The sequence below is a fragment of the Sparus aurata genome, chromosome 8 (assembly GCF_900880675.1).
Source record: "Sparus aurata chromosome 8, fSpaAur1.1, whole genome shotgun sequence".
Taxonomy (NCBI): domain Eukaryota; kingdom Metazoa; phylum Chordata; class Actinopteri; order Spariformes; family Sparidae; genus Sparus; species Sparus aurata.
In genome coordinates, this window is record NC_044194.1 from 35,866,154 (window position 1) to 36,010,332 (window position 144,179).

At 42.9% G+C, this 144,179-nt stretch overlaps 1 protein-coding gene across 1 annotated transcript; it reads right to left on the minus strand.

Annotated features, from left to right (window-relative positions):
- Nucleotides 1-16,907: 16,907 nt before the first annotated feature.
- On the minus strand, nt 16,908-116,306 carry trhr2 (thyrotropin releasing hormone receptor 2). Its single transcript, XM_030426939.1, has 6 exons — nt 116,154-116,306; nt 71,965-72,795; nt 70,997-71,129; nt 70,388-70,539; nt 54,863-54,986; nt 16,908-19,208 (listed from the first exon to the last, which is right to left on the minus strand). Exons 2-6 carry the CDS (start codon nt 72,345-72,347, stop codon nt 18,630-18,632), a joined length of 1,371 nt encoding a protein of 456 aa, XP_030282799.1. The 5' UTR covers nt 72,348-72,795; nt 116,154-116,306; the 3' UTR covers nt 16,908-18,629.
- Between the last annotated feature and the right edge of the window lie 27,873 nt (nt 116,307-144,179).

Below are 144,179 nucleotides of genomic sequence, written 5' to 3' on the forward strand. Positions count from 1 at the left end.
ACTTTACTGATAAAATACAATTAAATGCTACACAGTGATTCACAGTTGATTTTACTTAAACAAAACGGAGTAAAATGCAATCAATAAATGATTCAAATTTGTTGAATTCGTCTCAGTGTGATTCTAAAGTGCAGATAGTCTTTTTCATTATGTATAGGTTACTATTATTTATTTACTAAATACTGTAATGATCGGAGCAGTGCCGGTTGCCGACGGGGTGCGCTGTTGGCGCAAAGACTGATGGGAGTGATTCTCAAGCGTTTATCAGATTGTTGTTGTGATGTGTTCCGACATGATGTTTTTTGTACATGTTCTGATAGGTGCTGTTATGCCTGTTGTGTTCTAAGGATGTTAGCTTGTGAATTAGCATAGACGTTGTTGGTTGCAGAGTGCACCATGACAGAGTATGGGAAGGCGGGTGATGATGTTCGTCAAATATTTGTGTCAAAGGTGGAATAAAGTTGTGGTCTCTGAACGTTACTACGTCAGTAATTCAGGACCCGTGCTGAATTTCAAGATCTGTCTCGAGAGACTTTCTTCTGCTCAAGCTCGTCACGTTGGTGTCAGAAGTGGGATGGAAAGAGAGATAAAAAGAGAGATCCAAGAGCTGGAGCGAGCCATACAGCAAACATGCTGTCTCTTAGGAGATATGGCGCCGCCGCTGAAAGTCAGCAGATCGCCACGGGTCCCTGATGGTTCCAGCGCCATCCGCTCACACCGCCCCCTGGCTACTGGAGGTGGTTCTACAGGAGAAGACCCACAGCTCGCCAGCGTTGACCGCCACCCAGAGGCCGGAGGTGGCACTACAGGCCAACGCCCGCCGCTCGCCGCCGTCCACCGCCACCCAGAGGCAGCACTACAGGCCAACGCCCACCGCTCACCAGCGTCGACCGCCACCCAGAGGTCGGAAGTGGTACTACAAGATGGCGCCCACCGTTGCCGGCGTCGACCGCCACCTACAGACGGGAGGCAGAACTGCAGGGGAAGGCCCGCTGCTCTTCAGCAGCCAAACTGCCGAAGTATAATGGACTCACACAACTGGAGCCATACCTTTCACAGGTACAGCTAGCAGCATGGCACAGTGGCTGGAATGATGAAGAAGCAGCTACCCACCTGGCCCTGGCATTGGAAGGGAAGGCATTGCAGGTGCTCCTCGACCTGGCCCCAGCAGAGCAACGGAACCTCCCAGCCCTGACCCGGGCACTGGATAGGCGTTTTGGACAGCGGCCATTCGCTAACCAAAGCAGGGAGCAGCTGGCCAGCCGTCGCCGTCAGGAAGGAGAGAGCCTGGGCACCTTCGCTGCAGATGTGCAACTGCATGCTCAACATGGATACCCACGGTTCCCTGCAGCCGCCCAAGAGGAACTTGCCCTCCACGCTTTCCTGCAGGGGCTCACCCCGGAACGGTTGCGGTAACACGTTCACCTTGCCATGCCCCAAACCCTAAGTGAGGCCCTCTGTGAAGCTGAACAGGTTGAGGTGGTAATCTCCATGCCTTGGCCTGGCCAACAGAGGCCCTCCATCCTCCAACCGCATGTCAGGATGACCGACTACGAGGCGGCGGAGGTTGAAGAAGTCTGCCAAGTTTGGCCTCCATCGCCGCAGCCTCAGCGTTGGCGCACACTAGCCAGGCGACAGCCAGCCCAACCGACTGACCGCTGCTACCGTTGTGATGAGCCTGGTCACATCGCCCATAACTGTCCTGCACCAGCACCAAAGGCCAGAGCCAACCAGCCGGCGAAAAACAACTGAGGAGTGGTCCAGTGAGGGGTCCACCACTCCAGTCTCCACCCCCCCTCCAAGGCTGATGCACACTGGTTGGATGCCTAGGACACACCAAAGGACTGTATCTGGTCTGTGAACTTGATGGCCACCCCTGCCGGGCCCTGGTAGATACAGGATCCACAATTTCCCTGGTGCGACCTGGCATCCTACCGGGCACCACTGGTCCACTCACAGCTGTATGGTCACCAACCCACACACAACTAATGACGGTGACAGGAGAAAAAGCTGACATGAGAGGGAGAAAGCCGCTGCGAATACAGGCCGGGAACCAGGAGCTGACACACGACTTCTGGCTCACCAACATCCGGGACCCCTGCATTGTCGGCTTGGACCTGCTGATCTGCTGGGGAGCCTGCATTGACATTGTGAGAGCAACCATCACCCTTGGCACAGAGACCATGGCTCTCCAGTCCGGTCAGGGGGAGAAGAAAGGGGCCCAGGATCAACGCTCCAATTGCCAAGCAGCAGCAGCCCAGCAAACACCACCCCCCTGTGTCTCACCATCAAGCCCACCCAGCGACAGTAATCCTACGCTGCCACTGCCTGAGCCAACTCCACTTGCCAAGCCAGCTGCTCTTCCCTCAGCGGAGACAACTGAAGCAGTACGCAACTTATGGCAGCGTTGTTGCAACGGCCTTGACTCAAGGCAATGCCACCAGTTAAAATGCATCCTGGATGACTTTGTGGAAATCTTGGCTGCCAGAAATGAAGACTGTAAACAGACTCGGCTGGTCCAGCATTCCATCAACACCGGTTCTGCCCAGCCCATTCGTCTACGATCCCATCGATTGGCCTTATCTAAACGCCAGACAGCAGAGGACATGATCCGTGAGATGGTTGCTGCTGGGGTGATTGAACCCTCCACCAGCCCGTGGGCAGCCCCGGTTGTCTTAGTGAGGAAGAAAGATGGCAGCTGGCGTTTTTGTGTGGATTATCGCCGTCTCAACTCCATCACCAAAAAAGACTCTTATCCACTCCCTCGAATCGACGATGCTCTCGACTGGGTTGCTGGGTCCAGTTGGTTCAGCTCCCTTGACTTGCGTAGTGGCTACTGGCAGGTGGAGCTGGCCCCTGATGCAAGACCAAAGACTGCCTTCACCATCGGGCGGCAGCTGTGGCAGTTCCGTGACATTCCATTTGGGCTCTGCAATGCACCAGCTACTTTTGAGCGTTTGATGGAGAGGGTGCTGGCTGATGTACCCCGCAGCCACTGCATTGTCTACCTCGACGACCTGCTGGTGCATGCCAATGACTTTGACAGGGCCTTGTCTAATTTGCGAGATGTATTTGCCTCCATCCGGCGGGCAGGGCTTCGGTCGAACCCTGCCAAGTGCCACCTGCTGACCCGAGAGACTGAGTTCCTGGGCCATGTGGTCAGTGGCAGGGGCGTAGCCACCAATCCAACAAAGGTGGCTGCTGTACGGGACTGGCCAACCCCTGCTAATGTCAACTAGCGGCGGAGCTTCCTGGGCCTGGCGTCCTACTACCGCCGGTTCATCCAGGGCTTTGCCACCATCGCCAGCCCACTCCACCGTCTGACCGACAAGGGTCAACCGTTCAACTGGGATGAATCCTGTGCCACAGCGTTCCATAGGCTCAAGACAGCCCTCACGGAAGCCCCAGTCTTGGCTGCCCAAAGATCCTTCATACTGGACACAGACGCTAGCAACGTGGGAGTTGGAGCTGTCCATTCACAGCAGGAGGTGGATGGAGAGGGAGCTGTGGCCTACTTCAGTCGCACACTGAGTCGGGCAGAAAGGAACTATTGTGTGACCCGACGTGAACTGCTGGCAGTGGTTCTAGCAATATGGCACTTTCGACCCTACCTGCACGGCAGCCACTTCCTCATCTGCACAGACCATGCCTCCCTGATCTGGTTACTGAACTTTAAGCAGCCTGAGGGGCAGATCGCTCGATGGCTCGAGGCCCTGCAGGGTTATTACTTTGATATCCAGCATCGGGCAGGACAACATCATGGCAATGCCAACGCACTCTCCCGGCGGCCCTTTGGCTTTGGAATGCCGTTACTGTCAGCTGCAGGAGGAATGAGACAAAGCAATACCAATGGTGGCGGTTGCCCAGACAACCGACAATGAGGGCCGATGGTATCCACTGACCACGCCGCAACTGAGACAGCAGCAAGAGGCAGATGAGACCCTGGCACTGGTGAGAGGATGGTTGGAAAGGGACGAGCGCCTGGACTGGACAGAGGTGTCTGCGCAAGGCCCTGAGGTGAAAGCCTACCACTCTCAATGGGGCAACCTTGAGGTCCATGATGGGCTGTTGTATCGGAGGTGGCATGCTCCTGGACAGAGAAACAACTGCCTGCAGCTATTGGTTCTGCGACTGCTCCGGCCCCAAGTCCTCCAGGTTGTTCACGGCTCAGTGGGGGCAGGACATTATGGGAACTTCAAGACTCTCCGCCACCTCAGGGGGCAGTTCTACTGGCCTGGCTGTCGACGAGATATGGAGTTGCATGTGCCCTGCTGTGACTCCTGCACTGCTAAGAAGGGGCCTACCCAGGCTCGTGCGCCCCATTACAGCAGTATCTGGTGGGGGCCCCCAATGGAGTGAGTGGGGGTGGACGTCCTGGGGCCCTTTCCGGTCACTGATTCCGGAAACCGCTACATCCTGGTGGCCATGGATTATTTCACCAAGTGGCCAGAGACATACGCAGTGCCGGATCAGAGTGCGACCACCACAGCTGAAATGTTGGTAGAGGAGATGTTCTCCCGCTTTGGGGCCCCTGCTGAGCTCCACAGTGACCAGGGGCGGAATTTTGAGTCTCAGGTTTTCGGGTCAAGACAAGGACCACACCACTCCATCCACAAAGCGACAGGTTGGTGGAGCGGTTTAACCGTACTCTGGCTACTCAACTTGCTATCCTTACCAGCCAACACCAGCGGGACAGGGACCGCCACTTGCCCCTGGTCTTGTGGTCTTATCGTGCTGTGGTCCAGGAGTCCAGCCAGCGCACGCCTGCTGCCCTCATGTTTGGGAGAGAGATCCGAACACCGGTGGAACTGGTGTTTGGAGCTCCACCTGAGCCTGAGATTCCTGGAGGGAAAGAGATGGACTACTTCCTGCAGGTCGTTCACGACTAGACTCGCCAAGTTCAGGCCAACTCTGGAGTACGGCAAAAGAGAACCTATGACAGACGGTGCCGAGGGCAGGCCTTCACACCAGGGGATAAAGTATGGGTGTATTGTCCTGTCCGCAAGAAGGGCGTCTCCCCAAAGCTTCAGAGTCACTGGCAAGGGCCTGGTGAAGTTGTGAACCAGCTGTCTGAGGTGGTGTACCGGGTACGCATGCTTGGCCGGGGACATGTGGTGGTGCTGCATCAAGACAGACTTTCGCCTTATTGGCCACTTGCCCCATCCACTGCTGGAGAGGAGAACGACAGCGACAGGCTGCAGCCCGATCGGTGTGACACTGCCCCGTTACAACTTCTGGGAGCTACGGAAGGCCTGTTCGCCAGCGAAAATGCCCTGAACATTTGAGGGACTTTGTTTTGGGTGATGGGGTTGTCGGAGACGACTGACCCCTCAGATGGGGGCTATGTAATGATCGGAGCAGTGCCGGTTGCCGACGGGGAGCGCTGTTGGCGCAAAGACTGATGGGAGTAATTTTCAAGCGTTTATCAGATTGATGTTATGATGTGTTCCGACGTGATGTTTTGTGTACATGTTCTGATCGGTGCTGTTGTGCCTGTTATGTTCTAAGGATGTTAGCTTGTGAATTAGCATAGACATTGTTGGTTGCAGAGTGCACCATGACAGAGTATGGGAAGGCGGGTGATGATGTTCGTCAAATATTTGTGTCCAAGGTGGAATTAAAGTTGTGGTCTCTGAACGTTACTACGTCAGTAATTCAGGACCCGTGTTGAATTTCAAGATCTGTCTCGAGAGACTTTCTTCTGCTCAAGCTCGTCATAATACTAATTAACCCCAATCACAGTTTTTACACTGTACCTTTGAGGTTATTCTGGAGAATATTCTGGACAGTATTTGTCATTTTTCATTTGTACATTTGCACAAAGTAAGCATATTTGTTCACTCCCATGTTGATAAGAGTATAGAAATTTGAAAAATATCCCTCTAACGTACATTTAGAAAAGATTTAAAATGTGCAATGAAATTGTGATTAATCGCGTTTACATCATTTAATCAATTGACGGCCATAGTTCTGCAATGACTTTGGGGTAAGAGTGGAAATGTTGGTGTAAGTTGACAAAGACAAGAATATCAACAATTTCAACTGAGGTTGGGGAAATAATGAGCAAAATTTCCTCCTCATCGGCACATGTGTGTTACACTAGAGACTGGTGAGACCCAAAAGCGGACTTGAGGCGGGAGCAGGTCGTAAAGGTTCTTTATTGAAACCAATGAATACTCAGATGTGGGAGCGAGCTGGAAGCAGTTAGAGAGCGGCATGGTGGTTAGCCGCTCAGAGGGGCACAGATCAGGCGTTGTGCCTGGAGTGGAGCTGGAGCGCTGCACGGTCGAGCCGCTTGGAGGAGCACAGGGCAGGTGGAGCGCTGCAGCTGGGCCGAAGAGACACGTGGTGTCGGATGGCTCGAAGAAGCGCAGGGCAGATGCAGTGCTGCAGAGGTGCTGGGGTAATGGGTCACTGGAGTGGAGTTGTGGGTTGTTAGGGACTCGAGAAGACACTGGAAATAGAGCGAGGCGAAATTAGTCGCAGTACAGGAAACACTAGAGCAAACTATGAAACACTGGGACTGAGTCATCTACCATGTGTGGTTCATGAAATCATCCGGCAGCAGGCAGCGCGATGACCAAGACTTTTAAGCGGGCTCTGATTGTTGATCTGCTGCCGCTGCGTGTGATTATTCCAGGGACCGCAACTCCGCCCAGCTCTCCAATGCACCTCTGCAAGCAGACATTCATTCCGTGGGGGACATAAATGTCACAAATTTAATGAAAATTCATCTAATAGTTCTTGAGACATTTCAGTCAGAGCCACAAATGTGAACTCAAGTGCTAGAGTAAAACTCCCAAAAAGTCAGCAGTACATTTCCTTCAGAAATCATGAATGGATGGGTATCAATCCATCAAGTAGATGTTGAGATGTTTCGAAGGATACGTGAAGGAGTATGGTCTAGACCTGCTCAATTTGGGAAGTGTCATGAGATAACTTGTTGTGAAATGATTAATTGGTTGGTTGGTTCATTGAAAACATCAGGATTCATCATCTGAGGATCATGAATGTCATTATGAAATTTCATGGAAATAGCTGCCTTGATATTCAGAACATAGCCTATAAGATGCAGATGTGGGCATTACATATACTTGAAGTAACCTTTTCGGGTAAACTGTACTTTTTGGAGAAGCAACAGTAGTAGTAATACAGCATGCTCCCACTTGAGTAGATTTTTGAGAAAAATCTTTAGTTTTACTCTGTTACATTTGGAAAAATGGAACTGCTTTTATTTGATATTTTATGTGTCGATGCACATTCCATTAAGAGGCCAGTAGTCAGCTGCTCCCAGGTGTACTGGAGCTCTGTTACCAATCCTGGACAGAACAACTTATTCTGTTGGAGTAAAAATTACAAATCTGTGTGATCAGGCATGCCAAACAACCTGTGTAACCCACGTTTGAGTAAAGCTGGCACAAAACCCTTTCCTGCAGGTTGGAATGTTTTATTTCAGTTATTGTCAACAGTCTCTCAGTGCAATGTCAGTGAAACGGTGGATTCTAATGAAAAATAATTAATAATATTGGTATAGCAAGTGTGTATGTTTTAGACTCACAAAGCTATACAGTTTTGTGCAAAGTTGGTCATCATGGGATGTGCAAAAGTTCACAGTGTAGAGAATCTGTGTCATGGGATAATGGTTAAAGGTGATAGGTCCCCGGAGGCCCACCACTGTACAGCCGGACACTCTTGAGGGAGGTGACTTTTTCGGAGACCAGACTGGAATTTGTGGCCCTGAGTGTGGCCTGCAGGTGAGTCCAGGGAAATCCTGGTGGGTTGCCTGCTTTGAGAAGTAACGTTTGAGCAAGAGGAATTACCTCGTTGTTTCTCTCTTCTTGGGGCAGATGGTCCTCCCCGAGTGGAACAGTGAGGTGAGGGAGAATGATCAGAGGGGTCTGCATACAGCTGAAGAGAGGAGTTGTTAGGAATGGATACAGCTGACAGAATGGTGGGGTGTAATAAACAAAGCAGCGTCTGGGAGCATTTAACCTGGTTTCAGACTTAATCCTGCAGCCCTATCACCCAAACTCCACCTCTAGTTATAATGGGATGGTCCAAACTAGCTACTTTGAAGAGGAAGTAGAGAATGAAACCGTCTGAAGTCTGCATCAGTGTGGATTTATCCTCTTGTCTTGTATTCAGAAGACAGTGGTTCATAAAATGACTCCATACATTAAGGTCAGTGTGCTCATCGTAGGAAATGACTCTGCCTCCCAATCTCCCAGCTAACACCTACATAAAAGGCCTCAAGGCAATGCATCCCAAAAAGTACCTCAAGAAACTATTTGTATTTATTTTTTATTTATGTTTATTTGCTGTATTTTATGACTAAAAGAAACACTCCAAACAACTTTTCCCAAGTTGCATCATGATGCGTACCATAGAGGGTGATTTTTATTTTCTTTGGCAAGTGACCATGATGTAAGCATGATCAGGCCCTTCTAGGTGTCCATTATCAGGAATTAATGGAATATACGGAGGAAACCGAGCCCTCCATGTCATCCATTGAATGATTCCTTAAAAGGGGTACCTTGTCAGGCAGTGATGTATCTCAAACAAACCAACCAGACAAACTATTGTTGTTTTTTTAAGCAAGTAAATAAAAAATGTTCCCTTTTCCATCCTGCCATTAGCATGATTTACCGATATAATGTTGGTTGAGTTGGTTACCTTACTTAGGAACTGGAGGTGTGCAACCTTTTGTTGCAGCTCTTCCTTTAACTGTGTTGAGGCTGCTCGTTCTTCCTTCCATTACTCCCTGTAATTGCAGGTGTAGTGCCTCGGCAACACATCGGAGCACCGCTTGCCACTTTTTTTCTTCAAGTGAGCAAATAAATGTTCAAAGTTTGCATAATCCAGTTTAATGTTAAAATATTGAAGTGATGAATTGCAAAACCTACCTAGCTTAATGGCATACTTTGAACAAAGGTTGGCCTCTTCTTATCAGCAAAGCTTAACAGCTCTTCATGCGTAACTTGTTACATTATGTGACATATATGTAACAAGCTGGGCACGTTGTCATGACTGTAGATTCTTGTTCCTTGTTTTGTTATCGGTTGTCATGATTTTGTCTTGTGTCTATTTCCATGTCTTTGTATCTTGTCTTGTGTCTTTTGTTTCCCCACGCCTTGCCTCTCGTGTGTTACTGCATTTGGGTCCACCTTCCATACGCTGTGGAGCTCATAACTGAAGTGGCTGACCTCAGAAGAACCTTGATTGCCCAACTAAACAGCCGCAACTCCCAGTTAGCTCCCAGCTTTCCAGCCCAAACTGGCGCCTCAGCTCCAGCCCATGCCTCAGCCCATGACTCAGCCCATGCCTCAACTTCAGTCTCAGCTGAAGTGTCTCCTTTCTGGGGAACCCGCCTGGCCTACAAAGCTCCCCGACCTAGAAAGCAACGTTCTCGGCAGCATCCAGGCTCCCTGAGGTCTGGCGCCCTTTTTTGCTGTTCCTCGCCACCACCCAGGGCTTTGCCCCCTCTGCTGTCCTGCACCTTGGAGCCATGCCAGGTTAGCGCCTCTGAACCATGCCTGCCTGGAGCTCCAGCTGTACTGTCGGCGGCCCGGTCGACACCTGCCAGTGGCCTTCAGTCGGCGGTTCGGTCAACACCTGCCAGTGGCCCTCAGTCGGTGGACCGGTCGACACCTGCCAGTGGCCCTCAGTCGGCGGACCGGTCGACACCTGCCAGTGGCCTTCAGTCGGCGGCCCTAACGGCGCCTGTTCCAGCTCCTCGGTCGGAGGCCCAGCCAAGTCCTGTGCCTGCTCCTCGGTCGGAGGCCCGGCCGAGGCCTGCTCCTGCTCCGACTCCAGTGCCAAGTCCTTGGTCAGAGGCCCGGCCGAGTCCCACGCCGAGTCCTGTCCCTGCACCTCGGTCGGAGGCCCGGCCGAGGCCTGTCCCTGCACCTCAGTCGGAGGTCCGGCCGAGGCCTGTCCCTGCACCTCGGTCGGAGGACCGACCGAGTCCCACGCCAAGTCCAGCACCTGCTCCTCGGTCGGAGGCCTGGCCGAATCCCACGCCAAGTCCAGCGCCTGCTCCTCGGTCGGAGGCCCGGCCGAGTCCCACGCCAAGTCCTGTGTCTGCTCCTCGGTCGGAGGACCGGCCGAGGCCAGTACCAAGTCCCGTGCCAAGTCCAGTGCCAGCTCCTCGGTTGGAGGCCCAGCTGAGGTCGTCTGCTGTCAGCGACCGTTCATCAGCTCCCAGGCTACCAGCTCCCGGCAAACCTCTGTCGGTGGTCCAGCCAAGACCCAGGAGGTATTCCCAGCCAGCGGTCCGGCCTCAAGAGTGTCTTCGTCTTCGCCTTCGCCGCCGGCCTCCAGTGAGTCCCAGCCCATGCCTTCGCCACCGGCCTCCAGTGGGTCCCAGCCCACGCCTTCGATGCCGGCCTCCAGTGGGTCCCAGCCCACGCCTTCGCCGCCAGCCTCAAGTGGGTTCCAGCCCACGCCTTCACCGCCGGCCTCCAGTGGGTCCCAGCCCACGCCTTCGTCGCCGGCCTCCAGAGCACCTAGACCTTCGTCTTCGTCGCCGGCCTCCAGAGCGCCTACGCCTTCGTCTTCGTCGCCGGCCTCCAGAGCGCTCCTCGCTACTTGGACTTATGTTTTGAGGGACATCTTGGAGCTGTCCCTTGAGGGGGGGGGGGGGTACTGTCATGACTGTAGATTCTTGTTCCTTGTTTTGTTATCGTTTGTCATGGTTTTGTCTTGTGTCTATTTCCATGTCTTTGTATCTTGTCTTGTGTCTTTTGTTTCCCCATGCCTTGCCTCTCGTGTGTTACTGCATTTGGGTCCACCTCCTCTATCCATAGTCTTCCCTAATACCCCGACCTGACACACGTACAGTATCGTCCTGTTATTCACTCTGTTTGAAAGGGCAGAGGAACTGCATTTCACCTGACCTACACACTCAAAGGAAGTAACTAAGATTAGTGTTTAAGACGTGAGCCAACAAACTATTAACCTATATTTATTTAAAACGTGACATGTCCAGGCTTCATGCACAGATTCAGTAAGAAGTTTCTGTTCTGACATTCATCCAGTCTGTTTTCCCTCTATACCTGCTCTGCATCTTCTTCTTCCTCTTTCCCTCCTTCTAGTGTTTTTCCATTCATTTCCCTCACCTGTGTTTTCTCTGCCTCACCCCACCTGCACCTCATCCCCACATCATTTTTTTTTTATTTAAACCTGTGTGCTCCATTCTGTCTTCGGAGTTTGTTCAGGTGTCATCCACTGTCCCCCCCTTACCTCTCTTGGTATGTTCCTGTTATATTTCCATATGTTTTCACTAATTCGTACTTTGCTTTTGGTTGTACTTTGTCTAGCTTTTATTTTGCTACTTTGGATATTTACACTTCTTGGTTTTTGGATTCACTTCGTGGATTTCCAGCTTGTGATTAAAACTTGTTTTTTGTTCCTCATCCTGTATGTTTCTGCATTTGGATGCTCACTGTATTTTTGTAAGACATATCACAGCAGCAGCTTTAAATAATCAGCCTACCTGCTGCAGTAACGTTGTCTGTTATCACCCACTGTGCCAGGCTTCATGTGAGTTTTACATTATAAATATGGAAGCCCATTTCCACCAGTTAAAGAAAAGTATATGATGAAAATAAAGCTTGATTGAAAATATTCTCATATTCACATTCCCATTACAAAGTTGTTATTGTGAGATAGAAAGTCAAAATAAGAGATATAAAAAGAAAAGGTCCACTGCATAAGATGTCGGTAGTCTTTGTGAATTTATTATTAAAAATTACGTAAGGGAGGGACAGAACAAGACATGAAGGCATCTGACCAATCCGTGCATCTGACCAATCCGTGCTGTCCGGGCCGGATGGCACGGATTGGTCAGATTTTTCTCAGTCCTACAGCTGCCACAGAGGTCCGATTATTTTCATTCCTTTTTCTGAATACATAATGTAGTTTAACAAAATGTGTTTCTGAACAACATAACAGCCCCTAGCTTTAATATAGTTCAGTCAGACAACTCACGTTTGAAATGTTTATAACAAAGCAGAACATAGTTAGAATATGGTGTCTAGGCTTTGACCTCATCACTCCCCACAGATATGTTTATATGAGATATTGAGGAGTGATGATTAAATATATCCCCCCTAGACAGAGCCTGTAGGTGGATGCTGGGGTGGTGGTGGGGCTGAAGGAGCAGGCAGCGATACTTGTGCAGGGCAGCAGCGGCATTGACAAGCCCGAGGGACAAAAGGGAAATTTTGCAGCTTAGCCCGCCCAATTGAGAGGGTGTGTTTGTAAGATGGTCTGGAGAGTGAAGCATGTCACATGTGTATGTGGCAGTGCAGGTCGAGTTGACTGCCTGAACTAGCTCGCAGGCGTCGCTCCATTTAAATATAGTACCTTTGCTTCAGCTGTTGGAGCGTGAATAATTAGGAGTGAGGCTGATATCAATGGAACACAATTACAAACTGTTACACTGAATTACACATTTCCTGTGAGTTGTTTGAGCAAAGGCAGCACTTTTTTTGGTATTTCAGGCTTTATTGACAGAACAGCTGAAGGATATGACAGGAAACCAGTTAAGAGAGAGGGGGAGTGACACATAGCAAAGGGCCCCAGGCCAAGACTCCAACCCGGGGCCGCTGCAGCAAGGACAAAGCCTCTGCACGTGGGACGCCTGCTCTACCAACTGAGCTAAGCCCAACTGAGCCTTGATTAGATGATTTAATGAAAAATGAAATTAATTGTAACTTTAAGCATTCGTGTTATTCGTATTATTAATTTCTTTGTCATTTTTTCAGTTTGTAATTACTTACAAAATCAGTTCTGTTTCTGATGGCATGACCAGACTTTCACTGGCTGACAAAGCTGATCTCTGATCAGACAATCATAACTTCTTTTGAAATATGCTGTTTCAGCAAGCCACCATTCAAAATTAAGAGCAGAAAGTAGTTGTTGTTGTTGTTGTAGTGGTAGTAGTAGTAGTAGTATTTTTAGGTCAATTCAAGACAATTTTGTTTATTGTATATAGCCCACAATCAAAACTCAAAGTGCCTCAGTGGACTTTACCATCAGTAGAACTTAAAACAGTGTACAATCTGAACAGTTCAAAACAGTTATGACAGAGAGGTGGTTCAGTATAAGTTTTACATTTATTGATTCATCTTAAAATAGTGAAAGAAAGCCACTGTACTGCCCATGCATACTTTGAAACCAATGAACAATGCACATTTCTTATAACAGTCAAACATCATCCTGCTGCAACAAAACAGACAGAGCCACTTAAAAAAATGAATCAATTTGAATTTCCATGATTACAGCACATTTATAACAGAACAATACAGCAGCTCTCCGGGGCTAAATCATGACAGAATTAGACACACACCCTAGCATGTGTAAGGGAGCTCTACAATCCTACTATCAGCCAATCTGCACATTGTCATTATCCAAAATTAGGACAATATAGCTAACATAAGTAATTTAAAGGTGAACTTTAAAGTGCATAGTACATAAATAAACGGGTGAGTCATTATGCTTTTATCATTTTAGAAATGTTTTCTTGTTCCTAAAGAAGCCGAGACTTTAGTCACCATAAACTTTGGCTGTGACTGAATTGCAATTACCCTTTTTGTATGTATCCCCTTCCTTTAAGCAATGCATGCACATAAATCAAGAGTTATAGCAACAAAGTGAAATAAGAATTACATCAATAAAGCTGTAAATATACACATTAAAGTTACAAAGAGAATGTTTCTTTAAATCCTTATAATTTATTCATCACTGAAAGACTTGCTCCACTATTACACAGCAGAAAACTTTAGGGGACAAACAAGAAAATTAAAAACCAAACACATCACTGACATGCATGACACAGAGCTCCTAACATCTGTTCGGATACTGCAGCTGTTTCCACGAATCAAGGTTTTTCCTTTTTGCCTTACCCTTCTGCTAGCTATCTTACCTTCTTCTCCCTTTAGTCTTGAAGTCTATAGCATTTAAATCCAAAGGACAATTGTTTGGGCATACAGGAAATGTAGTACAGGACATGGAGCAAGGGGGGAGTGAAAATTAACAAGAAGTTATTGTACATGTAAATCTCTGGGCCTTGGGTTGAGGCTTTTGTCATTGCATGATGAGAGCTCTAGCAGACTCAGACCAAGTATCAGTTCTTGGTTGCACATATTAAATGTCTTCAGTATGTTTGTTTGCTGATGGACTTTGTTAAAGTATTTGTAAATACTGAATTTACTGCTTTGACATTATAACAACAACATATTCAGCTTATACTTTAAAAAAATATTTTTGAATGGAGAGAATTATCCATTTCATGTATTTTCTTTTTCTAAAAATATCAAACCCTGATTTTGATATCACAGGTCCATGTAAAGCAATAAACAGTAATCGTCACTCAGTACATTTACATGCACAGTTTAGTCAGATTACAGCCATAGTTCAACTGTGCTACTCAATCAGACAACTGCAATTGTCAGAGTATACATGCCGGTGAGAAAATCGAATTATTGGGCCGAAGCATGTCATACCCCAGTACAATAGGTAGCGCTGTGCCCATTTCAACTAGTGGTAACAGAACCACCTCCGGCTGACCTCTTTACACCACCAGCTGTCTCTGCATTCGAGAAAGATGGCGTACGAAGAGCGAGACGAAGCTACATCTTTGTACTTTTTTTTTTCTTTTTTTAATATACTATTTTAATCCCAAATTGGGAAATTCTTTTTTCCACTCACATTACACACAGGTGCACACACACATGCAGTGTAGAGGAGATGAGCGAAGGGGCAGCCACACATGCCACAGCGCCCAATGAGCAGTGTCGGGGTCGGTGCCTTGCTCAAGGGCACCTCGGCAATGCCCAGGATGTGAACCAGCACTCTCCAACTGCCAGTCCACATCATTCTTTTTTTTTGGTCCGGGTGGGACTTGAACCGGTGACCTTCAAGTCCCCTAGCCAAGTCCCCACGACTGAGCTATTGCTGATCCGGTCCAATTTTAGTCAGACTAAGGTGCATGCATGCATCTTAAAAATCCGATCATATTCGGACTAACCCAATAATTCAGTTTTCTTGAGTGTCATGTAAAACGCACTGTTTGTCTCCATGTTTTTCACACCCGAAAAAGAACCAGTGTGTAGGATTTAGTGGCCCCTTGTAGTGACGCTGTGTTTTGCAACCAACCAAACAAACTTCCCATCAACCCTACCTTTGTGGGGAAGAACACATCTGGGGACCGATTACTGTATTCTGGTATCTGGCAGTACCACAATTTATGCCTTACCAAAGGGTAAGAATAACCATGAAACCATAACATTTTTCTCCCTAAAAAAGGAGTAGGAGAGATGCATGCCCTATCAGTCCATGAGGGCCTATTCCTGTTAAGGCCAGAGGATGGGGAAAAGTGCTGCGCCTCAACCCAGCCTTTCTCCCCAAGGTTCTTTCAGATTTGCAGATTTTGACCAGGGGTCCGTTTCACGAAGCAGGTTCAACAAACTCTGAGTCTAACCCTGAACTCTGAGTTGATCTACTCTGAGATAGGAAACTCTGAGTTTTCAGTTCCAGAACAGCAGATTTGAGTTAGTTTGATCAACTCGGAGTAGTTTAACCTGGAGTTAAGCACGTGCACCACAAGTATAAAAAGACAGCATCAATGGAGCCTTCGATTCGACAAGTCACCATGGCAACAGGGAAGAGGAGGGCTACGTTTTTCACCCCACTGGAATTGGAAATATTAATGAGCTCATACGGTGAGTTTGAGCACGTTTTTAGAAGGAAGTGTAACACCGCTGCAGCAGCAAAAGAGAGGGAGACGGTGTGGGAGAACATTGGTGCTCGGGTCAATGCGTAAGTTTAAATGTAGTCCTTTGCAATCACAATAATATTACAGGGGGAAACTGCTTGAGTGGTAGCCTATTAATTTATTTAATTTAGGTGCAATCCCGCGGGGGAGAAGCGCACTTGGCAGCAACTCAAGATGAAACATAAAAACATTCGACCTCGGCATAATCTCATGGGGGTACCTCATTATGATCATGTTTTACATAAATGTAAAGTAAATATTAAGTGGCTGTTTGACTGTACAGTTGTTTTATCCCCAACATAATGCTGTTTTCACACACATAAATGTCTTCTCATCTATATCATGTTCTGTTAAATAATTAAGCCTATTTAAACTTACACAGACTTCTACTCAGCCAACAGAAAGAAAGCAGATGCCCGTAAAACGGATGGTGGCCCAGCACCGCCACCTCTAACAGAGGCAGAGGAGCTGAAAATGATAAAGATGGGTAGTAGCCGTTTCAGGGCGAGGCACACTTTTCTGACCGCTCTGTATACAGTTGCCTTGCTCAAGTGCTCTGCATCTCCCACGTTGTATAAAAAACTCCCATTTGCAAAAAAACGCAGCGCAGCACACAATATCTGCTGGGATGTGAGAGCATGACTTCGGTTGGTAATGTTGGAAATGTAAGGACGGATCAGGTTGTGTATGTAAATGATGGACTGTGACGTGAAACGGTACCGCTCAAAAAGATAATTGTCTGGAAATGCAAGAACATCTGATAATCATCTCCCGACGAATATTTAATTCTCTGCGCAGTAATGCTGCATCTTCATCCACGGGATCATTATCAACAGGACATGCTATGTGAAAATAGTCGCCACCTAATATAATTTCTAATGAAGGCCTACTGACTGAGACTACAGACGGCAGAACTATACTACGCCAAAACTCGCCTGCTGACTGAATGAATGAGGAAATCAAATACGGTGTGTGGCTGAAAGAGGGCGGAGACAGAGAGAAACTTGAGGTTTGTTGAGAAAAACCTGGTCCCGACCAGCTTAGGTTCATAGAGTATGTTACCATGGTAACTGACCGAGAGCTTAAGTATCCTCTCTCTGTGAAACAGGCTGGAGTTACCCCTCTTTCTCTGGTTCGAGTTACCTCCCTTTGTGAAACGGAAAACTCAGAGTTTCCCTCATTTCAGGGTTAACAGACTCAGAGTTTTCACTAAACCTGCTTTGTGAAACGGACCCCAGACCAACTCTTGGTGTTCTTCATGCACAAGTGTCTGGGTAGATGTTGTCAAAGGGCAGACTGTACCAATGGATCAGGGATATGATCCAGCAGGCATACAAGTGGGGCAGGATTGCCAGTGTTGCCTTTAAGTAAGGGTCCTATCCACCCGCAGAGTTGCGACCTCCTGGTTGCTGTGGAAAGGAGCATCTCTGGAAGAGATCTGCTCAGTGGCTCCTGAGTGTTAACATTCACCCATCCATAGAGAGCATCCATAATCGGTTTGGGACTCTGAAACTGCTTTCGATCTTCACAAGGTGTCTTACAGAGTCACCATTCATATGGAATATGTAGCTGTATGGAGAGATAGTCTCTTCACTCAGAGATCCAGTTATGTCCCTCTTACATTTTGCATACTAAGTAACTTGGATCAAGGAAAGAAGTTGTCATTCCTTTTTCTCCAATCACTATGTGCTTGACATCTTCTAAACAGAAGCGCATTAATCTTTTGCTCATGTTTGAGTCTGTATTTGCTATTGTACAAAATTAGTAGATTCTTTAAAAGCTTTTGTGTCTATGCCTTTCATAATGTATTAAATTTACTTAGTCATAGTTGGGTGGAGGATCATAACACATTAGAAACATAAGCACAGTCAGAGAATCAGTGTTTTAATCAGTACTGCATATGTGAAAAACATTATTTCTTTTTATATTTTCTTTCTGTTTTTATACACAAGAGTGTGTCACTTGTTTCTGTACCAGTCAGTGGAGATGGTGACTTGGACAGATTATTTAAAATGCATCATTATGCAAATTATTCATTATTTGTTTTCATAATAATTAATGTTTATTATTTCACTGGGTAAAACAATTCTAGGAATGCATGATCTTGGTTCATTATAAGAACAAGTCCATTGTGTGTTTTTGAAGAGGAAAAATGTAGAATAATAGAAGCGTTAAATTAAATGTTTAATTCTATTAAATGTCAGTTTTAGGACTGAATGACCCAGTTTTAACTGCTGTTCACACAGCAGCCTTCTCCTTTCTGCCTTCAAAGTTCACCAAGATCTGCACCCATATTGGCTGCACCAGAGCCCATGCCCTAGGCTTCTGTGCTAACTGCTGCAGGCTGTACGATCATCGCAGCATAGCCCTCTTGGCTTCTGTTGCCTTGAACAAACTCTAATTCATATACGACTTCACATTTGACATATCACGTTGAAAAGATTTTGTGGGCAAAGACATAATGTTTCCATACCACAGTGCGAATTATACCATTTGCAAATCATCTTTTTCTTTTTGCATGTGACCTCAGTGGTCAAGGCAAATCTACCAATCATGATATAAATGCATGTCAAAGATTTCTTTACTCTCTTCATTATCTAAAGCAGATCCTGACCATGAGTAATTTAGAGCAGTGGTGTCAAACTGATCCAGTAAAGGGCCGTGTGGCTGCAGGTTTTCATTCCAACCAAGCAAGAACACACCTGATTCAGGTGTGTTCTTGCTTGGACACCACTGATTTAGAGCCTTTTTATCACCAGATGGAAACAGCTCAATTGTTGAATTTTTTCATTGGATTGCAGTGGTATTTACAAATGTATAGATCGTCTGAAATTTAGTGATATGCAAATGTTTACATGTTTACATGCTTATCATTTGCTGTATGTCTGTCTGCAGAATCAACTGTGATATTAGTTGATGAAAGCAAATCATCACCAAAGTTCTCATCACCAGTTGGACATACACCAAAGTTAAAAGTAGCTGGGCTGAGGTTGATGGGATGGTCTGCTGTTTTTCCATTGAGTGTTGTTGTCTCCTGATGGCCACTTCCAGTCTGCTTTGTAGTCATATCAGTGGTTGTATGCTGGATGGCTCTCCTTGCTTTATCATTCATTCCATTGCTATTGGCCTGGTAGGTTCTCTGTCCTCGGACAGTGGTGAAGCCAGTTTGGATCATCGACAATGTTCTCTGATTTCCCTCAGGCCGCTTGCAACGGTAAAGCCCTCGAAATGCCGAGCGAAACTTCTGAGACATGGCATTGTATATAACAGGGTTTATAGCACTGTTGGCATAAATGCATGTACGACAAAACAGGAGAAACCAAACATTCTGATATGGTGTGGACACAAAAGAATTGATTAAAACTAAAGTCCGGTAAGGCATCCATAGCAGAGCGAATAGGATCACCACTACTGCCAACATCTTTGTCACCTATAGAGAGAAAATAGAGAAATAGTTAATTAAAAATCCTTTAAAGCAGCTGTGAATAGGGGAATGGCAGCCAGCAAAATTATTTTGCCCCTGATGAAAGTGTAAAATCACACATTCATTATTTACATCATATACTGTATATCCATCAATACAGATTAATTAGATAGTACACTTCATTTACACAAAAGAAGCACCCCCTAAATTGACCATAACAACTGTGTCTCACAAACAAAAATAGGTAACAGTGTTGTCCCTTTTGAGGCATTATCAGAAACTTTAATTCAACTATAACAAATAATCTTGCTACTTTTTATTTTGTGTTCATAACTTATCAGTTATTTATCAATTATCAATGTACATTTCCTGAACTATAGTGCAACATGAAAAAGACATTTGTGTTTTAATGAATCATGAATCATGTTTTGTCAAATGAGTATTACTATAAGGTGTTGTATTACATGATTTAATAATGAAAGTATTTTCCAAAATTACAAATAAGAAAATGACATCACAATCACTGTTGCCTCAGTCCTTGATTCAGTGATTATGAGTTATCTCTCTATAAAAGCAAATAACCTTTGTCTGTCTGTGTGTGTGTGTGTGTGTGTGTGTGTGTGTGTGTGTGTGTGTGTGTGTATTCCTCAAATATCTCTGCGGATCAGGATCAGACAGACCTGAGAGTTTCAACATGGCTGCTGCGTGGTTCAGGGGTGTGCTGTTTCGCATTTGTTTGGACTGCAATGATACCGTTAATAAATTATTTCATAAATGCTTTACAAATTCCACGAGCATTGTCCACCGGAGCCACTACAGTCACGTGCGCACCAGAGCCAATCACTGCACATTGTGGCCACGCGCGCACCAGAGCCAATCACTGCAGAGCCCACCGCGACCCCCCACCTTAAGAAACAAGCAGATTTATACCTGCAGCGGCACGAGCTGGACCGGGATTTTGCCGGCGGTTCGGTCCCGTTCTGTTCTGTTCTGTGCATCTAAACTGACTGTTGTGGATTAATGAGATTAAACGAGTCCGGACCAAGTCTGTTCGGGTCTGAGGAGATCCGGAGACGCGCAGACAACAAAGTGGAATCGGAATCTGTGGATGTTCGTGTGTAGCTAGCCGCTATCTAGCCGCTAGCCGCTAGCCGCTAGCTATACGGCCCACCTCCCGAAGCGACGGACCGGAAGAATCGGCACATCCAAAACCAGGGAACATTGCGAACATTGCCGTCACGTTTGCTTTGTGTCTGCTGCAGGAAGAAACGGTAAAAACGGGCTTTTGTCACGAAAGTGTCCAAGCAGCAGGTTTGGTTGTTGAGGAACAGGAAGTTGTGGGAGGGACCTAGGCGGATGATTGACAGGCAACGACGGTCGGTGTGTGTGAGAGTTGAGAGATTTGTGACATTTAGCGTGTTTGGAGTGTGTAGTTAGTGTGTTATGTAGTGTTTGGTGTAGTGTGTTTAGTGAGTAGTGGAGTCGTTTTTTTGTTTAATGAGTCAGAATAATGAGGAGAAGCTGAATGTGGAGCAGGCAGTGCAGCTCTTCATTCAGCTGGAAGGAGCTCAGGCAGACCTGAGCATTGCCTGCATTTGAATGTAAATAGTTACATATAACTTTGTAAAGTTTTTAAATGTATGCACACATTTAGATAAACAACAATTTATATTTGCATTATAAGTAAAAAAAAAAAATGGTTTGTTAAACATATTTGTGGTTAAAAAAATCTAACTTTTTCTACTCGGATTTCATGTTTTTTTTTGTGATTTTAGGTCCATTGTGTTAATACAGTATGTCAAAATAAAAAAATAACTGTACAGTCACACATGTGAGGTTGTGCTGAAAATAATGACACCAAGTAAATAGCTTTTAAGATGAAATATAATGGCAAAATCAAAAATAGTCAAAAACAGCTAATTATACCCTGGAATATCGGATTTCACAACAAACCTAAATATCCCTGACGTCCCACCTTCAAACACAGCCTCATTTGGCCATCCATGAAAAAGCTCCTTAACCTCCCACTTTTTTATAGGAATACACTTTTCTCACGGGCACTGCACTAGTATATATGATAAGGGAAGTTTTGCTATATAGTTGCTTTACCATAGTCCACATCTTTGACATTCCACACATACACTTAGTACAGTTTATTAAATGTCTTCCTGTAAATTGAAATGGTGGCTAGTACAGCCAAACCCACTTGAACACAACACCTTTAGCCTTCTTTTCCCACACGTCCATAAAACAGCTCCTCATAAACTCTCACTAGCCAACTTGATGCTACGTACATGCCAAATTCCAAATGGCAGGTTTGGAGGGCCTGGTGAATAACAGTGGTAAAAAGGTAAGTGCCTGTAAGTGCCGTCTAGCAAGATTGGGGGAATAGCAGGGCATGTCCATATGCCTTGCACAGAAAAGTTAAGAATATTTCAAATTCTAAAAAAATGTTTCAAAAACACAATGTATGCAAGAGTACACACCAGGTACACCACACCATAGGAAAACAATGGTTTTGCTGTTAAGCCAGTTTTAGCAACACATCTCAGTTTAATCATCTGCTTATACTGTTTTATTATTTTAGTCATGTTCAGTTAGCCAGCCTCATAGCCGACTGGTCTTCGAGAGTTGGTTACGTGTACTGGGCCAGAGCCAACTTTCAACTCATTCAGTGCAAACTGAGATGGGGGCCATTCACTGAAATACACTACTGAAGAAAGATGCCTCCCGGGTAATCCTTCCATACACATTCCTATGAAACTACTTGTGGATTGCTAATTGCTTTGCCATATTTACGTGTTTCCTCAGGCAGCTATGGGGGGTGAGGACTTGTCGTGGATATTGACTGCCATTTGCAGTAACCAATCGCTCTGATTGTGCATTACACCGCAGTGTAGCTAGCAGTCCGCCATCTGCCGTTTTTTTATACTGGGCAATAAGCCGCCAAATGGCCGTCCTTTTTGCGGATTTAGACAGATGGCGGTAAATTGGGGGTCTTTTTTGGTCCACCAATTTGACACCTCGGAAGGTACACTTATTACCGCCTCCATTGCTATATAAATCAGAGACATCGATGTGCCAGCAATTGCGTGAGATGGGCGGAGCTGTCGATGACATGCACTGTTGTGCGATCCACAGCTGGGGAGTTTTAAAACCAGGAAACAGCTGATCACAGCCGTCAGTTCATGACTTCACCCGCGGACATTAAGGCGAACAACTGGACAGCCGCTGAGATCAGTAGATGCTAGCGTCTCCTCGGTCTCTGTAGCTGTTTGGTTGTGTTAGCTTGTTGTTGTAGCGGCAAGCTACGAATGGTCGCTACTTTCAAATTAAAAGCCCCCCGCTAAGAACCCAGTTTTAAACTCCAATGTGGTGCAATGTAAAGCTCTTATTTTGAAGACAAATTCGTTGTCACTGTTCACTGCCCAACCTCGTGCATCACATCACGTCACATGTTTACACCTACCCGAGTGGCGGCTTTTGGAAAAGGAGGAATATTACACCTCCCTTTTGGAAAGACGGGGCGGCACATTGCCGCCTTTATCTTGCAGCAAATGTGCCGCCTTTTCTATCTAAAAGGGGCTACAGTAAGCACGGTGGTAATGGAACAAAATAAATCAAAACTGCTTCTGCCTGAGAAGACAGGCAGAAGACAGAAAATACACAATGGAGGTGAGATTGCTGGGCTTGGCTCCTGGTGCCCCAGGGATGAGTCAGCAAATAGGACTGCTAACTAAGCTGAACAGTTAACAGAGATGACCAGTGGTGTAGTCCAGGGTATACGCGGGTATACGGCGTATACCCACATAATTGTCAGTCAGCATTGCATATATCCACTTCTAAATCCCCCCTGATGCGCACGCAATAGCCACACCGGTGAACAACGAGGTGATTACATCCCCCCCACTTATTGCTGTGGTATTAAACCGTTTGCCCGCCCTCACGGTGTACCAGCGTACTGAAATGGAGCGCACATCAGTACGGTGAGTATACATGAAAACCCATTGGTCAAGTTAGATTGATTGACAAGCCATCAAGCCAATCACAGCCATTAGACATGAAAAGTGGAATTTTCGTCCCCGTAAATGCTCGGAAATCTTCCTAATTTTCGGCAGTTAACGACAATTTACAGCCTGTGAACGTCGCGTTCGTCTGTGCCACATATTGACGGAAACGACGTATGTGGAGATCGCGGAGGTGCGAATGGCTCCAATTAGCATATGAATGACAGCGAAACCACACCTGGCCAGAGGATGTGTGGCCTGGCTTGAATGTTTTCAGTCAGTATTGGATGAAACCACTACTTTTAAACAAGAAAATTCACTTGTGATCTGTCACTATTGGTCACCCTGGGTCCTTATAAATGTATGTATGTACATATACACAAAAACATAACTTGTTAACTTTAGAGAAAAAATAAATAAATAATTTTGTGTACCTTTTTTACATAACTTAGCTTTACATAGCTAATGACATACACAGTAATTAATCTAGCATACTTTCATTAAAGAAATCAATTCAAGCTCAAATGTAAGGGTCTATAATCAGGCTATACTGAGCCTGATCTATTTATATCAGAGATTTTCCTAAAATTTAGTTAATACCTTTTAGAAAAAGGTCACCTGGGGTAAAACTCCCCTTGCTACCCTGATTTGCATTTGTATAGCTCACAGCATTTTCATTTACATGTTAAAGCCTCCCATAGAATCAGGGGGAGGGGGGTCATGGGGGGACAACTGCCAAGCAAGGCCCACGTCAATTTCCGACAATTCACGGCAGTTTTCACTGTTGCCTGCAAAGTGCTGTGTGCACTCGTAAACCTGAACTTCCACAACAATCTACAGTGCCGCTTACTGATAAAAATCCCACTTTTCATGCAGTATACGAAACAGCTATTTAACTAGTTAATAACGTAGAATCTTGTCTGTAAATAAATAAACTATGTCTTGCTTTGTAGCATGTCAGCTAATATTAAGCAAGCCAGGTGGCAAACAAAGTGAATGCAAGCCAGGTAAAGTTAATGGTAGTTTGGTAATGACAGTTTTCTAAAGACACCCACTGATTTTGACATTATTCAACATTATCATTATTCTTTTTGTGAGGAATGCCAAAAGGTAAGAGGCAGCAGAAGATTGACTTCTTTTTCAAGTCAAGTTGTCATGTAAGTGGAGTTATGTGACAGGATGGAAACAGAAAGCTAGCATTCAATCTAATGCACTAATTCAAGTTTATAATAGTACATTCATATTCTTGCATTAATGCCATGTAGGTGTTCATTTATGTAACTTAAAGCTATTTGTTGGAGCTTAAAACCTTCTTTTCAATGAAGAAAATCTCCTACATCAACTCATCCCTGTTACTGCTCTCAGAAACTAGAAAAGAATAGAAATGAAGATGATGAAATGCAATAAAACTATTAAAATCTTAAATAATAAGAGGAATGAAATAATATAAAGTACAGTAAAGGCTAGGATGAAAGATTAGTGAAAACAGATTAGAACAACAAAATATATGTAAAATAATTAATAAAAAGCAGATAAAAGAACAACAAAAGAAAGGAATGTTTCCTAATCAAAATCAAGGCTGTAGAAGTTGGTTCTAAGTTTACATCAAATATTTCAACACTTCCATGTTCAGGATTATTAACATTGAGTTCTTTATGTAGGATGTTTATGAGGAAGGGAAGTCCGGGAGTCAGGACAAAGGAGAGCTAAGGGAATAAGGAATAGTTCACACAAAATGCCTAGTTGTCTCTCACTAGTCTGTGGGCCACTATTGGTTTAGTAATTTCATAATCCTTCCTCCCTGAGATCAAGCAGCAGAGATTATGTGACAATGAGCAAATACTACTTATGGAGTTTTGGGTAAACTAAATTGAGTAGTCTTACATGTCACTGTTTCTAAAACAGGGCGTTTTTCCTAGCTGTGTTAAAAAAGGGCAAAAATTGAGAGTATACCCACTTCTCCAGGGACCACTACACCACTGGAGATGACTAACTAATAGCGGCTACTTTTAGCAACACCCCTTCACACACATACGTCTTGCAGCCATTGGTGCAAGTTACTAAAATCATAGGAAAGACATAGTATGGGGAGCTGATTGGGAAGACCTCGCAGAGATGTCAGCATTTGCCAATGGGAAAACATGACAACAAAATGCCGACATCTTGGCAATGACTTCCCAACTCACAAAAGGTCCCCATAAAATGTCTTTCTGACAAATCAATTCTGAAATTCCGGAATTGATTTTATATAACTAGCTCTTAATAAATCATTTGGTGCTAACATAAAATTCATATTCACATAAAGGTGCCAACGAAAGTAAGCGACAGGTTGTGATGAAACTATCCTCCAGCATTTTCATTCACATAGCTTACATAAAATGACAAGTGTGCTCATATTTGCAGGCAGTATTTCATATGTCTTGGAAACGGACTACAACCAACTGTCCTCCTATCTTTCACAACACAACCTCCTTGACTCTAATCAGTCAGACTTCAGAACTGCTCAATCCACCGTAGAGTTCGCAACGGGTTCGGAAAAAATACGTAAATGAACCGGGTCAGGTCAGGCCTCGGGCTTCCTTTTTTATAAAACACATTTCATAAAACATATTTCTTGCAGGTTGTAAATTATATAGCCTATTGTTTGTTGTGAATCATCGCTGTTCACGTGTGGTGAAGAGTAAGTCTGGCTGCCTGCTTCATGGGGAGGGGCAGACGCAGACCTGACGCTGCTGCGTAAAGTTACGATAACAAGTGTATAAGGAAAACAATGCAGGTGTGCGGGGGGTCGGGTTCGGTTGGGGTTTGGGCAGACAATTCATGCTGGTGTGTCGGGCTGCGTCGGGTTCGGGTTTAAAGACCCACGGGCCGGGTTGGGTTGTAATTTTAAGACTGAGAACTCTAATCCACCGTGACAGCCCTCGTCCCAGTGACTGAGTCCTAGGGGTGGGGGAAAAAATCGATTCACATAAGAATCGCGATTCTAATCATACACAATTCTGAATCGGTTCTTAAACTTCAAAAATCGATTTTTTTATTAACGTTCCCCCGTCTCTCTGCGCGCACAACTCTACTGTGAAGAGGGGCAGGAACTATGGAGGAGCAACAAATTCAGCCAGTCCCATCTTCAATGAAGGCAGGAGTTTGGACTCATTTTGGGTTTTATTATCTCCCTGGGACATAGCAGCTCGACAGGAGTCATTTAGCATGCAAGGTTTGCAAAACAAAAGTGAAGTACTTTGGAAACACTACAAATTCCCGGGCACACATCGCACGTCACCACCCAGAGTTAAAAGGAGCGACAGCGGAACAACAGCCACCTCCAGCAGCCAGCCAACGTACACTACACCAATTTGTCAACAAACTCCTAGCCAACTCTGAACGGGCCAAAAAAATAACTAAACTAACTAAATCCATTGCCTGTTTTATGTCGAAGGACCTGCGTCCCTACAGCGTAGTCAAGAACGCAGGCTTTAGATTCATGATCAAGACCATTGAGCCAAAGTATGTCATACCATCAAGTCAGCTTTTTACAGAGAAAGCAGTACCTGAGCTTTACAATGAAACAAAGGCAAAAGTCGCGGAAGCCCTGCCCAACGCAACCAGATTAGCTCTGACCTGTGATGCCTGGACATCCAGAGCGACCCAGGCTTTCGTTACATTCACCGCTCATAACATCACGGATGCCTGGCAGTTTGAGTCTCGTGTTTTACAAACGAGGGTGATGCATGAAAGCCACATGGCTGTGAATATGAATGAGTTGTTTCACTCTGTCACCGAGGAGATGTGGTAGCTCAGGTGACATCTGCACACTGAGCGAAACGGACATCTCAAATGCTGAGGAAGTAGCTATAGCACTCAAGCCTATGAAAGATGCAACCAGCAACATGTCGGAGGACTCCACACCCACACTGTCAGTGATCGCTCCATTGCACGCACAGCTGCTCCAGGACACGGACGCAAGCTTCGCGGGTGACACACCAATCGTCCGAGAAATCAAACTGGCCATCCATGACGACCTGGCAAAGTGATACACGAGTGTGCAGAACAAGACCATTCTTTACACAGCCTCTACACTCGACCCCAGGTTTAAAGCACTGCCTTTTCTTGCAAAAGATGAACAGCTGGACATCCATGCCAAAGTGACTGCAGAGGCTGCAGCACTTCAGGTAATTAGTCCATTCTTTAAAAGACACATTAAAAAAAGTATATAGTAGCATCATATTGTTTAACTTATAATACACTGTTACAACATGTCACTAAAGTATGAAGGTGCATATAGATTTCATTTTAATTTCATTTTATTTAAAAAGGGACATTGTACAGCTCAAACATAAATGTTACCATTTGATGCACCACACCAGATTGCATCTTCAAGTTAATTTACATCTAGTCCCTTAGCAGATCACAATGAAAATACAGCGCAATAACAAAATGGCTAAAAACTGTATATGAAGGATAAAAACGGTAAGAAAATTAATATGACTGCTGACTTTTTCTGCAGAAAGAGGTGACACCAGGCGAGGCTGAGGACAATCCTGAGAAGGATCCAGAGTCAGATCCAGAAGAAGGCCCTGCTCCTAAAAAATCATCTGCGCTGTTTAATCTGTTGGGCAAGACGTTTACTGAGGTGAGAGTTGCACCTAAATCTGCCAGCACCAGAGCTGAGGAGGAGCTGCATAAGTACCTGGAGGCTGATCCACTGTCTCTCTCAGAAGACCCCCTTCATTGGTGGAGGAACCATGTGACAGCTTTCCCACTACTAGCCAAATTAGCTAAACACTACCTATGCAACCCTGGTACTAGTGTTGCAGCTGTAAGAGAATTCTCCACCACTGGACATATTGTGAAAGCACAGCAAAGCAATCTCAGTCCAGAACACGTAGATCAGCTTCTTTTTCTGCAAAAGAACCTAGATGTTCCTGATGGACAGTAATCCAGCATCCGTGTAGTGCGCTCCGGTGTTATCCGTGGAGAGGCTGTGATTAGCTGTTTGTTAACGCAGTGCTAGCTTGAGCCAGTGTGCAGGCGAAGTTGAGAGCACAGAAGGAGAGATTGAGAGCAAGAGTGAGTGGTCTGCAGCACAGCAAGCAAGAGTTTGTGAGAGCGCAGAGGTTATTATTGCATCTTAAAATGCATAAAAGCAAACATGCAAACACATTTATTGAGTACAGAATATATTTCTGTTTCCGCAAATCAAAAAATCATCTTCAAAATATAATTTATGTGTGAGCAAAATATATTTTTCTGTGCTCAAAATCTCCCATTGCTTCTTCACAAATGTGGCACAAATATCACGCCATAAATATGAAAGATGTCACTGAATGGGAGGGCAGAGAGTAGAAATGCACATCAAACATGAATATTGGCTTTTGTTATTACTGTTGCACTTTGTGCCTGTGTTATTTTTATTGAATGATGATTTTTGAGATGTCATTACACTGAAATAATTATATGTTACTCATGAATGTGAATGTTTTGTCTCTGTGTTAAATTGGCTGATTGAATGATGGGGATACAGTATCCTACTGGTGGAAGTGCACCATTAAAATCTGGCCCTCAGGTAGTGAGGATAACATTTTTGTGGCCCTCTCTCATTAAAGTTGCCCATCCCTGTCCTACACCGTGACCTCCACTGGCTTCCTTTTGCAGCCCGCATCCAATTCAAGAGGATGATGCTGGCCTTCAAGGCAATCAACTGAGCTGCAAAGACCTCCAAACACTGGTCAGACCTAACACCCCAGCGCGAGCACTTCACATCAGCTGGCTAGGTGGTACCAAAATCACTGAGAGCCAACAAAGGTCGCTCAGCAAAGTCACAGCTCTTCTCTGTTCTCGCGCCTCAGTGGTGGAGCAAACTCCTTACCCAAGTAGTAACAAAATGTATCATTACGAGCGATGTAACGATACCAAAAACACTTGGTAAAATATCATTACTTTATATAGTTTAAGGTACGACATTTATCACAATATTAAATAAAAAGAAAAGACAAGGATGACTTGAACATTCTTCTTTGATACTAAAAGTTATGTGTACAATTTTGTTTACGATCTCTTTTGACTCTTTTGCTTTCCTTCTATAGTAAGTTAAAAATAGTCGGCCATGACTTAAGCATTTGTAAAAGGTAGCCATTGCAAAACAATACAGCAGCCAGTAGCAATCCCTCCCTCTCTCTGGTTGAACAGCTTATCTATTAAGGCACCTAGGGGGATTGTGTCACAGGAGGACAGCCAAGAACAGACACTTGGCAGCTGGTCCTACCGACCTCCCTCCCTCTTGATGTCCAGCAGACGACCAGGGCCACCAAAATCTCTGTCAGTGTAACAGACACTTTATTATTTCCTAATTGTATGTTCAGTAGCTGTCTGTATGTGTTTATGGGTTGATGTGTTTTTCTCACGGTTGCTCGCAGTCAGCTAGCAGCTGAGCTGATGCAGCAGATTGTGAGTTGTACAATAAACACAATGCTGGCCTGTGACAGCTGCAGTGTCTTCGGGCCGCTTGCTCCACCTAATACCTGGAGAGACCGTCACAGCGAAAAGCGGATCCGGAAAATAAGTGAAGAGCTTGGTGTGTTACTCCAGCTCAAACACGGCCAGTAACAGACATTATCAGGGCTTGTGTGGGTTAACAGTTAGGCTGGATTCACATTGGATCTGGCAGTGCAGCGAAAAATGCAGGTTTTTGCTTTCATTTTCATGAGCTGGCAGTCAGTCTGTGACTAAAGCCACAGTGGAGTGTAACGTAATGTGTCATGTGAGGATAAATACTGAGAGGGAACACAATGGACATTTCTTTGTGTAGCATTAAGTTACACTTTCACCTTGGCCTTGTGACCCACTTTAAAACAGTAATGATCTATCTAATCCTGGTTGTTTACTGTTATTTTTAATCTGTCAATGAGGACAACCAATCACTTGTAGGACCAGTATGATAGTAGCATAACAACATGGCAGCTTCGCCTTTCTGCAAACTGACTAGCTAGGGTAACCAGATGTCCAGATGACCAGATGTCAGGAAGGGACAGCATTTTAATCACTTATCCCGCATCCCACATATTGAGATGATGTCTTTTGTCACCCAAGAGGGCACTATAGCACGCATTTTGGCTCTCGGGGGGCGACTGCCCCTCTGCCCCCCCTTGTGCACACATCTGTCATGCATTGTAATTGGCTCTAGTTTTCAAAGTCAAAACCACTGCGGGACAGATGCTTCTACTAAAATGTGTCATTTTTCCAATGGCTGTGAAGAAAGGAGGGACAGCTGTCATCACTGGTCTGTGTCAGCAGCTGTCAATCAAACTGCACAGTCAGTAACCTGTCACTGTCTCTGCTGTCCCGTCCTTGCAATGAGGAAAACTGAGATTGAATCGGATGCAGAATATAATGGAAAATACCACAAAAAAGCGATAATGCAGCCACAACAGAGACTGGGCGACTCTTTACAACTGGGTGAAGCCAGTGGAAGATGATTCTCACCAAGTTTTTAGTGAACTCTGCCAGAGTTATTTCTCAATTTCACACAGAGGGGAGTACAACCTGAAGCAACATCCTGCCAGTCTCATAAGAAACTTGTGGCTCAAAAAGGTATGAGCCAATCTATGGAAACATTCCTCCTGAAACCTAAAGATGACTACCAGACAGATAAGGTAACATCAGTTGAAATAATAAGCATTTACCACACTGTGCAGCACTCCCAATCACAATCTTGCTTTGATTAAGTATATTATTTTATTTCAATATATAGGTCTGTTAGAAAAGTCTGAATTACTAAAGGTATGGTGTTTGGAAGGCACAACCATACCATGTGTTCACATCTGTTAGACAAAATATAAACAGGGCTGCTTAAAATATAATAATTGTTAAGTCCTTTACATGGTAAATAAAGCTCTTACCTGTAACCTGTATAGTCTATTGTAAAATATTTAAATCAATCAGAAGGTAAAGCATATATGTTATGAGCTACCAGGCACAATATAAATGTTTAATTTAGATTAAGATTAAGATAGATAGTCTAAAATGTTGATATATTGTCTATGTCCATACATTGGGGACATGTCCCACATTGTCCCACACAAACATACCATTTGTCCCACATTTGGCTTATTGGGATCTGGTCACCCTATAACCAGCAAGGGTTCCCAACACATCTCACACAAGGACCATGTAGTGATACTCCCACATCACCGCACAAACCTGCCAAGGCATGCCTGTTGGGACACTGCAATGGTGTGTGTCTTGACTCACCATCAGAGAGGAGAAAGAGCGAGAAAGCATTGCGGGTACTGGTATTGATACTATGGAAAAGAGTATTGGTCAAAACTCAAACTTAAATTTCCTAATGGGTTTAAAAATACAGCCACCACTAGGAGGAGACAAGGCATGCCAGGAGAGGATAACACTAGCTGGAAGGGCATTAATAGCGAAATGTAGCACTTAATAAAGTATATATTTTTTTAAATTGTATTGTATCAATTTCATATATTCATAAAAATGGCAGTAAATTAAACTGCAAGGCAATAAAATGAAATCTCTACCCAATTAAAATGTTCAAATTTGTATGATATTCACCCCTCATATATCACACAGTCAACCCAGTAACACCACACTTAATAACCAGTTGGGAAATAGGATGTTGGATAACTAACTATTGTCTCTATTGGAATCTGATTAAACAAAAAATTCATTGTGGCCAACTGAGCTCCCTCCCTCTCTCTGGTTGTACATTGGACTACCAGGTCACCCAGGGTGGTGTGTACAGTTATTTCCTAACTGTATGTTCAGTGGTTGTCTGCTGTCAGAGTGTGGTGCTTGTATTTTTCTTGCAGTGATGCAGCTGATGCAGTGGACTGTGAGCCGTAGTTACCCCGCTAAACACAGCACCAAGACTGGCTGTAACAGCTGCAGTGTCTCCCAGGGCTTGTTTGGTAGAGCCAACAGACTGAGCAGCGGGCTGGCAGCAGCCTATCTGTCCGCTCTGCACAGACATTTCAGTAAAAAACGAGGATGAGTGACCCCGAGAGGAGCAGCATAAGATGGGAATAGAGGCAGAAGACAAAACCAAAGCTTATAAACTGCTAAAGACAGACATTGTTCCATCTACTGTATGCACTGTTGAGGTTAACTTGTTACAAAGTAATTCATTAGAGTACTGATTACTTTTTTGTTGTTAATAGTGAATTAATGTATCTGCAAAAAGTAATCTGTTATTCAGTTGTTTTTTCATAAAAGTAATCCATTACTGGAAAAAATTCCAAAAAGAACCAACTGTCAAACACACATTTTGAAATACTTTTCCTCCTGTGTTATAATCACTACTTCGGAGTGAAGTAAACTAGAGAGAACAGAACAAAGGCTGGGTGAGTCTTTTTGTTTGAAAAGCCTAAATGCACTTAGTGTGTAGATAATGTGTTTTGAAAAAGAAAGCCTGTGCAGTTTCATCGTATTTGTGCTTTTATCGTTTCTATGTAAGCCCTCATAGTTAACAAGTTCATTAGTTGCATTTTTAAACATCATATAGTGGTCAAAAGAGCCTGTGTTGTATTGTTTTCATCCAAACAGCTGTGCATAATACTGTCTGCCTCTGCCCAGTTCACTGTCAGATAGGTCGCAAAATAAAGAGCTGTACATGTTATTGCGTCTGTCACTCTTATTATTAGGCTGTTGAGTTCCCGATGAGTTGTGGGCTGTAAAGAAGGCAACAAAATGACAGTAGAGTGAATACATTCAAAGGTGTATGTACAGTTGGTTACAAGATGGCGCCCCGTGAGTGGCAGCCTGTTACAGCAGCTCTCACTAAATATTGAGCTTTTTCCTCTTTTTATATTTCTTTTTGTACTTTTTAACTGTTTTTATATACTTCTCTTTGGAGCGCTATCTCTGGGCAGTATTGAGACCAGAGTTGCTTTTATTGCTCTGGTCTTATTACTGCTTTTTTCACCATTCTCTGCTATGTCCGGGAGCCTGTACGCAGCCCTATTGTTTACAGTAGGGATCATAGAGCGGTAAGAGGAAAGGAGGAGGGCTGGCTGTGTTTGTTAATGACAGATGGTGTAACTCTGGGCACATCACAGTTAAAGAACAAGTCTTCAGTAAGGACATTGAACTTTTAGCTGTTAGCATGAGGCCGCACTACCTCCCGAGGGAGTTTACACAGGTGATCGTGTTCGCTGTGTACAACCCCCCCCTCTGCTAACGCTGATGCAGCTTGTGACGTCCTCCACTCAGTCACAAGCTCACTGCAGACACAGCACCCACAGGCCCTCTTCCTCTTCCTCATCTCTGGGGACTTCAATCATGCCTCTCTGTCCTCCACTCTGCCCACATTCACTCACTCAATATGTCACCTGCCACACCAGAGACAAAAAAATACTGGACTTATTTTATGCCAACAGCAAGGAGGCATACAACTCATCCGCCCTCCCTCCCCTGGGAAGATCTGACCACAACCTGGTGCATCTCCTGCCTGTGTACAAGCCCCTTGTTAACAGGCAACCAGTAGAAACCTGCACAGTTAAAGCATGGGCTGAGGATTCTAAAGAGGCTCTGAGGGACTGCTCTGACTCAACTGTGTGGGAAGAACAGTGTGTTTCTAATGGGGAGGACATCGACAGCTTAACAGGCTGCATAACGGACTATATAAACTTCTGTGTGGATAACACTGTACCCACCAGGACTGTACAGTGTTTTTCTAACAGCAAACCCTGGATTAATCCTGACATAAAGGCTCTCCTTAAGGAGAAAAAGAGGCAACATGCTGAAGGCTGTGCAGAAGGAGCTGAGAAAGAGGAGGACCAGTTGCAGTCCAGTCCCCCCCCCCCCCACTTTACTGCTTCATTCTTATCTCTACCTCCCTTTCCAATGCTTTTATGTTGTCCATCTCCGCCCTCTGGTGGGTCCTTTTATGGAACTCCTGGGGTCCGTTTCACAAAGCAGGTTCAACAAACTCTGAGTCTAACCCTGAACTCTGAGTTGATCTACTCTGAGATAGGAAACTCTGAGTTTTCAGTTCCAGAACAGCAGATTTGAGTTAGTTTGATCAACTCGGAGTAGTTTAACCTGGAGTTAAGCACGTGCACCACAAGTATAAAAAGACAGCATCAATGGAGCCCTGATTCGACGAGTCACCATGGCAACGGGGAAGAGGAGGGCTACGTTTTTCACTCCACTGAAATTGGAAATATTAATGCGCTCATAAGGTGAGTTTGAGCACGTTTTTAGAAGGAAGTGTAACACTGCTGCAGAGCAAAAGAGAGGGAGACGGCGTGGGAGAACATTGGTGCTCGGGTCAGTGCATAAGTTTAAATGTAGTCCTTTGCAATCACAATAATATTACAGGGGGAAACTGCTTGAGTGGTAGCCTATTAATTTATTTCATTTAGATGCTACCCTGCGGGGGAGAAGCGCACTTGGCAGCAACTTAAGATGAAACATAAAAACATTCGACCTCGGCATAATCTCATGGGGGTACCTCATTTTGATCATGTTTTACATTGTAAAGTAAATATTAAGTGGCTGTTTGACTGTACAGTTGTTTTATCCCCAACATAATGCTGTTTTATCACACATAAATGTCTTCTCATCTATATCATATGCTGCTAAATAATGAAGCCTATTTAAACTAACACAGACTTCTACTCAGCCAACAGAAAGAAAGCAGACGCCCGTAAAACGGGTGGTGGCCCAGCACCGCCACCTCTACCGGAGGCAGAGGAGCTGAAAATGATAAAGATGGTAGTAGCCGTTTCAGGGCGAGGCACACTTTTCTGACCGCTCTGCATACAGTTGCCTTGCTCAAGTGCTCTGCATCTCCCACGTTGTATAAAAAACTCCCATTTGCAAAAAAACGCAGCGCAACACACAATATCTGCTGGGATGTGAGAGCATGACTTCGGTTGGTAATGTTGGAAATGTAAGGACGGATCAGATTGTGTATGTAAATGATGGACTGTGACGTGAAACGGTACCGCTCAAAAAGATAACTGTCTGGAAATGCAAGAACATCTATGTACGGTCTGATAATCATCTCCCGACGAATATTTAATTCTCTGCGCAGTAATGCTGCACCTTCATCCACGGGATCATTATCAAAAGGACATGCCATGGTAGTGAAAATAGTTGCTACCTAATATAACTTTTAATGTGGCCTACTGACTGATTTTTGCAATGATCAATGAGAACTATACTACGCCAAAACTCGCCTGCTGACTGAATGAATGAGGAAATCAAATACGGTGTGTGGCTGAAAGAGGGCGGAGACAGAGAGAAACTCGAGGTTTGTTGAGAAAAACCTGATCCCGACCAGGTTAGGTTCAGAGAGTATGTTACCATGGTAACTGACCGAGAGCTTAAGTTACCTCTCTCTGTGAAACAGGCTGGAGTTACCCCTCTTTCTCTGGTTTGAGTTACCTCCCTTTGTGAAACGGAAAACTCAGAGTTTCCCTCATTTCAGGGTTAACAGACTCAGAGTTTTCACTAAACCTGCTTTGTGAAACGGACCCCTGGACAGATCACTGTCTCACCTGGTGAAGCCAGAAAGCCCTGTAAGGGTCATGTTCTTTGATTTCTCCAGTGCTTTCAACACCACTACCGGCCAAGCGGCCACAGTACATGAGGATTTGGGACTGTGTATCAGACATAGTTGTCTGCAGTACAGGGGCCGCACAGGGAACAGTCCCCTTTCCTGTTCACCCTGCACACTGCAGATTTCTCCCACCAATCACCCCACAGCCATCTACAAAAGTTGTCTGATGACTCTGCTATGGTCGGCCTCATCAGGGACAGGGACAACAGAGCCTACAGAGAGCTCGTTAAGGACTTTGTGGTGGTGGATTTCCGCAGGCACAAACAACCCTGCATACAGGTGAACATCCAGGGAACGGACACTGAGATGGTGACATCTTACAAGTACCTGGGAGTTCACCTGAACAATAAACTGGATTGGACTAATCACACTGCAGCAACATATAAGAAAGGTCAGAGCAGACTCCATCTGCTGAGGAGGATCAGATCCTTGGGAGTGCAGCGGGCAGTCCTGACACATTTCTACAAATCTGTGGTGGCATCAGCCATTTCTATGGAGTAGTCTGATAGAGCAGCAGCATGTCAGCAGCAGACAGGAGGAGGCTTGATAAACTTATCAAGAAGGCCAGCTCCACCCTGTGATGCCCTCTTGACTCAGTGCAGGTGGTGGGAGAGAGCAGGATGATGGATAAAGTCATGGTCAAGGTAAACTTTATTCTCCCACAAGTAGGAAATTCATGTAGTCACCATTGCACGTTCCATTGCTATATACTTTATAGCGGGGGTACTCAAATACAAATCTTAAAGGGCCACAAAGATTTTTTTCAATGACTCAAAGGTCCATGTATTGAGGTCGGTCAGGCCACATGCAATAATACTGTAATATTCAAAACAAAATGTCCTTTTCATTCTAAACAACAAAATATGAACTAAAATAAAATGTAATGTCAATTTTAACATAAATTAAAATACATAGTTGAATATTTCCTCTTTTTGTTTGCGTTGATCACTTCAGTCATGCATTATTTTATTTCATTGTGACATAGATGTGACAAGCATCCTGCTTGCAGCTTGATATGACGATTTCAGTGCATTTATTTGTGTTGTGCTTATCTCTGAATTTTGAGGAAATGTCTCTTCAAAATTCCTATGCTTCGTCTCATAATGCCGTTTCAAATTGGAAATCTTCATCACAGCTTTTCCTGGCATATTGTAACGCACCTTGTGGACTGTGGCGCAATGACTCTTGGGTATTCTGTTGCTGTTGGTGTAATTATGGTTCGTGAATGTGTTTGTGAATAAGATGATATGTAAGATGATTGTGGGTTAATTCACGTCATTTGTTCTGTGATTAAATGGTGTTGAGTTTTAACAAGGATGATAAACATTTTGGCACTGTGAGTGAAAGGGTGTTTGCCGGGAGAAACTCCCCGTCCGCTACAATGTTTGTGTGTTTGAAAATACATGATGAGATGGAGTAGAATTAGTTAAACTACGTATGGCCTCTGTTACCGCTGCAATGTCAGATACGTGGGGCTTGTCCTGTCAGAGGGAGAATGAATGCAAATTTTAAATCCCTATTTCTCTGAGTCGCGGATTTTCACTGTTCACTTTGTAATAGCAATTTACTTAGAAACACGCCATTTTCAATCTTTTACCACCGGCAAAATGTGAATACGCGAACTGCTCCGAAAATGAAAGTGAAAGTTAAAAGTTGCGCTCGCGGCGGTGAGGGACCCAGCTGTTTCTGTATCGTTGGCATGGAGACAAGTCCCGGTGCACACGTGCTGACCCAACCAAAACACATGGTGAAGGAATAAAAGTTTGTGGGCCATAAACAGGAGGCCGGCGGGCCGGATGCGGCCCGGGGGCCGCCTATTGAGGACCGCTGCTTTATAGCATTAAAAGAAACACATAAATACAAAGCATTAAGAGAAGAAACAAGGACAAGACAGACAAAACAGTAGGAACCTTGGGAAAACATGACAAGCATGTATGAATAAACAAAAAATAGTTGAATGCTCATATAGAGTAGTTTAAAGTGCTTAGGAGTTTGTTAATCTATTGTTGTACAGTCTAATTGCTGTAGGCACAAAAGACTTATTGTACCTTGTGGTCCTAATTTTCCTCTGCAGGATTCTGCCACTTGACCTGTCACATCTTAAAAATGTCAGGTGAAGAGGGTGGGTTGAGTCATTTAGGATTTGATCTGTCTTTTTTAAACTTTTTAAGACATAGTTCTCATAAGCTGTTGATTATTTTGTGCATTTTCTAGTGTAAAAAAAAAAACATTGATTCTGTTAAATAAATACTGAAAATCTCACCTCCAGTTCTCGCTAAACAATAGAAAACCTGTGTTGACTACATCTCCCCACTTATCCAGACTCTCTCGACCTTCTTTTTTCTCCCTGCAAATGTGATTTTAAAGCCAGTTGTTGCACCATGCTAATCTCCATTTTGTTTACGTCAGCTTCCCCGGAGGTCGTGCCTAAGCCCGCCTTTAGTCTGTGGAGCCAAGAGGCCACAGAGCGGTGTTTGCTTTTTATATAAAATGTTTGAATGTGTTGCATGTCCAAATTGCACAGCATTAAACATTGCACTTCCTTGGCAAGCATGAAGTCGATTGAATGAACGGTTCTCATTACATGTAAAATACAGACAGACAGACTTTCCTTATTTTGTAGTTGGATAATAGGTCGCACCTTTGGATTTCACTTTTGATTTATGTCAACTTTTTTGGTTAGTTTCATCATTAAAATATTTTGATCATTTCATAGTTATCTCTTAACTTCAGGCTGCTTTAATCCTCTACATTCCAACACATAAATAGTTATATTCTTTTGACATTATTATTTAATCATCCATTTATATAATGTTTGTCATTGAGGGAGTACAGCCATTCCGAAGTACAATCTACAATCTGTACAAACAACAGAAGCAAGGCAGCCAGCCAGCAGAACAAAAAGGACAGCAAGGTCATTCAACCACAAATGGATAAATGTTGCAGTGTCTCATAAGGTGTGTGTGCGTGCATGTGTGTTATTGTGTGTTATACATCCTCAGCATGCCTTGACTCTCCACCTCACCCCATACCACTACCAGCTGGTGACCATGGTAACGCTTCAGACGTATATGAACCACCGTGAGACGGAGTGATAGAACCAGTCAGGCTGTAAGACTCAAGTGATTAGTCTTATCAATCGCCAATAATGCTGCACATCTACCCCCTCCCAACCTCACACCACCACCCAACCATCTGTGGCCATTCTAAAGTTCATAACCTGCATTCACCATGCCATAACAATCCTGCTGAAGCATGACTACCTTTCAGCCAGCCAGGTTTCTCCACACCACAGTAGAAAGAAATTGCAAAACAAAGTGTAAACCAGGTATCATGCCTATGCTCTCTCTCAGCAAAATGCTTTTTGAGATAAGGGTCTGTGTCCATGCCAAGCAGTAAACCAGTGACAGCCAACTCAGCAGCTAGATAAAAAAAGGAAAAGCTCTGCAAAAACAAAGCATTTAATTGAACACAAAGGAGGCGGGGAGAAGAGCTAACTATCTAATTATCTCTGCACTGCAATAATGAGAGAGAAAGCATTGGGGTGGCATTTTGAATATACATATTATGACTGTAATTATCTGGTGACTTGACTTAACTCCAGCATTCCAAACAAATCAGATTTTTTACCATTATCTTCCCAGACTGAATCCAGTCAAGGACACAACACTTAGGCCCACTGAGCCAAAGAATTAGCTTTAGCCTATATTGCTATCGAGTCGCCCTGGGCAACAATGACCAAGCTGCCCCATCTGGCTTCCTCCACATGCACTTGAGGAGATCACAGACAAGAAGAAGTTCCCAGAGATTAAAACTGTAGCCATTTCACACCACACTGTATTAATCTCCAACCATAAAAGTGCCATTCTTTGACATACACAAGTTTATCAAACGCCTATCAGATGGAGTTGGTCTATCAAATGATGAATGAAAGAGCATGAAGTGACTATTGAAGAACAGAGAGTAAAATCATCTGTGGTATTAAGCACACTTCAATGTAAATCCTAAATCACATTATGCAAATCTTCTGCTCCTAGATGGAGCCCCTTGAACGCATGAGATTACGATCTTTTCTCTGCTCTCGTATGAGAGTTCAGCCTTTCCGAGGCTTATGTTGCAGGAATCTGCACATTGTGACTCAGAAACACTCTATGCTAAAGGTTGCATGGAAAGATAAGAAATGCAGACCTATCAAATTAAAGGGTTATTGTTGTTGTTTTATCTATGACAACACAGTTTAAAGTTTATTCAATTGTCATTTTCAACTGGGTTGTGCATTAAATGCAAGTTGTTGTCCCTTTATGATACACACAAAATCTCTGTTTTTTTGATGGAGTGTTGAGTTCAGAGTCAGCCTGAGAAAAGAAGCTTCTCTATGGTCTGGTGGTACAGCAGTGGATACCATCCTTTGGGCCCTGTGCAGACATCTCACTTCACTGGTATCACTGATGTGCTGATGGGCACCAGTGATGATCCGGGTGGTTTTTATCACCCGCTGCAGAGCCTTCCTGTCCTGGGCTGTACCCAAACCATGCCATTTTGTAAAAAAGTTGACGTGCTCTTGGCAGTGGAATTTAACCTCCTTAAGATTTCTTAAAGACTAACTCCACAAATTGTACACATTCAAGTGTGTTAACGAGTCTTGAGGAGCACTACTGTATATGTGAAAAAGTAGTACAAAGCCAGAGGAAGCTGCATGTAATTTTTCAAATTGCCTCCAGTGATGTCACTCAGTGGCGAAGTTGCATTGTGGGTAATGTAGAGAGCAAGTTCTATAAATATTATAAGTGATATGTATTTCTTGCGCAGGGGGAAGAAATCTTTCCCCATTACATTCATAAATTGTACATGTGCAGCTCACTGCTTTTCATTAATGAGATAAGAGATTGCTGGGTGCATTTTTGCGCAATCTTTTGTTGAAGAAAAGCTCCCAGCACTGATTCAGTGTCACTGATTCAGACTTTAAGTTACCTCCTAAGTTTAAGTTAACCCAGAGTTTCCCTCATGTCTGTGTGACCTGGCTGTAGTTTCAGTCAGCTGATGTTTTCTGTTAGTATTGTTTTGTGTAATGCCCTTTAAGATTACGCCATGCTACGCTGACTTTACAGTCTACTATATTAGCATTTAAATGTATGTGTGTTTAATGTGAAATGCAGGGAGGTCAAACTCTGTACAGGGTCACATTAAGAGCATGATATAACGTTTATGACTGAGGTTAAAGAGGCCTCAGATGATCATTACTGCTGTGTAGTTCACTTGTGTGTCCCACTCGTCAGTGCTCTGTATTAGCCTGCCTTCGATGCATTTCAGTCCAGAAATGGTTAATTGTTAATAAAACTGGATTGGTAATAAACTGGTACCATGACTCTGGATAAATTCTGCTTACTGGTTACATCTGCACTAACAAACTCAGAGTTTTCACTAAACCCCCTTTCTGTAGTAAACTCCAGGTTTCACACTAATGTCTAGTGAGATATAGGCCACTGTCTAGTCCTTGGTGATCCTCAGGCAGGATCTTTAAACATGGGCAGTACAGTGGACAAAAAGGCACTTCTCTGAGTCTTTGGTGACCTACAGTATCCCTCTCTCAGAGACTCTAGCCGTTTCTAGACAGAGCACCAAGCTGCCAATTTGCCCGTCCTTTTGGCGGCTTGGTCTGTGGTTTTAGACAGAGGCCAGCAAATTGGGGGTCTGTTTTTGTCCGCTGATTTTCCGCCTCGGAGGGTACATTTATTTCCGCCTCTCCTGCTATCTAAAAACGAGGCGGCAATGTACCGGCCTCTGCGTGAGGTGGGCGGACGTGTCAATGACCTGCACTGTTGTGCGACCCACAGCCGGGGAGTTTTAAAACCAGGAAACAGCTGATCACAGCAGTCAGTCCATCACTTCATCCACGGACATTAAGATGAACAACTGGACAGCCGCTGAGATCCAGGAGATGCAGCGTCTCCTCGGTCTCTGTAGCTGTTTGGTTGTGTTAGCTTGTTGTTGTGTCGGCAAGCTAAGACCGGTCGCTACTTTCAAATTAAAAGCCCCCTGCTAAGAACCCAGTTCTAAACTCCAATGGGGTGCAATGTAAAGCTCTTATTTAGAAGTCATATTCGTTGTCACTGTTCACAGCCCAACTTCGAGCTTCACGTCACGTCACATGTTTACGCCTACCTCAGAGGCGGCTTTTGGAAAAGGAGGAATATTACGCCTCCGTTTTAGAAAGACAGGCCGGCACATTGCCGTCCTTACCTTGGAGCAAATGTGCCGCCTTTTCTATCTAAAAAGGGCTTCTGACTCAGAGACTCCATGAGGGCCAACACATATGCTGGTGAGAGGACGAAAACATTGTTGGTTGGTTATAAAACATTCACAGTTAATGCCGCAGGGATACAGGAACAAGGGGCTGGCTGGTATTTAACCAAATATTATAATTACTGTATGTATATTTTTGACCCCTGCAGAATTGGTCACAATTTCAGAACATATATAATAACTTTCATCATCATTCAATGTTCATTCAATACATTTTTGTGATTTATTTATGTTAATTTAATTTAATTTATGTTCTGCCTAATACACATGAAAGACTAATTCAGAGTCTAAACAGAACCTCTTTGCACTGTCTGCCTCACTTTGCGCCCAGACTATTGACCATTTCACTAGCAAAATGGACTAGGCCACACCCTAAACGCATTAGTGCCCTATGACTTTAGACAAGCTTTTTGTTGGTCTATATCGCTTTCGCTTTCTGTTGCCTCCAGATAGAAATCTGCCATCACTGCACCTGACTAAACCCACCACCCAGGCAGTGGTGTAGTGGTCCCTGGAGAAGTGGGTATACTCTCAATTTTTGCCCTTTTTTAACACAGCTAGGAAAAACGCCCTGTTTTAGAAACAGTGACATGTAAGACTACTCAATTTAGTTTACCCAAAACTCCATAAGTAGTATTTGCTCATTGTCACATAATCTCTGCTGCTTGATCTCAGGGAGGAAGGATTATGAAATTACTAAACCAATAGTGGCCCACAGACTAGTGAGAGACAACTAGGCATTTTGTGTGAACTATTCCTTATTCCCTTAGCTCTCCTTTGTCCTGACTCCCGGACTTCCCTTCCTCATAAACATCCTACATAAAGAACTCAATGTTAATAATCCTGAACATGGAAGTGTTGAAATATTTGATGTAAACTTAGAACCAACCTCTACAGCCTTGATTTTGATTAGGAAACATTCCTTTCTTTTGTTGTTCTTTTATCTGCTTTTTATTAATTATTTTACATATATTTTGTTGTTGTAATCTGTTCTCACTAATCTTTCATCCTAGCCTTTACTGTACTTTATATTATTTCATTCCTCTTATTATTTAAGATTTTAATAGTTTTATTGCATTTCATCATCTTCATTTCTATTCTTTTCTAGTTTCTGAGAGCAGTAACAGGGATGAGTTGATGTTGGAGATTTTCTTCATTGAAAAGAAGGTTTTAAGCTCCAACAAATAGTTTTAAGTAACGTAAATCAACACATACATGGCATTAATGCAAGAATATGACTATATGAATAATACTATTATAAATTTGAATTAGTGCATTAGATTGAATGCTAGCTTTCTGTTTCCATCCTGTCACATAACTCCACTTACATGACAACTTGACTTGAAAAAGAAGTCAATCTTCTGCTGCCTCTTACCTTTTGGCATTCCTCACAAAAAGAATAATGATAATGTTGAATAATGTCAAAATCAGTGGGTGTCTTTAGAAAACTGTCATTACCAAACTACCATTAACTTTACCTGGCTTGCATTCACTTTGTTTGCCACCTGGCTTGCTTAATATTAGCTGACATGCTACAAAGCAAGACATAGTTTATTTATTTACAGACAATATTCCACATTATTAACTAGTAAAATAGCTGTTTCGTATACTGCATGAAAAGTGGGATTTTTATCAGTAAGCGGCACTGTAGATTGTTGTGGAAGTTCAGGTTTACGAGTGCACACAGCAATTTGCAGGCAACAGTGAAAACTGCCGTGAATTGTCGGAAATTGACGTGGGCCTTGCTTGGCAGTTGTCCCCCCATGACCCCCCTCCCCCTGATTCTATGGGAGGCTTTAACATGTAAATGAAAATGCTGTGAGCTATACAAATGCAAATCAGGGTAGCAAGGGGAGTTTTAACCCAGATGACCTTTTTCTAATATGGAAGCGAATTTGTACCATAATTCAAATTAAAATGCATTTACAGAAATGCTTTTTCATTTTAAGAATGTAGCTGCATTTTTTGACACATAAATAAAATTATTAATAAATCATCCAAATTGCATTTTCATTTTGTTCTTCATGACTGCTTATTATGTAACTTAATTCAAATGATAAGGAAAAGGACATTTAAGATATAATTTTCAAAAGATGACCCAGCAAATAGGTACCAAAATTCAATTTGAAATGTCAAATTTGAAAATTAAAATGCATTAGCCGAAATGCTTTTTCATTTCAAAGTCAGAGCTGCATTTTTGACTCATAAATAAAATTAGTAATAAATCATCCAGATTGCATTTTCATTTTCTTCTTCAAGACTGCTCATTTTGTTACACAAAGACAAAGAAAACTGCTTTTTCGTTTTGAAGCCCTCCCCCCGCAAAAAAAGGTCCAAAATTCGCATTTTTTTTCCAGTGCGAAATTCTCTAACATTTACGGTGATCGTAATGAAGCCGCTCTGAAGAGCTGCTGGCAGTGACGGTGGGTCAGACTGCAGTCTCACAGTCAGACCCATGAAACACACACGGTACTTTACAGTCAGTATTCCCGGTAATAAACTGAAGGTATCAGCGCTGGACCGTACGTCGACGTCGCCCCCATATTGGATGTGGCAGCTCAGCCCCGTGAACTAATACAAGTCAATGGAGTGAACTTTATAAAGCTTCTTCTACAAAGTGCTATAAGCTAATGTCTCTCTCTCTCCCACACCCCACGCACCTGCAGCGGGTCACAAAATCACCGGCCGCTTTATAGCCTGGAGCCCCGCCTTTCCGAAACCCCGCTGTTCCGAACATAGACTTCAATTCATCGTAATTCCGAAAAGTCTATTGGGGAAACCCCTCCATTCCGAAAACCCCCAATTCCGAACGGACACAATCAGAAAGGAAACGGAGGCTGCACATTTATCCTTTTTTCCTTTGTGGGTTCAAACGGATCATGTGGCTGATTAACCGCAAAACAAGCCTACTTCATCTTATTGACATAACGCTCATTATGCTTCAGCTGGACAAATGGCTGTGTTGAATTGAAATTATTTTATCATGCTAAATATCCGAAATTGTATGAAAATTGCTCCAATGCGTTATACCGATCTTCGTGCATATTCAGACACAGCCTGATATGGGTTCTGAGCAAAGGAATGTCTGTTTTCTCCCCCGGTCTGTTGTCAGCAGGAGCGGGGGCTGCAGGCTCGCGCCTGGGTGAAGTGGGCTCAAGCCAGAGTTCAGCCGAGAGAGAAAAATTGTGTATTTCTTTTGCTTTGTGGGAGATCTCCCACAACAGAGTGGATGAGAACCCAAGGGGGACAGATCTGCCCAGCAAACATCAGAACGCAGAGTGCAGCCATTGGCCGCGTTTCCCAGATTCGATCGTTCTTAAGGACTTAAGAAGGCTCTTAAGAAGGGTTCGGCTAAGAAGGAGCGCTAAGATACGGGTGTTTCCCAGACGCGTTCTTAACTGCCTTCTTAGGAGAACCTTAAGATCAAGCCAAAGAAGCTTCTTAAGAAGTTCTTAGTGGAAGCTGTCCAGCGCGGTGGTGCTGGAACTGAATCAATCGATGCCAGGCAAATCGATCACCCACCTTTTTATCAGCGCATAAGTCACACACAGCGCCCCGTGGTCCCCCCACACCGGTGCAATTAGGCCACGCATGTATCGCGCGCGCGCGCGTGTGTGTGTGTGTGTGTGCTTCTCACTTCTTTCAGCACAGCATGTTTTGCCGCTAATTTCCCACTTGTTACCTGGTCACCTCAGAAACGTGGACACTATACTCCCACATACTGTATGCAACAATACTTAACATTCCAGTGCAAGACTTTCAGGTATAGCACCCGGACACTGCAGCAATAAATTATAGTGTGAAGGACGTTACATGTAGCCTTCATCTGCTGGTTCTGTTTATTTATTTCAGCCTTCAGGCCTGACAGTTATGGTTGGTGTGGTGGTTGTGGGTTTATGGTTTAGTGATCAGTGCTTGGTGACTGGTGGTGAAGGGGTAGGGGCTGGGGTTGTTGGACCTCAGAAGAGGTTGATAAGTTCCTGTCTGGTCTGGGCACCGGCCTGATGGGGTACTGCTCGCACATCGCGGGGGGCGGGGTTCGGGGCTTCGTCCTCTGAATGTTCCTCTTCGTCATCCACAGGAGGCGGCTCATCTGCGCCAACGCGCACTGCGATGTTGTGCAGCATGGCGGTGACAACAATCACGCGGCAACACTTGAGTGGTGACAAGCGCAGCCCCCCCGACGAACGATGAATGCACCTGTAGCGGGACTTCCAGATGCCAAACACCCGTTCAACCTTCGTCCTGCTGCGTGTGTGGGCCTCATTAAACCTCTCCTCCTGTGGTGTTGCTGGGTTGGTTACCGGCGTCACGAGGTAACTCCGGAGAGGGTAGCCACTGTCACCTAGGAGGATGCTCCTACCAAACTCTCCTCTGCCAGCCTTCTGCACCACAGCTGAGTTGGCCCACATGAAGCTGTCGTGTGTGCCTCCTGGCCACTTGGCGACGATGTCAGTGATGAGGCCATTGTGGTCCACCACCACCTGGGTGTTGATGGCCGCGTAGTGCTTTCTACCGATCCAGCACGGATCCACCAGGGAGGGATTGTGGATTGGAATGAGGGTGCCATCCACCACACCGATCACCCGGGGGATCCCAGCCACTGCGTGGAACCCTTGGTGGACCTGGCGGACCTCGTCCCGTGTGGTGGGCATCTTTATGTGGGTCCGGGCATGGCGCAGGAGAATCGGTGTCACAGCTGCCACACTCCGTGACACCGATGCCTTGCTGAGGCCGGTGCCGTCCCCCACCACCTCCAGGAAGCTCCCCACTGCGTAAAAACGCAGCGCAGCCAGGAGCTGCACCTCCAGGCTGAGGGCAAAATTGCAGCGGGTTGCTCTTCGGATGTGTGGAGACACCAGAGTGATCAGCCGTTGGATCTCCGCACGGGGCAGCCGGTACTTTGCCTGGACAGCCCGGTCTGACAGCACATCCAGTGGGGAGAAGTGCTGACGCACATATGCATTTATGTAAACCGTCTGGCTTCACGCACGGCGACGCTGTTGGTTCGCAGCGAGAATGTGCTGTATTGCAGCCATGGTTTCTCACACGCACGGACTTTGGCAACGCCTTTATATAGAGTAGCAGGTGGAGCCTCTCTGGATGAGGTTCAGCTCAATTAATTTAATTACATCTGTTTCCTTGATATCTGTGAAATGCCACAGGGTTGTTGATGTTTTTTTATGTGTAGTACTATAAACTCATATATGCAGATGTGTGTGAAAAACGTGTAATTCAATAAAAAGTTTTTTTTTCTTCTTTACTATTAGCCTATGTTTCTTGCACCAGTGGTCCGCAGGATATAAATTTCCCTGACGCGGCTTGATCACTGAGCATTTGGTCACTAAGAAGGCTGTTAAGAGTGGGTCAGCTCGATCTTACATTTCCTTCTTAGTGAAAGATCTTCTTAAGCTAAGAGCGACTCTGGGAAACACATCCTTCTTTCACAGCGTTCTTAAGAGCGCTCCTAAGAAGATCTTAGCACTTAAGAGCTTCTTAACGAATCTGGGAAACGCGGCCTTTGTCTGTCACCTGGTTCAGCACCCTGGACAGCTGCCTGCGTAACTGGATGTGGGAATTTGATGCATTTGAAGCCGCGACATTTGGTTTAGAAACGTCATATATAATAACATTGTTTTGAGTCGTAAACAGTTCTGTAAGTGGAAGAAATAAGAATCAATTAGGCTATTAGTGTTAGTCCTTCTTCATATAAAGTTGTGTTACAGTCGCACAGCTGGAGACCGCTAACAAAGTTAGAGACAAGAGGGACAATGTATGAAATCCCGCGAAATGATGTGCGGTCAGTATGACCGCTTATGGCTGAAATAGGGAAAACAAATCACATTTTCTTTTCCTTTTGTGTAATTTATATAAAAAACTATTCTCAATTAAAATACAGACACTTTTAGAAAATGGTTAGAAGTCTGTAATGTTTGCATTTTCTTCACATCGCAGATTGATAACAGATCGAACATTATCACAACATTATCACAAGATAATGTTCAAAGTTATTATTATTATTATTATTATTATTATTTCACATAAACACACACACAGCAAGTATAATGGTACTGTGCTAGGTATTCTTTTCGTGGTTCTTGGTGCTTGGAGCAATATTGTTGTTGTGGCATTCATGCCAATAAAGTGAATTTGAAATGAATTGAATTAATAAACCTTTAGATTCTTGCCTATAGACTGATAAGTGTTGTGTTTACAAAGGAGCAATACATCCAGATTTCTTGAGATTTTTATTGTCAATTGGAATTTAAATTTAAATGTCAGGCGATGTTTTCTTCATAGAAATTATTTTTCGGGCAAACAATTATAAGAGAGAGAGGGAGCGCGGACGGGGGATCCGTTGTGTGACAGTGGAGCGGAGGGTCAGCAACTGGATTTTGCACGCACGGTCAGTATTATTAGTAGGTGTTTGAGGTTTATTACGTTTGCGGACATTATTACATTCAATGTAATAATGTAACAGCCTTTGCGTGCGCACAGTTTGCGTGTGTAGGCCCGTGGTCATGATAATCCGTCTCTGGCTATAAGAGATGGATACACAATCAATTTCATGTAGTTTTTATTGAATCAAAAATACGTAGGTAGTTTTTCAAAGACAAACTGAGCAGCACTGCTCAATCCACTCAATCCGCTCCAGCTCCACCCGCCCGGCGCTCCTCCGAGTGCCGACAGGACTGCCAGCTCTCCGGCGCCCCGGAGCGTGGCTTCCCCGTGCACACCCCCTCCTACTCTGACTTTGTCCGTGTTACAATAAACACTCCATGCATCCAGCTACAGCCTCCTGTCCGCTTCTGGGTCTCACCTTTGCTAAAGACACCTAACATTAACAGATCAAAACAGAGTAAACGGCAGCTATCCGACATCAGATCCACGCTCCTGCCTGCCCCAGCCAGCCCCCACACACCGGCCTGTCACCTGCGCAGCCGCGCGGGAGGAGACAGGAGAGACCCCGGCGCTGCTGCAGAGGAGCCGTGGACTGCAATGACTCTGAGCAGCATGTGAATTACAACAGAATCTATTTCTCGCCTTTCCCCCGATGATCTGAATAAGTCGCTAAATTTGTCGCTATTCGCTTTTTCGAAATAATGTTGGCAACACTAAAGAAGAGAGGCCGCTGACGTCACTCTCCTGCGCCGCTTGGGATTGCAAATTCAAATTGAATTTTGGACCTTTTTTTGCAGGGGGAGGGCTTCAAAACGAAAAAGCAGTTTTCTTTGTCTTTGTGTAACAAAATGAGCAGTTTTGAAGAAGAAAATGAAAATGCAATCTGGATGATTTATTACTAATTTTATTTATGAGTCAAAAATGCAGCTCTGACTTTGAAATGAGAAAGCATTTCTGCTAATGCATTTTAATTTTCAAATTTGACATTTCAAGTTGAATTTTGGTACCTATTTGCTGGGTCATCTTTTGAAAATTATATCTTAAATGTCCTTTTCCTTATCATTTGAATTAAGTTACATAATAAGCAGTCTTGAAGAAGAAAATGAAAATGCAATTTGGATGATTTATTACTAATTTTATTTATGAGTCAAAAAATGCAGCTTTGACTTTGAAATGAAAAAGCATTTCTGCTAATGCATTTTAATTTTCAAATTTGACATTTCAAATTGAATTTTGATACCTATTTGCTGGGTCATCTTTTGAAAATTATATCTTAAATGTCCTTTTCCTTATCATTTGAATTAAGTTACAAAATGAGCAGTCTTGAAGAAGAAAATGAAAATGCAATTTGGATGATTTATTAATAATTTTATTTATGAGTCAAAAAATGCAGCTACATTCTTAAAATGAAAAAGCATTTCTGTAAATGCATTTTAATTTGAATTATGGTACAAATTCGCTTCCATATTCTAAAAGGTATTAACTAAATTTTAGGAAAATCTCTGATATAAATAGATCAGGCTCAGTATAGCCTAATTATAGACCCTTACATTTGAGCTTGAATTGATTTATTTAATGAAAGTATGCTAGATTAATTATGAGGTTAGAGAAATTGTAATTAAGAGTGTTTATTCATATGAACATGGACTCCATACATGTAGCAGTGTCTCTGTCTTAAGCAGCCAGGGATGCATATCTTGGCAAGTTCAAAACCAGCTCTGCCGAATACTGCATCCCCCTCATGCTGCGAGTGGCATGCAGATCCCGGCATGCAGGCACTTCTCGGCATACCACCGGGACTACTGGGTTTGGTCAAATGGCTGTGATTGGCTTGATGGCTTGTCAATCAATCTAACTTGACCAATGGGTTTTCATGTATACTCACCGTACTGAGGTGCGCTCCATTTCAGTACGCTGGTACACCGCGAGGGTGGGCAAACGGTTTAATACCACAGGAATAAGTGGGGGGGATGAAATCACCTCGTTGTTCACCGGTGTGGCTATTGCGTGCGCATCAGGGGGGATTTAGAAGTGGATATATGCAATGCTGACTGACAAATAAGTGGGTATACGCTGTATACCCGCGTATACCCTGGACTACACCACTGCACCCAGGGGTGTGCAGGTAAGCACAAGTACATTTGCTATTTAAAAAACATGGGCACTGGGCGTGATACACAACTGTGTTGGTCGAAAACTAGCAAGGACAAGCAAGCCTAAGATAGATCCCACTGTGTGTATCCTTGAAGTCAAACACATTTGTTGAATACATTTCATTCAGTGGAAAACATTTGCAAAGCTGGCTTTTATAAAATGTTTCCAAAACTTGCCAAACTTTCTTTCTTCCTCCCTGCCTTAGGTGGTGTATTGAGATGTTCCTTGGTGCATTACCACCACCTGTAGTTCAGTGAAACAGTGTGATACCATTGGCAGGAATAGCTATAGTGTGACACACATGTATGTGCATCCTCATAAAACATTAACATTATTTTTTTCCAATAACTGAGCCAGGCAATATGTGGCAGCTGTGGTCCAGGAGGTAGAGCAGGTTGTCTACTGATTACAGTGTTGAGAGTTCCATCCCCACCTTCTCCTGTAAACTTGTTGAAGTGTCCTTGGGCACTAGACACCATTTTTCTCCTAAAAGTCAGACATGCTTCATGGTTTAGTAGTCATAGCTACAATTGAGAGCATGTCAGTGACTCTTCCAGCTCTTAGAGGAAATTAAGAAGGAATGGTTGGATATCAACATTCCTCACGTTCAACAACACGTTCCTAAGAAACCTAATACTGTACAATGTTAAAGCACAGGTACTAACAGGACTCACATTCCTCAATGAGTGGCTACCTACTATAGTTGGAAACTGTCTTGTCACTGCTGCTGTTCTAAAGTAGGAAGGAGCTCTGGTGAGATGCACCCCCAAGTGTAAACCAGGTAAAGTTGTGGCAAGTATTGTCCCAGTGTGTAACATACACCAAATCACACATTTTTTTTTTTATTTTTTTTTTTTAAGAGTTTTTTGGCATAGACACCTTTATTAAGCAGTAGACAGATAGGAAATATGGGAGAGAGAGGGGGATGTGACATGCAGCAAAGGACCTCTGGCCGGAATCGAACCGGGGTCGGCTGCGTTTATGGCATGCGCTCTAACCACTTGACCACCTGCGCGCCACCAAATCACACATTTTATCAGCGTCTTCCGGGTTTGCTAAAGAAAAAACATGAAGAAAATTATCTTTCTCTTCTAAATATCGGACAGGACAGAAAAATAAGCAGGAGGTGAATTCATGTTAGAGGTCAGACTCCGCATTTAAAGAGTGGCATCAGTCCACACCTATTTTCAAACTGAGGATGGTTAACAATAAGGCCAGTTTTAATGGAATGGATGTGATAATTTAACAAAGACAAAATCTGTCCAACAGTGTCTTTCTAAAGATTAGCTGTGATGTAAGCTGTTAGCTCTGCTAGCTGTTAACTGGTGGATAAATGCTGACAGAGCTAACTAGCTCTTCTCCTGCCAATATCAATACATATTTTTAGTGCCCTGTTGGTTTAATAACTTATTAACGTTTGATGCTGTGTCAGTGACATGTGGAGAGAGACATAACTATGATAACAGCATGAAAAGTTAAGATTGTCATATGTTAAACAACATTCTGTTTGTCCTGTTAGATCCCGAGCTTTACCCCGTCCAGGAGGTACTCGACCAGCTCTCCGTTTAAAGGGTTAGATCCCTAAACCTACAAGAGGTTGCTTAAAAACTGGGAATTTTAATAGGGATTGCTTAAGCTGGTGGTGAGGAGACTCGCCTAGCTTCTAACTGCCTGAATCTGAACGTCTACCCTGCTTCCTCTGGTTTGGCACCTGACATGACTAGCCCTTGAGTCAGATACGGCCGCCAGCCATGCCCGTTATGGCAGCTCTCCTCTAAATGATCTGTGCACTTGGTATGGTGCTAGGTTGGATTTTAAGGGCTTTTGGTAAACCCTAAGGGACTGTTTCAATTTGGTAGGCTAGAGTAACCTTTGAGAACCTTTAAGATATTATGCACACTTAACACCTAACTTTTACTTCCAATCAAAGAGACATAAAATCAATGTCCACAACTTTAACTATATTATGTAGGTTTTATTGCATAGATTTTAGCAAGGGCAAAGCATACAGTGTTTCAATTACTATCAGTCATTATCAAAAATCCTTATTGATAAATCATAATACTGTAATTAACAAATTAACCTTAAAGAGCTGAGGCCTGGTTAGAAATACTTAAATTTGCGTGAGATGGAGAGGGTCAGGTCTATCCATGGCTTGCCTTTCCCTTCCTGCTGAAAGTCCAAGTCCTCGAGGCAAATCACCACACCGGCCGAGTTCTTGTAACTTCCTCAAAGTCCAAACTTCATGCCAACAGCGTGAACAAAAGTACTCCAATATCCAAATTGTAATCCACAGCATGTTGGCAAAAATGATTAATCCGTTGTGCTCCTAATTCCTTGGTCTGTTTCTGCTGAAGATTTCTTGAAGTCCTTTCTGCGACCTTTAGGCTGCTCACATTCTCCGTCTCAGGTGTTTCTTCAAGGCTTGAGCGATTGGAAGAACCAACTTTAGTCCGTGCTCCTCAGGTTATATACACTCTCGCTTCGGACACTGGCTTGGTTTTGTGTCCTTATTAGGACATGTTTTCAGCATCTCTCCATTCACTGGTTGATAACCCCTTGATTAAGATTTCATAACGCTTCTCTCTTGCTTTGGACAGTGGCACAGTTTTAAGTCCTTATTAGGACATTTTCCCACCATCTCTCTGTTCAATGACTAATAGTCCCTTGATGACGGCTGACGATTTCATAATGATCCAACACGCCTTGGTCACAGTCTGTGCCCGTGCCCAAAGCGTGATCAGATTTAGACACATCCTTTTGGCCTCACATTGACCTGACCAGTTCTTTAACACTTTCTCATGACCTCAGCTCAACACCGTTTCTTTACTGATTTTCATTAGATCTCTAAACTTCAATACATCATGGTTACACCTTACACCTCCTTTAATTTTGCAAAGTTAAAACTAAGTCAAAAATGATCATCAGAGACGGAATGACAGACAGAACCTTGAGTGTAACACTTCCTCTTTTTCACAGACACACCGTGTCGCCATTTCCTCTTCACTTCCTATTTCAACACACCTTTAATGTAATGGTTTAACACTTTCCAATGAATTTATGGCAAACACAATGCAGCAGGCAAAGTTTTGATATATTTCAGAATCATTTCAGGACTAAGTATAATGTCCCTTTCTTGTATTTGTGTCTGGCAGGAGTGTATGAATCTCAACTTTCCTGAAACTGTCTCTGTGTGTGTGTACATACTGGTATTTATATTAGACAGGAGTAAATGGATCTCAACTATTTTGACAGTCCAAAACGTATTATATGTGTAGCTGCCTGACTCTAGCTAGGACCTCAATGTGCGTTTTGGACCATTCATCCGTAGCACCTGGAGACCCTTCATGCTGACAGGTAGATTCTGTGACTTTTTCAACAAGCATAATTTTTTCTGCTTCTTATTGTTTTTGTGGCCGATTAGACACCATATTATCGTCATTGTTGCTATTTAGAAAATGTAGTGGCTACTTGGGCTGAATTTTCCATTCACACAAATACTCCTAATAACATGTGAGGCATACTGAAGCACCTGTGGGGCAGTAGCAACACTTATTACCTGCTTTTGTCTAATGATCTTAAGAAGAACAATAATTCAGTCACAACCTCCATTGGCAAAATTGAAAGGAATTTAGTAAAATTATAAGCCTCTTTTCTCAGTTTTGTTGTGTTTTATGCGAAACAACCTATTTTGCTTTATATAGAGAACAAAAATCTTTGCAGTATGGCTTTCCAAATGGCAAACAACTGTGCATTCAGACACAAAACTAGTCCCTTTCGGTAACCCTTCTTATTCGATAAAGGCTTATGATGCTTAAAGCTTTCGAGACCAAATGCCTTTAAAGATTTAATGTACATCTAAGAGCACAGAGACAAAACTACCATGTAATTTGGGAGAGAGAGGCCTTTCTCAGTAAGAAGGTATTAGACAGCTCAGCCTGAGGAAAAGAAGCCAATACCAGCGCGCTTGCCTTCAGGGCCATGTTACAGCCAGGACAGAGAGCTATCAAGAGGGCACTTGTCTGAAGCAACCAACAACTGGAACATCATCACTGCGCTGTTAAGAGGGAATTATGGCCTCTTTATTCACAGCAGATCACACACACAGCCAAAGACAATACCGGGGTCAAATGTGACTAAAGCTATTGCACAGCAATGACTTGCCTGAATATACAACCGGAAAGGGGGTAAATGTGGGATGAGGCACAGACCTGTTTCCTGGAGGAGAATGCACTCTTTGGCCGGCCCTGTCGACCACCCTTCCCCGTTTCAGAAGCTTCCCGGGTGCTCCGACGCAGAGTGGTGGCACTGGTGTCAGGTTGGTTGGGCAGAGGGCTAGAGGTACATAAGCAGCATGTTAGAGCATTCATCCCAGAGTGGGGATTTGATAAGAACTGCTTGATTGGGTTGTTTGGTTTCTTGAGTAAATTAATTTATTTGGAGGTGGTTGGAGTTTACATGTGGATGGACAGTCTCCTAGGCCTCCATCCCTACTTTGCTAATGTAATAATAATTATGGCTGTTAGATGTCACTGCCTACCAATAAACATAAAAGTTGTTCGTAATAAGCTGTATTAAACAGTAAATAATGACCTAATGGTCATTTTTCTGATGAGTATGGGCCTGAAGAATTAACTTAAACCATGTTTTGGTCTCATCTCATGTTAAATGCTCCAGTGTGTTCAACAGCTAATAGTTATCTGCTGACAGATGTTTGACAGATTGTTCACTGATAACAGCTGTCTGCTGCTGTTTGAAACAACATTGATGATGGCGGTAGGAATATACCAAAACAATAAGCTGACAGATGCTAAAATGTTTCATAGAGATAAGGGGAACTGTACAGTTGTTTATAGTTCTCTGCAGGCTCATCGTGATAGGACACTTCTTTCATGTTACGCCTTGTTAATATTCAACCACTGATAAGTGTAATTTGACAAAAAAAAAAACATTTACAAAAACCCAAAAAATAATTAAGATGCCAAATTGTCATTCACCTAAAAATGATTTTCATAGTAGGGTTGAACAAGTGCTTTGTGGAACAATTATATTAATGATGAAGGACAATTCTTATTGGGTAGATAGATAGATAGATAGATAGATAGATAGATAGATAGATAGAATAGATAGAATTACTTTAATGATCCCAGACTGGGAATTTATTTTGTTACAGCAGTAGTGGGTCCGCAAATAAACATTTCATACATAACATAAATAGAATCCAATATATACATAGTGTATATATACAGTGCACAGTGTGCTATAAACAGTAAACAATAATAATATATACAACAAAACAAAATATGCAAAATATACTATAACAATAATAATATATACAACAAAACAGTAGAGAGACCAGAGTTCTCTGTCAGGCAGAGGTGAGAGAGTTATTGTATAAAGTGATGGATTGTGGCAGGAAAGATTTCCTGTATCTGTTGCTACGAAAGCGAAGCTGAAGCAGCCTTCCGGAGAAGGTGCTCCGCTGTCTGACCAGTGTGAGTTGGAGAGGGTGGAGAGGATTATCCATGATGGATAACAGTTTTTTCAGTGTCCTCCTCTCCACCACAGCCTCCAGAGTGTCCTGTTTGCAGCCAATCACAGAGCCAGCCTTCCTGATCAGTTTGTTGAGTCTGTTGGTGTCGCTGGCTCCGATGCTGCTTCCCCAACAAACCACAGCAAAGAAAAGTACACTGGCCACCACAGACTGATAAAAGATCTCCAACATCTTGCTGCACACGTTGAAGGATCTCAGCTTCCTCAGGAAGTAAAGTCTGCTCATCCCCTTCTTGTAAACAGCTTCAGTGTTAGATCTCCAGTCCAGTCTGTGGTTGATGGTAACACCCAGGTACTTGTAATCCTCCACCGCCTCCACATCCTTTCCCAGAATGCACAGAGGTTGGAAAGCCGTCTTCCTCTTCTTCCTGAAATCTATCACCATCTCTCTGGTCTTGCTGATGTTCAGCTGCAGGTGATTCTGTCCAGTCCACTCCACAAAGTTGTCTACCAGTGCCCTGTACTCCTCCTCCTGTCCCTCACTTATACACCCAACAACAGCCGAGTCGTCAGAAAACTTTTGAAGGTGACAAGACCCGGTGTTGTAATGAAAGTCAGTGGTGTATCAGGTGAACAGGAAAGGAGACAGTACAGTCCCCTGTGGAGCTCCTGTATCACTAACCACCGCATCAGACAGAACACTGCCCATACGGACAAACTGTGGCCTGCCTGTCAGGTAGTCAGTAATCCAGGAAATCATTGTGTCGTCTACACCCATCACCCGCAGCTTCTCCCCCAGTAGCAGTGGCTGAATGGTGTTAAAAGCACTAGAGAAATCAAAGAATGTGATTCTCACAGTGCCTCCTCCACCATCCAGGTGCGAATGGGCTCGTTGCAGCAGGTAGATGACAGCGTCATCAACTCCCAAGTGGGGCTGGTAAGCAAATTGCAGAGGGTCTAGCAGGGCTCTCACCTGCGGCCTCAGGTTGGCCAAAACCAGTCTCTCCAGCACCTTCATGACGTAAGATGTGAGGGCCACTGGTCGATAGTCATTGAGGTCTGATGGTGTCGACTTCTTTGGAACAGGAACCAGACAGGAAGTCTTCCAAAGCACCGGTATTCTCTCCTGACCCAGGCTCAGGTTGTAGAGGTGTTGTAGGACAGGAGACAGCTGGCTGGCACATGTCTTCAGGATCCTGGGGCTGATACCGTCAGGGCCTGCAGCCTTCTGCTGGTGGAGTCTCTCCAGCTCTCTCCTAACATGGCCTGCAGTCACAGTCATGCGGGGGAGGCTGCTGGTGTCTTCAGTGGAGGACGAGGAGGTGGAGGAGGAGGAGGTGAAGGTGGAGGAGGAGGAGGTGGAGGAGGAGGAGGTGAAGGTGGAGGAGGAGGAGGTGGAGGAGGAGGAGGTGAAGGTGGAGGAGGAGGAGGAGGTGGAGGAGGAGGAGGAGGAGAGGTGCTGCACAGGAGAGCTCACAGCAGGGGAGTGAGGGAGGAGGGGAGGAAGCATTTGGGGCAGTGAGGGTGTGTGGGGGTCTGGAGGTGTCATGGAGACGACAGAAGACTGTGAGCTGAACCCATTGAAGAATCTGTTCAGCTCGTTTGCCCTCTCCAGGCTGCCCGATGACTGTCTGCCGCTCACCTTACACCCAGTGATCTGCTTCATTCCAGTCCACACATCCCTCACATTGTTCTGCTGGAGTTTGGCCTCCAGCTTCCTCCTGTAGGCGTCTTTACAGGCCCTCAGCATATCCCTGAGTTCATGCTGCATTCTCCTCAGTTCTTCCCTGTCTCCAGACCTGAACGCCCTCTTCTTCTTGTTAAGAAGGGCTTTCAGGTCATTGGTGATCCACGGCTTATTATTAGGGAAGCAGCGTACAGTCTAGGTTGGCATGGTGGTGTGTTCACAGAACCTGATGTATTCAGTGATGCAGTCGGTCATGCTGTCCAGATCCTCTCCATGTGGCTCAACAAGTGCATCCCAGTCTGTCGACTCAAAGCAGTCCTGTAGTGCGTCAGCAGCCTCCTGAGTCCACCTCCTCACGCTCCTAGTGTGGACAGGCTGCCGCTGAACAAGAGGCATATACTTAGGGGTCAGCAGAACCAGGTTGTGGTCAGATCTTCCAAGAGGGGGGAGGGCTGTGGGACTGTATGCATCCTTAGCATTTGCATACAACAGATCTAGTGTGTTACAGTCTCTGGTGGGGCAGTCAACATACTGGTGAAATGTTGGGAGGGTTTTGTCCAGTGAGACATGATTAAAATCTCCAGTGATGACAATAAATGCGTTAGGATGCTGCGTCTGTATCTGGGCAACAGTGTGATGACGTCACAGGCCAGCGCTGCATCAGCTGAAGGAGGAACGTACACACCGATAATGACGGCGGACGTGAATTCCCGGGGCAAATAATAAGGCCTCATCCCCACAGTCAACAGTTCAATGTCCGGGGTACAGATACGTTGAGAGATGACTGAAGTTTATTCATTCAAGTTTTTAAAATCTTCCTTAAATGATTTTGTTACTCATGTGATCAAACCCATTGATCTGTAGCTCAGTTCTGAGGTAGTCCTGTAAATAGATTTCTAACAAATGATATGAGTGACCATTGACAAACAAAGTCACCAGGCCATTAGTGATAACCATTAGTCAATGGGCTATTTTTGACAATGACTGATAGTGGCGCAGGAATTTCACGAGGGTATATATATATATATATATATACATATATATGTATATATGTATATATATACATATATATATATATATTTAAGATCAAATGTACAGTTTAATGATGTGCAAAAAAGTGTAAAAAAATGATTGTCCATGTTAGAGTCAGGTTACAAAAGGGGGGTTGTCTGACTCTCTAAGGGAGGTGTTATAGAGTTTAATCACCACAGGCAGGAATGATTTCCTGTGGCGCTCAGTGGTGCATCTTGGTGAGAGGAGTCTTCCACTGAATGTGCTCCTCTGCTGGGCCAGTGTGTCATAGAGAGGGTGTGTGACATTATCCAAGATGGACTAGCATCCTCCTCTCTGCCACGGTCGTTAGAGTGTCCAGCTCCTCCACCACGACATCACCGGCCCTCCTGATCAGTTTGTGTAGTCTGTTGTTATCTGCGACCTTCACCCCACTGCCCCAGCATGTGACAGCGAAGAAGTTCGCACTGGCCAGAACAGACTCATAGAACATCCTCAGCATTGTCCGGCAGATGTTAAAGGAGGAAAAAGAGTCGGCTTTGGCCCTTTTTATAGACCGCCTCTGTGTTTCTAGTCCAGTCCAACTTATTGTTAAAGTACACCCCCAGGTACTTGTATTCCTCAACAGTGTCCACAGGGACCCCCTGGATGGACAGGGTCACTGGTGTTTCGCCCTCCTCAGATCCAGTATGAGCTCCTTTGTCTTCATCACGTTGAGCTGCAGGTGATTCAGTTCACTCCAAGTGACAAAGTTGCCCACAACAGTCCTGTATTCATTCTCATCACCCTTGTCAATGCAGCCAACTATTGCTGAGTCATCAGAAAACTTCTGAAGGTGGCAGGACTCAGTGCAATAGTTAAAGTCTGAGATGAAGAGGGTGAAGAGGAAGGGAGAGAGGACAGTCCCCTGTGGGGCCCCAGTGTTGCTGACCACCCTGTCCGACACACAGTTCTGTAGGCGTACGTACTGTGGTCTGCCCATCAGGTAATCAACAATCCAGGACACGATGGGGGCCACAACCTGCATCGCAGCCATCTTCTCACCCAGTAGAGCTGGACGGATGGTGTTGAAAGCACTGGAGAAGTCAAAGAACATGACTCTCACAGTGCTCGCCGGCTTGTCCAGATGAGTGTAGACTCTGTTCATCAGATAGGTGATGCAGTCCTCAACTCCCAGGGCGGGCTGGTTGGCGAACTGTAGTGGATCAGTGAAGGGCCTGACCATAGGCTTAGCTGTTCCAGGATGAGCCTCTCCAGGGTCTTCATGATGTAGGACGTCAGGGCCACCAGTCTGTAGTCCTGAGGGCCGCTGGGACGTGGCGGCTTTGGCAAAGGTATGAGGCAGGACGTCTTCCACAGCACAGGGACCCTCTGGAGGTGCAGGCTCAGGTTGAATACTTGACTGAGTACTCCAAAAAGCGGGGACGCACAGGCTTTAAGCACCCTGGGAAGAACACCATCGGGGCCTGCAGCTTTGCCGGAGTGAAGTCTTGTCAGCTGTTTTCTCACCAGGTCAGGCGTGCAGAACACTGAAGAGGTGACAGTTGGGGGAGGGGTGAGGTCCTCAGGTTGTGGAGGACATGATGCGGAGCAGGGGGGAGGGGTGGAGTAGGTGGGTGTGAATTGAGGTGGTGGGGGCAGACAAGGGGTCTGTAAAGGCCCCCACACACCGCCCAGACGTCCAACTGCCTTTTCTGACCACTCTCTGACCACTCTATTGCCTCTTGTCTCACCCGTTCAGCAGAAAAGTCGCATTGAACACACCGCTTCGACGTGCTGCCAGCTCCACAGTAGTGTGTACATTCTGCGCTTGCGCAAGATGCAATAAGCGGGTGGCTCTAGTGTTAAAGACGCTGGACTAGAGCGTCTAGAGGACTACTAGGTTTATGCACGCAACTCTCTTTACTTTCGATCAAAACAAAACTATTTCAGACAAAAACAGCTGCATACTAAACATGCAGCGAGGCATTACCAAATGAACACAGATTAATTCATCCTGAACGGACATGATAACAGCTAGTCTCATATGCCAGTACTCCAAAACATGAAAACAAGAAATGACGGAACGGAGTGCGTAGAAGACCAATGCACACACAGTATTCCGACCCTCCCACATACCGCGCTGATTTGCTAGCACAACGTCAATCGGAGAATCCAATGGCTCAGACAGCCAACAGCCAACCTCCACAGACTTTGCATGTTGAATCGGATCAGACAATGTCCGAGCGGCTACGAAAGCTTCCAACGCAGCTGAACACACCGAAAATATTAGTTGCCGACCTCGTCCGAGTCTCTCCAAATGCTTCAGACGTCCAACGGTTGGGCCGGTGTGTTCCTGCCTTAAGGAGAAGAAATAGGGGGAGGTAAAGTGGCAGTTGTTGTTGGGCAGCCAGCAGGAGAGTCTTGTGGGAAAGGGGCCGCAGTATCAAACCTATTGAAAAATAAGTTCAGTTCATTGGCCCAGTCCACACGGCCATCCAACCCCATATTACCAGTTATATGGAACCCGGTGATGGTTCTCATGCCACTCCACACATCCCTCATGTTGTTTCGCTTGAGTTTATTCTCCAGCTTTCTCCTGTAATTGTCTTTAGCCTCCCTGATGTTAAGTTTGAGTACCCCCTGCACTCTCCTCACCTCATCACGGTTGCCATCTCTGAACGCCCTCTACTTCTTATTCAGGATGGCCTTAATGTCCTTAGTGATCCAAGGTTTATTGTTAGCATAACAGGTTACAGTCCGAGCAGGGACATTGCAGTCCACTCAGAAGTTTATGTAATCCGTGATGCACTCTGTGAGCCCATCAATGTCCTCCCCGTGGGCCTCACAGAGTGCAGGCCAGTCGGTTACTTTAAAGCAGCCCTGCAGTGCCTCATAAGCCTCCCCTGACCACCTCATCACAGTCCTTGTGGTCGTAGGCTTCCTCTTCACCAGAGGCACATAGCAGGCTTTGAGGTGAACCAGGCTGTGATCTGACCTGCCCAGAGGGGGGAGAGAAGAGGAAATGTATGCATCCTTAATGTTAGCATACATAAGGTCCAGGGTCCTCTCCTCTCTAGTAGGACAGCTCACGAATTGCTTGAAAGTTGGCAGAACTCTATCCATGGTGACGTGGTTAAAGTCTCCCGACATGATGATGAGGGCACTGGGGTGTTGAGTTTGAAGTCTGGAGATGGTGGTGTGTATGGTGCTGCAGGCAGATGCTGGGTTTGCAGAGGGAGGGATGTATAAGACAACGATGACGACATGCGTGATCTCTCTATGCAGATGGTATGGACGGAGTCCAACGACCAACAGTTCAACATCCGGGCTACAGAGCTGTTCTTTAATTGTGATGTGACCAGGATTACACCATCTGCTATTCACTAGAACGGCAAGCCCCCCGCCTTTCTGCTTACTGCTCTCGGTACAATCCCGGTTGGCCCTGACAGTGTGGAAACCATCCATGAAGACGTTCTGGTCCATAATGTCCCTGTGCAGCCATGTCTCAGTGAAACACATCAGACTGCACTCCCGATATGCCGTGTGGCTCCGTGCTAGCATTGTTAGCTTGTCCATTTTGTTGCTGAGGGAGACCGTACATTTCCCATAACAACAGAGGGGAGACACAGCTTAAATCTTCTCCTCTCCATAAGCCCGTCCCATCTCAACCCACCTCTCATCCCGCGACGTTGCTTCCCTCCTCTGCATTCCCGGTGTGTTTTTCTCCAGAGTTCAGGTGGTATGTCAGCTGGTCTGGCCACAATGCCGGCTGGCATTAGTGCGATCAGCTGTTCTCAGGATTAAACAAAGGCAGCGTGTCCCGGTGGAAGCGGCATTGATAAAAACAACACAAAGAAAAGCACGAAAACACTCTAAAAACAACCTCGTTAGAGAGGGCAGGACTTCACAGAGTTACAGTGAAGAAAACACAAAGAACAAAAAGAGAATAAAAGTTAATAAAGTTAAAAAAGCGACGTAGGCTGGAGCAACGTAACAGCAGCATGCAGCTTTCACGCATGCGCATGCTGGGCATGGACAGGTACAGAAGCTATTTTAGTGGCTCAAGATTGGAACCAAGAAGCCTTACCTCTTGGCTACTGGCAGAAGTCAGCTGCAAGGACGATGATGCAGTGCTGAGCATAAGCAACAAGGTAGGGGAGTGGTGACCTTGTGGAGCTATGCCTTGTCATCAGTGGAGAATAAGGCCAAGTACTGGGGCACCATGAAGAAGCTGGCACAAGGCCAGGGGATCCAGGTCATTACCCAGAATCAAGTTCACATGTAACTTAGGAAATGTACAGTGGAAAGCACCAAAGCAATGAACATGAGATGGAGAAGGTGGGAAGACATCCTGCTTGATCCGGATCTGGGGATCGGCCCAGCCAAAGATTCCAGCAAAAAGAAACACAGAAAGTGGAACAGATGTATGACAACTTCTATGAATGGATTCTCTACAATGACTGGTCCAGGAAAGGATGTGACAATGTGGCATTCAGGGGCTTCATTTTCAATCAGAAGAGAGAAGACCGTTTCAGGCAGGGCTGAACCCCCAGTGGAGCTCGAGAGGGAGAAAGAACCACAGTAATGGAAGGATTGCGGGAAACTGGGTTAACAAAAGATAAAGTTGGCCAAAATAATATTGGACAGTCACTTTTGTGCCCAAGCCCTCAAAGGGCAAAATATATAAATAAAAGTTGCTGCTAAGCATGGATCTAAGCATCATTCAGAAGACCCATGCATCTGAAGGAGTTCACTGGCAGCAAAGAAAATCGTCTTTGTAGAGAGAAGTGTGAGGGGACGCCCCAGGGAAGGGTGGTTCCATAAGAGTCTGTTAAAGGAGTGGTGCAGGTGCAGGCCGTACATGAGCACTAGGCCATGCAGGTATCCTACCCACATGGGAAGAATTGGAAAAGTAACAACTCTGGGTCCTAGGAGGCCATGTTCGCTGTGTCCTCAAAGACTGTGAAGTATGGGGGCAGTACAACGCAGGGCTCAGAAGACATCGGGTAGATGGCCTTACCATGAAAAGCACTGTACCCTGGGGATTAGTATACATGGATGTAGCTGGCCCCCTGGGAGTGACAGGGAAGAAGGTGAGAAATGCCTCCTGGCCCTAGTGGACTCAGGATGTGTCAGGATATGTGGATGTAAAACCAGTATGAAGAGTTAACAGCAACAGTCTTGTTAGTATGCTTGACCAAGTCTGCAGTATCCTTGGTGTCCCCGAGGAGCTATGAGCAGACATTTGCACTCAATTTTTGCAATATTCAAGTGGACCAGTGGTGTCAACGGAGGGGAGTGATGAGGATCTACTTGCTAGTTCTATAGTAACTGGGAATACAAGCGAGATGCAGATCTGTCAAGGACAGGACAAATGGAGTACTTATCAGAGCTAATCAGTGAGGAAGATCTGCTGTGCTTATGACTCTACAAGAAATCTAATCTAACAAAAAAAAAAACCACAACCATTGCTCAAGTGACCCGAGGGATCCCCTTGGATACTCAACACAGCTTACTTCACTACAAAAGGGAAACTAGTGAATCTCAGATTGGGCCCAAACTATGCCGACCAATTGCAGGAAATGTATGTTATTGTCTGGGTAGGATTGTACGTGATCTGGAGCAGCAATCCTGAAATGTACTTTTATCTCCTTTTGTGAGCGAGGGATCTGCAATACTAAGTGACTGAGGAATAACACATGCATCTATGTATTGGAGTGTTGCAGATAGACAGAGCTGTGATTGCACTCCCATGTACTGATTACACCTACCTAGCCATGTCCCTGTTCACCACCTACATCTTAGGCCGCCTTATCATTGACACCAGCTGAGTAGGGCTCTGTCAGGGCGTGGCAGTCCTGATTTGGATGCTTCTTGACATGGTTGCTATTTTCTATGCTCTGCTGAGCTTCGCACCATCAATGAAAACTTAATGGCCAGTCAGCTAGCATACCTCGTGACCATGACCATGTCCCTGCAAGAAAGAGGAAGAGGGTGTTGGCTAATAAAACTCACCGACTGCACCATTATCTTCTGGGGCCTACGCCGGAAAATACTCTTGATCAATTTATGACTGGACCTGTTAGAACAAGTAATCATAGTGATCTGGTTCAGGACATGTGCTGCCTTCAAGAACAAGACTGCAACCAGCCTGGGAACAACTCCTCCGGTCATGTGAAGGTCTCCGTGGCTGGCCTCCTTGTCCCAAAGGTGCGCCTAAAGAAATGTCTAAAAGAGGCCTAGGAAAAATAGGTCTCTGGAGACTTGCTTATGCTTGAATGCTTTTTTGTCTAAAATCAGACTTTCTGTTATTACACTTTACCCGACGGAGCAAACCAGATACCTCTGGGATATTACCACTGGTCTGTGGTGCATGCACTCCTATGTGGACACATTTGCTGTTCAACCACTAAAAGGAATTTTCTGCCACAAAAGTGTGCCCTACATGCCAAAAGTAGCCATTGCTCTAACCTTGAAGTAGTATCCAAGGCTAAAGTCATTTTGAATTCTGCAGCAGCTGGAGCCGGTCATAGAAGTCCATAATGATGGAAGCTACTGCCCTGTGTCGGTAAAGATGTGGGAATATCCTGATGGCACACGTGTTTCGACCTTGCAACAGAGTGATGGGATGTTTGCAGCATATGGCCCTCGGTTGCCAGCAGTTTTGGGAGGACACAGCGGGAGAAAACATCAAGCAGGGTCCATGAACACCCTACAGAGAATGTGAGGCAGCAGCCAACTTGGCATCACTCCACTCCATGACAGTGCCATCACTTGACCTCGCTGCTAAGCTGCTTGAAGGTTTCACTGTTGATCAATGACACCGGAAAAGCTGCAACAGAAAGTCAACTCAACGCCATGACCACTGCAAAACTAGATCTCACAGTGATGGAGACCACTGAGGGTCCAGAACTCCCCTTCTACCTGGACGAGCTGATAATCATCGGGCAATGGGAGACTACATCTCTGGTCTCACTTGGACATCTTGTGTCCACTACGTGGCGCTAGAGATCACCTATGAATTATATGTCATGTTGTAGTGTATGATGTGGAGAAAACAACCTGTAAATGTCACGTAAATTGGATGATGAGTTTCCGCACTGCTAATGGCTGAGAGTAAGATAGCGCTTCAGTGGCCTTCTTTCAAAAATGTATGCATGTGTTATGTGTGAGAGAGAGTGTGTGTGTGTGTGTGGCTTGTGGTTTTACTCTCTGCTTTGTTTTGCTTGCCTTTATTTTATAAAGCACACTGTGCTACATGTTATTTGTATGAGAAGTGCTATATAAATAAAGTCAGATTGATTGATATGAGGCTGACTTCCTGTGTCCAGTGGGTGGCGCTAGCGGTATGACACAGTATTGATGGATAGACGTATTCAGGGCGAAACCCTCTACATGTGTGACCAATTTGGTTTAGATGGGAAAGTGTTTGTTGGAGTAACAAGGACTTCCTGTTTTATGTCAGTATCATGCTGAGGATGCAAACTGGCAACAAAATCTCAACTGTGAATGAAAATGGCAGACTTCCTGTTGCCCTGAGGGTATGGGTCCAAGTGGTTTTTTTTGTGCATCCTGTCATGATACATACGCATACCGAATGTCGTGCATGTATCTGCATGTAGGAGGTTGGGCTTCAAGCTTGAAATCTTCCAGGGGGCGCTGTGGAGCCATCTTGTCACTGAAAAGGCCCAGACCCAGCTATCAGTGTTGATGACTCGGGATTAATGTACCAACTTTGGCGTAAGTAGGAGTTTGTTCCAAAATGAGTTCCTGGCTATATTGACTTATGAGTCCTTCAAGTTTGGAGATCAAAGGAGGTTTTTGGTCACATGACCCAATCATGTTGAATCATAAAATGTTCACCAGATGTGATGTCTGTCCAGAATTTTGTGATTTTTTGGGGGTATTTTTAGGCCGCCTAACATGTGCTTCTTTCGGCAGGAGAACATTTTTAACTGATAGCGCTCAGGCCCTAATAATTCAAAAGATATGACCATACAAAAGTAATGTACAAGCTGAGTTTCATTAAAAGTTGAGATCTTACAATGAGTATGCTGAAAAGGAGAACATAATTTGGTCATCAGTCATTGGGCTGTCAGTGCAGCTGCATGACTTTATAAGGAAATTAATTACCGTATTGACTCGAATATAGGACGAGGTTTTTTTCGATGAAAATTATGTGGAAAAAGTGGGGTCGTCTTATAATCGGGGTCTAACCGTTGACACATGCTGATAGTTGTCTGTGTCGCTACACGACCACAACAGCAGAGGGCGCCAGCTTATTGTAGAGACGTCACTGACACTGTGGATCTGTCAATCACAGCGGAGAAGAAGTGACAGGAGATGAAAAATGGAGAGACGGGGTGATTTTACGGAGCAAAGTGGATCAAGTGGGGCAAGTTAACAGACATCTGAGGCGGAGCTATGATGCTAATTTTAAGATAATGGAGATCAATGCAGCGGAGGCACCAAACAACTGTCAGCCAGCCAAGAACTATGGAGTTACGGAGTGTAACGTCCGAAGATGGCGGGTCCAAAAAGATCGTCTGAAAACGCTAACAGTAAGAGAAAAGCTTATCGTGGTCCTCTAAGCGGCCGCTTCCAAGAGACTGACAGGAAGGTGTGTGAGTTTGTTATTGAGAAACGAATTTTGGTTATCAGAGTCTTTTTCTGAAGTCTTGTAAAGAGGGGTCGTCTTTTAATCAGGGTCGTCCTATATTTGGGTCAATACGGTAAGTCATTGTCTGAAGCTGTTTTGGATTTGTGCTGTGGTGTAGCACAAAAGTGGTACATGGCGGCTGCTAGAGCTAAATCTCTTCAGAGCTTTCTTACGTTTTTCCTGTTGATTCTTCCTAACAGATCTGACTTTGTTTTTTGCTCTTTTGTCTTCAGTGTTTGGACCTCATTCATCTACCTTCTACCTGCCTTACCTTGTGTTCTCCCGAGCTCCACACTCCATGCTAGCCACCAGCGCCACTGTGAGCTACCGCTACACCCAGAGCCTGTCATTACTCATAGTTGCATACTCCCTGTGAAGTTACAATTTCTTTTCTACACTAGGTGCTGCCTTGTTGTCCGCTTCTTGGTCCAACTACACCTACAAATTGTAACAGAAGCAATAGTATGGACTACGTGACTTAATGTATGGAATTGTGTTGTCCTTCTAGGTTTGTTTATTCAGTCATGAAAACAAAGAGGATTTGTACATTTCATTTGTTAAGGCATAAAAGAAATTCAGCCTATGAAGATCTTTTTTTAATATTGGTTATATTTATGTGTTTATGTTTATTATGTTTGTGTTTATCGTTTGTTTTGTCAAACGAAGAGCTGCTTAACTGTGTTTCGTTGTTTCGAAACAATGACAATAAACATCTATTCAATTCAATTCTATTCTGTTCTGTTCTATTCTATTCTATTCTATCTTTCTCTTCTGATTTAAATTTCCTCCCCAAAACAAAACTAACAAGGTCATTGAAAATGGACACTTAACACATGTTTTTCTGAAGAAATATCAAGGTGCCTGGCAAAAAAAATGCTATTTTATGACCTCAAAATACCCCTGCCTGAAAGTAACAGGGCAAAAAAACCCTCATATTTCTTAATGTCTTGATTTACACTAACTTTGTGGGTCTAAAAAAGTCTAAGACAAGTGCTTACATAGAAAAGGAGCCTATTCAAAAACACAAAACTACATAAGCTTGCATTATTTCCATGTTTAGGGCTTTAAAAACTGCAATAAACTATTTATTACTGGATTTGAAATCTGAGTATCAATGATGCATCAATCATCCGTGAGCTGGTGAGTAAGTTGCTAAGGAGAGAGGAGAAACGAGAAGGAGGAGGAGGAGGAGTAGGTCACTGGTCTACACAATCACTCATTAGCTGTTTAAGGCTCTGAAACAGGCTTAGAAGCTCCTATATGCAAAAATAAGCCCTCAAACAGCTGCTATCTCAGGAACTCTGATGTAGAGGTACAATGGTGTATGCTGTGAAATTAGATGTTTAATCTTGGAATACTGTGTTTTGTTTGTTAATTGCACCTTGCAGATGTTGTTTTATCTTGAAATGGTCTCCACAAATACTCCACAAGAATCTAAGCTGTCTATCAATGTAGGGCATGCATATATTTGAATTGAGGGATTTGCTTATTTGTAGGGCTGGGTATTGAAAAATTCTTTAGGTAGCAATTCGATTCAATATCGATTCGATTCAATATTGATTTAAATGCTCGATATCGATTCAGTAATAAGTAGTAATTAACAAATAATTCATTAGAGTACCTGTTCATTTTTAAATTCAAAAAAGTAATCTTAAATTATAAATCTTTCCTCTAGGAAGTTCTAGTTTGAATTGAAATGTAAACAAAGGCGCACGATGTGTTTAGTTATAAAATAGTGCAACCATAGTTAAGCTGAGAAAGTGCCATTGTTTCTGGGACTGCATGGTACATTTTTGTCTGACATAAACAGACATGACCGCGGTCCCTCCGACCTCCGGCTAGACACGAGAGGGTAAAACTTTGACACTGTACCCCCCTCTCTCCCCGGACGGTGCAGTGGCCAGGGTGAGATTGGCTGCGCTGGGAGTTTATAGTCACCGAAAGAGCGGTGCGTCAGACATCGGCTACCCGCCTCCGCAGCTCCGATGGTGTTTCCGTGTTTCACCCTCTGACCCTCAAGCGAGGTTGCGGGCGGGGCGCTTTCAGCTGCTGGAGGCGGGGACCGAGAGGCGTCCGGCAAGGGGCAGCGGGTGGTCGAGAGCCGCTGCTTGCCTGAATCAATTCAGAGGATTTTCTGAATCGATATTGAATTGGGAAAAAATGTATTGCAATGCATTGATGAATCGATATTTTTAACCACCTCTACTTATTTGCATAGCTATGTTTGTAAAATGTAGCAAACTAGCTGGACAGCCCATGGGCAGGCCACTCACTGACAGGATAAAGGGGTACTCCATTAATTTAATAGTGAATTTCCATAAAGTAAGGGAACTCCACAAAGTTAAATTTGAAAAAGAATGGTCAAAACAAAGCAACAAAGTTGAGACTTTTAGTCCTATCAGGTTTTAAACCTATAGGTCAATTTCCAAAACCACTGCATCACTGCTTCCATAATGAAGCATGAGTCTTTCAAATGACTCCCTGCCTGGTATGTGCCCATGTCTTTCAAACTATTCCCCCAGTTTGCAGCAGTAGGCTTTAATGTACTGATGATGAATAAACTGATCTGTATGTGTAAAATTGATGGACCAACCCTTGTTAATTAATGAACTAATGTATAAATTTATTAGCATGGTGTGAAAGACCTTGGACCTAGACCAGTTGTGTGTAATGCCAATGTAGGCTCACAAAGCCAGTAGCAATGAATGAATGAAGAGTTGATGTAGTCTGCCATTGTTGTTACTAGCATCGCTTGGAAAGCGATTACATGGACAATGATGTAATGACGTGACTTTACAATGACTCTATAGGTCCTTAGAAGGTTCACATGTAAAACGAACTTCGAACCAGAACTAGCACCAGTTCAGATAATTTTGCATTGCGGGAAAGGTGGTATTCCAATACCTGAGGTAGAGGATCCGTGCTATCAGGCCATACAGCACGATGGCAAGAAGCAGTGGGATGACATAGAAAATGGCAAAGTCAATAAGGTAGATGGGCAGGTAGAGCTCTCGTTTCTCTTTGTATCCACACTGCACATGGTCGTCATGGCTCACCTGAATGTCACACAGTAATTATAAAGACATGGTAATAAAACAGGTTAGTGGTTCACACATTGGCACAGGGCTAAGATACACATAACGATCTTTCACCTTTCAACATAACAATGCTACACTCAAAAAAAGCACAGAGGTCTCAAGAGCTTTTCACATTCCCCTGCAGTTGAGCCAGCAGAACAAAGGAGGTCTTGGTCATCAAAGATTTTTTTACTCCTCTATACTAACTTGAAACATTATGCTGTCCCAGAGAGTACAGTTTGAGTATAGCCGACAAGTGCATATATACATAGATTAAATACAAATTAAATATATTTGTACTACTATTTCTACAGATTTATTTTTGTCAGGTTTAAATTTATGTATTTTTACCCTTTCTGACAAAATTGTTGTAGCCACAGTACTGCTGTGACCCTCAGCCAGGTAATCAGAAACACACCAAATATTTTATTCTCACCTGAATGTCCACCAGAAAAAACCACTGCATGCAGTACACACAGGTGAAGACCCAAACCCCAGCAATGATTCGCTTGGCTCGGGACACTGTGCACACAGTCTGAGCCTTCATTGGATGACAGATAGCTATGTACCTGCAAGCAAAGAGGAAAAATTAGATTCAAATACAATTGTAGACTAAACTAAACTGCTAAGTTTAAAGCACCAGAAATCTGTTGGCTTCGGTTATTTACCACAGTTATTTCTGCAGTGATTTCCTCCTGTACTACAAGAGTGACCATGGACAATGGAGCCTCCTCTCTACCTAAACATGAAGGTGGGACTCTGATTTTGGTTCTGTGAGATAAGTTAGATTTAGTATTACAGTGATGTTAGAAGGCTTAACAAGGCACATGTTGTTCTCTCTCATCCCTGACCAGTCAGTTTAGAGTGTAGGTCACAGAAATTTTACAAAATAAAATGGATTATGTGCAACAATATAAAGGACCGTGCAAGTATATTCTATGTTGCTGCACCACATTCGCTTTTTTAAATCTTATCAAAGCTTAACCAATGATATGGTGTTCCAGAACACCATATTTAATTCTGCTCCAGGGCCATCATTTCAACTCACAAACAGCACAAGTCTACATCTGCAGCAAGCTGTCATGGCTGAATAGGTTATGGTAAGGACTCACTCAGAACACAGTGTTTGAATGCTGCTTGGAAAATTTAAACATATTTTTCACTTATTAGTTCTAATAAGTTCACTTATTTTTTTCCCCGTTTCTTTTCAGTTTTCTGTCGCTGTTTGATTAGGTTTAGGGCAGAGAAATACTTTGTTAAGAAAACATTGTTTGGGTTAAAATAGAAAAACACACATTAGAAAGTATAAGTTTGAATTATTCTCCAGTGAAAGTAAAACTAACAAGTCTAAACAGTACAAGCCAACAAAAGAACAGGTGAAGATGTTTGTTTATCCATCCTTACCTCTCTACAGTGAAGGCAGTGATGGAGCAAGAGGACACGTTGATGCCAAGGTACTGAAGGTAGGTGATGCCCAAGCAGCCAGCATGGCCAAAAATCCATGTACCTGTCAGACTCTCTGAGATGTTTGGCAGCCCCGCTGCCACCAGTACTGTCAGGTCGGCTATGGCCAGACTGACTAAGTAACAATTGGTGGGTGTCCTCATGTGGCGGGTGGTTAGAACCACGAGGACCACCATGATGTTCCCCACGATGCCCATGCTGCACACCAGCAAGACCAGGAACACTGACACTGTTGTGTACTCCAACGACTCAGAGACGGCGACACTGGCACTCAGAGAGATGTTGGTTGGGGTGTCAATTCTGGAGCTCACGTTGTTGGTCATATCTGATAACGGCTGGCCTTTTTTTCCCCCAAGTGTTTGTTAATCAAAAGTTATGTTCATTTGATTAAAGCAAAGTGATGAGGGGCATGACTCTGAAATGTCACCATGTTCTTTCTTCTTGATTTAGAGCATTAACTCTTATTTAAAGCCAGTCCACTTAAGAGTGGCATATTGACTGCTGTGAAGCTTTAACATCTCACAGATTTGATTGATTTTTTGTATTACCAATTATGATTGATAAGACTGAGTTATCACTACCAGCTGTCCTTTTACTTGTTATAAGTCTTTGGTCTGAGAAGGGAAAAAAAGCACTCTCCTTTTTTTCTCATCTTTAATAGTTGCTTCTGTCATTCCCCTTCACTCTCCCCAACTGCAGTGAGAAAGAATAATACGTTGAATATAATTATCCGAGGACTTCCAAACACCACTCAGGCCCCCACTGTATCACCTAGAAATAGAAAATGAGTTCAATTAATTAGGAAAGCTAAGAATTGACTTAACAATAACTTTTGGATTGGCTTTGTACTTATGTATATGTCAACATCAAACACATATTAAAACATATACAGAATTTGTCTCTGTAATTCCCTCAGCTGTTTGCACTTCTGTCTGGGATCAGATGATAAATGTTGCTTTGAAGCCAAACTGCACATGTAATGAATAATTAAGCATATGGTGATTACAATGAAGGGTGGAAATGGCAGAAATTGTGCAAGGAAAAAAAACAGCAGTAAGTACATTTTTTCTGCAGTATTTTTGGTATATCTAAGTTGACAAACTTTCCTGATGGTTGTGCTAAAGAAAACCTTATGGCATGTCCAAAGGTATCATCCTCCAATGAGAATGAATGTGCTCAGTAAATATCTTGCTGATCTCACAGTTTTTGCGGTCTGATCATTAACATTTCTTGTGTTAAATTGCAAACATGACAAATGAGTTTGCTAAAGGAAAGGTCAGCAGGTCACAGATTAATTTTAATGTAAATATTGTGTAAATCTTACCATACATGAGAGCAGTCATATTTCACTTTACTGACATCAGAACGAGCAATACCCTTTGTGTGAAACAAAATGATGTGAAAGTGCCAGTGTCAAACGGCAAACAGTAGCAAGATGCCTAAAATCACACTTCACCACAGGTTAGGTAATGATGTTACTGAGTAAATGAGTAAATGTGTGCTGACTGTGCCTGTAGATGGAGGTGAATCAAAAAAAGATCCATCATAAGTTATTACTACAGTTTTAACTTTGAAAAACTGTAGTTACAATAAAACTGCCTGACAATAAAACACCTGCTTTTAGTGAGGCGACTTACAGCAATTCAAAGATTCAGTATGAAACAGCCACAATGGAGCTGCAGCACCTCATCCAGCAAAGCAAGACAGGCCCCCCCTTCTGGGAACACACTTAGCACGGCAACTAATAGGAACACCTGCACTTTCTTTAATTGTTTTAGAAGCATCCTGAAAAGGGTTCCATCTAGGCCAGGGGTCTCAAACTCCCACACCTGGGCCATTCATGTCTGTGCAGTTGTTGATGAGTAGAGAGCAGAATCTGAGCTGTAGTTGTTTAGCTGCGAACAACAGAGACGTCTCTCTCCAATCACAAAAGAAAAGTGGATGATGAACAGTTTCAAGTGTTAAGACCCTAGAGGTCATATGTGTCATTTTTGTCTGTTTTTAATAACCCTCTATTACCTGAGTGAGTAAGAGTATATGTGTGTGTGATTGGTTGCAGGTGTGTCTTGAGTGATTGTAGGTTGCTCCGGTGAGCTGATTGGTTCCTGCCTGGAAGCCAAGGGTTTAAGGGCCGGCTCCTCTCCAGTTCCTGGAGGCTCTCCTCTGCTGTCCCAGACTAGCAGCATGTGTGATTGTGGACAAACTGTTAATAAAACCATTTAAAAATGCTTTGCTGCTGGTGGTGCTTGGGGGACGGGAAGAGGGGAGTCCCACACTCATGCTCCAGGGTTTCCCCTAGGCCCTGGTCTTAACACAAGACAGATGAACTTTTCAGTATTTTTTTGTGGACCTCAGTAGAAATGCTACCTGATATGCAAGGAAATAATTGCCCTTCTAAAGGAACATAATCTTAAGTGTCATGATTCGACATATAACAGAGAACATTATAAGAAGTACCTGGGAGAGAAGAGGAAAAAATGAGTCACACAGCTGCAAGAGGACCATTTTGTCAAGAATGTATTTTCCAAAAAAGCTAAGGACAGTGATGCTGCAGTTGAAGCAAGTTATGTGGTTGAGTCTATTATTCGCCACAGTGTGAAAGCCATTTATAGAAGGGCTATTTCTGAAGGAATGCATGTTGCAAGTCAGTGAGATCCTGATACGTCCAAAAAAAGAAGATCTTCTGCAAACATAGTGGGTGAGTGGACTAATGAGTTAACAAGTGACATTTATGAACAGTTAGTTTCACTCAATACTCTCTAGAATTTGATCCAATTGCTGAGTTTTGGATATATTTCAGCAGCTTTGCAGTGCGATTGAATGGGCTGGTTTGCCGTAGAACCGAGGGGCAGAGAGACAGAGTAGGCATTACCACTGATGGAGCCCCTTCTATGACAGGCATGGAAAAACAGATTGGTAGAGCTCACACAAATAAGGTTAGAGGCCCTAATGTTGCCCTGAAATGTATCAGCTACATCAAGTCCAGGAGTTAAAAGCACCTGCAGCCCCGGGCCTCTTTAGGAGAAATCAAGGAAGCATATAGTGATGTACTTTACTGAGGCATGCCGGTGAGTTAAGAGCAGAGGTGAAAAAAAATCATGGAAGATGGCAGAATGAACTTTGAAGACCCAAAATGTATCATGGATCTTGCATTCCTAGTGGATATAACACAGGAAATTAATATCTCTGTCATTTCACAGCATGCAAGTCTTTTGGGGAAGAGGACACAGCAATCAGTGGTGAGGAATATGCTGCTGCTATTGAAAGCCTACAGCAGGGTTTGATGACCACCTGCTTGCAGACCCCTTCCCAACTGATGAACTGTGCTGCAAATGGGACGTATTAACTTGCAGAGCGACAGTGAGCTATAAACTGAATTCAGAGGCACAAGTAAAAGCAGACACGACTGGACAACTTTTCAGAGAATTGCATTCAACCTTCCCAGAGCTGTCCAAAGTGCTCAGTTGAGTAATGTGCCCTTTTGGAAGCACATATCTGTGTCAGAAACTGTTCCCGACTATGAACTTTATCAAATGCAAGTACAGGCCAGGCTACTGATGCCACATAATAAAATGTTATAAAGTACAGATGTATTCAGATTGCAATTGCAAAAGATTTGCACTAACTGTTAAAAATAAAATAATTGTTGCTTTGTTAGATTTAAGCAGAAGTGCAGGGTTTGGAGAGGCTATTGGGAAGATCTTCCTTGGGCCTCAACAAAGTTCTGGCAAACCATTCTATGACTCAGGAAGAGAAAGCAGGGCTTGGTTGACCTGGACTGGGGGTAACTAATTTAATATATTGGAGGGTAGTCAGAGGCTGCTTTAACGGTTTGAAAAAGATGTATGGCAGCCTGATAGAGAGCTTCCTTGTTCTAAAAAGCTCTGACTGGTATGGGCACTTGATCATAGTAAATAGAAACAAGCCAACCTGGATTGTTAAGACAGCAGAGAAGATAGCCAAGTGCTGCTAGTGGGACAATATTCGCCTGCGCACCCACAGGAAAAGCAAGGCATTAAATGTTTGGAAGAAGCTCAGTTAGCCCTTTCACCTGCTCCTGGAAACAGGGCACGACCACAGCTCCTGATCAAAAAGAAGATGCAACTGTTTATCAGCCTATTCCATTTCATCATTCTGTTTTTGTCCACTGAAACCATCAAACCCAAAACCATCTTCAAGGAAATAAAAATCAAAGAATGAGAAGAATTGAGTTGTCCTTTGCATTCTTCAACAGTTGATCAAGCAGTTTTTCAAGTTTGGGCAGAGTTGTGGTCAAAAACACGCAAAACTTGACAGTTGATAACCAGCGTGGCAGTGAAGATTTGGATCAAAGGCCTGAAGTCAAGCTGTCGACGCAAAGGAAAGAAAGAAAGAAAAATTGACTGGAAACTCTTCAACCATGGCGAAGGAAACTCTTGGGAAAACAGTCAAGCAACTGAAGCAAGAGAGGACCCAGGGCCCAAGGCATAAGCGTACTAAGCAGCTGCTTAGGGCCCCGTGACCACTAGAGGGCCCCCAAGAGCAATTAACTTAAAAAAGAAAAAAGTAATTAATTATTTTTTTTCCATGTGTGAGCAATGATGATTCATATATTATCAAATGTACATACTTGTACAAAAAACAAGTAAAAAAAAAAAACCAACATCAAAGAGTGTAGTTTCCTACTGCCTCTCTGCTCGATATGTCAGAGCTCCGCTAGTAACGTGTGCAGTGCAGCCAACCGTGCAGTGCGCACGCAGCATCCAGGAGCTAGGAACAGGTGAAAGATGTCGCAAAAAAGGACTTACCCTTCAGGGGCAGAAAAAAGAAAAAGGAAGAAAGATAAAAACGACAAGATAAAGGTATGTCTTAGTAACGTAACATTTGTTGATATTTTGTTCCAAATACGTTAGCCTATAATAGCAAATTTGCTAGCTAACATTAGTTCAAAACGTCTGACTAGGTTAGATAGCTTACTATTCAAGCTAAAGTTTTTGTGTTTGTGTAATACTTTGAATAAGTTTCAGTGTATATACATTATTCTGGGTCGCTTTTTGGCATCAAAACAACGTTTTTCATAACACTGTTTGATAGCAAACGTTAATTACAAACGCAGTGACGTTTGCTAGCAATATGGTTTTGCATTAATTAATTTAGTTAACTAACTAGTTTGAGGTATGTTGTTTGCAATTGTTTGCTGCAGAGCACAGTAAATTATGTGAGTAAATAAACATATTCCTTTTACATCATCTCCCTAATATGCTCATACATTATATGAAACTTCCCCAGGAGCACTGTTAAAATATTTTGGAGGAGGCACTGACTCAGCCCAGGGGCAATCCACCTCCTCAGGAGCAGCCAAGGCTGATGAATCAGGTGATCAAAAACTGTCACCATATATATTTAATTTCTAGTCACATTATCTCATTAAGATATACTAATATAAGATATAATCATATGACAAGGGATATGTTTTTCATCTCAGCTCCATCTCTATCCTCTGCTCCCACTGTGCCCACTGTCCTCTCTGCAACCTCAGCTGTACCTGGTAAGTTAACAACAAAACAGCCTTTAATTGCTCAGTGCACTGCAGAACATACTGAAATGAATATTTTTTTTTAATATAAGATATAATCATATGACAAGGGACATGATTTTAGACAAATCCATATCATTTCAAAACTTCTCAAACAATTTTCAGTTGTTCCACAGTTTGTTTTCTTATTACAAGCTATAGCTGTACTTTTTCTATTTCGAAAATAAGCTGCATCATTTTCAAGTGTAATATGACTATAACATGGCTAGCTTGTTTTTCATCTTAGGTTCATCTCTATCCTCTGTGCCCCTGTCCCTTTTGTGTCTTCTGCAACCTCAGCTGTACCTGGTAAGTTAACAACACAACAGCCTTTATAATTGCTCAGTGTACTGCAGAATATTCTGAGATGAATAATTTTGTCCAAAAAATATTATTTTAATTTCCCTATAGGTCCTTCATCTTTGGTCATCGAGATTGATTTGTCGTCATCAGCATCCAGTTTGGAGCAGGGATCAGCAGCTCCGCCAGTTGACCCAGCTGAATGTCCCTCTTTCCTGTCAGACTCAGAAAGGACTGAACAGGTATTAAGAGGGCCACTGCCTATAGAAGACACATTCATATTCCCAAAAAGACACAAAGACACAATGGCCCCATGGAGGCTTGGGCCGGCCCTGAGAGGACCTTAGCCAAAACTGCCTTCACCAAGCAAGCAAACTACCTGAGCAGAGCTGCAGATGACATGATCAAGCATGAGCTACAAGAGGAGTTCAGCAAGCTCAGTTCCCTGGCAAGGAATGTCAGCAATGCAAATGATGAATACGAGGCTGGGCTACTTGCAGACAATGAAGCAGTAACCGATGAGGGTGAAGAAGTCAAGCTTGGCAAGCACCAGCGAGATGACCTTGAAAAGACAATGGAAGAGTGTAACGTGGAACTGGATGAAGTCCGGAAAGCAGTTCAATCCAACCTCTGGCGAAGATATGGTGAAAATGAGGTAATCTCTGCAATCCAAGAAGCAGGGAAAGCATGTGAAAGAGCAATGAAAGCCCCATCACTGCTGTCAATAGAGACGGTTATGAACTGCAGCTGGAAGGAGTGAGGAAGCTCATCCATGATGCAACTGCAAGCCTGAAAGACTGGGAAAGATGGATCCCACCTGATCAAAAAACACACCTGGAGGGCAGAGTAAAGGACCTGAGAGCACTTGAGAACAACCTTGAAGCCAGAAGGGCAGAATTCCTCACTGCACAAAGAATCGCAGAGGAGGAAAGAAGAGGAAAAGAGCCTCAACTTATGACAGCTCCACAACCAGTGTTGAAAATAAAGCCGACCAGTCTACCTAAATTCACTGGGTTCAGAAGGAATTTCCACAGATGGAGGAAAGACTGGGAGAGCCTGCAAAAGCAGGGAGAGCCGACTGGCTCAGTGGAAGTGAAGAAGGTTAAACTCCTTGACAGTGTGGACGAGAGAATATGCAGAGACCTGCGTCTGTCAACATACAACAGTGCTGAAGACATATTTAGAGTACTTCAAAACAGGTATGGAAACAACCCAACAATTGCTTTGGAAATAACTGAGGACCTGGAGAGGACCCCCCCTTCACACCAGCCAAGGAAAGTGATTGACCTAATTCAAGCTGTAGAAAAGGCCCTGAATGACCTCATCGAGCTTGAAAGCACTGGAGCCATCAAGAATCCCCTGGTGATCAGATCCATAGAGAGCAAACTGCCGGACAATATGAAGAGAGACTGGCTCACATTCATGGTCAATCCAACAAAGGAGTCACACCCGACAATCACTTCGACAGCCTTCTCACATTCTCAGGAGGACATTCTAGAGAAACTAGACCAACTGGGTGTAAGTGGAAAGTCTGAAAAGAAGCCTACTTACCTGGAAAAGAAGTATGCCTCCACAAAATCGACAAGGAAAGGAGGATGTGTTGTCTGTGGAGATGAAAGGCACCGTGAGAATGTCTTCTTTTGCAAGCAGTTCAAAGAACTAAAGCCTAGCAAGAAACTAAGTGCTGTTGAAAAGCTGGTAGCATGCAGAAGATGCCTCAGATGTCATACAGAGGATGAGGAATGTATGGACACTTACCTGTGCAGGAACAGAGACTGCAAGAGAGGAAGCTCCTCAGACCACCATTTCTTTCTTTGCCTGAAAGGAGGATTCAAAGGGAAAGAATCCGAGAAAGTGGGAAAACCCAGCACCAGAAGGCAAGCACTCACGGAGGAACAGGAGAAATTAATATCTGAGCTCACCCCAGGCATGGCAGAAAAATTCAGGAAAGCTTTCACCAACATGGCTGCAAAATCACACTGCACTGAAAAGAACCTACCTGGAGTGATGGACTCAAAGACATGTGAGTTGCCAGTTGTTCTTATGCTTTTGGAAGTAACTGCCAATGCAGGACAGAAAATTGACTCTCATTGACTTAGCGTCAGATACCAACTACATCACTCACAGAGCTGCCAGAAGACTGAAGCTACGGAGTGAAAAGATCCCGCTTGTTGTCCATGGAGTCGGAGGCATTGCCATGAAGGTAAAAACCAAAAGATACTCACTCAAGGTTAGAGTCAAAATACCTAGAGGCACGGAAAGAGCGCATGAGCTTATCTGCTATGGCTTGGATGAAATTGCAAAAGTGCAGAGTAATCAAACCACAACAACTCAAGAAGTTCTTCCCCGATACCAACCTGGAAGATCTTCAAAGAGCAGAGCATGTTGAGCTTCTCATCAGCCACAGTGAAGGAAGACTCGCTCCACAGAGAGTAAAAGTAGCAGAAGACCTCGTCCTTTGCGACAGCCCTTTAGGAAAGACTGTTGGCGGGGCACATCCAGACCTCTGTGAAGTAGTGGACATGGCTCTGCATAATTCTGAGACTCACTTTGCACGATAGATGAGAACCACAGCAGTGAAGTATCAAGAAATTGCGGAGATCCAAGAATTCAAAGCTGAAACCAAAAGCACAGTTGCTGGCAGAGAGTTCTTAGACTGGTGGAAATGGGACAGCATTGGAGCAGCCTGCGAACCCATGTGTGGAGGATGCCGGTGCAGCAACTGTCAACCGGGAGGCAAAAACATGACTCTGAGTGAGGAAAGAGAGCTGGAGATTATCAGGCAAGGCCTCACCTATGTGAAAGCAGATGCACACAGTCAGGAGCCTCACTGGGACACAAAATATCCATGGGTTCAAGATCCAAGTTCCCTGCCCAACAACAGGAATGCAGTGGAGGCCACCTTTCTGAGGACAGAGAGACAGCTCAAGAAAGAACCAGAGTGGCGTGTGGCATACACAACTCAAGTCCATGAGATGGTGGAGAGGAAAGCAGCAAAGAAACTCACCATGGAGACCATCACTGACTGGAAAGGCCCAGTATGGTACGTCAGTCACTTGGTGGCACCAAACCCACACTCCATTACAACACCTGTGCGACTGGTATGGAACAGCAGCCAGAAGTTTAAAGGGCTCAGCATGAATGACCTCCTTTTGAAAGGGCCTGATGTTCTCAATCCCATCCGAGCAGTGCTACTAAGGTTCAGAAGAGGAGTCCATGCTGCTCTTGGCGTTATCAAGAAAATGTACAATTCTGTATGGCTTGAAGACCTGGAGATGCACCTCCACAGATTTCTCTGGAGAGACAGTGAAGATGGAGAAATTGAGGAATACGCCATCAACAGAGTCAACATTGGCAATCGACCAGCAGGGTGCATCGCACAACTGGCCATGAGAGAGACAGCAAAGCTGCCTACGTTTGCCCACCTAAAGGAAGAGCGTAGGATCCTTGAAGAGGATTGCTATGTAGATGACATCCTTATATCCCACAATGATCTGGAAAGGCTGACAAAACCACCAAAACAGTTGAAGAAATCCTGAAGGCAGGTGGATTCTTCCTCAAGCCGTGGGTCTGTTCAGGCCTAAGTGGGAGGCAGAAGGATGCATCAGAACATCCAGCATCATCAGACCAGGTCTTCATTCTTCCCAACCAAATGAGAGAAGGAGACAACAAAGCCCTTGGAGATGGTTACCTGGTCGAATCTGACAAACTGTACCTCATGACCTCGATAAACTTCTCAAAGAGAAAAAAGAAGATGAGAATCAGCCAAAATCTCCTTGGAGATGAGGTGAGAGAAAAAGCCCCAAACCAACTGACTAGGAGACAACTGCTTAGCCAAGTAGCTAGCTTGTATGACGCAATAGGCCTTGCAACACCTGTCAAACAGAAGGGAGCCATTCTAGTCAGAAAAGCTTTTCAAGAAGCTGGAGGCAAAAATCTGACCCGAGATACATGGGACAAACCTCTGTCTGACAGACTGAGAGAAGAAGCCATCCACCTGTTGGAGGAATACACACGCCTCAACCAAATAACCTTCCACAGAAGCCTCACACCAGTCAAAAGGATTGGAGGACCCTGGGGAATAACATTTTCTGATGGAAGTGACCAGAGCTATGGAGCTGTTGCATACTTCAGATGGGAAACCGAACAAGGCATCCTGGTCCGGCTTGTTGAGTCCAAAGCAAAGCTCAGACCACTTGACCAAAAGGGAGAACCAGTGAAGGCTGAGGTCTGTGGTGCTGTCTTCGCTGCAAGACTCAAAAGATACATTGAAAAGCACAGTCGCATGCAAGTTGAACGTTGGCTCCATCTGCTGGACAGCCAAACTGTGCTGGGAGCAATCCAAAGAGAAAGCTATGGGTACCAGACCTTTTTCGCAAACAGAGTTGGAGAGATCCAGAAGTCCACATCTGTTGAAGACTGGAGATGGATTCCTGGTGAGCAGAACATTGCGGACCTCATAACAAGAGGAGCAACCCCAGAAGACCTCAAAGAGGACTCTGTGTGGCAAAATGGACCAGAGTTTTTGAAACGACCTGTGGAAGAGTGGCCGACAAAGTCAGCCAAAGACGTTGCTGCGTATGCCAAAGAAGGTATAAACAGACTCCAAAGGAAATGTTTCACAGCAGCACTAACCCGGGCACAGGTGAAAATGGTCCCAACCTCTGCTCCAACCAAGACCAACCAAAGCAGCCCTAGTGGAGAAGAACACCAAATCCAAGTCTGGAGACCACCTGCTGGTTCTGCAGTGAGGAAAATCCTTGACATCAGCAAGTTCAGCAGTTTAGCCAAACTAACCAGAGTCATTGCCTGGATATGGAGATCTGCCACAAAATGAAAAAAGGAGGTGCTGGCCAGAACCTCAGCCACAAGTAAACCAAAAGGGGAGGCAATTCCTTCAGTCCAAAAGATCAGGTCCAGAGCCAAAGTAGCTGCGCTTACCTTCAGGGAGTGTGAAGATGCGCTCAGGGATCTGTTCCTTGCAGCCCAAGAGGAGGTAACCTTTCCAGGTATCACACTCAACAGACTTGCTGTGATCAGAGATGAAAACACTGGACTTTTGCTCTGTGGAGGAAGGTTTCAAATATTTAATGAAGAAAAAGCTGCAGTACCAATCTTGCCTTACACATCATGGATATCAACCCTTCTAGCTCAAGAAGCCCACAATGCAAATCATTTAGAAATTGCAGGTACACTCCTCCGAATGAGAAAGAAAGCCTGGGTGGTAAGAGGCCGAAAACTAGCTCAAAAGATTGTTGTCAACTGTGTGACATGCAGAAAAGCCAAGGCCAGAAGATGCCAGCAGATCATGAGCGACCTTCCATCTGAGCGTATAACACCAGTTAATCCATTCAAGTACACAACAGTGGACTTACTTGGACCTTATGAAGTGAAGGATGAGGTGAGGAAGAAGGTGAAGCTCAAAGTGTGGGGAATTGTCTTCTGCTGCATGGTATCCAGAGCTATGCACACAGACCTCGTCAGTGACCAGTCAGCTGAAGGCTTCCTGTTGGCCTACCAACGATTCACAGCACTGAGAGGGCATCCAAGGAAACTGTGGTTGGATCCTGGAAAGAACTATGTTGGAGCCAGACCTGCCCTCAAAGAGCTCTACATGTTTCTGGACCAACTAGAGATGTCAAAACTTGAAAATGAAGCCTCCAAACACAGCACAGAATGGAGCTGGAAAATCCACCCTGCAGACTCACCTCACAGGAACGGAGCCGCTGAAGCTGCTGTCCGCATCGTGAAGCGGGCTTTGCACAATCTTGGAGGTAATGGAGTCTTCACATGGGGTGAGTTTCAAACCTTCCTTTATATGGCTTCCAACCTTGCAAATGAAAGACCGATTGATGCCAGGACTCAGAGCCGGGAGGACTGTGTAGAATACATCAGCGCAAATTCACTTCTGCTTGGCAGAACTGGACCCAGCGGCGATCCAGGGACCTTTGACTTTGAAGGCTACTCTTACAAGAGATTAAGAGCCATTCAAACAGAAGTTGACCGGTTTTGGAGGAAATGGAGCCAGTTAGCAGGACCAAACCTGTTTGTCAGGACCAAGTGGCACACAGCACACAGGAACGTGGCCATTGGAGATGTTGTCTGGCTGGCTGACCAAAACGCCCTCAGAGGTCAGTTCAGGCTTGCCAGAGTCATCAGTGTCAACATTGACCAGAAAGGAATTGCAAGGGATGTGCATGTCAGAACCTTCCCCAGCTACCCAGTCTCAACTGTGAAGCCCATTCAAAAGGTGAAAAAGCCATCAACCAAAATACCTGCAACAGTTCTTCACAGAGATGTCAGACGGATAGTTGTCCTGCTTCCAGTTGAAGAGCAGCAACACAATTGAAAATGGAACAACTGAATCCAGTACAGTATGCAACTGGTGTGACCTCCTTGGGTTGGTAAACCAGGAGGTCAAGTGGGAGGTGTTGTGTCAAATCTCAGTTCATTCATACACTCCAAACTTGCAGAGGGCGAACACATGCAAAAGCACTTGGTGGAACCCAAATTCTTGCCAAGTGCTGCTAGTGGGACAATATTCACCTGCGCACCCACAGGAAAAGCAAGGCATTAAATGTTTGGAAGAAGCTCAGTTAGCCCTTTCACCTGCTCCTGGAAACAGGGCACGGCCACAGCTCCTGATCAACCAAAAGATGCAACTGGTTATCAGCCTATCCCATTTCATCATTCTGTTTATGTCCACTGAAACCATCAAACCCAAAACCATCTTCAAGAAAATAAAAATCAAAGAATGAGAAGAATTGAGTTGTCCTTTGCATCCTTCAACAGTTGATCAAGCAGTTTTTCAAGTTTGGGCAGAGTTGTGGTCAAAAACATACGGTGGCCGGGAGGTGCAAACCAAAATTACAAAATGTGAAACACTTTTACGAAGCTTGAGACAAATTTACATTTTGGAAAACATTTTTACATATCATAAAACAAAATTACATTACCGAAACAAATTTACATTTCAGAAAACAAATTTACATGATACAAAACACTTTTACAAACGCCGAAACAAATTTACATTTCAGAAAACAAATTTACATTTCAGAAAACAAATTAACATGATACAAAACACTTTTACAAATGCTGAGACAAATTTACATTTCAGAAAATAAATTAACATGATACAAAACACTTTTACAATCGCCAAGACAAATTTACAAGTGGTGAAACACTTTTACAAGTCCCAAAACAAATTTACAAACAACATCAACCGGAAAGGGAATGTACCAACTCCGGGGTTGAACCGGAAGTGATAACCCGGCAGCGGCCAATTCAAGTTGCTGTTGTTGTTGATGGAGTTCATGGTTAGCTCAAGATGGACAGCCATCGAGTGAGGTTTTGCCCGTTTTGTGGACAACATATGAGCCGATTAACGCGGTTTTGTTCTTTGTGTGGTCTTTAGAGTTTCTAAGGGGCATGGACCAGATCGACGGACCAGATATGCTGCAGCAGTGCATAAAATATTTTAATGAGGGACACTCGTATGTTGTAATCGTGGACGTGATGTAATGTTTACACGGTGTTCACATCAGGAGTAGAGGAGTAAGCCTTTCTGCGATATAACCCGGCTCCATTCAGTTTGCTTTTCAGAGACCTCAAGCTGATGTGAACACTGCATGTTGCTTTTCTGTAATCAGATGTCGTTTTTGAAGGAGTAGTGTATGTTTTCATATTGTTGACCTGAATGACCTGTTGAACAGGAGAAGGTAGTGGCAGCAGAAAGTGTTAACCTGTTGGGATTGCAGATGTGGATGTGTTTGGTTTGTGTAAGAGAATGGCGGATGGGAGAGATGTGGAGGGATGGTTTTGATGTCCTCCTTTTGATATGTTTTTTCTTTTTGTCATTTGTTCTTGTTTTGCTTTTACCCCTTTTCCTTTGGCTCGGGAATCACGTCAGAACTGGGAGGGTTTTCGCTCCTCGGGTCTTATTGTTATGGAGACCAGGGGTAGGAATCTTTGCTTTATCTCTTGGAATCTGAAGGGCGCCAACCAGCCCCCCAAAATTCTTCTATCATTGGACAGCTCCATAGCATGTGTAACAGATCACTTTACATCTAAGACATCTGGAGGAAATGTTGCTGTCGATTTTATGTAACCTGTAGGGGGTGTAGTATGTCCTATGGAATATATTAAATTGAATTTGCCTGTGTTTTGTGGAGGTTAGTACAGTCTGTGCCAGTTCCAATAGATGATGCCAATCTGCCAATTTGTTGATCTGTGTAATTTGTTAAATAGGTGGGTTTCAAGAGGAGTTTCTTTTGGGATATGTTGGAATGTTTCTTTGGATTTCTCCTTAACCCAGTCTCTAATTTGTAGGAATTTGAAGAAACTATCTTTGGGGAGGTTGAATTTTTCATTTAGTTGTTGGAAGTTAGCAAATGTATCATTAATGTATAAGTCAGCAACTGTTTAGATTTCTCTATCCCTCCACCCCCGCAACATTGAGTCAGATATTTGGTGTGAGAGGTTGGGATTACCCCACAAAGGTGCCCTTCTAAGAAAATAAATATTTGTGTCGAGAATTTTTTTGCACCTATGAATGGAATATCCTTGAAAGGCACAGACCTCATCTCATGTTGTTCTATTGGGACCCATCTAACCTCACTGTTCTCTGCATGCAGCCAGATCCAAATTGATCAGTACTGAGAAGCAAGACAGTAATTCCTAAAATTTGGTAAATTAAGTCCTCCCCTTGAATATGGAGCCTGTAGAGAAATGAGTTTGACCCTATGGCTTTTCCTTGGCCATATAAACGGAGTTACAATTTTGTTAAGCTCTTTGAAGAAACTCTTGGGAACATTCATCGGGAGACATTGAAGTAGGTAAATAAACTTAGGCAAAATGTTCATTTTAATAGTATTAATTCTGCCTATGAGTGACAGTGGGAGATCAATCCATCTTTGAAAGTTGAGTTTGGTTTGTTCCAATAGTTGTATATAGTTCTGTTTAAATATATGCTCATCTGATTTACCAATTTATTTACCCAAATATTTGAAACCAATGTTGCACCATTTCAGTGGGTCAGTGAGAGCTCTAATATTGTTGTCCTGTATATTTAGTGGTAAAATCTTGCTTTTAGTATAATTCAATTTATACCCTGAAACTACACTATATTCTTTGAGGCATTTCAATAGAGGGGGCACTGATGTGTGTGGATCGGTTATATATAATAGAAGATCATCTGCATATAGAGAAAGTTTATGTTCACTCCTGCCAAATTTAATTCCGGCTATGGAGATGTTGGAGCGGATGGCGATGGCTAATGGTTCAATTGCAAGTGCAAAGAGCAGAGGGGAACTTGGACAGCCTTGCCTTTTCCCCCCTGGTTAGTGAGAAAGTGTTAGATAGAATGCCATTTGTTAAAATATTAGCTTTAGGGGCATTAAAAGTGTTTTAATATACTGAGTGAATTTCTCCTCAAAGCCCATAGCCTCTAGAGTCCAAAACAGAAAGCTTGGTTCAATCCTGACAAATGCTTTGTTTGCATGAGATGAAAAAGCTGGTCAATGTTGGACTCAGACTCACACCCCGCCCAAATCTGCCACGCTTGAAACCACCATCGCCAAAACGTCATCGTGCCCCTCCGCCCCCTCTGAATAATCTTTGGCCTCTACAGTCTGAAAACAGCGAAGTACATCCTGTCCATGCTGACAGTACAATTAATGCTTACTGATATGTGCCGGGTCCGGGCTACGAAGTTGATATCACTACTGTTTTCCCCCGAGAAAAGCCAGGGCCCCCTGGAGTTCAGGCAGCCTCCTCAATTCCTGTGCTTACAGGTAACAGAAAAATTGTGAATTTGTTGAGAAACAGGAAATGCGGGACTAAATCTGCCAATCCATTCAATTTAGCTCCCATTCCTCGTCAGCCACTAACTGTCGCAAAAAACTGCACAGTTGGTTTTGATACTGTAACTGTACCTCTATTAAACATCAGATCTCTGGCAGGAAAATCTTTTTTAATACATGATTTTATCATCAAACACAATCTTACTTTTATGTTTTTAACTGAAACTTGGTTAGACCAGGATAACAGTGCAGCTGTTCACATTGAATCAAGTCCTCCAAATTTCTCTTTCATAAGTGAAACTAGAATGCATAAAAAAGGAGGAGGTGTTAGTATTCTGTTTAATGAGTTACTCAAATGCAAGCAGATGTTTTATGGAAGTTTTACTTCTTTTGAATATGTTGCTTTTCAGGTAAACTCATCGTCTCGAGCTATATTTCTAAACATCTACAGGCCACCTAAATACTGCACATATTTCTTTGATGACCTTGTTGAGTTACTGTCTCTTATCTGCACTGACTTTGATTGTGTGTTAATTGTTGGTGACTTTAACATCCATGTCGACAAGCCTGAGGACAGATGGACTAAAGAACTGTGCTGTGTCCTTGATAACTTTGGACTCACTCAGCATGTGACACAACCCACACACAACAGGGGCCACATCCTGGACTTAGTTATCTCAAAGGGTCTGAACATTTCTAAGGTTCTGGTATCTGATGTCGCTCTCTCTGACCATTACTGTGTTTTCTTTGAGAGTGATATATCAGTGCACACAAATTTTCAAACTCAGGTTGTCTCAAAGCGACACATCACTGAAAACACTGGTGACATATTCATTGATGCTTTCTCTTCCACACCACCCCTCTCTAGGTTCTCTGTCAATGACCTTGTACTTCATTTCAATTCCAAAATTACAAAAGTCATGAATGCCATTGCACCCACTAAAGTGAAGGTGGTCTCTGGTAAGAAAAAATCTCCTTGGAGAAACGCCACGCTTGTCAAGATGGAAAAAAGGGAATGTCGAAAAGCTGAGCGCAGGTGGCGAAAAACAAATCTCCAGGTTCATTTTGACATTTATAAAGAGACACTTTACATTTTTAATTTAGAATTTAAAAAGTCAAGGCAGTCTTTCTTCTCAGACATTATCACCAAGAACGAAAATAATGCTCGTGCCTTGTTTGCTACTGTCGACAGGCTAACAAACCCTCCTGTGCCAGTAGCAGCTGAACATCTGTCTACCAGGGCCTGTAATGAATTTGCATCATTCTTCACTGCCAAAATTCAGAACATTAGACAAGCGGTCAGTGCCACTCTACCAGGTACTGGAGGTGTGTTGTCGTTTTGTCCACCTAAACCCAACTCTAATACCCTGACACAATTTGATCCAATTAATGACAAAAACCTTCAAGACATTATACAGCATTTGAAGTCTTCCTCCTGCAGCCTGGATATTTTACCAGCAGGGTTCTTCAAAAAAGTTTCAGACTGCATGATTCCAGACCTGCTACAGACTGTTAACACATCTCTTCTCTCAGGTGTCTTCCCCCAAGCCATTAAGACTGCAGTCATTAAACCACTCCTGAAGAAGAGAACTCTAGACACATCAGTAATGAATAACTATAGGCCCATTTCAAACCTCCCAATTTTAAGTAAAATAATTGAAAAAGCTGTCTTTCAACAGCTGAACAAATAACTTAATAATAAATGGCTGTTTTGATGTTTTCCAATCAGGATTTCGACCACATCACAGCACTGAGACTGGTCTTGTTAAGGTCTTCAACGACATTCATTCAAACACAGACAGCGGAAAAATCTCAGTCTTAGTATTACTGGATCTCAGTGCTGCGTTTGACACAGTCGACCATAATATACTACTGGACCGACTGGAAAACTGGGTTGGACTCTCTGGTACAACACTAAAGTGGTTTAAATCTTATCTAAATGAGAGAGATTACTTTGTGTCTATTGGTGACTACACATCTGAACGGATGAAAATGACAAGCGGAGTCCCCCAGGGCTCCATTCTGGGGCCTCTACTATTCAACATTTACATGCTCCCTCTAGCTCAAATAATGGAAAACAATGAAATTTGCTACCATAGTTATGCAGATGACACACACATGTATATAACCATCTAACCAGGGGACTATAATCCCATACATACCCTGAGTAGATGCATTGAACAAATCAATGATTGGATGTGTCAGAGTTTTCTTCAGTTAAACAAAGATAAGACTGAAATAATTGTTTTTGGATCCAAGGAAGAACGACTTAAAGTCTCTGCTTAGCTTCAGTCTGTAATGTTGAAAACTACAGACCAAGTCAGAAACCTTGGTGTGACTATGGACTCAGACATGAATTTCAGCAGCCATATTAAGAAAGTTACAAAGTCAGCCTACTATCACCTTAAGAATATATCCAGGATAAGAGGGCTTATGTCTCGGCAGGATTTGGAGAAACTTGTTCACGCATTTATCTTCAGCAGACTCGACTACTGTAATGGTGTCCTTACAGGACTCCCTAAAAACTCCATCAGACAGCTGCAGCTGATTCAGAACGCTGCTGCTCGAGTGGCAATTTTTTTGAGCGGTGTTCAGTATGTGGAGCAGTCGCCGCACATTATCTGCTCCGTACCTGTTTTTAACAAAGCCTGTTTGGTCAGCGTGTATTATCTTTGGTATAACATCTTCCAGTCTGAGAGCAATTAGTTTGGATAGTATCTTATAATCTGCGTTTAAGAGGCTAGGGGGTCTGTATGAGTCACATTTCTGTCTGTCCTTACCCGGTTTTGGACGCAGTGTGATTGTTGCGATTTCCAATGAGTCTGGTAATTTTGTATTTTCAAGAGCTTCTCTAAGCACGTTCATGAGGGGAGTCAATAATTTTCTTGAAAAGGCCTTATAATACTCGACAGGGAAGCCATCTGGCCTGGGAGTTATTTTGTAAAGTATTAATGGCTTGGAGTACCTCCATTTCTGATACATCTGCATCAAGCAGATCTCTATCCTCATCTTGTAATTTGGGAAGGGTTATTCTGTCCATGAATCTTTTTGCTCCAATATTATCAGTGTCCTGCCCAGTTTTATATAAATCTTCATAAAATTGTTTGAATTCTGCATTTATGGATGGTGAATTATCAAGGAGTCTGCCGTCCTTTGTTAATATTGAGTGTATAAATTTATCAGATGTTTCCTTTTTAATTTGCCAAGCCAAGAGTTAACTTGTTTTGCTCCCAAATTCATAATAGTGATATCTAGTTCTGGCCATAGCTGCTTCCTCTTTGTTGGCTCTTTGTTTTTGTTAGTGTATTAAGGTGTTCTTCCTTTTTGGTGTAATCCAAATCCTGTTCCTGCTTTTTAATATCTCTTTCCTATTTGGTTAGTCTCTCTCTAATTTGTTTTACCTTGTGGGCACTGTATGATAACATTTGACCTCTCATACAGGCTTTAAGAGCCTCCCAAATGTTGGCATGTGAGGAGGAATTTGAATTGGCATCAAGAAATATTTCAATATTGGTAGTCATACGTATATGATATAAATTCAGGGTCTTTCAGCATGTAATTTTTAAATCTCCACCTGCGGGTTGTGGGCTGTGGAGTATCAATCATCCAGGAGAGTTTGAAATAGGAGCATTCTATCACTGTGGCTATCATTTCTAGTGGCACCAAGAACATGTCAATTCTAGAGTGTGTGTTATGCGTTGGTGAAAAGAAAGAGAAATCCCTCTGGTTTGGATAGAGATTTCACCACATGTCAATTATGCCTGTGTCTTTCATGCCTTGGTTTAGTCCTGTTGCTGCCTTTGATAGTGAAAATGTTTTGGGTGATGATTGATCCAAATTAAAGTCTCCACCCACAACACATTGACCCCCAATTGTTGCCAGTTTCATAATCAGTTTGTTAAATAGCCGGCTGCATATATGAAAAAAAAACACCTAACCCTAAAAAATTCTAACAAAAGGTTTCTCATATGTTTTTGTAGTATTTGGTGTCCTTAATAACATACTAAATGTTTACCAAAGTTTGACCACTAGAAAGGTGTAAGTTTCAAGATGGCGTCCAAGATGGGTAGGAACCACTAAAATATCCTAACTCCTTCATTATTTGACCTAGCCATGTAATCTTGGTGTCTAACCCCATGCTTTCTGGGTCTATGAATCCATTGGACTTGTCTAAATTGCACTGACATGATCACAAACTTGGAATACATGATTTTGTGAGATTACTGTAAGGTTTTATCTTTGTTTGGGGTGAACCAGAGATGTAAACGATTTAGCCTATGTCATGTAACGCCTGCTCAGTAGTTTTTGGACACATACGCTTTTTTTGCTAAAACACAGACTTGACATTCAAAAGTTATTGCACCCAAAAGTAACTTAAATTGGAGTTGTATAACTTTGATCATAAACAACTCTGAATTAACCCGAACAGAGGCCTGTGTGTGAACCCTCTGAAATGGTCACTCATTTCAATTTGAATAAGGTAATACATATGTAATGCATCCTCATTAGATGTTTCTGAGTCTGAAGGTGGCATTATACTAAACCCAACAAAACTAAATTCACAATTTTCAGCAATTCAGAAGATGGTGGAGGAGAATACTGACATGTGATATTGCTTGCCTCATTGAAATTACAGCACAAATGCTTAGTGTCATTTTATGGGGGTGTCAAAAGATCATTAGACAGATTTCTTTTTTTTTTTTTTTTTATATACATTTTATATACAATAATCAAAGAACCAAAAGATTATCCAAACATAACCCACTTACAATAAACAAAAAAGTACCACAATAAAACAACAACATAATTATTACATTCGGATCATACCATTTTTTGCTATGCCTTATTGACCCAGAACACTCATAAAGGCAAATTATATATGAGATTGCCAGATTTTTAAAAAGTCTGAGGATCTGCCTTTACTCCTGTAATATATACTGTCCAGTGTGAGGTAGCTTGAAAGTTCATTCCACCAGTGCACTATTACTGGGGGTTCGGATTCTTTCCATTTTAAAGTTATACATTTCCTGGCTGCCAACATAGCAAGATCTATATACCTACTTTGATGTTTATTTCACTTGTCAAACATACTAGTTATTCCCAAAAGACATAAACGAGGTGACAATGGAATGGATACATGTAAACATTGAGATATCAACTGGATTACAGAATTCCAAAAAAAAAGGACAGTCAGTCACATGATCAAAACATGTGACAAAATGTTCCTTTTTGTTTCTTACAACGCCAGCAGAGAAATGACATCTCACTGTTCATTTTATGTAGTTTCGCTGGAGTGTAATAAATCCTTTGTATCATCTTAAATAAAGCTAGTTTATGCCTTAATTGTAAGAGCATTTATGAACTTGCCTACTAACGTAATACCAATCCTCTTTCTGAATTTCCATATGAAGATCTTGTTCCCACTTTTGTCATACATTATCAGTATTTACTACAGAACAACCAATAAAGACATGATATAATTTAGAAATAACTTTCTGCTTGTCCTGCTTCTTAATGTTTAATATAGAATCAATTTCTGATGGTGTGGTTTCTTGAAGAGAACCGAGAGAAATGTCCCATTATCAAATAGATGACAAAATTCTTGGATACCTTCATCATACCATAATGTAAAAGTGTCATCCATACAGCATGTAATACTTGGGTTCTTCCAAATTGGAGAAAAAGGAGAAAAGAGAAATCTTACAGCCTAACAGTTTATGAGACAATTTCCAAATGCCGAGGCTGTTTAAAATCACAGGATTCTTGGTAATTTTATCCACTACTTTTAGCTCAATGTATAGTGAATGTTCCAAACTGTATGGATACATATCAAAGGATTCTATTCTTTTCCATGAACATGAAATATTCTGAAGATTCTGAAATAAATATAAAAACTTAGGCAACACAAATATTTTAACTATGTTAACTCTACCAATTAGAGAAATTGGAGATGACGGATTCTATTTAATTCCTCTGATATTTTATTAACTAATGGAAGATAATTCAAATTAAAGGTGTTAAAACATACCCAAATACTTAATACTTTTGGTCGACCATTTTCAATTAAGATGGTTCCTCAATAAAGTATGGTCGAAATTCAAAATTGGTATTATCTCTGTTTTATCCCAATTAACCTTGTAGCCTGATAACTTCCCAAATTTTTCAAATAGATATAACATAAATGGCATAGAATTTAAGGGGTCATGGAGATATAATAAAATATCATCAGCATACAGAGATATGACATGTTCCTCCCCCCAGTCATAATTCCTTTAATATGATCATGAGATCTGATCATTGCAGCTAATGGCTCAAGACCAATGGCAAACAATGCAGGGGACATCGAACAACCGAGAGAGCAGAAATGGTTTAGAATAGTTGGTGTTTGTCTTTACAATGGCCATAGGAGAACTATAAAGACTTAATGTCCAGTGCCGAAACTTAGGACCAAAATTAAACCTTCCAAGGACAGACATAAGATATTTCCTTTCAACTCTGTCAAATGCTTTTTCAGCATCGACAGAGAGAATAACATTTTGAGAATTTAATTCATTTGTATTGTAAGGAATATCAAAATACCTGCGTAAATTTTCAGTAGAGGTTCAACCATGAATCTTTGATCTAGATGAATAATACTAGGTAAAACCCTTATAAGCTGTAGTGCTAGAACCTTGGCAATGATTTTGTAATCTACATTAATAACTGAAATTGGCCTATAAGAGGCACAATGGAGAGGATGTTTATATTTGTTTAAGAGAGGGGTTATACATGCCAAACATAAAGACTGAGGGAGATAGCCTCTCCTAAAACAAGCATTGATCATAGCAAGAAAAAGAGGCAATAAATCATTTGAAAATTGACTAAAAAACTCAATTGGCAGGCCATCTAAAACTGGTGATTTGCCTTTTTGAAGTATTGCCATAGCAGACAGGAGTTCTTCTGAAGATATATCTTTTTCTAAACTTTGTCTCTCAACTTGTGTTAAAACAGGTAGCAAAATATTATCTCTTGTACTTATAATCACTTAACTATCATGCAAATATGCTAATTAGAATATTACATGGCCAAAACATGTATCAGACACCAGTGTTCCTGGTCTATGAGGAATACAAAGGAGTTATGGTCATTTTAAGGACCTGATGGCCACCCTTTTTGAAAATGGGGCCTTTCTTGTAGTCAAACTTTGATACACTTTTAGTATGTTTTTAAGTACATCTGATACTACTGTAAACCTCTGAGAAACCTTTTGTTGGAATTTTTTCAGTATCAAACCATATTTGCAGCTGACTAAAAGAACAACGGGTCATCGTAATTAGGCCCATATATATTCACCAAGGATATTTTGTTCCTATTTATTTCACTGTCTACAAGCGATTTTTATATTTTTCTACTGAATTTAATTCAAATTTCGGGTGTTTACTAATGAGCAAGGCCACATCTCTTGTTTTTGAGGAGTAGGAAGAGTAGAAAACAATTCCCACCCAGTCTCTACGCAGTTTTAAATGTTCAGAGTCCGTAAGGTGACTCTCTTGGATAAAGGCAATATCTACATTCTGCCTCTTTAAATATGTCAGCATTTTTTTCCTCTTAATTGGTGAGTTGACCCTTCTTATATTCCAAGATATACATGTTAATTTACTTGTAATATAAGCTCTTGGTATAGATGTCTCAGAAGGATAAGTATCATAGTATTCAGCTCTAAGGACGTCTGGATACATTCCTGCGTTAAGTTTCGAAGTGGTAAACACGGGTACAATGGGTATAATAAGGTTAAGTTTGTTTATTAGGATAAACCCCTTGAGATGTACCATTTCGTTTTCGAGGGGGTCCCAACATGTAACACAATAACTACATTACAGAGACGTGACAGAAAAATAAAATAGTAAATAGATAAAGATAGAAATAATAATAGTAATAAAATAAAATAAAAATAATATGCAGAAACAAGACAAAACAAAAACAATAAAAAAACAAAAAACAGACAAAAAAAAAAATACAAAAAAAACACATACAGTAAATTCATCAAAACAATAGAACAGTACAACTATACAACCAGTAGGTGGCCAAAATGACCAGTAATAATTCACAGGTGTGAGTGGATCAACAAATACGATCAAGTAAAAACAGCAAGTATAGGCAGTGACAGCTTCATTGATAACAGGAGCAGTCTATCTTAAAGTGAGAAGACAGGGCATGCTTAAACATACCAAGTAATGAAATGGATCTAATTTCAACAGGTAAATTATTCCAATCTGCAGGGGCTTTAAACTTAAAGGCTCTTTTGCCAATTGTTTTTTTAGCACGAGGGACATAAAAATAGAGCTGAGCAGAGTGCCGAACTTGGTAATTTGAAGTAAAAGGTAGAAGATGCTGTTGTAAATAAGGAGGATAGTTGAAATAGATACATTTAAATATAAGTTGAAGCCAGTGAGTGTGTCTTCTTACGTTTAAAGATGTCCATTTAAGTCTCTCATACATTGTACAATGATGAGTGAAAAAAGGACATCCAAGGACAAACCTGCAGAGTCTATTATATGCTGTGTTAAGTGGAACAAGGTAGGATTTAAATGCATTTTGATAGACAACATCACAATAGTCAAAAATCGGAAGTATAAGTTGAGATGCAAGTTTTTTACGAACGCTGCGTGTAAAGCAATTTCGGGATCGATGTAGAACATTGATTCCAAAGTTGACTTTACGTAACACATGATCGATGTGGGATTTGAATGAGAGTTCAGAATCAAGCCATACACCAAGATGTTTAATCTTATCAACTTTCTGCAGAGAGGTGCCGTCATTACAGATTATTACAAGGGAACCGGGATTGGATTTGAGTTTCTGTCTGGTACCAAAGATCATGATATTGGACTTTGTTTTGTTGAGCAATAGTTTATTATGCGAAAGCCAATCTTGTAAGATGTTGAAATCAGATTGGAGGGAAGCTTGAATTTGTGGTAGATCAGGTTTGGATGTATATATGACAGTGTCATCAGCATAAAGTTGAACACAACAGTTATTGAAAATTGATGGTAAGTCATTTACATAAATAGAGAAGAGAAGTGGTCCCAATGTAGAACCCTGGGGTACACCTGTTTGTTGAACCAATAAATCAGATTTATTCCCTTGTAGGACCACACATTGTTTTCTATTATGCAAATATGAACTGAACCACAGAACTGCGTTATTAGAAAGGCCGATAGCATGAAGCTTATCTAAAAGCAGATAACGATCAACAAAATCAAAAGCTTTTGTTAAATCAATAAAAATGGCACCTGTGGGATCACCATTATCAGCAGCACAGAACACATCATTGGTGAATTTAAGTAGGGCAGTAGTTGTAGAGTGGCTAGACCTGAAGCCAGATTGAAATGGTGATAGGATATTGTTGATACTGAGATAGTGTGAAAGTTGATTATAAATTAATTTTTCGAAGACTTTAGCAATAGAACATATAATAGATATAGGCCTATAATTGTTCAAATCAAGTACATCGCCTCCTTTAAGGGGTGGAGTGATGCGTGCAAATTTCCAGATGGCTGGTAACTCACGTGGACAAAGAGAGATTGAATAGATCAGCAAGTGGATACATAAGGATATGAGATGCTAGTTTAATAAACCTGTTTTCTATTCCATCAAGTCCCGCACCACTGTTCACATTTAGTTCGTTAATGGCAATATGAACTTCAGTTGGTAAAATTTTCCTAAAAACAAAAGAACTGCAGCAAGGTGAGGTAATACTAAAGAAGCCAGTATTCAAGTGAGAGTCAGGTAGTAAGGTAGAACAGACTGAGGAGAAATGCTGATTAAATACTTGGGCAATAGCTAAGGAGTCTTGCAGTATTGTATTGGCAACTCGTATTTGATTAACAGAATGTTTATCCTCTGTATTAATAATTGTTTTGATTTTCTTCCAGAATTGCTTTGGGTTCTTACAATCACTAGTGAGACATTCTTTATAATAGTTAGATTTTGCATTATGGGTTTTTGTCTTGCTCATATTTCTCAACTGCCTGTATAGTTCCCAATCAGCATTATCCCTTGTCTGACGGAATGTTGTCCATGCTTTGTCCCTCTGTCTAAACAAACAAATAAGTTTGGGGCTGATCCAAGGGAGAATAACAAGACTGGCTATTATGTCGTAGCTTGAAACACAATCCTTCTCCTCCCTTCTCATCAGTGTCTCTAACGGTGGACTGTACACTGCAGTCACTTCGCTCAGCTTTAGGCTGCTCACTTGGAAGTTCTTTTAAAAAACGTTGCACTTCGGCAGGAGTGGAGAAAAACTTGACGGTTCCCAGATGTTTGATGCGGAGCTGGGCTGGGTAGAGCAGCGCTTATTCCACCTCCTTCTTCTGGCCAGTCGAAGGGCTGTCTCTTTATCTCTGAAGTTTAGGAATTTGGTACGACTTCTTCCTGATGCGGTGTGCTCTTTCCAGGGTCACAGGTGAGGTGAAGTTATCTTTACCCAGGATTTGCGGTATGAACTTTTCCAAAAATCCTACGGTATCACAACCCTCTGCGTGTTCCGGAACATTTATTATCTAATGTTAGACCTCCTGCTCCAGTTTTCTAAGTCGTCAGTTTTGTCTTTTTGTGGTGTGTTATCAGTTTCTCCATTTCGTCAACCCGGTCGCGTGTGTCTTTGATATTGTCTTCGTTTGTACTCACTCGTGTCTGTATCTCCTCAACCTGTTCTGCCAGCGTAGAGAGTGAGGACTCGATTTGCGTTAATGTTGTTTGTGTGTCGGCTGTTTTCTTGTCAATATGTTTTGTGAGGTCGTCTTTAGTTTCTTGAATGGCTTCGAGGAGTTTGCTAAAGGATGTTTCCTTTTCCGCGTCCGCCAGGTTTCTTGTGGTTACAGCGTGCAGGTGCCATGAATTTTGAGTTGTAGTTTTAGTTTTCTTTCGCTTTGTATGTCGAAAATTGTAGCTTGCCATACAAAAGTGTTCTTGATGGCTTCCCCTCTTGCAGACAAACCAAAGTTATGAGAGGTTAAATCAGGATAAAGGCAGATGCTAAGTACCACCACCAAGAGCTAACGAACACACGTCTGTACTCCTCCGCTGCATCCGCGACTCTCCGGCAATATTTTCATTTTACAAGAAATTCACCTCTGCTCCTCAGAGGTTAACCTGATCAAGCGACCTTGGATAGGGGAGGTATTTCACTCTAAATTCCCAGTAAGGGCAAGGGGCGCAGCTAGCCTCATACATAAGAGCGTTCCGTTTGAATTATCAAAGTCCATTGAAGACCCTAATGGTCAATTTGTAATTTCTTCTGGTAGACTATGTGGCATGCCTGTGGTATTGGCCTGTGTTTATGCACCTACATGGGATGACGACAAATTCATTTCAAGCTTTTTCTCCTCGCTTCCTAAAGTTGACGGCCACTACTTAATTATTGGTGGTGATTTCAATTTAATTCAAAACCCGCCCCTAGTCTTCATCTAATCCTCAGGTGTTATAAAAGTCAGCTAAAGTCCTTAATGCATATAAAATCAGTTTAGGTCTATTTGACCCGTGGAGAGTTAAATCACATTCAGACAAAGCTTTTTTGTTAATTAATAAGATATTTTGTACTTTTTACTGACCTCTACTTCTCACAATGCCCCTCAGATGTTTGGGATGGAGATAACCCAATCGCTATCAAGGAGGTACAGGAGGAGATTATGTTGCTTCAGAACGGTAAAACTCCAGGCCCTGATGGGTTCACTGTTGAGTTTTTAAAGCTATTTTCTGCCACCACTGCACCAGCCCTTCAAAGAATTTACAATGAGTCCTTTGCTGAGGGTCGCCTGCCCCCCACCCTGTCGATTTCTCTTCTGCTTAAAAGTGATAGGGGCGCCGTTTAGCTCAGTCGGTACAGCGTACACGTCCCATGTGCCGAGGCTCTGCAGCATACCCGGGTTTGAGTCCCGGCCCTGGTCCCTTTGCTGCATATCACTCCCCCTCTCTCTCTCCCTGTTTCCTGTCATGTATTCAGCTGTTCTATCAATAAGGCCAAAAAAATATTTTTTAAAAAAAGTGATAAAGACCCTCTCCTTTGTGGCAGCTAGAGGCCCATTTCCCTGTTAAATGTTGACCTAAAGATCCTGTCAAAGATCCTAGCCCAGCATCTACAACAGGTTCTATCAAGTATAATATCAACTGATCAAACAGGATTCAGGCTTGGAAGGCACTCATTTCATAACACGGCTCTTAACCCTTTGATGCATAAGAGGGTCAAAAGTGACCCGGTGACGTTGTTTTCTTGCAATATCTTATTAATGAAATTTTTTAATCATTTCATATTCCAGGTATTCCTCAAAACACGTTTTTGAAAAGATGCCATTGAAAATTTTAATTTAACTTTTACATTTTTAAAGAATTTAGTTTTTGTATTACTACCCCAACCTTCCATAAGTGGGTCAAAAATGACCCGCATGCATTTCTTATGGAATTTCATGAGAACCTTTGATTCTTGTCAGCTGTGGCTGTGAGGAATCTATTTATTTTGGACCACACACTTTACATGTAAGTATCATCTTCATCTTCCAACGATCATTCAATTTTCAACATACTTGCAAATTCATGAGTGTGTGCATGTGTGGAAGAGTATGTGTTATTATCATGTGTTAGCCTACTTTATAGTTAGCTAGCATTAGCTAGCCAACCAAGCTAGCTAATATTACTGTATGTACTGTATGTGTCTGTGTCATTCATGACTATTATGTGAAAGAGTATGTGTTACTATCATGTATCAACTTAAGCTAGTTTATTCATTGTTTTATTCTAACTTAAATTAGCTAACTAATCTAGCTAACATTAGCTACCGTATGTTTTGTACCAGTGTCTATGTGTGTGCGCGCACACATGCGTGCGTTTGCATTTATTCATATAGCTACATATTGATTGATAAGTTTTCTTGTCATTCACACCTGTCCATTTCATGTTATTTCATCCAAGGTGTCATGGCAGCTAGATACACATGGGAAATGGTGTTACAGATGCTGGACCATGGAGGGCCAGTGACAGAGTTGGACTCAGAATCTGAAATCTCAAATGATGAGGACTCAGACTATTGTCCAGGAGGTGTTAGCCACCTATAAATCCAACTCTACCAAGTGAACAAGGATCAATCAGACACAGAAGATTCGTCCTGTGAGTCCTCTGAGGAAGAAAGTGATGTTCAACTCACTTCCAACAGAATGAGTCGTAAGGGCTCTTATTAGAGGAAGTTCAAAATGTTATGTTATTAAAACAAAATGTTTGAATATGTTGCCATCTTTTTTTTGGCTTGCAGAAATTTGGTTTCAATTCAGAATTTATATCTTGGATTAAGTTGATTTATGTTAGCCCAGTCGCCTCAGTCCACACAAATAGACTCCAGTCTGCCCCATTTCCCCTTTATCGAGGAACTAGACAGGGCTGTCCTCTTTCCCCCTTCCTATTTGATTTAGCTATTGAGCCTCTAGCTATCTGGCTGCATCAGGAGGCTGCGTTTGAGGGCATCACCCGAGCAGGGAAAGTTCATAAGTTGTCATTGTATGCTGACAACCTCCTTTTATGCATGTCCAACCTGGCTCCCCCCTCTCTGTGGTTCTCAGCATTTTCGACAAATTTGGATCCTGTTCCGGCTATAAACCGAACCTCCACAAGAGCAAACTTCTTCCCATCAATTCCCCGGCCAAAAATATACCCCAGACCTTTTTTCCTTTCAAATATGGTTTCAAATATTTGGGGGTGTTTATTTCTAATTCAATTAATCGAGTTTTCCCCTAAATTTCTCTCTTCTCTTTGAGAGGTGTAAACTAGACTTTTAGAGGTGGGGTTGTCTTCTATTATCCCTAGTAGGTCAAGTTAAAGTGAAACTCTCGGCAAAATGCAACCTAGGCTTTTTTTGTGAATGTATATGAGTCAAACCTTCGTGTAAAAGCATAATTACGACAAAACAGGGAATTTTAAGATTTACCATTGTCATGGTTCGGTGTCTTGTTTTAACTTGTGTTTTGATTTCCATGCCCTCTTGTGTCTTGTCAGTGTCTCTTCTGAGTTTTTCCCTGTTTTCTCTTCCCCCTTGTTGCATGTTTGTCTCCTTCTGTCTGCTAGTGTTATTTCTCCTCTGTGCTTCCCCCTCGTTATCTCACCTGCTCCTCGTACCCTCATCAGTGTGTCTGTGCATTTAAGCCTTTGTTCCCCAATCACTCCTTGTCGGTTCATTGTGTTTGCTATGTGTGATGTTCCCTTGGAACCTTCCTGTGTCTCTCCTCGTGTGTCTGGTCTTCATGGTATGTTTTGGATCTTATTTTTGCATTTTGAGTTGAACTTTGCTTTTGGTTGTACTTTGCTTTAGCCTTTGTTGCTACTTTGCCTTTTGTCCCTTTTTTGTCTAGTTTTTGTATCTGGCTTCTTTGGTTTCTTGTACTTCAGCGTTCTGTAAAATAAAGCTCGCCTTTTGTGCCCCCCTATTTTTGCCTCATGTGTATGGTCTGGGTCTTCAATTACACCTCAACTCAGGGGGGATGTTGACAGAAGGCTACAGGCTGTGTTCACTTTTTATGGGAAGTTGTTTTTTAAGCCCTGGTTGCGGAAGGCTCCAGGTGCCACGGAGCTTATCTCCCAAGTGGAGAAACTAGAGGGGGCTTTTAATGAAGGGATTAAATGGCCTTCGGCCTTCCAAGGGTCCCAGCCTACGCCGCCAGCCTCCAGGGGGCTTATGTCTTCGACGCCGGCTGGATTCAAATCGGGAAAGGTCTAGGCCTTCATAGGGCCTCAGACCTCTCCCCCACTGTAAGCAATCACCTGTTTCTGCCCTCTTGCTCCGATCTAACCTTTCGGACCTGGTTTAACAAAGGGATAACTAAATTTGATGACTGTTACAGCCAGGCCTGGAATTTCCCCATTTTTTGTTGTCAATTATTTGAGGGCACAAAGGCCAAAAGCCAGGGCAGTAAGGCCATAAAATAAAACAATGATTTTAAGTCCACGTCCATAATGAATTTAATTTAAGGACTAAGAATGTATAAACATCTGTGAAATGAATACATAAAACAAGTTCAGATGAGAAATGTTCAACTTTCAACTATTTATTAATTCATAAATGCATTTATTTTTATTTGATATTTATTTTTAACATATACTACAAAGTGACAATCATTTATGCCAGGTTATGTGATTAATCAGTCACTATCGTTTGAAGATGGGGATGGAGAGTCAGGGAGAGTTTCAGTGTGTGAACCGTCCCAGTGTGAACAGACAATCCGGAGGCGCGGAGCGAGGGCGTGTCGGTCTGACAGTCTCACCAAATGTTTGTGGTGAAAATAAATCATCGCGACCGTCAGTCCTCCCGACCGAGACTTCAGGGAACACCTGGGAAACACCGACATCATCATCATGACGTGTACCATCACGCCTCTTTAGGAGCCGCAGCGCCAGCTTTCTGTGTGAATTACACACGTGAAGGCGGAGATGCTTCGCTCTGTGTGAATCACCATCGGCAGAGAATTAGCGAACCACTGTTCCGGAGTTAATGCAGAGATGCTGTGTAAAAAGGGCTACTGTCTTAACTCAGACTCGGCGACTTTTTCCTCCTCCTCAGACCCAACGTCTCGGCCACACGGACGTCGGGGGTGCGTTTGATGAAGTCTCCTGGTTAGCCAGTGATAGACTGCTGTCAAACTGTCGTTGTAGCCCGCCCGAGTGGTTCACTCTGGTAGACTCTTTATTGGCTCTTGATCCTGAACAAAGGCGGCTAATTTCCAGCATTTACAGTCTTATCAATTTTACTATTGATAGCCCAGTGTCTAACCCCAAGGATTCTTGGGAGCAAGAGCTGGGAACCTCGCTGCCTGCTGATCATTGCCGACAAGTCTTACGGTTGGTTCGCTCCTCTTCAGTCTGTGCGAGACACAGCCTCCTACAGTGTAAAGTTGTACACAACGTTCACTACACTAATTTGAGGCTATCTCGGATTTAGACCAATGTAACTGACTTATGTAATAGGTGCAAACAATCTCCAGCCAACCATTCCCTTATGTTCTGGTTCTGTCCCAGGCTTGCCACATTCTGGTCCGAAATCTTCAAAACCATTAGTACTGCATATAATACTACTATCACTCCTGACCCTCTCTTGGCCTTATGTGGTGCCCCCTTGCAACTTATTACCACTAAAGTCATGTAGACAGTTCTTGCCTTTACCACCCTGTTGGTCAGGCGACTCATGAGTTTGAATTCGAAACACACTCAACCTCCATCTCACAGCAGGTGGGTGAAAGAGCTGTTGCTGTCCTTTAGACTTGAAAAGCTTGGATTTTCCCCAATGGCTCCTTAAACTAATTTGAAGGGACTTGGAGACCTCTCTTCAATCATATTGAATCCCTGACTTCTCTGTCTGAACATGATGACTTTATTATATATTTATATATATTTCTTTATATATTTGTATATACACTGTATTGTTAATGGGACATCAAGAGTGTGGGAGGGATAAAAAGATAAGGGAAAAAAGGTTTGAATGGAAGCCCACCTGTCACCTTGCTATGTTGTTGCCTGTGAAATTGCTTCCAATAAAGAAAGAAGGGGGGAAAAAAAGTTTCTCAGAGGAATCAGACTGAAGGGGTTTTACACAAATGACAATGTAAAAAAAAAAAAAAACCTGTCTATTATCAAAGCATCAGCCAGTGACAACCTGTCCCCACTGGTAAAAAGCCACAGGTAAATAACCCATCAGTGGAAACCTTTTGCAGACTGGTGGAAAGAGATGTTATTACGGTATTGGGGCCAGGCATGAGGAAAAAATGTTTTTCTTTCATAATGCACTTTAATAAAAAAGTCTAAATGTCGAGAATAAAGTCGAAATACAGTTTTGTGAATAAAGTCAAAATGTTGAGAATAAATTTGAAATATAATTTTGTGAATAAAGTCGAAATGTTGAGAATAAAGTAAAGTCTTCTGGTCCGTCAGGTCCAGTGAATTGAGCGACCTGGGAGTGACTGACAGCTCTGCAAGCTGCCCTGCATCTGGTCCCTGCCATTAGGCACGTTCAAGTTGAACTCCTGCTGCCTGACTGCATTAGCGAGATCTGCTGGCGACTGCAGGGGCGGGGATACAAACGCTGCTATGAAGTCGGACACTCTCTCTTCCCGTAGACGTGACGTGACTTGGCTGAGTTTGCGGTGTTTGCCTTCTTCCTCGTCTGGGAAGAAGTGGAGGAAATTGAAATTCCATTCATGTTTGAGGAAAATCAACAACGACTGCGATCAGTTTTCTTACCTGATGCTATGGGAACTTTGCTGGCCTTTTTCTCATATTAATCTCCTTCGGAAATTATTCAATCTGAGATGTTCAAAATAGTAGCTAACTAAAACATTTAGGCTGAGGGAATAGAGCAGTGGAACTACTGCCGTGTTGCATGCAGACGACCGGGGATCAAGACCTGTGTCAAGCCTGTCTTTTGCAGAGGATGTATTCATCTGATTAGTTTTATTTATGTATATACATATATATATATATATATATATATATATATACATATATATATATACATATATATATATATATATATACATATATATATATATATATATATACATATATATATATATATACACATATATATATACACACATATATATATATATATATATATATATATATATATATATATATATATATATATATACATAGTAAGTTCATATTTAGAGACAACAGAATGTGACAGCTTTGTCACAATAACAACTTCAAATTTGGATACTTTGTAATTGCTTCACTTCAAACGGTCACACAGTGGCTCATCAAGAGTAGATGAAGTGCCTAAATGTTGTCTTACTGTAAATGATCATGTTCTGTTTTCCTTGTAATTGTAACCATTAAATACATTTGAACTTTGTCTATCTGGTACATTATAGTAAGTCTTGCCTAATAACAATAACATTACAATTACAACAGTTACTCATTATTATGATGACAACTGTGCTTATGTGCATGATTATATCACAGCTGAGGGGAATTTGCTGACTACATTTAACAAATAAGCATAACTATAGACACATAAGATGAAGCATTTTCTCATAGCAACATTTTTCACAATGAATGAAATACATTTCAGTGAATGAATGAAATACAATAATCAGAACAAATGACTGAATCAGATGCCTTGTCCCGCTGCACCATCTCATCACACACAGAACAGCTCAGGATAATTCTTTGTATTGTTAATGTGATGGGAACAGAAAGGGTTAATTAATAAGAGTGGATAGTACAGATAACACTGGACACAGCAGTTAACCACTTCTCCATCATCACCCTAAGCTGACAGAACTGAGCAGTTTATTGACGACATCTTTCAGGGTTGTTGTGTTACATGAAGGATTTTATAGGTTTATTCATGGTGACTATCCCATAGGTGCGGCCACACGGCTGCTACTTATCTGAAAGTATTTGATATTTGAGTAGAAAAGAGGCAGAGGCCTTATGGATATGGAAATTCATCGGAACACACGTCATATACGTCAGCGTAGATGAGAGCCAATTAGGGCAAAGTCCTGACGTCATGAAGGTGGGTCTGGGGTCGCGCAGTACCTGGAGAGCAACTGAATTCACAATGAATGAAATACATTTGAATGAAATACAGCAACTGCTCTGCAGCAGCCTCGCTCCCGCCATAACTTAAGGTCATGTGACATCAGATGCGGAGCAGAAACCACTCCCATCCAGGTCATCGTGGACACATTTTAACCAGCATGCATCACGATTTAGGCAGCGCTGCGCAGCGCTGCGTGATCTTGAACTCGCCTATTACTACATCCTTTCAATTTCAGCTTGGAGAATCCGACCAGCTCTTCCTTGTGTAGTTTTTCATCATGAACAGACAAAGTTTTCAGCACAGTCTCTTCAAAGTCCTAATACTGATAACTAAACCGTGTATATGGGCTTAAAGAGAAATAATGTCTGTTACTAAAGCTGATTCTGAAGTACATTTTTACCAGTTCATCTATACAAGGCATTTTGTTAAGGCAGCCATATGCGCTGTTTGATGTGGTCTCAGAAGGTCGACTTTAATTTTGAAATGTCAACTTCATTATCAACATTTCGACTTTATTTAAAAAATTGTATTTTGACTTTAATCTCGACATTTCGACTTTTTTCTTGAGGTGCATAATGCAAACTTCCTCGAGAAAATTATTTTCTCACCCATGGCCCTAATACTCTTCCATACGTTATGGACTTGTGTGCCCAGTCTAAAGAAAAAACTCTTTCTTCTAATCTCTTGGAGTCTGAGAGAAAAGCTCTAGCTGAGTTGACGAATGATGAGGACATTGTCATACCCCATGCAAATAAAGGTGGGGCCATTGTAGTCCAGGACAAAACTGCATGCATTCAAGAAATTGAACAACAACTAACTGACAGAGATCTATATACTCCTCTAAACTCAGAACTTATTTTGAAGTTTGGGGATTAAATCAAGACAGTCTTAAAATGGGCCTTACAATAGGGTCAAATATGTGATGATTAATATAGAAGCGTGGTTCACGACAATCCAGTTACATCTGTTCTTTACACTCTTCCCAAAATCGATAAGGATTTGCTACGTCCTCCAGCACGGCCAATTGTATCTGGCAATGGATCCCTCACAGAGCCGATCTCCCAGTACGTTGCTTCTTACATCAAAGACTTATATATAGGTATATACATTACCTTCTTATCTCAAAGACACTACAGACTTTTTGAACAAGTTGAAAGACTGTGAACTACAATAACCTTCTATGCACTATAGACATGTCCAGTCTGCACCCTAGCATACCTCACAAAAATGGGCTTGACACTATGTACTATTTCTTGAATTAAGGAGTATAATCACATCCCTCAACTGAGTTTTTGTTAACACTAAATATGTGGTTTACCTTTTAAAATGGCTATGTCATATGTACTATGTAGGCAAAACAAAACGGGAGCTTCATCACTTGTATGACCACAGTTTGAGTGAACTACATTATATGGGCATTGAGGCAGTGAGAATGCCATGGAGAGGTGGTAACAGGGAAAGAATCTTCCTCCAAAGAGAAGCCTTCAGATACACTTCACACTTGATTTACTTGTTTCCTGTGCTATGTGGTTTCTGTGATAGAATTAAGTGCTATTCTGTTGTGAGACTTTGTTTGTTTGCACTAGACCCTCCATGGTCATTTGCTCTCCTTCAAAAGGATACAGCTCCCCCTATTGGACTATATCTGTTGTGCAGTTTTGGATAACCTTTAATTAGCACACCTGTGTAGTTTCACTGGGATTTTGCCAGAATACAAGATAAAATCTTGGCCGAAACATCCATGTGTCAAGAATAAACAGTTTAATGAGAGTACTGTCTGTCAGAGGATATGTTTTGCCACATGCATTTTTTGATAGAGGTGTTACGACAGTTGGAGTCGTACAAGGTACATGGGGATGTTTTACGGCAGTCTACGTTATGACTGAGACGTGAGTTAAGAGAGCACTCTGTCAATAAAAGACCGAAGTTGAAACTACAAGAACTCTCATCATTTTAGAATAAACTCATAAGTTTATAACATGGCGTCAGAAGTGGTCAAGGATGGCGAAGTTTCAACCAGAGTTTTTGTTTTGAGAAACCGGTAGAGTGGCCTGACTGGAAAAACCGTTTTTCCCACTACAGGACAGCTACTAAACTGGACAAGGAGGACGGTCTGGTTCAAGTGAGCACGCTGGTGTATGCACTCGGTAAGGAAGCGGAGAATGTGCTGAGCTCTTTAACCTATGAAGAGAGGGAAAGTGAAGACCAGTTTGATGCAGTCATGGCGAAGTTTATCCCGAGACGCAATGTTATCCATGAACGTGTCTGTTTCAACCAGAGAGTGCAGCATGTGGGCGAGCGTGCAGAGACATTTATCCGCGCTCTGTACAAACTCAGTACAAGTACAACAACTCCCAGGGGCACTGGGAAAGAGCATGCTGAAGTAGGCTGGTGAGTGAAGTGACCGAGGATGATGGACATAATAAACATTATTACCTTGGCTCAGTTAACAGCACATCAGATGATGATGATGATGAGTGGACAGTAACATTGGATATTGAAAATAAGCCTGTAAAGTTTCAAATCGACTCTGGAGCTGACTGCAGTGTTATGAGTGAAACTGCGTATGAAACACTTGAGCTAAAGAGAGTCCTACACAAAGCGAAGAAAGTACTGAGTGGTCCGGGGGGTGGTTTGAACTGTTTGAGGCAGTTTATCACACAGATTGTATACAAGGGCAAAACATACACGTTCAGGCTCTATGTTATTCGAGGTGAGAGTGTGAACAACCTGCTCAGCCAGCCAACTTCTTTGGCAATGGGGCTAATAAAGCAAGTGTATGAGATCAGTACCAGCGAACAGGAGTTTGGCCTACTGTAAACACAGCCTGTGAAAATTGCACTGCAAGATAATACTCAGCCCTATGCAGTAGCCACAGCACGCCAAGTCCCCATACCTCTGTTAAGGGATGGAGGCCAATGACATCATCAAGGCTGTAACAGAACCAACTGAGTGGTGCGCACCGATGGTGCCGGTCCTGAAAACGAATGGAAAGAGACTAAATAAAGCTGTCAAAGGGGAGAGGTTCATTCTGCCTACATCTGAGGAGATGATAGCCCAGTTGGGTGGGTCTGCAGTTTTCTCTTCTCTGGATGCAGCTTCAGGATTCTGGCAAATCCCTCTAGACCAGGATAGCCAGAGGCTAGCCACCTTCATAACACCTTATGGAAGGTACTGCTTCAAACGTCTCCCTTTTGGGATCACCAGCGCCTGAGAAATTTTTCTAAGGAAAATGGGAGAGACTCTCGACGGGCTGCAGGGAGTTGCAGTCTATATGGATGACATTATTGTCTTTGGAAGGGACAGGAGTGAGCACAATAAGCGCCTGCAAAAATTAATGGAGTGTCTAGAGTCAGCAGGCCTGAAGTTAAACACAGAGAAATGCATGCTGAGAAAGACTGAGTTACATTTCTTGGGCCAAGTGATCAACAAAGAGGGTGTGTGACCTGACCCGGAGAAAGTGTCAGCGATCAATAAGCTCACCCCGTCTGAAAGCGTCCAAGAGCTAAGGAGAGCCCTTGGCATGATAAACTACCTGGGGAAATATATTCCTGACCTCGCCACAGTGGGTCAACCACTGTATGAACTGCTACAATCAACATCAGCCTGGGTTTGGGGTCCTGTGCAGCAGGCAAAATCAAAGAGCTTCTTACAACATCACCTGACTTGATGTATTATGATGCTTACAGGAGCACAGTAGTCTCAGCTGATGCTTGCAGCTATGGAGTTGGTGGCATCCTGTTACAGCTCAATGGTGAAGACTGGAAACCAGTGGCATTCTGTTCAAGATGACTAAGTGATGCTGAAAAAAGGTACGCTCAAATAGAAAAAGAGTGCCTTGCATCTGTGTGGGAGAGATTTGAGAAATACCTCTATGGCCTGCCTGCATTTAAACTGATTACAGACTAGAGCTGCACGATATATCGTTTGAGCATCGTCATCGCGATGTACGTGTGCGCAATAGTCACATTGCAGAGCCTGCAATATGGGAGGCAAATTAACTCATCTAATTTCAAGGGTACCTGACACACACTGTGCATGCAGAGTGCGATCCACCAATCACATTAGTTCTTATTCACCGTGCCGAAGAAGACCACGCCCCTGCACATGGAGTGAGTCGCTGGTAACAACATTGAAAAATGAGCAACGAAAAGAGAAAATCGTGAAACGAAGACTTGGTGCCAAAAGAAAAGCAACGTCAGTTATCTGGAATTATTTCGGCTACAAGAAGGAAGATATGGACCAAACACGTGTTCTGTGTCGACAGTGCCTTGCATCTGTTGCCACAACGAGAGGTAACACAACTAATTAGTTTGACCATTTACTGTACCAAACAGCACAGTATGACAAAAACAGGTAAGATCAGTGCAGGTTAATTGTTCTCAAGATAGCAGCAGTGCAGCATAACATAAAGTGCTGTTCAGGTCATCTGATGAAAGTTCCTGTATTTTTTCATATCGCAATATATATCGCTGGGTTAAAAAAAATCGCAATGTCAGTTTTTTCCAATATCGTGCCGCCCTATTACAGACCACAAACCCCGGCATCCGAGCAGAGACAGCCGCTGATGAGCAACTCCAAGTGGTATTCAGGTACATTAAGAATGGGTGGCACACACGCAGAGCTGTGCAGGAGAGTATTTTCCGGTGAGAAATGAACTATCTGTGCATGATGGGTTGGTACTCAGAGGGAGCAGGATAGCTATACCAGGGTCAATGAAATCAGAAATGTTAGAGTGAATACATGATGGTCATCAAGGACTTAACAAATGCAGAATGAGAGCAAACACTTCAGTGTGGTGGCCTGGTATAGCTTCACAAATCTCACACAAAGTGGAGAACTGCATGTACTGTCGGGAGCATAGGAGAGCACAGAACAGAGAGCCTCTCCTGTCAACACCCCTCCCAGACAGGCCGTGGAGAAAAATCAGCATAGAAAAAGAGAACTTTCTTGTCATAGCAGACTACTATTCCAGATACCTGGAGATACTCCACATGTCAACCACTACAAGTGCTCAGGTGCAGTGTTGGGAAAGTTCACTTTCTACATGAACTAGTTCAAAGTTCAGTTCACACATTTTAAAATGAACTAGTTCAGTTCATAGTTCATAATTCAAAAATTTGAACTAAGTTCACAGTTCCAAAAATTAACTAGTTCGTAGTTCTTTTTTTTCCTTCAATATGTTGCTGCAAGCTATTATTTTTCTAAATTATTGCCACAGCCCATATAGAACCACAGACAGCTATGTATCAGTTTTAACACTGAAACTGCAGCTCTCCCACAATATACTGCAAAACCAGGTTGTCCAGCTGCGGCAGGGAGATGAAGACAGCGGAGCCGCTACTGTACGCTGTTAATGTGATGTGGGTGGTAGAGGATCTGTTTTGGCTGCAGTGTCTTTTGATTTTTTATTCACTCACACATACCTTGAAAGGCTGGCCTGGTGCTTTAGTTCAATATGCCGTTTCAGGTTTGCTGTTGACGTTGTTGATCTACAGAGTTGCTTCTTGAAACCCGGCGGGCAAAGTTTACACAAAAGGGTCAGATTTTTCCCACCTGGATTATCACTGACCTTCTCATTAAATAGTTTTAAGTAATCATACATATCATCATCAGTCATAGATGGCGTATTAATGGTGGAGGCAGAGTCTGAGGTAGTGCTGCTGCCTTCATTTGTTTTTGCCTCCATGCTTCACATGTTGATGACGCATGCTGCGGTGCGACTCTGTGGTGGCTGGTGTTGCCAGTGTTGTGTCCATTCAGGAAGAATTAATCTGTGTTTGTTTGGTAATGCCTCACTGCATGTTTGGTATGCAGCTGTTTCCGTCTGAAATAGTTCAGTTTCGTTTTGATCAAAAGTAAAGCGAGCTGCACAAACCTCTCGTCCAGCGTCCCTTTTATACACAACAGCCAGATTGGGTGTTTTTCCGCTACATATTAAGGCCTGTTCACGGTGTGTTTTAACCGGTTTTCGCCTGGAAGGCTCGATGGAAATCTGGCACTGTCTTGAACAAAGTTAAACTGTGAGAACAACCGTTCACAAACGCCAGAATGAATGTGTTCACAATAATGTTCATCAGGCAGATATACGTACGTTCAGTTCTCGTTCGCCCAAAATATGAACGCGTTCATGAACGATCATTCATTGAACGCGTTCATGCACAACACTGCTCAGGTGACTGTAAAGCTGAAAGCTACTTTTTGTTGTCAGTGATAACAGGCCACAGTTCAGCAGTGACGTTTTCAAAGACTTTGCCCATGAGACTTCAAGCATGTGACCTCTAGCACCCACAACCCACAGGGCAATGGACATGCTGAACGTGCAGTGCAAACAGCCAAAAGAATACTGAGACAAAAAGATCCACTACTGGCTCTTATGATCTTCAGATCCTCACTGAACAGCAGCACTGGTGTCAGTCCAGCAGAACTATTAATGGGCAGGAAAATCCAAACAACTTTACCTACTCTGGCTAAAGTCCTGCAACAAGGATGGCCGAACCAACAGCATGTCAGAGCTAAGGATGCTGTGGAGAAGAGTAAGCAAGCCTTCCACTACAATAAGCGACATGGTGTGAAACCACTCACACCACTGCAGCCAGGAGGCCCTGTTCTCACTAGGCTAGACAATCAGAAGACTTGGTCCACATCTGCAGAAGTGGCTGGGGAGAGCACAACTGAGAGATCATATGTCATTGTTACAGAGCAAGGAGCCCTGTACAGGCAAAGCCATCATCATCTCCAAGCACTGCCTGATGTAGGGTCCCCAGTCAAACCCTCTACAGAACCAAACACACCAAATACTCAGGTGAGCCCTGGATGTAGCTCTCCTGGTCCAAAGGTGACCCCTAATGGACTGTCTCAAACCAGGTCTGGTAGAATTGTTAAACCTGTTCAGAGACTGGATCTGCAAAGCATTTATGGTTATGTTGTTCAAAAAGAAATCTGATATTGTATTGATGTAATAAAAAGTTGTTTGTTAAAAGGGCTCTTAATGGCTGGTTATTGATGGTTCTGAGACCATAAGGGGAAGTTACTGTTATTTGCATTGCAGAATTTATGTTCGTATGCATTAATAATGAAGCTGTTCAAAAAAAGGGGAGATGTCAGAGGATGTGTTTTGCGACATGCATTTTATGATAGAGGTGTCATACGAGGTACATGGGGATGTTTTACGGCAGTCTACGTTATGACCGAGACGTGTGTTAAGAGAGCACTCTGTCAATAAAAGACAGAAGTTGAAACTACAAGAACTCTTATCATTTTAGAATAAACTCATAAGTTTATTACACTGTCCTTTATTTTTCTTCTGTTTGTTCACTACCACAGGAATTCAGCATCCCATAATGAAGCCATGAACGTGGGTTGAGCACGTTGTTTATTATCTGTAACAACACAGGAGGGCAACTCAGGTCAAGACTCTGCTGTCCACTTGCATCTAAAGGAGACAAATCATTCCTTTGAGGACAACTATGTAAACATCTTGGCTAGATGGTTTGGACATTACTTGACATGTCTTGATGACATACTTACCATCCACCTACAATGCAGTACTGAGTTCCCTCACCAGACATGTTAACAACCTATAACACCTAGGTTCATCTAGGGCCAGTTGGGTCAACAACCCACAAGTGGCCCTAAGGACTCTGAAACTCAGAGCTCACACATGTCCTTAACGACTCTGTAAGGACACTCACATACAGAGTTGAAAAGCCTACGACTCCCCTCCAGTTAGTTAGAACTGAAGAGGCTTCTTGGATGAGAGGTGAAATGTCCGAGTCCAGTTGCCTACGATACAGCACCATGACCAGGATGAATGAGAACCTTCATCATCAATAATCATTTAGCAACCATGAATAGCAATAACAAATGTCTCTTTGAAATCTGTCTGGTAGTAAAATAGTGTATTGTAAAGACATAGATCTTGCTCGGAATTTAAGTTTTGGCTAGCAAGGGATGAGTTGCACTGTACAGCTGCAGAAAATTCTAGGGACGCCATGAAGCCCCATGTTCCCCTCTAGGTCTGCAGACCTCTGATTGAAGTCCTGAACTGAACCATGCCTGGTGAAGCTTCATCAAGATCCAATAGTCAGTAATATGCAGTATTCTAATCATAATAATGTTGGTGCTGCTGAGCATGCAGTGCAACAAATAACCTCAATACTTCAAGAAGTAAACACACTCTGACTATATTAAGATCATTTAACATGATATTCTGTCAATGCAAACAAATAAAATCTCACAGAATGCATTTATGTTGCCTCCTAGTGTATTTCTAGTAAAGTTAAAACCATTCCCCTTAAATCATGTACAACAGGAGAGCTTCTAATTGAAGTCATTTATTATGCTGTAACTGCTAAAAAGATTTTGAGTCAATTAAAGGACAGTGTGAAATATTTTTTCTATCTAAAGATTCTTGAGGTTTTTGTTGACGTTACACATTCTGCTGAAATCTAATTAACCAGTGTGCAAAACGGTGAAAGTTTACAAGACATCTGTTGCTCTTTTCACTTATCTCCCAGCCCGGTCACACACACCATTGGACCTCCCCTCCTGGGGGCTGCCTCTAATAAATTGAGGTGGACATGAAATGAAAAGTAATTTAGCTTTACTATTATGCCATCAATCAGACTGCTTTCAGTCTTCATTCCATTACATCCACTACTCAGTAGAGCTGTATGACTACCCACAATGCTAGGCTGAGTGACGTGCCTCAGGAACACAGATGGAGGGCTTCCTGTTGTACTGCAGTGTACGCACACAGATGCAACTAATCTTTTCAATATGACAAATGAATAAAGGTAGAGATGCAATATAATTCAATTTAAGAATTTAAGATCTTACATAAACATTTAGCTATTGATGGGTTTTGTGTCATAATAAGAGTATAATCACATTTTGGGAGGTACGTGCCATTGCTTTCTTGCTTCAAGCTGATATCAACTAAGTCTGAGTTGCCTAAATGAATAGTAAACATTTCTATACATAATGAAGCAATGACTGACATAAGTACTTGCCGGTCACCACACCTAAAACACCTAAGCACAGAGGGAACACCGTTTTGGAATTCTTGTTAGATGTGGCTTCTCTGTACGAATCTTTCATTTTTAAGCCCACAGAATTAAATGTTGGCTCATTTTGGCTGAGCTATGCACCACCAAACCCAAATAACACCTGCATCTATGATCATTCTGGTCTGCTGTTCAAGTTCAAGGTGATCATTCGGTCTCAGTCCTCAGTTGGATTCATTCAGTTAAGTCCTCCTTAACATTAAAAATGAGCCTGACAGTATCCTCTATTTCCTGCCTGAGTTGAACTGTAGTTCAGTCTTTCCTCTTGGGATGATAACAGATATCTGGCAACTGATTAAATCCTGTTAAAGGCAGTCAGCACACTTGAGGTCAACAAACAAGCTGTGAAAATGTTGGTAGAGGAAAACAATGGGCACCCAACCTATTTCACTGGACAGTGACCAATGTAAATGACAGTTGAAGCACAATGAAGTTGGGTGGGTGATTTTATGTTAAATTAAATATTTTTCGCCAATTTGGAAAAAAGGATTATTTACATTAAAAACAAATTGCCCAACAAGTGACTTAAATGTTAAAATATGAATCAAATGCAATGAGAGTGGATATGTGCCAATGCTTCTTGTCCATGTTATGCTGTATTTGAGCTACTGTCAGATGTCTCCAGATCTGAGTACAAAAAAGGCAACTATAAAATTATTTATTTATTTCTTGTTTCTTTTTTTCTCTTTCTTTCTGTCATATATTTGTCACACAATAAACGTATATGAATGGCGTTACATTATGCATGATTGTAGCTTCAATAGCCTTAATATGGAAAGCAATAGGGAGACAGGCAACTGTAAACTAAAGAAAAGGGGGGGGGGAGAAAAGAGAAAATAATTTACCTTTTGTATCATGTCAGCTTCCTTCAGAATGTTCTTCAAGCCTCTATCTGTTTTTACATATTAGAAATATTCAGTTTTATCAGTTTTTGTGTTCGGCACCATAGCCATGCTGTAGTCTGTATACTATAGAACACCCTGTTACTCCGCGATGAGATCCATCAAGGTACACAGATGTACTGGGGAGGAAGGCACTGGTGCCTTTAAAATAAAAGCACAATACTTATTTTGAAATTTTGGCAAAGTCCTTAATTTTGTGATGGGCTGATTTTCTTACGAAATTCTTCAAATAATGCCCCACTGGCTAATAAATTACATCATTGCATTATTTTCTATATTTTTTGCAGCGTTTGCCTCATGCTTATCACTGAAGGGATGTTATCATTTATTGATCCTGATTGGTGGCTTAAGATTGGAAACGTGTGTGTGATATGTAATTAAGCAACCTCTATTACATAGGACAACATTTTGAAACAAATAATTCCCCATATTATATATTTTTAGCCTATATTATCACATAAGTGGATATCGTGACAATAAAAACATATGTACAGTTATGAATTAATCTTGATTTGGTGCTGTGGCAGAAGAGCTTTAGTCATATCATATAAGAGTGACTGATGAGTAAGTCGCGGATAAGTCAATGGATACTGTTGATTTGTCATCTTAAACATAAATGTTAATTGCATCGTATGAAACACGATAGTTTTATTTTGAAATTTCTGAGAGGAAGCCATGCATCGTCTATAAACAAGCTTGACAATTTGCCATCAACGCGTCGTTTGGCAGTCTCTGCCTCACAGGCGCTCCATCCTGCAGTCGTCGGGGCTCATCGCGGTTTTATGTGCGTCCCCTAAACCTCACCACGTTTAAACTGAAAACTGAAGGCTACATCTACATTACTGCAACTGATGTGTGTTACTGTTATTAGACAGACTGCAGTTCACAGTCCTCTGAACAACGTAGTTAAAATTCTTCATTTATCTCTCATTGTCATGTGTGCGTCAGTCAGGTTACCCACAGTCAAGGGCGTCTTTTTTGTGTTGAAAAGTGGTGGGGACATAAGGACTCGGATGAAAAATTAGTTCTTAATCGATTAAGCACAGTCTTAATCGTATGTGATTTCCTAGTACGTAACAGGGACATCGTATAAGGCCAGATTAAAAAAATAATAATAATAATATGATTTATATTTCGCATTTCACTTTATTTTTTCAAGGTTAATTGTTCTGATGCTGCATACTAAAACCTTGGAGTTCACAAAAGTCAACTTCAATAAACCAGAACTTATTCTAAGCATGAGGTTTAATAGCAATACATGAGAACATGGATTCAAGTAGAGCAGGGATTATGTTTCAATCCATTTTAATTTAAAACAAACACAAATCATTGATTAGATTTTTTTTATATATATTTTTTTAAACATTCTCACATTTTACACAATTAAACTAAAATACCACCACATAAGTCTCCTCCACCAGGGGGAGCCAGAGTATCATCAATCTGACAAGTACAGTATAGCTAACAACACATTCTAAATCTTGGATAGGCAAGGTAGGAAATCAGTCCATCTGATGTATTATAGTTTGGTGCTACAGTATGCTTTAGCTCTCTAATGAACACTAAAAGTTTTCCTGCAAAGTGTGCTGTTCATCATGGGTTCATCATTTCTCAACTGAATCAGCAGCCGACAGTTTCAACTGCAGGTGCTGATGGATACCAGAGTAATCTTATTTGTTAGTTAACATTTTGTGGTAGAAGATGTTTTTCATCTTATCAAATTATGATGGAGACAAGATTGGCACTTTCAAAAAGTGGTGGGGACATGTCCCTAGTGTCCCCTGAGGAAATTACATCCATGCCTATAGTTTACTCTCTGTCACAGCCAGTGTTTCCTCCTGCTGTCTAAAGATACATCTGGAGCATTATCTGTAAGTATGAATATAACATATCATTTCTGAACAATTACTGATGCTGCCTGCATACAGTGAAGTAACAAATCAGGAACAATGGGTCAACGATGTGTAATTTTGTCTTAAAGGAAAACATAAAAATATCCTAACTTTGATTTGGAGTAAGAGAAAAATATCTATTTATCTGTGACTTTGCTGCTGCTTGTTTTACATGCCCTGATGAAGACTGTGAGTTGAGACATCCTGGTGTTGAGCCCATTTTAAAGGCTTTTGAAACTTTTGCAGGGTGCCTCTGTGTTTTTTGGTTATGAATTTGGTTGATCAAACGTGCAAAAGTAAGTCTAACAAGTCTCATGCGAAATGTAAAAAATAGCATGATTTTGACAATTGCATTCAATACTCTGTATTCAGTATGGAATTATGGTATTTTAAGTCACTGTTACACGAGTCCCTCATGATAAGGTATCATTATTATTTTTTTTAAAAGCAGATTAAGGATACTAGGCCCTGTAACTAGAAAAAAAATCACTGACATCTCAGGCCAATCGCTGTGCATTTGGTGTGAGGTCACTGCTGCCATCTAGTGTAGATGCTGGAAGTAAGCCGTGGTGTATGTAGGCCTAACTTGAGTGATTTGCCAACTGCCCTTTGGTGTTCTGTCAAATTAGGCCAAGATTAAACAAATTACCATTTCCTACTTTGTAAATGAATTTGATATACAATAGACAGGAGGCAGTTTTAATTGGTTTGGCATTATTTCAAATGAAACATTCTGTATAAATGATTGCCAAATCCATTGACAACAATAGCCCGCATAACCCAATAAGGCCTCATCAGATTTTCTCGTTCACAGATTGTCTGGATGTAGTCTGGATCCAATTTCAGATAAAGCCTTTTTCCAAATTATTTCCCAAATTTGCACTGCTACACAGGCAATACTCAGCTGTCTGTGCCTATTAAAGCAGATGATCAGTCTAAAATTACAAATTTAGAGCAAAAAGAGATGAGATGAGACCAAGATGTTGATCATTGGCCCCAGGACCGTTTCTGTCTTTTTGGGGCCCCTATTTTGTCAAACTACGATGGATAGATTCCTAACCCTTTTGGGTGATCCATAAAGATGCAACAATCTATTACATTTTAAGAGGAAAACAAGCTAGAGTCGTGAAAACCTCTCTCAAATTAAAATCAAACAACTTAAGTTGACCCACACTAGTAAGTTGAACTGATAGAAAATGCTAATACAAGGTAAACAATAGGGATCCTTGATAGGTCAATAAATGAAACTGATGGAGTGTCCTCAATTTTATTTTATTTTAAGTTGACTTTAAACATATAACATACATACACCCAAAACTAAAGTTAAAGTTGTAGAGAAAATAAAATAGGCTATTACTTAGAAAAGAAAATCACAATGAGTCAGCATCCATATCAATATGCAAACAATAAAAACAAAAGAACTAACGAGAATAATACTGTTAGTAGTAGGTAGTAAGGAACCTTTCAAATGTAACACAAGCCCTTCAGGACCAACACAATAAACAAGCATACAATAAAAATGCAACAATGAAAACAAACCAACAATAAAAACAATACTTTAAAGGAACCATACAGAACTATATAACACAATCACACCACTTTGTGATGATTATCAGTATCATCTGAGTCTTGTGTTTTAAGCAGATCTACCCTAAGCCCCTCCTCAACATTTCTGCTTCCTTGCCAGCATATGAGAGCTGCTTGCCAATCTCTGGTGCTGAAGGCGGCAGTGCTGCTTCCTGTTCTGCGGCGCCAAAATACTTCAGAATTGCTCCTGCAAAGACGAAACTACCAAGCAAAACAGATCCTAAGCATACTATATAATTGAGTTATGTTACACTAATGGAAAAATTCATAATCTGTTTTTATTTTAAACCTTGCAATATACAGCACAGTGTCCCTTTAAAGCATGCACCCAATTTCAAAGTCACTTTTAAGCAGTTTCAAAGAGTTAACAAAGATAAATGACTGATGAGCTTTATGTGATATTGAAGGAATATCTTAGTTTATATTTCACAGAGTATTACAAAGTGAACTACTTGCTTAACTGATGATTTGGTCTTAACATATATTCTGTGGGCAGAACTAGACGGTCCTATATAGTATAGTTCACTTTAAATTGACTTTAATTTGTATTATTATGATTCTTTTGAATAAAACAAAGTAATAAATCAAAAACATAACTAAACTGTAGGAATGTAGGCAAATGTGTTCAAATTATATTGTCACAATAAATATTCTAATAAATGTTGAAAAGTAAGACACAACTAGCTCAGTAGAGTCAACAATAATCCCCTCAGCGCAATAATTTACTGCCACAATAGTCCATAATAATCCACAGTAGGCCTCATATGCATTAGGGTTGTTTAGCAAACTTCACATTAGAGACCTACGAACTGAGGAAACACTAAAATTGATAAATTAATCATAAAAACAATCCTTAAGTGATGTTATGTGACAAATATTGAAGAGCAGAGGAGGTCTATGACGGACCAGCAGGAGCACATTCAGTGGAAGACTCCTCTCACCAAGATGTACCACTGAGCGCTACAGGAAATCATTCCTGCCTGTGGTCATTAAACTCTATAACGTCTCCCTAAGAGAGTCAGAAAACCTCCCTTCTGTAACCTGACTCAAACACGGACAATCATTTTTTTTGTTTGCACTTTTTGCACATTATTAAACTGTACATTTGAGATATATATATATCTATATCTATATATCTATATATCTATATCTATATCTATATATATAGAGAGAGAGAGATATATAGATATATATATAGATATATATATCTATATATATATATTGTTCTTAATAGATGTTGCTTGTATAAGATATGTTGTTTTGTATCTGGAGTGTGTAACAAAAATAATTTCCCCCTAGGATTGTTAAAGTATTTCTGATTCTGAGTACTGTACCACCTTATTTTTGCGTCTGCCTAGTGAGAACACTGAAAGTCTTCAAATATTTCAGAATACCGCAGCTTGAGTCTTAACAAGAACAAGAAAATGTGAACATATTACACAAACCCCAGCTCACTGCATTGTCTCCCAATTCATGCCAGAAGAAACTTTAAGGTGTTGCTGATCTACGTATAGAACTTGTAAACTGCTTTCATATTCTCTGTCTGTCTGTCTGTCTGTCTGTCTGTCTCTCTGTCTCTCTCTCTCTCTCTCTCTCTCTCTCTCTCTCTCTCTCTCTCTCTCTCTCAATTCAATTCAATTGGCTTTATTGGCATGACGTAACATCGTACATATTGCCAAAGCAAGCATTACAATTTATAATAATCACAATAAAGGAAAAAAGTATTTACAATGAATTCACAGATAATCGGTAGAATTAAAATTAATAATAAATAAATAAAAATAAAAATACAGTAAATCACTCAATTTGTGTCAACTAAAAAATATCATTTAAAGTCATTAAAAGGTTACAATATAACAAACAATAAATGTGTGTGTCAGCTGATAGTGTGTGTGTGTCCCTGGCTGTCTCTCAGTGTGTGGCAGGCAGAAACATACACTGCTGCTAATGTGCTGCTCTTTGATTCTTCCCCGAGTAGGATCGGCAGTTTTTCCTCATCAGATAGTTTAGAGAAGGAACCTTTTGTTACAATTTCAAATTTAGGGAGATAGAATTCTCTAATATATTTAAATTTTTCACATTTGGTGAGGAAGTGTAACTCTGTCTCAGGTTCATTGAGACTGCAGTGGCAGCACAGCCTCTGCTCTGCAGGGAGCCTCCCTGTTTCAATAGCAAGGCTGTGTTCACTCAGTCTGGACTTTGTCAAGGTTGGTTTTAGCTGAAGATCAGTCACCGTGCTCAGGTAATCAGCTGTGGTGTAGGGTCGATTTAGAGCCAGATAGCATTGCACTTTGCTCTGTGTTTTTGTTTGTGTTTGCCAATAGGTGATGTAGTTTTGTTTGAATTGTTTAGTGATTTGGTTGGGTGTGATTGGTGAGCTGGTGTGTTCCTGGGCTGTGTTAGAAGGGTTTGTGCAGGTTTGTGATCTCAGCCTCTCAACCAGTCGGGTAAGGGGGTTCCTACTGCTCAGGGCTTGATAATGATACGAGAGGGGGTCACTTAGTTTTAGATGTGTCCAAAAGTTAATTGCTCTTTTTTGTATTTTTATAATTAGTGGGTATTTGCCTAATTCTGCCCTGCATGCATTGTTTGTGGCTTTCCTCTGGACATGTAGAAGAGTTTTACACAACTCTGTATGCAGGGTCTCAATGGGATGTTTATCCCACTGAGTGAAGTCATGATTTGTAAGTGGACCCCACACCTCACTGCCATAGAGTGCGATTGGTTCAATAACGCATTCAATTAATTTGAGCCAAATTCGTGTTGGTATTTCAGTTTGTATATGTTTCTTTATGGCGTAGAAAGCCCGGCGTGCTTTATCTCTCAGCTCATGAACTGCATCATTAAAATGTCCAGTTGAATTTAGTTTTATCCCCAGATAGGTGTAGTTTGTGCAGTATTCTACTTGTTGTGTGCCAATTGTAAACTTAGGTTGAATGTCCTGAGTTTTGGATCTTTTTTGGAAGATCATTATTTTGGTCTTTTTGGGGTTTACTGTCAGGGCCCAGGTCTGACAGTAATGCTCTCGCAGATCCAAACTCTGCTGTAGACCCTGTGCTGTCAGGGACAGCAGAACCAGGTCATCTGCAAAGAGGAGGCATTTCACCTCCTCATTGTGGAGACTTACACCAGGTACAGATGACTTTTCTAGGGTAGTTGCCAATTCATTAATGTAGATATTGAAAAGTCCAGGGCTGAGGTTACAGCCCTGGCGGACGCCTCGTCCTTGGGTGAAGTATTCTGTCCTCATTTTGCCTATTTTTACGCTGCACATATTGCCCGAATACATTGATTTGATAACATCATATGTTTTACCCCCTATACCACTCTCAATAATTTTGTAAAATAATCCATCATGCCAAATGGAGTCAAAAGCTTTTTGGAAGTCAATAAAACAGGCAAACAGTTTGTTTTTATTTTGGTTTATATGTTTATCAATTAGGGTATGTAGGGTGTAGATATGATCGGTTGTGCGTTGTTTTGGTATGAATCCAATTTGGCTTTTGCTCAAGACATTGTGTTTGGTAAGGAAGTTCAGAAGTCTGGTGTTCATAATGTTACAGAAAACCTTCCCCAGATTACTGTTCACACAGATGCCTCGGTAATTATTAGGGTCAAATTTGTCTCCGTTTTTATAAATTGGGGTTATAAGTCCACGATTCCAGATCTCAGGGAAAAAACCTACACTCAGAACCAAATTGAATAGTTTTAATATGGCCGATTGGAATTTTTTGTCTATGTTTTTTAGCATCTCATTCATTATGCCATCAGGCCCACAAGCTTTTTTAGATTTGAGGGTCTGCAGTTTCTTTAGGAGTTCTTGCTCAGTAATTGGTGAGTCTAATGGATTCTGATTATTTTTTATAGCTAGTTCTAGCTTAGTCAGCTTTTCGTGAATGTAAGATTGCTCTGTGTTTGCATTAATTTGAACAGAGTGATACAGTGTTTTAAAATGAGTGGTCCATACGTCACTGTTTTGTATCGCCAGTTCCTCATGTTGAGGTTTGTTTAGGCTTTTCCAGTGTTGCCAAAAGTTGTTTGTGTCGATTGCCTCTTCAATTCTTGTTAGTTGCTGCCTGTTATATCGTTGCTTTTTGAGTCTGAGTGTACGTCTGTAGAGTTTTAGGGTCTCACAGTAAAGGATGCGTAGATCAGCATTGTGGGGGTCTCTGTGTTTTTGGTTTGATAGCGTTCTAAGGTTTTTTCTGATCATTTTACAATCTGTATCAAACCAGGTTTTATTTGTTAAGGTTTTTGGTTTGTTTTTGGTCAATTTTAGTTGTGCTTCTTTTGCTGTTTGTCTAATTATATTGTTCATATTGTTAACTGCCAGATTGAGGTTTTCTTTATTACAAGAGTAAGTACAGTTCAAAAAGTTATCTAAAAGTGTTTGGATTTTGGGGGTATCAATTGCTCTCTGGTATTGTTCTGTGCTGTTTTGGTCCCATCTGTATGAATTTCTGATGTTGTACAGCTTACTGGGTTGTGTGTGTATCAATTTAATGTCTGATCTTTTAATAAACAGGGTAATTTGGCTGTGATCAGACAGAGGAGTCAGCGGTTTAACAGTGAATGAGCTGAGAGAGGAAGGTTCAAGGTCTGTGATCATATAGTCTACAGTACTATGGCCAAGAGGTGAGCAGTAGGTGAATCTACCCAGGCTGTCCCCTCGTACCCTACCATTGACAAAGTACAGACCGAGGCTCTGGCAGAGCTGCACCAGCTCTCTTCCATTCTTGTTGATGACCTGGTCACTATTGTTCCTGCGGGGCAGAGTGAAAGTGTTAGATATATTTCTATCTGTGATGTATTTGTCCACTTGTGGATCTGTGAGGTCATTAAGTGTTCCTGTGCGTGCATTCGTGTCCCCGCAGATGAGCACATTTCCCTGGGCCTGGAAATGGCTTACCTCTGTCTCTAGTGTGAGGAAGGTGTCTTCTGAGAAGTAGGGTGATTCGGAGGGAGGGATATATATTGCACAAATAAATAATTCCTTATCTGAGAGCTCTTTCTTTAGTCTTAACCAAATGTAGTTTTTTCCCATTTTTAGGGGATCAATATGAATATGCAGATCAGATTTGTACCAAATGATTAATCCTCCAGATTCCCTACCTTTATTAGTGTTGCCGTGTTTTTGAGATGGTACTATAATTTCTCTATAATTGTTGGGACAGTGGGTAACAGTATCAGCTTTACACCATGTTTCCTGTAGAATGATGATATCACTATCTATAAGGTTTGCTCTAAATTCTGGTGCCAAACTCTTCAGCCCGAAGGTTGAAGATTTTAGGCCCTGTATATTCCACATGCATATTGAAAGGGATTTCATTGTATAAGACAGGTGACAGGGAGAAAAGCAAATAGTTGAAAACAATTGGACTGTCAAGAGAGTCAAACACTGAATTGTATAAATGTAGCATGTATGTACAATATCTAAGTATTTTTTCAATAAAATATTAATAGGCATTCTTTACCTTTTCAGAGGTTGTGTGTGAGTGTGTGTGTGTATGTGTGTGTGTGTGTGTGAGTGTGTGTGTGCGTGTGTGAGTGTGTGAGTGTGTGCGTGTGTGTGTGAGTGTGTGTGTGTGTGTGTGTGCGTGTGTGAGTGTGTGTGTGCGTGTGTGTGTGTGAGTGTGTGTGTGCGTGTGTGTGTGTGAGTGTGTGCGTGTGTGTCTGGATACTAGTTCAGTTTGTTGCAGATGTACTGAAGGAGTTGTTTAATGTCGTTCATCCCTTCTCGGTCCACTCGTCCTTGGAGCGCCTCTGCGTAGCTGCGTGGAGCCTGGTGTGACTCTGTCTGCTGTGACTGTGGGACGGGGTTGGGTGGGGACCGCGGACCCCGCTCTTGGTTCTGGTAGACTCTCTGGTTTGGTGTGGGGTAGTAGCCTGAGTCAGGGCCTGTCTGCCTTTGCTGCTGGAAGTGGTGGTATGGTGGAGGTGGGGGTCTGTGGTGTGGGCCGGGTCTGGGTGGGTGTCTGGGAGGTCTTTGGCTCCAGATGGGGTCTGGTGTGTAATGAGGTTCCCTGCTAGGTCCTCTGGCTGCTCCTCTGGTTGGTGTGAGATGGAGGCTTTGACGGCCCAGTGCCACATCCTTCAGTGATTTGGTAAATATGCCCACGGCCTGCTTTTTTAAATGGGAGTGGTCAAACAGGTGCTCAGGAGTTATGGCTGGATGATGTGCAACATGCACATTAGGGAGCGAGGCACAACCTCTGGTGATGTCTCTGTTCACCCTGTGGATGGTTCTGGGGTGAAAGTCTTTCCGGGGTAGCAGGGTAGAGATGGTGATATGCGAGTTTGGAAAGGACGTCGCTGCTTCTTCTGCTACCTTGGTGACCAGACTACCAACCTTTTCCTGCTCCTCACGCAGGTTGTTGGTGCCAGTGTGGATCAGAATGTGGCCTGGTGTGCCAAACTCGGGGTGGGAAAGGATTTGGAGTGCAGCCTCAGTTGTGGGGCACCAGATCTTTGACACTTTCTTATTGGGGAAGAGCTTTTGTTCTTGGATGAATTTGCCGTTTGAGTCAATAAGAATAGCAACCTCTGTGTCTTTTTTCAGGGTGCTGGTCTGACGTTGTGAGGTGCTAGATGGGGAGGGGGGGCAGGGGGCTGGAGGTCTTTCCTCTGTTGCATCTTCACTGAGTGGTGGGGGCTCAGTAGTTGGAAGTCTGGGGGGCATTTCTACAGTCTGTGTTCTGTGCTGTAGTTGTAGTTCTACCATGACGGCTGATAATTCCCTCATCATCTCGTCTCTCATCTGCGCTATTTCTCTTCTCACGATGTCTTTTGTTTCTCTCAGCTCTGTGGTGAGGGTCTGTTTATCCTTCTGCAGGTTGGAGATCTGTTCCCTGAGTTCTTGTGTAGTAGTGTCCATCTGGTGCTTATATTGGCCGAGTTGTTCCTGGATGTCAGGGTGTGTTGTGGTGCTGGTGGGGAGTAGCTGTTCTCTCAGCTCGGTCAGCTCCACCTCTAGCAGAGCCAGTCTGTCTCTCAGGAGGCTGATGGTGTGCTGCTCTGGATGCTGCTTGTTCAGCTCAGGTATGGGGAAGCTTTGAGTACTGCCATGGACCTGGCTGTCTGCTGTTGTGGTGCGTATGGTGGTGGGAGAGCTCAGAGTGCTTGCCTGTGTCCTTTTTAGATGCTGCTATCTTCTTCAGAGTAGGAAAGCTCTGTACAAAGGAACCAAGGGCAGCTTCATTGCCTTGCACCATGACTGTGCCATTTTGGTAGAAGTTGATGGTCAGTATCCTTCTCTCTTTGCACTTATCTGCATCCTCAAAGATCTGAATTTGTCTCCCCTTGCAGATTCCTCTCTTGATGTAGAAGCTGTAGTGCTTTGATATGGCTGTATGCCATGCAGTGATATGCTCAGTGTAAAACAGCAGATTGTTAATAACATCAGTGTTATTAAAGCGGTCAGTATATAAAGTCTCTGGGTATTCTCTTTGGATTCTATGTTTGAACTTTATTCTTCCATTTTCTGATTTTATATCCTCAGGGTACTCAAAAAACTGGAGGAGTAATGTGTCCCTTACTGCTGCTGCTGTAGTTTCAGTGACCATGTTGCTATGGCAACCAAACAACAACCAAGCCAATGATGCTAGCTAGTTAGCTAGCAAAAACACACAAAAATAAGAATAACAATTAATCAAAATAAGATAAAAAATTTTAAAAAAGCAGTTTTTTAGCTTGTAACTATTAAGCAAGTAAGCTTCTTGTCTTTTCTTGCTGTCAGGTCAGTGTTATTTTCCCACTTGGTTCCTTGTGGGGAGCTGAGGCATGAAGAGCAGTTGGCAGTTGGTTAGCTATCTAGCAGCATTTGTCAGTTGGCAACCAAACAACAAACAAGCCAATGATGCTAGCTAGTTAGCTAGCAAAAAATTTAAATAAACAAATAAAAATAGTGATAATGATAATAATAATAAAAACAAAAAGGCAGTTTCTTAGCTTGTAACTATTAAGCAAGTAAGCTTCTTGTCTTTTCTTGCTGTCAGGTCAGTGTTATTTTCCCACATGGTTCCTTGTGGGGAGCTGAGGCTCATAGAGCAGTTGGCAGTTGGCTAGCTATCTAGCAGCATTTGTCAGTTGGAAAAATAAAAATATAGCCTAGCTACACTTTCCAAAATAAAATTAAAAAACAAAAACAAAAAAAAAAATATATAGAAAAGTATCTCTATCTCATTTTTTAAGGTATTCCACTTGTTCTTGATGTTTTGTATCTCTCTTGAGTTGAGGCTCATAGAGCAGTTGGCAGTTGGTTAGCAGTTCGTTAGCAGTTGGTTAGCTATCTAGCAGCATTTGTCAGTTGGAAGGATAAAAAAATATACCTACATTGAGGTTTCCAAGTAAAAAATGTAAAAAAATGTTTTAGAAAAGTATCTCCATTTCGTTTTTGAAGGTATTCCTCTTGTTCTTGATGTTTGTATCTCTCTTGACAATCCAAAAGTCCAATATTAAATCAGGAGCTCCTCCTCAGCATGTCATCTCCTCCCTGGACACTCTCTCTCTCTCTCTCTCTCTCTCTCTCTCTCTCTCTCTCTCTCTCTCTCTCTCTCTCTCTCTCTCTCTCTCTCTCTCTCTCTCTCTCTCTCTCTCTCTCTCTCTCTGTGAGGTGGTGTGTGAGTAAGGAGCTGAGAGCGTGTGGTTTTTGTTTTGTTTCTTTTTCGTCGGTGTGAGTGTGTTTATGAGTTATTATTTTTTCCTTTGTTGTTATAAGGGCTGTTTTTGTGTGTGTGTGTGAACGTGTGTGTGTAATTGTTTGTGAGGGGCAGCGTGCTCTGTGTGGCACAATGCCGGTGGCGGAGGCTGCACCTGCGGAGTTCGAAAAGCTAACTCGCAGACATGCGATCAAGCTTTTCCCCGCAGTGCAGTGCTCGGTGGAGGAGGCCGGGCTGGCTGTGGGAGAGGTGGTCGGGTGTGACAGCGTGAGGTCTGCCTCGCGAATGAACGGAGCCATTGTTTTGTTTTTGGACAGTACGGCTAAGGTTGGCGAGGTGGTGGAGAGGGGAGTGGTTATCAGAGACACTTTCACTCCCGTCTCCCCTCTCGTCAACCCTGCCACAAAAATTATGATCTCAAATGCTCCCCCGTTCATCAAGAACGAATTGCTGGGGAGGGAGCTGTCTAGATACGGTCAACTTGTGTCACCAATCAGGATGGTTTCGCTGGGGTGTAAATCTCCGAAACTGAAGCATGTTGTGTGTCATAGGAGACAGGTGTACATGATCCTAAAAGAAAGAAACACTGATCTGAGCCTGTCTTTCTCTTTTAAAGTTGATGGTTTTAATTATGTGATCTTCGTTTCTTCCGAGACAATGAAATGTTTTGGTTGTGGGGGCGAGGGGCACCTGGTCCGCTCCTGCCCGAAGGACTGTGGAGCGCAGCGGGCTGCTGCGGCTCCGGGGGGAGATCCGACCGGTGCTGCTGCTGCGGCTCCGGGGGGAGGTCCGCCCGGTGCTGCTGCTGCGGCGGCTGCGGGGGGAGGTCCGCCCGGTGCTGCTGCTGCGGCTCCGGGGGGAGATCCGCCCGCGGATGTCACCCCTGCCCCGGTTACCGTGTGGGGCACTCCCGTTGTTGCCGCAAGGCCGGTTCTTTCTGCTCCGGTGGGGCCGTCCGTCGCGGGGAACCCCCCCGCGGCGCCAGTCCCCGTGGTTGCGGGAGCTCTGATTCCCGAAGGGTCTTCTGAGGCAAACATTGAAGCCACAACAAGTAGTTTGACTGAGAAAATTGACATGGTGCAACAAATGATGGAGGAGGATATGTCAGATGACGATCTCCTCAAAATATCGCAGAAAAGAAAGAACATTGAATCTGAAAAAATGAACAGCAAAGTAAAGAAAACGAGTTCCCAGAGGTCCACTGAGTCAGAGAGTGATTTTCTCCTGACTCAGCTGGACTCTCAGTGTAACTACTCTCCGGAGAAAATCAAAGCCTTCCTGGAGCAGACTAAAGGAGCCAGGCTGCCTAATGTAGGTGAGTTCTTTCCTGACCTACAGTTATTTATTAGTTCAGCCAGGCCGCTCACCAGGAAGAGCTATGGAGAGGAAGTTTTAACAGAGCAAGAAATATTCAGATTAAAAAAGTTAATACTGAAGGTAAGAGCTCAAATTATCAATGATGAAGATGAATGTTAGATGTTTTTACCTTTTACTGACTGCTCTTCTTACTGCTGTTCATTTTTTATCAATGTGTGATTTTAATATCCGCACCTTAAACCTGAACGGGGCCAGGTCTGATCTTAAACGAGCCGCTCTTTTTAAACTGATGGAGACTAAAAGAATTGATGTCATGTTTGTTCAAGAAACTCACAGCACTGTAGACAATGAAAGTGACTGGAAAAGGGCTTTTAAAGGGGAGGTGGTTTTAAGTCACAGGTCCAGTCTGAGTGGAGGAGTGGGGATTTTATTTGCTCAGAGCTTTTTACCTTTTTCTTTTACTGTTGATGAAGTCGTTCCAGGTGTTTTATTGAAAGTTAAAGCTGTCTTTGAAAACGTAAAACTTGTGTTTTTAAATGTCTACACTCCCACTAACGCAGTGGACAGGGTAGCTTTTTTAAACATTTTAAGTGACTGTTAAGAACTGTGAGGATGATGGTTTTATGTTTTTAGGGGGGGATTTTAACTGCACAGAGGATCCAACCCTAGACAGGAACCATCCTGAGCCACACCCTCTGTCATCTCACACACTCAGACAGCTGATGGAGAACCAGGAGCTGAGTGATGTGTGGAGGGTTTTTAACAGTCAGCACAGACAGTACACCTGGAGCCACAGCAGGGAGGGGGTTTTATCTCTGGCCAGACTGGACCGCTTTTATTGTTTTAAACACCATTTAAATATTTTTAAGAGGTGTTGTATTCAGCCTGTGGGTTTTAGTGATCATTTTTTAGTCTCCTGTCATGTTTTTATCAAAAACATCCGTTTAAAGAGCGCCTATTGGCATTTTAACACGGCCCTTTTAGATGACCAGGCTTTTAGAACTGCTTTTAAGTTTTTTTGGGAGTCCCACAGAGAGAGCAGGCCTGCCTTCACTAACATACAACAGTGGTGGGACTTTGGTAAGACCCAGATAAAGCAGCTCTGCCAGCAGTTCACTCGTGGTGTCACTACAGACTTAACCCGGTCCATGAAAGATCTGGAGACGCAGGTGGTGGAGCTGCAGACTTTAGCAGACTCCACAGCAAATCGAGGGCTTTTAGACTCCCTCAAGTCAAAAAAGTCGGCCATAGCCAACCTGCTGGGCATCTCAGCACAGGGGGCTCTGGTCAGGTCTAGGTTCATGAACATCACACAGATGGACGCCCCATCTCGCTTCTTCTTTGGGCTGGAGCGGAAAAATGGACAAAGGAAGACCATTCATTCTTTACGAACGGGTAGCGGCTCCCAAGTCTCAGACTCATCTGAGATTAGGAAGTATGCTGCCGAGTTTTACAGAAAACTTTTTAAGAGTGAGTGGACACATAATCCAGATGTGCACAGCAGCTTCCTCAGCGGTCTCCCTCAGGTCAGCGAGGCTGACAACAGCGAGCTGGCAGCAGAGGTGACGCTGCAGGAGCTCCACACTGCCACCATGAGCCTGCAGAGCGGCAGAGCTCCAGGCATGGACGGCCTTCCTGCTGACTTTTACAAGTCTTTCTGGTCCACCTTAGGACCAGATCTGTTAGAGGTGATAAACGAAAGCCTAAAGACCGGCAGACTGCCTCTGAGCTGCAGGAGGGCCGCAATAACCCTGCTGCCAAAAAAGGGAGACCTGCAAGAACTTAAAAACTGGAGGCCGGTCTCATTGCTGTGCACAGATTATAAGATCCTGTCCAAAGCTCTGGCCCTTAGACTGAGAGAGGTGATGGCGTCCATCATCCACCCTGACCAGACCTACTGTGTGCCCGGCAGGCTCATCAGTGACAACGTCACTTTAATTCGAGATGTTTTGGAGCTCTCCAGTTCATTGGGTATAGAGACTGGTCTGATTTCAATAGACCAAGAAAAGGCTTTTGACCGGGTTGAACACCAGTACCTGTGGCAGACTCTGGCTGCTTTTGGGTTCAACCCTGGCTTCATAGCCATGGTCCGGGTTCTCTATAGTGACATTGCGAGCGTTCTGAAAATTAACGGCGGGCTGAGCGCACCATTTGAGATCCAGAGAGGGGTAAGGCAGGGCTGCTCTCTCTCTGGGATGTTATATTCGGTAGCCATCGAGCCTCTGCTCCACAAACTCAGAGATAAACTTACAGGTGTGTGTTTCCCCCAGTGTCCCGTGTCTTTTAAACTGTCTGTGTACGCGGATGATCTCATAGTTTTAGTTAAGTCACAACAAGATATTGACATTTTAACTGACACTGTGAAAGACTTTGGTTTTATTTCATCTGCTAGAGTGAACTGGGGGAAAAGCGAGGCTCTGATGGCTGGAGGGGAGCTGGGGGGTCGGCTCAGGCTGCCTGGGGGCCTACAATGGAAAAAAGGAGGTTTCAGATACCTTGGAGTCTTCCTGGGGGATGAGACCAACACAAATAAAAACTGGGACAATGTCTTGGAGCAGGTTAAAGGTCGGCTGGAGAAGTGGAGGTGGCTACTCCCAAAAATGTCATATAGAGGCCGAACCTTAATAGCCAATAACCTGGTCTCATCCTCCTTGTGGCACCGGCTGGCCTGCGTCGATCCTCCGGTTTCTCTCCTGTCAAAAATTCAATCCGTTTTAGTTGATTTTATTTGGGACAAGTTGCACTGGGTCCCACAGAGTGTCCTGTTTTTACCTAAAGAAGAGGGGGGGCAAGGCCTGGTCCATCTGGCCAGCAGGGGCGCGGCTTTCCGCCTCCAGTTTATTCAAAGACTGCTGACCGGGCCAAAGGACACTCTGTGGAGACCCCTGTCCCGCTGCATTCTGCAGGGTTTTAAAGGCCTTGGTCATGATTTTAATTTGTTTTTAATGAACATACCAAACATGAGCACATCTCCTTTGCCTGCTTTTTATAAAAGTGTTTTTAGAGTGTGGAACCTGCTGAGGAAAGAGAGGAGAGAGCAAGCGGACTCCCTGTATTGGATCCTCCAAGAGCCGGTCCTGTGGGGGACCCGTCTGGACCTTCCCAGCTGGGCAGGTCAGAATCTGACCACAAGACTACAGACTGCGAGGGTTGTTACTCTGGGGCAGGTGGTGGCGCTGACTGGGCCCCGGATGGATGACCCCTCCAGACTCGCTGCCCAGCTGGGACTGACGTCCGTGAGGGTCACACAAAAACTCCTAGAACACTGGAAACAGAGACTCACAGGACACGACCACCTGCTTTTAAACTCCTCTTTTAATCCAACAGTGAAGGATGACGATCCTTTTCCTGCCATTTTCCTGGCACCGGATTTTAAAGACTGCTCTGGGATTTTAATGGAACATACACACCTCGCACCACTGGATGGTACCACAGGAAAAACATTTTACAGAATATTGGTGAAAGCAATAAACAAAACAAAACTGGACAAAAGACCTGACACTCCATGGAGGAGATATCTGCAGCTGGCTCCTGCAGCCAGACCAGAGTGGAGGTCCTTCTACAAGCCTCCACTCTCAAAAAAACATGCAGATATTCACTGGAGAGTCCTCCATGGGGTCATAGCAGTGAACTCCTTTGTGTCCACTATAAACCCGGCAGTAGAGGACAAGTGCCCCTACTGCGACCAAAGAGAGACTGTGTTTCACTGTTTTTATGAGTGTCTTCGTCTTTTACCCCTGTTTCTGTTTTTACAAACTGTTTTTACCAAATGTGGAGAGGTTTTTACCAAGCAGCTTTTTATTCTGGGTTTTAAATACACACGCCAACACAAGAACAAATGCCAGCTTTTAAACTTTGTTTTAGGGCAGGCCAAGATGGCGGTGTATTTTAGCCGAAGGAGAAAAGTGGAGGATGGTTTTATTGTTGAACCTGTCACTGTGTGTATCAATATGATGAAGTCCAGACTCCTCATTGATTTTAACTATTTCAAAGCAGCAGGAGATCTGGACTCCTTCCAGCAGGTTTGGTGTTTTAATCAGGCCTTGTGTTCTGTAGAAAACCACACACTGCAGTTTGGAGATGTGCTCATGTGAATTAAGTATTTATTTATTTATTTATTTATTCATTCATTCATTTATTTACTCTAAAGAGTAAGAGTGGAAATGTTTGAATATAATATGTTCAGATGATTTTTTGAAAAAAGAACGAAAAAATAAAGTTGATTCAAAAATCAAAATCTCTCTCTCTCTCTCTGACATATTTAGCAGCCAACACTGCACATTCTTTCTTTTCCCCCAGAATGAGGGGTAACTTCTCCCTTTCTGTTAAACCTCTGAATTCGGGGCATTGTTTTTCAAATTGTGGAAAGAATTCCTCTCTGATGTGTCTGTACTTGTGACACTGTGTTAGAAAGTGTAATTCTGTTTCTACAACTCCCTCATCACAGTGACAGCACAGCCTGTCCTCTCTGCAGCAGGTCTGATGGTGTCTGTCCTCTCTGGGCAGCAGGTCTGATGGTGTCTGTCCTCTCTGCGCAGCAGGTCTGATGGTGTCTGTCCTCTCTGGGCAGCAGGTCTGATGGTGTCTGTCCTCTCTGGGCAGCAGGTCTGATGGTGTCTGTCCTCTCTGGGCAGCAGGTCTGATGGTGTCTGTCCTCTCTGGGCAGCAGGTCTGATGGTGTCTGTCCTCTCTGGGCAGCAGGTCTGATGGTGTCTGCCCTCTCTGGGCAGCAGGTCTGATGGTGTCTGTCCCTCTCTGGGCAGCAGGTCTGATGGTGTCTGTCCTCTCTGGGCAGCAGGTCTGATGGTGTCTGTCCTTCTCTACTGCCAGACTGTGGTCACTCAGTCTGTACATTGTCAATGTCTTTCTCAGGTTCTGATCAGTTACTGTGGTTAGGTACTCTGCCACAGCATACTGTCTGTTTAGGGTCAAATATGTTTCCAGTTTGTGTTGTGAGCGTGTAATATCATTCCAATAAGTTGTGTATTTTTCTTTTTCTTCAGTTCTAATTAGGTTAGGTCTAATCTTCTGAGTAATAGTGTAACTGCTCTGAGGCTGACCGGGGTTTGTGATATCAGAAGGTGAAAGGTCAGCCAGCCTCAGGACCAGCTGGCTGAGGGGACTCCTTTCTATGTTCAACTCCTGGTAGGCAAGGGCTTTATAATGGTAAGAGGCAGGTCGCTCGTTTTAATATGGCTCCAGAATTTAATCGATCTTTTTTGAATATTTAGAAGTAAAGGATATTGGCCTAATTCAGCCCTGCATGCAGAGTTTGGGGTTTTTCTTTGTACCCGGAGGATACTTTTGCAGAACTCTGTATGCAGGGTTTATATTGGATTTTTGTCCCATTTTGCCCAATCATGTTGTACTAATGAGCCCCATACCTCTCTGTCATACAATGCAATCGGTTCTATAACTGATTTAAAGCCATGTCCTAATTGGGATTTGGATTTGAACTGAACGCTTGATGGCATAGAAAGCCCTTTTTGCCTTCTCTTTGAGTTCCTTCACGGCAGAGCAGACAGTTCCTGTGGAACTTATTTGTAAACCCAGGTAAGTATAGGTATTAGTTTGTTCTATGTGGGTCCCATCTATTTTAAATGTTGGTTCATTTCTCTGAAACCTTGATCTTTTTTGAAAGGTGATAATTTTGGTCTTCTTCATGTTAACTGACAGGGCCCAGTTCTGACAGTGCTGATGGAGGAGGTCCAGGTTCTGCTGAAGACCGTCTTTAGTGGGAGACAGTATGACCAGGTCATCTGCATAAAACAGACACTTGATTTCTGTGTCTTGCAGAGTGAGAGCGGGTGCTGGTGATTGTTCTAATAACAATGCCAGTTCATTAATATAAATATTGAAGAGGGCGGGGCTGAGGTTGCAGCCTTGCTTCACTCCTCTACCCTGTGGGAAGAAGTCTGTGTGTTTATCTCCAATTCTGACAGCCAATTTGTTTTTCTCATATATTGATTTAATTACATCAAAAGACTTCCCCCCCATACCACTTTCTATTAGTTTAAAGAGTAATCCCTCATGCCAGACTGAATCAAAAGCTTTTTGGAAATCAACAAAGCATGCATGAATTGTCTCTTTGTTTTTATTTACATATTTATCAATTAGTGTTTGTAGGGTGAAAATGTGGTCAGCTGTTCTATAGTTTGGAAGGAATCCAATCTGACTTTTGCTTAAGACACTGTGCTCGGTGAGGAAGTCCATAATTCTTGAATTTAGAATACTGCCGAATAACTTCCCCAAGTTACTGCTTACACAGATGCCTCTGTAGTTGTTGGGGTCGAATTTGTCTCCATTCTTAAAGATGGGTGTGATCAGCCCTTCACTCCAGCTTTCAGGGAAATGGCCAACATTTAGTACCAAGTTAAATATTTTTAGTATAGCCAATTTGCATTTTCTGGAAGAATATTTCAACATCTCATTTAAGATGCCATCAGGTCCGCACGCTTTTTTGGGCTGCAGAATCTTGAGTTTGTCCTCCAGTTCTAATTCTGTGATATAATCCAGTGGGGTTTGATCATTTTTAATGACTCTTTCAAGATCTTTCAGTTTTTCTGAAATCTGTTCTTGAGCTTGATTCTTTGGATGTTTTCTATAGAGATCTTCAAAATGATTTTTCCATGTATCTCCATTTTGAATGGGCTGTTCGTTGTACTGTTTTTTGGTAAATGAGTTCCAATTTTCCCAGAATTGATTTGATCCTAGATACTCTTCAATTAGTTGTAATTGGTTTTGTAGATATTGTTCTTTTTTTGTTCTCAGTGTGTTTTTATATTGTTTTAGAGTCTCACAGTAACTCAGGCGGCGCTCCTGACTGTCTGGATTCCTGTGTTTTAGATTTGAGACTTTTCTTAAAGTCTTCCTGATGGTTTTACAGTCTGAATCAAACCACCTCTCCCTGTTCATTTTCTTTGGTTGTTTTGTTTTGCATTTTAAGTTTGATAATGAGGCCAAATGATCGAATACGTGGTTAATGTTTACCAGACACAGCTCTACACCTTCTGTATTCTGAGGGTAGCTCTGGACCAGGAAGGAGTCTAGAAGAGACTGGGTATCTTCACTGACCATTGAGTCCTGGTACTGTGCCAGGCTGTTTTGTGCCCATCTGTATCTTTTCTGTATTTTGTACAGTTTACATGGCTGAGGACATGTGTTACCTGTGTCTGCTCTTTTCAGATACAAAGTGATCTGAGAGTGATCTGATAGAGGTGTTTGTTCTTTCACCATGAAGGCTCTCAAAGAGGTTTGGTCTAAATCTGTTATAGCATAATCAACAGTGCTGCTGCCAAGGTTTGAACAATACGTATACCGTCCAAAGGAGTCCCCTCGCAGTCTTCCATTGACAATGTACAGACCCAGCTCTCTGCAAAGCTGTAAGACTTGTTTTCCACTCCTGTTTGTGTTTTTGTCATAATTATTCCTGTTGGGAAGGATAGGGAAGTCAAGGTTAGTTCCAGTGATGTAACTGTCACCTTCAGTACTGGTAAAGTCGAGCTCCTCGCCAGTTCTAGCATTTAAATCTCCAGTGATCAGCACAGATCCCTGGGCCTGGAAATGGCTGATCTCTTCCTCTATTGTGGAGAAAATCTCCTCATTGAAATATGGAGATTCTATTGGGGGAATATAAATTGCACATAAAAAAAATTGTTTTCTCAGTGGATATTATATTGTTTTTCATCTTTAACCAAATGTGATTTTTCCCTTTTTTCATTATTTCTATTGAGTTTGCTAGTTCTGACTTATACCATATCAACATTCCCCGAGTCTCTACCCTGGGTGACTCCATTTACCATTTGGTTGATGGGACTATAAACTCTCTATAGTTAGGGGGACAACCAGTGGGGGCATCTCCTTTGCACGAAGTTTCCTGTAAAATAACAATATCTACATCGTTAACCCTGTCTAAGAAGTCAGGGTTTCTACTTTTTAAACCAAATAAATAAGAGTTTAAACCCTGAATATTCCAAACAGATATGCTAAATGATTTCATTGCAACTGTAACAGATTGTCATTTTTAAAAAAAGAAGAAACAACTAATTGTTCTGAACATAAAATTAATTCACAATGTGATGATTATATAGACTATAAATTGTCATACTATAAAGTGTTGAGCATGTGTAGTGTTTAGTTTAGTTTGTGGACCTTTTGTTAAATAACCACTACTGGTGCAGCAGATTAGTAAAAACAAATCGTTCACTTTGGTATACAAGCATGCAATTTGCCACAGATACTCTCTAAGGGCCACTATTTTGGAAAAAGGCGTTGGCCACTCAAAAATTCAATATGGCGGCCATTTTTAAAGATGGCCAACGTTCCTGTCGAATATTAATTATTTCAATTGTTCAAATGGTGATGCAAGCATAAAATTAGGTAGAAATACTCTTCAAGGAACATGTTGCTTGCTTATGCTTATTATATCAATTATTCAAACAGTGATCCAAGCATAAAATTTGATACAAATACTCTCTAAAGGACATTTTAATGGAAAAAGATGCTTGTCCCTCAAAAATTCAGGATGGTGACCATTTTCAAGATGGCCACCATTTCTGTCAAATAGTCATAATGTCTGCTTTGTCTGCCTCCTCTCTTTTGAGCTGTCCGGCTTAGTTAAACTTGTCAGGGATATAAAATCCCCGCCAGCATAGCTCTCAGGTTCATTAGAGTACACAAGGCTCTCCACCACAGCAAAGTGCAGTCCACAGAAAAAGGAAGTGGCCAGTAAAAATTCAGGATGGAAACCATTTTTCAAGATGGCTGCCATTCCTGTCCTATGTTCATCGCCACTGTTTCAAAATAGTGATACAGAAAATATGCCACAAATACTCTGTTAAGGCCACTTTTTGGAAAAATTGGATGGCCAATAAACAATTCAAGATGGAGACCTTTTCCAAGATGGCCGTCATTTCAGTAGTATGTACACTGATGCACACATGCATGTTAGCAAAAATACTCGGCCACACTTTTAGAAAAAGGCAATCGCAAAAATTCAAGATTCATTTTTCAAGGTGGGTGTTGCTTTTATAGTGTACTCTGTTGGGACTGAGTTGAAAGGAAGGATTGAAAAAAAAAAACACAAGTTCTATTACATTTTTACCAGCTCAAAGGCGTGTCCAACCTGAGATTGAGAGGTTGTGCCCTACCGAGTCATAATAAAGACTGTTAAAAAATGGTAGCCAATGCCTCCCTGCTTGGCAGTCAGCAATTGTATCAGCAAGCCAGCTTGTGTCAGCAAGCCAACATATCCAGGAAGGTGTACATACACATCACGGTCCAGAATCTGGAAATTGGCTCTCGGCCCAGAGCAATGCTACTTACTTTTTTATTCACATTTGCAATTGCAAGTGAAACCCAATCTAAAACATTTGCATCTTCCACGGCACTCTGATTTGCAGCCACACGTGGCTAGTTGTTCACAACTTTGTGCAACTGGTGCATTTGCTGTCCAGAAGACCCCCCATTGTTCACCAAGCTTTTTCCATCCCCAGTCAGCAGGACTCTCTGCTTCTGGCTGACACTGGGTTGCTTGACCCCATATGCAGCCTGCCTGATATGGAGCATGTTTAGTGTGTTGAAGCAGAGCTGCTCTTGTTGGAGGAATGGCTTCATATGGCCTCTGCTTTCGGGCAAACATGTCAAGTCTCGACTCATCTACACTAACATCTGTGCTTGATCGATCATACAGCAGGATCACAAACTTCTCAAGGATCTCCAGGTCACTATCAGTCAGAACAGGAGAGTATTGACTTAGTTTGCGGAAGATGAGAGAGGCCTCAGGGAAAATGTCCCAGGTTTGCCAGGCACCTCAATCATAGACATAGTACACATTCAGGTATGGGATACAACTAGGTTTGGTTGGTTCGGTTAGGTTAAACTTAGCTATACTATTACTACTAGTCAAGAACTAGAGTGTAAGAAAAACTAGATCAGCTGACACTGATCCCCATGCTGAGTTCCACAGCAGTGAAGTCACCAGTGTGCCCTGGTTGTGTAATGACGTTCACTCTATTAAACAAAACCTTTCTTAACACACTAAATTGAGCTCTGACAGAAATAGTGGCCATCTTGAATTTTTGAGTGGCACACACCTTTTTCCATGAGAATGTTCCTTGAAGAATATTTGTACCAAATTTGTTGATAGCATCACCATTTGAAAAATTGATGTAAGGATTAAAGAGAAATGGCGGCCATCTTGGAAAAAAAACATTCTTAAGAGAGTATTTTCACAAAATGTTATGCCTACATCACTGATTGAATGATTGACATAATGAGCATTTGACAGAAATAGCGGCCATCTGGAAAAAATGGCCGCCATGATGAATTTTTGGGTGGCCTTTTTTCCCAAAAAGTGACCCCTAGAGAGTATCTGTACCAAATTTCATGCTTGTATACCAATTTGAACGATTCTCTTAAAATATGCCATTAATCTGCTCCACTATACCTGCTCATTACCACTGACTACGACTGTAGCCTATAAGATGAGAGTGTAACCAATTTACTGATGAATAAAGTGAATAACAGTGTAATAACAAGTTGGACTAGTAATTACAATGGCTAGAATCAGAAGAACCCAAATTCGTTTGGAGCCATGTGGATGAGCAGCAATGATGAGTCAGGCACAGGTATATTGTTGAGTAACAACTTGTGTATTATTACGATGACTTTAAGGAAAAAACAGACATTCCATACAAAAATAGACATGAATTTCCTAAATAGCAAAACAAAAAAATGTGTGCACACAAAAGGAAAATAAATTGTCTGTTGGGCCCTTAATAAAATTTATTGCAGGTGCACCTGTTTTTTTTTTAAAGAGTTCATGGACGTGTGGTGCGAAGGTATGTGCAAAATCTAAATTATTCAGTTTTGTTGTACAACATTCAAGTATATCAAATATGAGAACTAGCATTCAAGTACTCACATGTTCAACTACACATATGAACAGTATTTCAATAACACTCATGGTAAAAGACCATTTACATTCAAAACATGTAACCATATCAAAACCAGAATAACGTGCAAATGAAATAACAGCATATGAATTGAGTTGGTTCAGAGGTATCAAATAAGTGTGCTTACTTACTCCTACACTATAGGCCTACTAGTGTCAGAGAACTGCACCAAAAACTTACTCAACTTACTCTTAACTTACAGTTGAGATGAGATGACATCACTCAATAATTTGCATAAAAAAAATAAAATATAATTGTGCTCTCAAATTATTTATCAAATTATCTTTTAAATTTGACAACCTTCTCCTTTAAGATATACATCAGCATAAAATAATAAACACAATATGCTTGGTATAAAACATTGCACATTATTCACCTCAGTTCAGTACCGCTTCCTTTTAGCACACAGATACGACATAAAAATAGCACCAGAGCAGCTAAAGAGCTACGTTTCTCACCGTTGCTCTGTCTTTCACCGCTGAGCACACCGACGACGCAGCCTGCAGTGGCCCACCGCATGGAGGGCAAGTGGCTTTAGCCTGCGTGACACAGAGCTAGCATTAGCATGGACGAGGACGGTTAGCGCCAGCTAGCATTTTTGTCCGGTAAATTACTTGTCTTACCGACGTTGCTCGTCTCCTTCGTTTGGTCACTCGGCTCCGGGCTTCCAGTGGGTAGGTGTGCTTGCTCTTTTCCTCACTTATCACGGGTTAACTCTGGGTTTTTTTCTCCTCTTTCTGTCCTCTTTAGCAGGTAGCTGCTCTCACTCTCGCCGCTGAGAAAGGGCCAGAAGAACAATGCGTCTGCACTTCACCTCTGGACTGACAGGCTGAACGTGACCTGCGTAGCCTTTGATTGGCTGTTGAAAGCTCGGTACTCCCCCCGTGGGATCATGCGAACTGAGTGGTGCATTCAAGGGCAATAGGACATTCAACCGCAATACGACATTCAACCTTTGCTGATGTAAACAAATGAAAATAATGAAAAATACTTTCTCTCTTCTTTGATCTAATTATGTGTTTTTTCCACCTGGGCTACACCCTCCCCTCCTAAACTCATGCACGTCCCTGTGCATGGTACAAAGTTAAATAACAATTACTTGAGGGAACAAGAAAGGGGGTTGAACAGGTTCCTCACCATCACTTATAACATCAGCCCAGGCTGTGGACAGTCCTTGAAGGAATGATTTCACTGCTGTGATCAAGGGATTGCCTAACTCAGTATAATCAAGCCGTCGTGGCGGCTGACGGTTTCTCTCAGATCTCCTGACAGAATCATCTGTGTCCGTTCTTTCCTCTGTCTCTTCTGTATCAATTGGGACTGTTTCATCCTTTCCTTCAATTTCACCTGCTTCCTCTTTTCTTTCCTCAAGTCCTGCACCTCTAATGTCATCCTTCTCCTTATCCCTGTCTGACATAGAGGGAACTGGAAGTTGTTCTGCTCGGGTGGCTGGATGATCAGGTGAGACATTAGGAACCAAACCTGTTTCATCTGCTTCGGCTGGTGTGATTCTATCGGTGGGTAAGTTTTCAGTATCACTCTGATGAAAGTTAGACTCAACTGGCATCAAAGGACCATCTGAAGCACTTTTGGACATAACAGGTGGGTTGTCAAGATCAGTTGAATTGTCAAGATCGGTTGAATTGTCAATATCAGGAGTACTGTCAACATTTTGAGCGCTTAGAGGACATTTGTCAGGAAAGACGGCTGGAGGTTCAGTAGGCTGAGTGTCTTGGACATTGGTCATAGGTAGATCAGGCTGTACAGGATTCTCACAGACTGTGGGGACAGGGGGACTTGAATAAACTGGAACGAGTACTCCATCTCCTTCATCTGAGGAATTCTCTTCCTCTACCTCAGGGTTTGCACGGGTTCCTGGCCTGCGAGATACAGATTTTTGTAAAGGCTCACTGCTTTCCTCCACAGGTAAGTACCCACATGAAAGTAACAGGTCCCTATGTAATGTCCTTAGGGGACCATCCCTGTTTTCGGGTTTAACTGCGTATACTGGGAGAGTGCCTGCTCTTCTCACAACTACATGGACAATGGGTTCCCATTTGTCTGAAATCTTATGTTTTCCCCTGATGCGAACATTTCTGACCAGTACCTGATCTCCAGCTTCCAAGTCTGAGGCAGTTACATGTTTATCAAACCTCGTTTTGTTCTTGTGAGCCATCTTTGCAGCCTTATCCATAGCTATCCTGTAGCTTTCTTTGAGACGTGACTTGAGGTTTTGCACATACTCAGAGTGAGATGAATGTTGACCCTCCTGTACTGGCAACCTGAATGCAAGATCAACTGGCAGGCGGGGTTGGCGTCCGAACATCAGTTCGTATGGGGTGAAGCCGGTCACCTCATTCTTGGTGCAATTATAGGCGTGTACCAGGGGTCTTACATGCTCACGCCAACAGGACTTATCTTGATCTTGGAGAGTGCCCAACATGTCAAGCAGTGTACGATTAAATCGCTCCACAGGGTTGCCCTGAGGGTGGTATGGGGTTGTCCTAACCTTGTGGATACCAGCCACCTGACAGAGTTCCTTGATTGTGCGGGACTCAAAATCTGGACCCTGGTCACTATGTAGCTTTTCTGGGATGCCATAGTATACCATGAAGTTCTCCCACAAACACTTTGCTACTGTACGGGCCTTTTGATTGGGTGTTGGGATGACAACCGCAAATTTAGTAAAGTGATCTGTGATCACTAGTATATCCTTGGTTCCACTTTTGTCAGCTTCAAGGGACAGGAAGTCCATGCAGAGGAGTTCAAGGGGTCGAGTAGTGTTGATGTTGACCAATGGGGCAGCTCTTTCAGGTTGTGCTTTCCTCCGCACACACCTGCCACATGTTCTCACTTTCCTTTCTACGTCCATAGCCATCTTTGGCCAATAGAATCTGGTCCTCACGAGGTCCATTGTACGGTCAACTCCCATGTGACCCATATGGTCATGAAGGCTGGTGAGGACTGTATTGCAAAGTTCAGCTGGGAGTACAAGCTGGTAAGCTGTCTGAGATCCCACTTGGCGTCGCCTGTACAGGATGTTGTTATGGAGCTCGAGACGGTTCAGTTCTCTGAGGAGGAGTGGAAGGTCCGGAAGTTGGGTGCGCAATGTGGGGGGTGGTGTGTCCCCATGTTCGATCCGGTGGATGACATGCTTTATACATTGATCGGCTCTTTGCTTATCCGCTAGCTCTGCTTCAGTTAGAGGAGGGATGGTGGGCAGACCTCCAAACTGTTCTTCTTGCCCATAGCTGTCGGGCACAGCACTAGGAGACGTGGCAAGAACCTCCACTAAGGCAACACGATCCATATTTCCCCCTCTCATAATCGGGGCTGGGACTGTAGATAAGCTGTCTCTCGCAAATTGCTTTCACAACAGACTTATCTGCTGCATTGATGTTGTTTGGATCAGAGAGGTGATCTTGAGTGAACTGTTGTATACGTTCTCTCTCCTTTTGTGATTTCTGATCATCTGCTAGCACTCCATGTGGTCTGCGGGATAATCCATCCGCATCTCCGTTCTGCCTCCCTGGACAATAAAGGAGTTTGAATGAGAATGTG

What these genes read in the sequence shown, in the direction of transcription:
- trhr2 (XM_030426939.1), bottom strand. Translation starts at nt 72,347, where the DNA reads ATGACCAACAACGTGAGCTCCAGAATTGACACCCCAACCAACATCTCT. An exon ending in GCACGGATCCTCTACCTCAG is followed by an intron (nt 54,987 to 70,387) that starts GTATTGGAATAC and finishes ATGTACCTCTAG; the next exon opens with CCCTCTGCCCAACCAACCTG. An exon ending in CATTCTCCTCCAGGAAACAG is followed by an intron (nt 19,209 to 54,862) that starts GTCTGTGCCTCA and finishes TTCTCTCTATAG; the next exon opens with GTGACAAAGATGTTGGCAGT.